This window comes from Rosa rugosa, chromosome 4 (genome assembly GCF_958449725.1).
Source record: "Rosa rugosa chromosome 4, drRosRugo1.1, whole genome shotgun sequence".
Taxonomy (NCBI): Eukaryota; Viridiplantae; Streptophyta; class Magnoliopsida; order Rosales; family Rosaceae; genus Rosa; species Rosa rugosa.
Genome location: NC_084823.1, coordinates 14906083 through 15049828, shown reverse-complemented (window position 1 = coordinate 15049828; position 143746 = coordinate 14906083). Strand labels below are relative to the sequence as shown.

General features: G+C 37.7%; 9 protein-coding genes, 4 long non-coding RNA genes and 1 pseudogene across 56 annotated transcripts in view; 10 read left to right on the top strand and 4 right to left on the bottom strand.

Annotated features, from left to right (window-relative positions):
* LOC133743996 (uncharacterized) overlaps positions 1-425 on the top strand; it is an 8651-nt gene extending 8226 nt beyond the window's left edge. The window contains exon 3 of the long non-coding RNA XR_009863331.1: positions 292-425. This is a non-coding gene — a long non-coding RNA (uncharacterized LOC133743996). The remainder of the gene's footprint in view (positions 1-291) is intronic.
* A 3451-nt stretch (positions 426-3876) lies between these two features.
* LOC133745549 (immune-associated nucleotide-binding protein 9-like) lies at positions 3877-8228 on the top strand. 3 transcript variants are annotated; one of them, XM_062173633.1, is made up of 6 exons: positions 3877-3962; positions 4510-4756; positions 4910-5190; positions 6637-6801; positions 6899-7030; positions 7777-8228. In XM_062173633.1, exons 2-6 carry the CDS (start codon positions 4528-4530, stop codon positions 7972-7974), a joined length of 1005 nt encoding a protein of 334 aa, XP_062029617.1. In that variant the 5' UTR covers positions 3877-3962; positions 4510-4527; the 3' UTR covers positions 7975-8228. The 3 variants fall into 3 exon arrangements, with proteins under 3 accessions (XP_062029617.1, XP_062029618.1, XP_062029619.1); XM_062173634.1 differs by having other exon boundaries at positions 3884-3988; XM_062173635.1 differs by having other exon boundaries at positions 3896-4007.
* Positions 8229-10557: 2329 nt separating this feature from the next.
* Positions 10558-17093, bottom strand: LOC133707441 (agamous-like MADS-box protein AGL11). Of its 6 annotated transcripts, none has more exons than XM_062133007.1 (9): positions 16966-17093; positions 15269-15465; positions 12657-12741; positions 12330-12391; positions 11839-12016; positions 11635-11676; positions 11483-11524; positions 10943-11097; positions 10558-10830 (listed from the first exon to the last, which is right to left on the bottom strand). In XM_062133007.1, exons 2-9 carry the CDS (start codon positions 15448-15450, stop codon positions 10827-10829), a joined length of 750 nt encoding a protein of 249 aa, XP_061988991.1. In that variant the 5' UTR covers positions 15451-15465; positions 16966-17093; the 3' UTR covers positions 10558-10826. The 6 variants fall into 6 exon arrangements, with proteins under 6 accessions (XP_061988991.1, XP_061988995.1, XP_061988993.1 ...); XM_062133011.1 differs by having other exon boundaries at positions 11917-12016; XM_062133009.1 differs by having other exon boundaries at positions 12330-12379.
* A 33574-nt stretch (positions 17094-50667) lies between these two features.
* On the bottom strand, positions 50668-55283 carry LOC133745179 (uncharacterized). Of its 13 annotated transcripts, none has more exons than XR_009863508.1 (7): positions 55000-55281; positions 54622-54741; positions 54466-54513; positions 53908-53948; positions 51771-51881; positions 51192-51278; positions 50668-50999 (listed from the first exon to the last, which is right to left on the bottom strand). It is a non-coding gene; the product is annotated as an uncharacterized LOC133745179 (long non-coding RNA). The 13 variants fall into 13 exon arrangements; XR_009863506.1 differs by having other exon boundaries at positions 54466-54545; positions 54622-54723; XR_009863507.1 differs by having other exon boundaries at positions 54622-54723; positions 55000-55278.
* Positions 55284-56687: 1404 nt separating this feature from the next.
* LOC133746304 (immune-associated nucleotide-binding protein 9-like) lies at positions 56688-59632 on the top strand. Of its 4 annotated transcripts, none has more exons than XM_062174482.1 (6): positions 56688-56805; positions 57041-57287; positions 57437-57711; positions 58364-58528; positions 58616-58735; positions 59128-59631. In XM_062174482.1, exons 2-6 carry the CDS (start codon positions 57059-57061, stop codon positions 59326-59328), a joined length of 990 nt encoding a protein of 329 aa, XP_062030466.1. In that variant the 5' UTR covers positions 56688-56805; positions 57041-57058; the 3' UTR covers positions 59329-59631. The 4 variants fall into 4 exon arrangements, with proteins under 4 accessions (XP_062030466.1, XP_062030465.1, XP_062030467.1 ...); XM_062174481.1 differs by having other exon boundaries at positions 56705-56920; positions 59128-59632; XM_062174483.1 differs by having other exon boundaries at positions 56705-56966; positions 59128-59632.
* A 13343-nt stretch (positions 59633-72975) lies between these two features.
* Positions 72976-84072, bottom strand: LOC133745177 (agamous-like MADS-box protein AGL11). Of its 8 annotated transcripts, none has more exons than XM_062173189.1 (8): positions 82718-84072; positions 75213-75294; positions 74887-74936; positions 74390-74567; positions 74186-74227; positions 74034-74075; positions 73498-73655; positions 72976-73388 (listed from the first exon to the last, which is right to left on the bottom strand). In XM_062173189.1, the coding sequence occupies exons 1-8, from the start codon at positions 82897-82899 to the stop codon at positions 73385-73387; spliced, it is 738 nt and encodes a 245-aa protein (XP_062029173.1). In that variant the 5' UTR covers positions 82900-84072; the 3' UTR covers positions 72976-73384. The 8 variants fall into 8 exon arrangements, with proteins under 8 accessions (XP_062029173.1, XP_062029172.1, XP_062029176.1 ...); XM_062173188.1 differs by having other exon boundaries at positions 75213-75297; positions 82718-84071; XM_062173192.1 differs by having other exon boundaries at positions 74468-74567; positions 74887-74948; positions 82718-83331.
* Positions 84073-90278: 6206 nt separating this feature from the next.
* Positions 90279-91154, top strand: LOC133706474 (UPF0481 protein At3g47200-like). The gene has a single exon (XM_062132010.1). It carries the CDS (start codon positions 90282-90284, stop codon positions 91104-91106), a length of 825 nt encoding a protein of 274 aa, XP_061987994.1. The 5' UTR covers positions 90279-90281; the 3' UTR covers positions 91107-91154.
* Positions 91155-92071: 917 nt separating this feature from the next.
* LOC133706909 (uncharacterized) lies at positions 92072-95233 on the bottom strand. The gene is made up of 2 exons (XR_009844793.1): positions 94550-95233; positions 92072-92578 (listed from the first exon to the last, which is right to left on the bottom strand). It is a non-coding gene; the product is annotated as an uncharacterized LOC133706909 (long non-coding RNA).
* A 2518-nt stretch (positions 95234-97751) lies between these two features.
* Positions 97752-101579, top strand: LOC133744399 (uncharacterized). Its single transcript, XM_062172515.1, has 5 exons — positions 97752-98052; positions 99747-99919; positions 100032-100166; positions 100363-101294; positions 101537-101579. The coding sequence occupies exons 1-5, from the start codon at positions 97752-97754 to the stop codon at positions 101577-101579; spliced, it is 1584 nt and encodes a 527-aa protein (XP_062028499.1).
* Positions 101580-106045: 4466 nt separating this feature from the next.
* LOC133743088 (uncharacterized) lies at positions 106046-110893 on the top strand. Of its 7 annotated transcripts, none has more exons than XR_009862931.1 (5): positions 106046-106175; positions 106856-106982; positions 107688-107805; positions 108485-108652; positions 108769-110893. It is a non-coding gene; the product is annotated as an uncharacterized LOC133743088 (long non-coding RNA). The 7 variants fall into 7 exon arrangements; XR_009862930.1 differs by having other exon boundaries at positions 108766-110893; XR_009862928.1 differs by having other exon boundaries at positions 108754-110893.
* A 689-nt stretch (positions 110894-111582) lies between these two features.
* LOC133743081 (disease resistance protein RGA2-like) lies at positions 111583-123332 on the top strand. Of its 9 annotated transcripts, none has more exons than XM_062170864.1 (8): positions 111583-114574; positions 114676-114753; positions 115134-115206; positions 115323-115379; positions 115515-115568; positions 115742-115807; positions 122692-122782; positions 123141-123332. In XM_062170864.1, the coding sequence occupies exon 1, from the start codon at positions 111754-111756 to the stop codon at positions 114568-114570; it is 2817 nt and encodes a 938-aa protein (XP_062026848.1). In that variant the 5' UTR covers positions 111583-111753; the 3' UTR covers positions 114571-114574; positions 114676-114753; positions 115134-115206; positions 115323-115379; positions 115515-115568; positions 115742-115807; positions 122692-122782; positions 123141-123332. The 9 variants fall into 9 exon arrangements, with proteins under 9 accessions (XP_062026848.1, XP_062026847.1, XP_062026845.1 ...); XM_062170863.1 differs by having other exon boundaries at positions 115323-115399; XM_062170861.1 differs by adding an exon at positions 122914-122997 and having other exon boundaries at positions 115323-115568.
* Positions 123333-126409: 3077 nt separating this feature from the next.
* Positions 126410-134072, top strand: LOC133743083 (disease resistance RPP13-like protein 4). Its single transcript, XM_062170865.1, has 8 exons — positions 126410-126615; positions 126712-128965; positions 129098-129273; positions 130156-131064; positions 131251-131376; positions 132066-132292; positions 132389-132424; positions 133718-134072. Exon 2 carries the CDS (start codon positions 126753-126755, stop codon positions 128013-128015), a length of 1263 nt encoding a protein of 420 aa, XP_062026849.1. The 5' UTR covers positions 126410-126615; positions 126712-126752; the 3' UTR covers positions 128016-128965; positions 129098-129273; positions 130156-131064; positions 131251-131376; positions 132066-132292; positions 132389-132424; positions 133718-134072.
* Positions 134073-135175: 1103 nt separating this feature from the next.
* LOC133743086 (immune-associated nucleotide-binding protein 9-like) lies at positions 135176-135668 on the top strand. The gene is made up of 2 exons (XM_062170867.1): positions 135176-135396; positions 135546-135668. Exons 1-2 carry the CDS (start codon positions 135178-135180, stop codon positions 135660-135662), a joined length of 336 nt encoding a protein of 111 aa, XP_062026851.1. The 5' UTR covers positions 135176-135177; the 3' UTR covers positions 135663-135668.
* A 3450-nt stretch (positions 135669-139118) lies between these two features.
* The window catches only part of LOC133743085 (dehydrogenase/reductase SDR family member FEY-like), a 5600-nt pseudogene continuing 972 nt past the window's right edge, over positions 139119-143746 (top strand).

The window sequence follows — 143746 nt, the reverse complement described above, 5'->3', positions numbered from 1 at the left end:
GCCTTTTTTCTTACTGTGGTTTGTATTAGTAATGAAGATTTTCAATAGCTTAATTATGGATATTTGAAAACTCGTGGTAAAATTGAGGTGTAATTTGGGAAAATGAAAGGTTGAATTTCAAAGTTCTCGGATGAATGAGTTTGGGTCTAACATATTAGGGAGTTTAGATACATACATAGTGAAATTATTATAGAATAAATAGTGTTTGTGTGTTAGGCCTTGCTTATTATAGTAGCTGAAATGAGATGCCCTTGAATTGGAATTTGATATGCTCTAGATTGATGTTTGCAGGCGTTTTTTGGTGCATTTGATGGGCATGGAGGTGCAAAAGCTGCTGAATTTGCAGCCCACAACTTAGAAAGAAACATTTTAGATGAAGTTGTGAGGAGGAATGACGAAACAAAACATAGAGATTTGCACTCATGATTTAGGGCTTATTCTTCCTATTTGGGTTTTATCCTAAAGTTAATTGTAAAAAGAAACAAAACATTTGACAATCTCATAAAGATTCTCTTGTTTGTTCCTGGTATCATTTCTTTGTGACATTTATCCTCTCTTGTTTACTTGTCGAGGCAGTTAGGAAAGTAAAACGTAGGTATTGGTCGCTGTTGGAATTAACCTGAAGTTGTTTGCTCCATTCTCATTACGTCCTCTAGGATCTCTGTTGTTAGCTTGATAGTGTGTTTGATGTTAATGGAATATGCTTTCATAGGCCTATGAAAATCTCAGTTATTCTCCTTGATTAACTTTTGTCGAATTTAAAGTCAGTAGAGACTTGTGCCTCAACAGTTACAAACTTCACGCCTATAAGGTATTCTGGAGTCAACTTATCATATCTAATACCATTATATTCCAACTAATTGATGTCACTTTTGGTTTCCAAACTATGCTCTTGCAAATTAGTATCTGACATCTCAGGTTAAGGTTCATCTTATGCATCCTGACTTGACATCTGAAACATATAACATGAAATGAATATAGCTACTATTAAACTGAAATTCATACCAAAAACAAAATATCAGCAAATTGAATCAAGATCTCAAATGAATAAATAAAACTCCAAAATCATAGCAAAAAAAAAAAACAACAACAAATCCAAGTAAATGTGAATCATAAACAGAGATGAATCTCTCTCTAGAACATAAATACAGTGCATCTCTCTCTCTCTCTCTCTCTCTCTCTCTCTCTAAAATTAAAAGCATCTGATGATAAATAAAGGAATCAGATAAGGAGGGTTTTGTCAAAATGAGCATACCTATTAACACCAATTCTTCACCAAATATTTAAAGACAAGCCCAAATCCTCTTGACGTATTCAAAACTAATCCTCTGTCACTGAGCAAAGCAAAGACCAAGTCCGACCTTCACTTTCTTTACTCTACAACACTTTCAAAGCAACACCCACTTCTTCTTATACCCCAAAACACAGTGCCGGCAACCCATTAAGCCTCTTCATGATAGCAAATCCGGTTTTGGATTAAAGGTTTTGGCAACTTCGGGTTTGGTAGAGGGCCGGTCTGAGGTGGTGATCTGCAGACAAGAGAGTAAGGTGTGGTGAGAGAGACAATGGGGAGAGAGTAAGGTGGACATTTCGTTCAAACGCATGTTAATTAAGGTATACAAAACTTGGAAAGCTGCAGACATGAAACTGTAAACTAAATGGTTGCAAGGAAAGAAGGGTGGAGCAAAAGATTAACAAAGAAAAGGCATCAAAACCTTAAAAATAAATATGGATAAAATGACTATCCCCTTTTTTTTCTCTCTCTCTCTCCTTTGCAAAAATCTGACAGAACCTCGTGAAGAACTGTATTACAGGACAAAAAGTGACAGAAAGATGCAGTGGTTCAAAATCATTATAAAAATTTCAAAACCTTCAAAAACTCACCCCCAAGTAAACAGACAAAGGACTTGCATCCTAAACTCATTAATAAACATATAACAAATAAGAGAGAGAGGGAAACAAACCAGACCACCTTCTTCTTCTTGAATCTTAAATTCCAAAAAGGTGCCGATTGAAATGTTTACACACTTTGTCCACCGACTCAAACTCCAGCAAAAAGCACTATAATACTAACAAAGTACCAATTGAAAAATCTAACAGAACATGACAAATGTCTACACATAACAAAAACGCCCAAATATCCAGAATTCCAGCTTGACCAAATTTCCAAGTTTGCAGCATTACGCCTTTACCAAATTCTAGTTGATATCAGTAAGACAGAAATAAATTGATTATCAGTAATCGTAGAACTAAGGAACAATACCAATTCAAAATTTCAAATTTCAATTTTCCAATTCAACTTCAGTTCAATAATTCCCAGAATCCCAGATTCTCAATTTATAAGAACAAGAAGATTGGAAGAAGAGAAGAACGAGAACTTATGTGGAGAAGCCGTGGGCTGGAGGCTGAAGGAGGACTGGAGGAGCAGTGGAGTGGAGGGGCGCGGTGGAGCAGAGGGAGACTGAGGCAGAGTCGGGCAGAGAGAGAGAGAGAGAGACAGAGAGAAAGAGAGGGTCGTGGTGGCACAGTGAAGCGGAGGAGCGCCGCTCACGGAGGCCGGATCGCCGGAGGCACGGTGACGAAGTGAGAGAGACGGCGAATTGAGGCTGTGCGGGTGAGACTGAGATTGAGATAGCGCACAATCTTCTTCTTTTTTTAATTTGTATTAAAGCTGATTATATTTTTGTCATCACCTTGAAAGAGAACAAAGACAGCCGACAAGGCTGTGAATCGAATGAAGGCAGTGATTAATTCCGAACCGTCGCCGCCACAAGTTGCCTAACAGAATTTAGTTGTGTTAATTTGGACTTTGGAAAAAGAGATTTGTAAGAGCTAAACAGAGGTAGATAAAACACTGAGGGTAGGATGATTTAAGATGTAGAACCAATCATTGTTAGAGAATTTTTTTTTCAAATTGAGTGAACTATTTGCTGCTGCTTTCTTTTCGTTATATATGTTTCAAAAAGACAATTCTTTCAGCTGCTTCTTCCACACTGTTACGGTATCCAGCTTTTCTACACAGATATAAATGTTCATTATTCAAAACTTCATCATTCCATATTTGATATTTCCATAGCAGGATTTACAGTACTGCTTTGTTTTTTAATTTTTTGGTCGAAGTTTACATTTTTGGTGGAACATCAGAACTAGAGACATTCAAAATTTAATGAAACAGTACAACTGTTATGCCCTTTGCGAGATCTCTTCCATAGTGCCGGCACCGGCAAAGGAATGAATATCTTTTCCTCCATTGTACCAAAGAAAGAAGAATTAAACAGAGCATCTACTCTTTTTTGCAACTCAATTTGTGCAAGTAACATTTCATGCTGTTGCAAGAGGTACAGAACAAAAAAAAAAGAAAACAGTACGTAGAAGAAAAGAAACGAACCTGCATCACTGCATGACATAGGATCTGCAGTCCTTGTATGCCCTTGATCTTAACTATTACGATTGCATGAAACACAGAAATGCAGAAGCCTAATGTCTTCATGTCAAATATGGTACTCAAAGATTTAAGGCCTTGAATGCAGGATGTATCATTTTGACAGAAAGTATTGGCATTGTATGAGTGAAACCAGACGGATGTGCTGTAGAACGAAGAGACCCTTGGTGATAAAGTTTCCTGCATTTATTACTAAAATATATGACCATATTCCTGGCCTTCCCAAACAGTACTGGAAAGGAAAATTTATGGGAATTGCAATTTCCCATCCCCGTGGAAAGAGCAAGGAATTGATTTCCTTTCCTTTCTTTTTTTGAAAGGTTCCTTTCCTTTCTTTACGTGTAAATTAACTCAGCATCAATGTAGGAGAGTATACGAGCAGAAACCTCGAGGAGGATCGTATAAATTCACAACTCGTGCACACACAGAGAGACATAACAGAGAACTTCTCTAATTCTCTCTCTGTGTGGTCTCCGAGAGAGAGTCTCTTTGTTCTTGGCTTCGCTCTTCCTCTACCTTAGTTGAGTTTCCTTTCGAGAAGATCTTGTATGCTTTTATTCCAATCGTACCGTCTCTTTCACTCTACAGTTTTTTTTTTTGCTATGTTTCAATTGCCGGCGGGCGGCGTGCCCGAAGTTCATCAGACGATTCTCTCTCTCTCTCTCTCTCTCTCTCTCTCTCTGTTTATTTTTTTTTATTTCCGAACAGAATGATTGTGGATCTTATGGCTAGCGTCTTCGGCTGTTTTTTTTTTTTTTGGTAGATAGGTCTACAATTATTCGTGCTGCTGACTTATAGAACTACATATAGCTTACATGTTTAAAAATCAGTGTGTTTTGCTCAAATCAAAAATTAATTTTTCTTTACTCATATAACTTATTGCAATTGTGTGCGTGAGTCTTCTAGATATATACAGTAATGCAAGTATATATGGCCGTACTTTTGTCATTATGAAGCAGTGAGAAAAGATAATATAGACTATATGCTGGCTAGGTATCCTCTTTCTACTTGCAATACTTTCCTCGTTTATGAAGCATTGACAGAATATAAAACATATATGGTTGCAGGTATTCTGATTTTGTATAATGGATGGAAGTTCGATTGATGTTGTCAGGGAACATCCCGTTTCTAATGCTGCTCACACTGTGGTCTTAGTTGGACGCACTGGTAATGGAAAAAGTGCAACAGGCAACAGCATCCTTGGCGAAAGAGCCTTCATTTCCAAGCGTAGCTCTAGGGGTGTCACCACCACTACTGAATTGAAGACTGCTATCTTGAGAGATGGACAACAAATTAACGTTATAGACACTCCTGGTAAAGTCTTGCCGACGTGTATTTGTTTTGTAATCATGTATCTAAAAAATCTGTCTAGGTGTAGGTAGCACTGCGAGTATATAAAGTAGTTGCATTTAAGAACCTGCTTTTCTACGGTTGTTCTTTCCTTTTGATTTGTGTGGTATGCTGCAGGTCTTTTTGATAGTTCTGTCAAATCAGACGTTATTAGCAAAGAAATTGTCCAATGCATTAAATTGGCCAAGGATGGAATCCATGCTATTCTTGTGATTCTCTCAACTAGAACTCGGTTTTCACAAGAAGAGCAATCTGCAATCCTTGGCTTGCAAGCTCTATTTGGAAGTAAAATATTTGACTATATGATTGTTGTCTTTTCGGGAGGAGATGAGCTTGAAGAAAATGATGAGACGTTGGAAGATTATTTGGGCGGCCGTGATTGCCCGGAGCCTTTGAAGGTAAACTTGTTTCTTCAACTTTGTTTTCCTTTCCCTAGTTTAAAATGTCATGATAATGAGTACGTCACTACTTTCGTTTCCATTTCTGAATGAGTGGGATATGATATTCTTTTTAACTGTATCTGTTAACATCATCCTGTATTTCATTTGGACTTATGTTCGGTAAAGAATATAGTCAAGTTGAGACATGAGTTTAGAAGTATTGAAGTTCTGTACGTTGAAGCATTCCTGTTGGTTCTCCATTTTTTTTCCTTTCTTTAATTTGCTCCCTAGATTTGTTTCCAAATGATATCAAACTTGGTGAAAATGCTTGTCCTCTCTAAACTGAGACAGTTCTTGGGAATTCCTCCCTGTTCATTGCTTACATCAAATGTGTATTACCTCTTTACAGAAAATATTGGTGTCTTTGTCATCTGTTGTTCCCAGAAATAAAGTTGTTCTTTTAATGTTTTAAAACGCTGAGGCGTAACCCGAGGCGTTTTTGGGAGAGCCTCACTACGCCTTGAGGCATAAGGCGTAAGCCTTACGATATATAAGTAGCTGGTAAAAAACATACCTAACTAGCAAATATATATAGGTCAGACTTATTGATCATGAATTAATACACATTGTATACATGTATATATAAGTGGAGCATCTAATGGTATGCACAAAGGATATATAAGTACTTAAGTAGAGATGGAGCATTTAACGATAAACATATAATCAAATAGGATAATAGGATAAGGTGAATTCAAAAGTCCATGAACTGATTGATTTCCCCAAATAGAGATGGCGTAAGAGCCTCTCTCTCTCCACGGTGGAGAGAGAAAGTATATCTGGTCCTCCCCTTCTGGTAGCTCCAAGATCCTAAACCACGTCTATTGGAGTATTAACGTACTGGACTCTGCCTTTTTCTCTCCATCTGCACTAAGGAGAGAGAAAGAAGTTCTGAACCTCCAAACTGCAGCAGCATCAGACGGGGCGTACGCCTTTGCGCCTTACGGGAAAAAGCGTACGTTTTGTACGCCTCTGCGCCTTGCCGTGAAAACATAGGCGTTTTAATGGAGAAATCTCGCATGGGTGTGTGTGTTTGGTGGGGTGGTAAGGCTTTAGTCTCATATATAAGAGGTCAGGAGTTCGAGCCCCATCAAGGGTGGGGTTTTTTTTTTTTAAAAAAAAAAATGGAGAAATCTCGCCTTTCACGCCTCAAGTCGCGCCCGAGGCGCGCTTTTTAATACCTTGGTTCTTTATTAATGATGTGTGGTGATATAAGGTAGACTTGGTTCAAATGAGCAGTATCATTAGAAGTTGACAGAAATCTATTAGTAGTAGGGAATTAATGGAAGCTCATTTTGACATATTTTATACAAGAATTTGCTTTTATTTTTATTGCTTGATCCTGTACTCTCTTTGATATGAGCCTATCATGCACTAGACTTATATTCAGTTCTTGCAACAATTTAGGAAATCCTTGGTCTGTGTGGAAATCGCTGTGTTCTTTTTGATAACAAGACCAAGGATGAAAGCAAGAGGGTCGAACAAGTTCAGCGGCTTCTCTCGCTTGTAAACTTGGTTATAGCACAGAATGGTGGGCGGCCATACACGGATGAGATATTTGCTGAAGTGAAGGTATTTGTTGTTTTCTCTTTTATTTATAGTAATTTATTGAGATTATTACTATGTTGATATTGAATTTAATGATCAAAAAATTGTTGCATCTGGACAGAAGGAGGCTATGAAACTTCGTGATCAACAAGAAGATGTTGCTTCAAAGGGGTATTCAAAACAAGAAATATCGCATTTGAATGAGCAGATGCAGCGTGCACATGATCTGCAGCTTAAACGAATTACTGAGATGGTATATTTTCATTTGCACTTTGCTTGCATTCAATAATTGCCATCAGCATGTTTTACAGTTGGCTTAGTTAAAACTACAATTTGCACTTTGCTGCATCCTGTGCCATAGTCCTGTGTCCATTAACCAACCCCTTTAAACTGAGATCTTTGTATTTGTAAAGAATGAATTTGTGTATATTTTTTCGCATTGGTTGTTGGTCTTATTTGTACAATGAGTAGAAAAATCCTAAAAAACTTAAATTTAGAGTAAGAGAATTGAACAGTTAACTAGAAATCTGTAAACACAATACCAGCATTCATACTAAATGTGATTTGAGGTGGTTTAACACTCCCCCCAACTCTCACAATCTTGGAGACACGAGGTTGGGAGAAGTTTGAACTGGCGGGTAGAAATTTGGATACACAGAATAGCAATGACATTAAATGTGACTTAAGGGGAGCTTAATGTACTTGATAGAAGTAAATAATAGAATGAAATTCTTATTGGTAGAATGAAACAAGTTAAGTGGCCATATCACCTTCTTCATTTATGAGTTTAGAATCTTGCACTGGAAATCTTATGATTCAGGTGCTCTCCCATATAAAAACAATTCATTTTTCCTTTCGTTGGATTCGGAGATCAAGTGGGTAATATAGATCTCAGAGCACAAGGTGTTTGCGCGCCTCTACTATAAGTTGTTTTTATATGCTTATAAATATTGAACTTTTACTTTCATGTATACTTTTATCTGAATCACAAATATGCAGATTGAGTCAAACATGAGAGAGAAAACCATGATGCTTGAACAAAAGTTAGCAGATGAACATGCTGCACGACTAAGAGCAGAACAGACTGCCCAAAAGGCTCAACAAAGTTCTCAGGATGAAATCCGAAAGCTTAGAGGTGATCTAGAAGCAGAAAGGCGGCGGCCGAAACCGAGACCGTCCAGGTGTGCTATTATGTAATGATTGATAGGCTATGTGGTAAGGAGATCGTGGAGTTTGAGGCTATTGGCTTCGACGTCTGGTTGATAATGGCTATGGTATCCTGTGTAAATGTGAAAGATGCTAGCTTACACAGTTGGAAGTTTAATATCTAAACTCTTGAACTGTGTGGGAATAATGTTGTAAGTGTACTCATCTCTTAAGGAGGTTTATATAGTATTACAACCATGTACATATAAAGAAAAGTAATTAATAATATTGCTTATCTAAGTCAACTATATCACTAATGCTAATTGATACACAAAATAAATCATAATAAAGACTAATTGATATGATACAACTCATCTCCTAAAGACTAATTTATATGAGATGCTGGGTTGTTTGAGTGGGATTTCCGCGACATTCTTTGGACTTTGAAAGATAGGATCAGCAACCCATGTGATTTCAGTAGTGTTTTATGATCATCTCTTTTGTTTCATGAGTTGCATCTGAATGTAATATGTCCGCTAATCGTATTTAATCAAGTTCAAAGTCAGCTGTTGCATCTTGGACCGACAGGTAAGGTAGCCCTTACTATTTTGAAATATAAAGCAGGTTATAGAGTTGATTTGGTTATCGACTCGAATCATTCATGTACAAGCCCGGCTAACGTATCAAACCACTGAATCAGTGGTGAAGAGGCTCCATACAAAAAAAACTTAACTGAAGATGAAGGAACTGTTATTTTCCATCATATACCAGAAACAATACATATACCAGAAACAATTAACAAACATATTGTCTCCGGCCACGTTGATTCACCGAAAGTAGCATATTAAGATAGTTCATTTGTTAAGATTGTTCGAAAGTACAGCTTTTAAGTACTTCAATTAACAGCATAATGTGATCTATGCAGAGATTCGTAAGAATCTTGTTAAGAGGTTTTGCATCCAATATGATTCGGTGTGAAAGGTATATTAGAGAAACTGATGAATCAGTTAGTCTTACAAATGCTTGATCTTGGAACAGGCCAAGCTGTGATTGGGATTGAAGTTTTAAAGTTAATTCTATTTTGTCATCACCTTGAAAGAGAACTCTTTCAGCCAACAAGGCTGTGAATCGAATGAAGGCAGTGATTAATTCCTAACCGTCGCCCCCACAAGTTGCCTAACAGAGTTTTGTGTTTGGAGAGAGAGATTTGTAAGAGCTAAACAAAGGTAGATTAAACACTGAGGGAAGGTTGATTTAAGATGTAGAACCAAATCATTGTTAGAGAATTTTTTTTCAAAATGAGTGAACTATTTGCTGCTGCTTTCTTTTCATTATGTTTCAAAAAGACAATTCTTTTCAGCTGCTCCTTCCCCACTGTTAAGGTATCCAGCTTTTCTACACAGATATAAATGTTCATTATTCAAAACTTCATCATCCATATTTGATGTTTTCATAGCAGGATTTACAGTACTGCTTTGTTTTTTAAATTTTTTGGTCGAAGTTTACAGTTTTGCTGGAACATCAAAACTAGAGACATCCAAAATTGAATTAAACAGTACAACTGTTGTGCCCTTTAGGAGATCTCTTCCATAGTGCCGGCACCGGCTAAGGAATGCATATCTTTTCCTCCATTGTACCAAAGAAAGAAGAATTAAACAGAGCATCTACTCTTTTCTGCAACTCAATTTGTGCAAGCAACATTTCATGCTGTTGCAAGAGGTACAGAACAAGAAAAAGACAACAGTTAGAAGAGAAGAAATGAACCTGCATGGCATGCGATCTGCAGTCCTTTTATGCCCTTGATCTTAACTATTAGGATTGCATGAAAAACAGAAATGCAGAAGCCTAATGTCTTCATGTCAAATATGGTACTCAAAGATTTCAGGCCTTGAATGCAGGATGTATTATTTTGACAGAAAGTATTAGCATTGTATGAGTGAAACCAGATGGATGTGCTGCAGAATGAAGAAACCCTTGGTGATAAAGTGTAACGTAAACCTGTCAAGCTTTTCAGAGAGGTTTACATGAGGCTATATGTTGGTTCAAGTACCGTCATAAAATTGTTTAGAGGTTTTGCATCCAACATGATACGGCATTGGAAGGGTCTATTGGAGACAGTTATAAGTGCTGATATTTAAAGAATACAGGTCAAGCCTATGAAGTTGTGAAGCTAACTCTGCTGTGTCATCCTAAACAATTTGTCAGGACAAGGAAAGAGGCATCTAGCAGACAAGTCTATCAGCTCAAACAATGGCAGTTATTCGAATTTTCACTGCCGATCGAAGTTGCTTAATGTAGTTTAGTAAAAATCGGTGATTGAGGAAAACATGCAGAGGTAACGCTTTACTATTCACAACTAGTTACTCACTCAATCACTCTAATCAATACACAAGAACTACGCAAAAGCATCACCACACTGCTTTGCAGTTCTGCTAGCTATACCAGGAAACTAGCAGCAGCAGCAAAGAGCTGGTAATCTACTATTTCATCTCATTTTCACAAGTATTTTGAGGAACTTTGCAAGCATATACATGGTTGATAAAGATCTCATTATCACTTCCATAAATAATTTTGTAATAAAATTTATATACTGCAATACTAGGTAAATAAACTCGGTAGTGATTATTCCGTTGACTCAACCAAATCATATATTAATCCTTACAAAACACATTTCCATGTTCATATAGCTTGATGTTAATCAAAGAAGTACTGCTTCTTATGCAATCGTTCATCAAAAAGGGAATGTCTCCAAACTACTGCTGGAAATTACTAGTTCAAAGTTCTAGACATGAATAAGGATACAACACCAAAATAGATACTAGATAGTAGCCAATGATATCATTTATTTAAGATACGGTTGATGCAGCATAAGCTAGCAGCAGACTGATGTGTCTCCCAAAAGTTCATCTGCATTCCAAAGACGGAACAAATAAACCAAAAATGAGAACTTAATTCTGTATTTTAAGACAGTCGATAATTGAATTATGTAGTGATTGACATAGACAAAAGAATTACATACCCCAGATGGAGTAATTTCTTCTCTGGCTGTGAGTATGAAGCCTCACCCTCAACCATAGTGGAGCCAAAAAAATTGCGAGAAGCTAAAGCCTGGATTGCATTAAACTCTGCCCCAGAAACCAGGTCTGCTTGCTGAAGCCTCTCAACTTCTGCTATCTGAAAGATCAAGTTTTGAAATAGAAGAAATGATTTGAATCAAGGCAGTCTTCATATAGGTAACTTCAGATATGCAGGTGATAAGTATGGCATGTAGGAAGGACAATTAAGACTTGGAAAACATAGAAGAATGCACTCAATGCAGCAGTTTAAGATATCTACATGCAACACAATATCTGATGCATATATAGAAGAAGTGATGGTAGAAAAACATGTGCATGCATCTTTTATTGGTTTCCTTTAGATAAGAAAATACATTAAAACATGAAAATCCACAAATCTATATACACTATATTTTCCTCATCATGTAAAAGCTTTAGTATGCTAGCTCTTACAATATGTTTGAAAAAATACAATTTCTTTGAATGTCAATTGCTTCCAATACCTTAGCTCGAATTAAAACATTCTCGTTTTCCAGCTCAACCTCCTACACAGAAATAATTATTTAGGACATCATCATTCCATACAAAACTTGGCAATTCTTCTAACAGATCAAAACTAGACGCATGTAAACTTGAATTGAAAGAGAAGATTTACCCTTTTCTGCAAGTACTCAATTTCAGCAAGCAACATTTCATGCTGTTGCAAGAGGTAAAAAGATAATATTAAGAAGGAAGGAAGCACATCATGCCTAGAATATGCATGCGAAGACTAAATGTCACAATATCACACAACACAAACTAGCTAGATGAAGTACTAAGTCTAATCATAAGGGTAATTAGTATGTCATTGAGATAGAACCTGTTCTTGCTCGGTCTTTGTCGTGAAATGCATGCATGCATTTTCGTAACTTTCACATTCGTTTTCATCAATTTTTACCTTCTTGGACCTGATTCTAGTAAGGCCTCGTTCAAGCCTGTTCTCTAGCTGCTTTAGTTCTTTCACTGTCAGATTAGTCAACGAATCTCCCATTAAGTGCCTACAAATGAACAGCAGAATATAGCTCAATAATTTTGCTGGATTATTCACCTTAAGGGACTTACATTGAGGGACAAGTGACGAATAATGCGTTCAATGGGTGGATTCAAAACTTCTGGACTAATAATTCCTCGAAGTGATTGAATCCAGCCCTTAAAATGCATTAGCCGACCATTTAAAAAGTTCAGTCCCTTATCTGAGCACTTATCAATCTATATTCAATATCTTTGTTTATAAAGTCATATTCATAACATATAGTTCTGTATGTGTTGTATGCTGTTGAATATAGAAATGAATATTAGTGGAGATATCACCTGTTAGAATTCTGCAGCATTTGAATTTGGTGCCTCAGCTTTGCCGATTCCTGTTGGTAATACTAAATCAAGACAAAAGGATGGAGTATACTATTAGCAATAGCACCTATGCTATGAAAATCAAAAACAAAATTAAAGGAAGCATATATCCAGCTTTGTTGTGCAAATCTTTTGGAGAAGTAAATAGAAGGTTAACCTATGGAATTCTAGCTACTAGTGCATGAGTTGCATTGAAAACCATGACAAACACACAGAATTCACACACACATACAACAACTGGTTAAGCATAAAATGTAACAAATACATTTAAAAAGAGATTTTGCTTACTTGAGCATTGATTTCTGTAATAGTGGTTGCACCTGAGTTATCGGAAGATGCCTTCTTGTACCTCTCTATAGTATTTCTTATGCTGCTATATGTCATACGATATTCAAGACAATGGGTCAAAATCAATAGTTCAGATATGAAACTCGAATGGTAAAGAAAAATACATTCACCAATCACCAACTCTGGGCCTTCACGCTCACGTCCCAAAATAATAAAAAATATCACCGACTCTAAAGCCAAATGAAATTGGAAGCTTCCACTGGAACAACCCCAAACTGGAAATATCGGTGTGGGGACATGTACTTTAGCATTGGAAGTAATCTTTATTATCGTATGTTTTACACTAATATCTGAAGTTATCTAAATGACCAGATAGAAATAACTTCAAATGTCTTAATCATTAATTCAACAATGATGATCGAGCCTTCTTTGAGTTTGATTATCATATATAGCATATGAACAGTTGGATGATCACATACACTTCCAGAAAAGTGTGAGTTTGATTATCATATTCTTCAATGTACTAAGATGTCTTAAATAGTTAGACTCAATAGTCAATACATAAGTAATAACAAAGAGCAAAAAAGCCTTAATTGTAAGACAGCAGTGAAACCAAAAGCAAGCTCATGGAGATTGGGACAGATAGTATATATGCACAATCCTAGGAATCAATCAGAATAGTGAACAGAGAGCACACTACTCACTCCATAAATACATGGTATGTCTCAATTGATCGATAGTCAATTCAATCCTTTTGTGGAGGACAATGGTATGCACTACTGGGCACCACAGCCACATGTATATATGTGTCGATAACTTACAAAAAAGCCAACAAATTAATATTGGTTTTGACATTGAAAAAGGGACATGAAGAATGAAGAAAGATATGGAACAATGAACTGGTAACTGCAATTCCAGTACAACCCAAGTGATGCAAGGGAGCTCTAACATGTGAATATATAAAAGTGGGTCATCCCAAAGGGTATGACTTTTTACTGGTTCACTTTTACATTTGTAGGGCTTTTGTTAATACTTCAGTCTTAACATTCAATGATTCAGGTGAATCAATTCCTATTTCAAATTAAGGTTAATTTTTTACCCTATAATAAACTCAAAATTTTCACTAGATGAGAGACTAAAATGTACTTGGGATCTACTGGAATTGCATAGGAAAATAGTAGTAAAATCAACCCACTAATGGTTGTCTGGGTCCCAATACTTAATTTCCAGAAATAAAGATGGGCTTGCATGCATGCAAGCAGAGATACAGTCATTCACATATCAGAAAGAACATGAGTGCTTCACTCATCAGTACTCACTTTAGATCAACCTCTCATTAGAAGAGTCAAAAGAAGCGTGTATGGGTCAGTTAACATGTTCAATGACCCACAAACCCAGCAAGCACATATACCACGTGCCTTTTCAACCATTAATATGGAAACCCTAGAAAACTAAAAGCATGCAGAGCCCAGTTCCAATCTTTTGCAAATCCAAGGGTAAAAAACTAGAGAAAAAAAATTAGAAAGGACAGAAGTCTTGAGTTAAAGTATCAAACCCCTTTATGAGTGAAAATGAATCCAAAAGCTCAAGTTATAAATCTACTATACAGCTCTATAAATGCAAACAGAAGGGTAAGAAGCTTTGAAGCCAAATGTGGAAATGGGAAGACTATCAACACGAAAATCGATCGAACATGCAAATGATGGAAGAGGAAATGCTCAGAACTACTACAAAATAAATTCTGGAAGCAACCTAGGTCAGCAAAGCTTTCCTTTAATTATGCATGAGATGAAGATTTTGATAGATTGCAACAGTAGTACTATACTGTAAATGAAGACAAACAAGTAGTAATAAAACCAGACAAAGTACTCGTGCTCATGCATGGAAGAAGGTCTAAATTTGTGCAAGAATATATTAACTTTGACTTTCGAGCAAAGATGAGTACAATGCTGTTTTAGACCCAACACAATGCCCAATGGGATGTTGAATATTAGCATGCATATATTGAAATAGACAAAACACCTATATGATCTGTTTTATTTATATACAAGGATACTTTTTTGTCTTATGAAGTAATTAAAAAACCTAATTAATTATTCCTATGTTGATTATACAATTAGTAGTTTGAGGATGTATATGTACATTTATTCTGTGAGTTATGATATATATATATGTGTGTGTGTGTGTGTGTGTGTGTGTGTGTGTGTATCATGGTTACATTTATATTTGATAGTAGTGCACTCTAGCTATTCTGAACTCATGATCAATCAAGTTTTCAATATTTCCAGAACCTAAGTAAGGAGAACATCATTTAGTCTCTTATTCCCGATGAAAAAGTTCACAAGGAGTTACGTGGATCAATGTCCTCATTGTCTTCTTATCACAGAAACAATTAAATCGGTACGACAGCAAGAAATGAGAGATGGGAAAGAAGCAAAATAAAAGAACATCCATAAAACTTCTTATTCTAAATTGTCATCAAATCTAGTCGATCTGATTAAATGAATTCTAATCAAAATAGGACCATTTAACATCACCATTGTGCAAATACTAAACATGAATTAAAGGCACAAACAAAGGGCAGAAACAGTGTGAGTGTTGAAATGGCTCACTTGTTGTTAGAATACTCGTAGAGGCGGCCACGGCTAGAGAAGACAATGAGAGCAACTTCAGCCTCACAGAGAATGGAGAGCTCATAAGCTTTCTTCAACAATCCATTTCTTCTCTTGCAGAAGGTCACTTGACGGTTGGTGGTGTTCTCAATCCTCTTTATCTCAATCTTTCCTCGCCCCATCTTTCAACAACCTAGCTGAATTGATCAGTTGCAAACACACTTTAGTTGTTACTGTTTAATTGAAATACTAACCAATATATGTACCAAAAGTAGAAGTGACCTATTTTGTACTATTAACTTGCTTATGGTTTGTACCATGATTAGGAAGAAATAGAATCATCCCCAAAAGTCTCCTGCTAATATTTTCAATTTAGCGACTAGCAGGTTAGATAAGAAACAAAAATGGAAACCTATTTAGGCAACTAAACTGAAAAAGTTATCTGAATTTAGTGAACTGTATATATAATGACAAATAAATTAATAAATTTTCTCATGGATTAATTGGAGATCGAAGACCCACAATCTTAAAGTCTAAAACTTTCATAATTTTAGCAATTTACATAAATATGACACCAGATCTTATGAAACTAATTGACTAATCTGAAGGGAAAAAAAATGTAAATTTGGAAATACATTAATTATACATCTGTATACATTTAAATGTAAATTTTCTTTGGATCTAGGAGATCCAAAATTACTAGCCTTGTTTCATCAGGTAGATAGATCAGAGTGAAGACCGAGAGTAGAAAAAATGCAAGTCTATACGCCATAAATATCAGCATCTGATACTAGAATCTACAACATATATACTGATAACTGAACAAGCTTAAGATTTTGGTTGCAGGTTCCTAATAAATGGTGCATAGGGACGTGTGCACGGATGGATACAAAATAAAGGCGCTTTTAATTCGAAGATCCAAAACCAGGAAGGAAAAAGTTAACTAGAGAGAAACACAGACCAGGGCTGACTACTATGATATATTCAGCTTAGCTCAGTTGACTGAAGAACAGACCAGGGCTCAAATGAAATTAATAATTAATAATTACTACGTAATAAAGAAAACATTTCCAGTCAATCAAATCTGAGGAAGATGGCTGAATATAAGGGAAAATGGGCTATATATATAATTATGTATTCACATGCATACATATAGACTGAAAAAAAAAAATTGTGAAATAAAACAGCAATAATATTTTGAACAAACAGATCGAGAAGAAACCCGAAAATGACCTATAAAACTAAGAATCTAAAGAGAACCCTTAATTGAAACCAAACCACAGAAGGAATAAGAGCTCAAGGGCATCAAGGAACAGATCCTGAAACACTTAGTTTTTTAATATGAATTTAACCGAGTCTTATATTTAAAAGAAAGGGTTAATAAACATTAGAAAGGCTAGAAAAACAAGTGCAGAAAGGTAAAGAATTTAAGAAGAAGCAAGATCGTGAGCTCAACCCAGAACAGTTTACTTCTTATTTGAGAGACAAACAAAAGAAATCAAAATCTAGAAGAAGGCGGGTACTCGAAAGAAGTGAAATTGTTATAAGATAATTAAAGCAAAATGGGTTTTCAATTTGTGCAAGGAAAAGAAGAAGATTTTCTTGTCTGTCAATCAACAGATCTAATCAAGCAGCTCAAATCATCTTAATAAATGAGTACTGAATGCATATGAGAAACTAAAAAGAAAGAAACAGACCTTTGGTTTGGATTCACTCCAGTCACTTTAGCTTTGGGTAAGTTTCTAATCCCAAAGAAGCCCAAGTTTATATCCAACTCTACCTTTCTCCTCCATTTATAGCTCTTTCTTTATTTGTTTATTTTTCTTTCATATTTGTATATCTAAATATATGTTAATAAATTTATGTGGGTGTTCTAATCGAAAAAAAAAGAGAAAAAAAATCTTATGTGGGTGTGACAGAGAGATGAAGAAAATGACATGAGGATGGTATTTCCTGAAACGGATAGGAGATGATGCAGTTTTAGGTGATTTAAACCACTTTGCAGGTTCAAATTCGCACCAAAAACAGCAAGTTTTGTTCCTTTCTTACTTCTTTATGATATTTTACTTCAGTGAACTAAAATGACCTGTATAACCCTTTCCAGAATCTACGAAACCATATATATGCCATATCCAAGTAATAATAACATGTTGCAAATTACAGTTTCGGAGATTAGGGCATATAATTTATGATTTGTGTCCTAAATGAAGTTTAAAAAGGTAATTAGTTAGTTAACTTTGGTTAATGGAGACAGGTCTAATCTTTAAATTAGGCAACTGGCAAATCAGTGGTCCATTATGGATATTCAATCCACTTAAAGATCATATATTTTTATACAAATGTATCATTTTACTACATAATAATAGTTTGATCTAGCTTTACATGAACCCAGGTCATGCGTTAAGCCTTGGTGACAACATTAATTTTAGGGTTTTGTTTGCAACGCGCAATATGATTGCGACATCTAGCATTGATGTCTTGTACGTGACACTTTTGAGATTACAGGTGGAGTCTCCTTCGTGTTTACTTGTTTGATAGTTTCTTCCTTTACTAGTGATTCCATTTCTCTGCTCGTTAGTGATTTCATACCTTAGCTCGGCCCTAGCTAGGCCTTGTGTGGAATCCTTGCTGTGTTTCATTAATTCTCTTGGTTCTTAATGAAATATTTTAACTTCGTTCATACCGTTGGAACAGTTTGATAAGGTGAAGAATACAAGTCAAGCTCAAAGGCAACAAATCAAGCCCAAGGTCAACAAATTAAAATCAACGTTCAGATCATCAGCAGCATTCATCAGATGAACACCATGCACGTACGTGTCACTCATCCAGAAAAGGAGCAGGAGAAAGAAGTTGTTGGTGTTAACAGATTGCTACTAAACACGTGTCAAGCATCCAACGAGTCTGTTAGGAATTAGTTAGGGCTAATTAACTGGTTTGTTATGCATGCCCAGTACAAAATCCTCAATTAGTTCCCGTAATATTCAGCTAATCATCGTGTAACAAATTCTCACAGAAAATACCAATATCTGTTTAGCTCTCTCTCTCTCTCTCCCCTCTTCTTCTTCTTCTTCTTCTTCTTTGTTCTTAGCTTTTTAGGGTTTGTTCATAAACTCCATAGCCATTTGTTCTAGCTTGTCTTGATTTCTCACCATGATTTTTAGCACAGTTAACCCACTAAAATTAAAGGCTGGGAGAGCTTACAGAAATTTCAGGGAAACATTACATCAAAATGGTTATATCAGAACTTGAGAAAACTTAAAATTCAAACCGTTATGAATTTCTACAAGAGACTAATTAGCATGACACAAAAGAAATAGTGATGGATAGACAAGATTACGAAAGAACAAAAAAATTATCACATCAGAACTTGGGATTCTCATGGGACTTCAAGAGCTCAAAGCGAACCAAAAACAATGCTCACGAGATGTTCACATGGTCTCTTTTTCTTAAAGAAGTTCACATCCTGTTAAAACTCTAGCTGCTTGTTGAGACAAACTCTGGTCGGCCTTGTCAACCCTTTGACTAAATAGGAGCGAATGTTGTGTTCCTACTATGATGTGGGTCATCGACTCCATGGTGGCCGGTTTCGGTGCTGCCCTTCGACTTCCTTGCCTATGGCCGGACTTAAAACTCAAAATATATGCTAGGAAGTCGAAAGTTTCAATTCTGATGATCTCTATATTTTGTAAGTGCGCGCTATTTCAATCCGATAGTTGTATTTGGATCTTGTACTGTATTAGCTAGCATACAATACTTTTGGGCAGATGCACAATCATCATGCTAATTCAGTTGCAACTAACAAGGGTCTATGCCCTCTTGGTCATACACCTTATGCTCAATTTGAGATCAATTATTAAATAACTTGATTTGATAAGGGTGAAGCAGTTTTAGATGAAAATTTTCTTCATGCTCTCCTAAAATCTCAACACAAAAAATTCAAGGCAAAATAATTTCAAACGAGTTTAAGGTACCTTGCACGCAATCAAACACCTACAGTGCGTCTCAACTTTTAGTCTTTGGTCAATCTTCAACCATATTCATGGTTTGGTAATGTTTTTTGCATTTTTATTCTTTATAATGGATTTTGTTCTCATGTCCCCCCTTTTGATGTTGATCTCTCTTTCATTTAATAAATTTTTCTTCTGCCAAAAAAAAAAAGGACCTATATCCTTTTTCTATGATGTTTGTGGGGCAATTATAGTTCTTAATTCTTAGCTAGCTAAACCTGTATAAGTTCATTATCATTCGTATAGGATCCATGTCTAATGTCTTCAATATAAATATCGGTGATCATATAAATTAGGTCAATTTACTCGTTCTTGGCAACTGAAAGGGACGTCTGAAAACCTTAATTAGTGGTCCGGTACAAGGCATGTGATGATCATGGATTCTGATAGGAGTTAGATTTTGAACTTGCTATATAATTGACTCGAAATTTCAAAGTAGTTTTTCATTTTGAATAAAAATGGTGGTGAAATTTTTATTTTTATTTTTTGGCAAAGCATGGTGGTGAAAGTCTGTATAATTTCTCCAAATAACTATACTTTAGAACTCTGATGATAACGAATATATATATATATATATATATATATATATATATATATATATATATATATATATATATATATATCAACATCTATCACTACACTAACATGTGATAGGACCTGTAACTTTGAATCTTTATATGTTATATCAATATTGTTCCCACATAGTCATCTTAAAAGATAGTAAGTACGTTCAGTTTTATCTCAAAAGACTAGTGTGGAAAAATTTGATGCCTCAATATTATTTGGTTGGCTCCTTTAGAGCTCCACATACCTTTGAATCTGCTTCGCCTATCATCGGATGGAAGAAGCTACGTTCTCCGGTGCTCCTCTCTACGAAGCTACTCCGGCCACCATGAATTATCATCGACCACTGTTGACCCAAAAAGAAAGAAAAAAAAAAAAACGCTTTTATCACTTGTGATCGAATACGTGTACATTTACAAAGTACAAACAGGGATCATCGTGACCTAGCCTTAGAACTCAAAACCTGCCGAGTATCGTACTCCAGCTCTTAAGTCCAACTAATGAATATACATACAGTTACAACTTACGTCTTTGTGGTGTTAGCTGGCCAGTAACGTACGTACGTCGAAGTCCCACACAGACAGTCGTCCCCCACTAAATTGCCAGTCACTTCAGTTCAGTTTTGATAAACGACCGCTGGTTCGGTTAAGTTTTCGTTGATCGGTTTGATTAGTTTTGATGCGGTTTGTCGATTTTTAGTTTCATAAAGTCCATCGTATATATCCTCAACAATGAGAACCTTTACGTACGGATATCAATTAAAACCCTGGGGATAGAGAGAAGTACTACTAGCGAAATAAGTTAGACGGAGATCGAAATGTGTTAAGATCAGAAGATCGAGCTAGATTTCCAATGTGTGACAAAAAAAAGAAGAAAATATGTATGTGTGAAATCATTTTCAACATAGTAACCATATGTGTGTGTCAATATATCTACTTGATTAGGTATAACCAAAAAAAGAACATGCATATGTCCTAAATCAGATTTGAAGCCTGGAATTTGATCACAGATCGATCAACTTGACCAAGCATGTCAAATTTACCTTGTTAAGATTTGTCCAACAATGCTGAAACACACATTATGGATAAAATTAACCTACGCATATTGTGATGCCCCAAACCAGGTGGAGGTGAGATTTGGTATCTAATGCCTAATCCGAGGTGTCAGCGATAGAAAAGTAAAACGAAATTAAAAACAACACCAGATACATTTTCTGAAATCGTCGAAACTAAAACATTTAAAATAACAAAACTCAAATAAATAGAAATTACATCTCACTCTCGAACCTAACTCGCTTTTGTCTTCTGTAATCCTTTTCAAGTCTCGCAAAAAGAAGTAACATTTCGCTTAGTCCTCTCAATAAACTTGTCAAACGTCCTGAATAAATTAGTAAAAAATCTATAGGGGCCGGGTAAGCTTTCGCTCAGTAGGGCAAAACCTCTTTAGCAGAGCCGGCTCTGATGCTGTGCAAGAAGTGTGATAGCACAGGGCTGATAGGAGCATAATTATGCGATAATAATGTTGTTAATTCCCATATTTACTTTGTTAGTTTATCTTATTTTCTGGTTAATTTAGTTGTTTTTATGTTTATTAGGTTTTCCGAAGTAAGGAAAGAAATAAGAGCAAAAGGAATGAGATATGTGCAATTGATGGAGAATTGTGGACTCTTGATGAATCAAGGAAGCTTAAGGCAATATGAAGGAAAAGATATTCAGCAATTAATTCTCTTGGCTGCTCCTATTGGATAGAAGGATGTCAATGAATCCTAAATCAATCAGAACATTAATCAAGGAGTTAGAGTCCCAAAAGAAAAGAAGGAAAGAGTTACAAACTAAATAAAATCTCTCCTTGGACGTTCAAGAAAAGGGGATCTCACATACGAAAAAGCATAGACGCACAAGAGCTTGAGAAAAAGAAGAACTACAACCTTGCCAGATCGATCGTTGATCCGTATTTTCCAATTTTCTGATTTTTGTTGTCTTCTTCCTCCATGAACTCCTTTGTGTTTTTGATTTCCATTATGTGTAACTAAATTTCCAGTAGTTAGGGGGCAGTTGAAGCCCCTAGACATGATCCATAACATGCTTTGACATTCAATTTGTTTTCCAATTAATAAAGTTGAGGTTTTGTTTACCGATTTCTCATTGATGAATTCTATGTTTGTGTGCTTTGGAGGCCTACTTAGTATGCATGCTAGGGTTCTAATACTTTGATTGTTTGATGCTTGGATCAATAGTTGGATTCCTCAAATTATCTAGAGAAGTAATTGGTAGTTTTCACTAGCAAGTAAACAAAACCCTAGGTTTAGCAAGGCTCTAAGTTATTTGCGATGCCTAGTGATTGCTCAAACTCTTTTCAAACTTAATGATCTCTGCATGTTTAATCTAATAAACGTACCTTTAGGTTGCATTGCTTGGGAATAGTCTAGGTGTAGAGCACTTCCTGCCTAGCGTACAAAGTAAGAAAGGGTAATAGGTTGTGTTCAAGCGTACCGAGCCAATCTGAGCGTCTTCAACTAAGTTAATTGGTAGCAAATTGGACAAAGTGTGTTGTGTGTGATTGTTGGGGGTGGATACTTCCTTCCTAGCTAGTTTCATTATCTTGATATCAACCAACTTCAAATCTGCTTCAATTTCGTTTTTCTTTCTGTTCTCTGTTTTTCTGTATTTTATTTCCATAGAAAATCAACTCTGAAATTCACCAAATTTTTTGTGCTCGACGCCTTGTGTGTCTAGTACGTCTCTGTAAATTTTCATATTTTTCTGGGTTGTTTTGGTTAGATTCGTAGTTTGTCTTTTGACTGCTGTTCAGTAGGAACTGCAGTCACGTTTTTGTGACTTTTGTTGAAGCACTTAGTTTAACTTAATTCTCTGCGGGAGACCCTTATTTCTCTATACTACGATTGACATATTTGCAGGAGAATAAGGAAAATCAATAGCTTTTAAACTTAGCTATCAAGGGCCCCAAATTGAGAGGGCCACAATTTTTGGGTTAAAGCTTTATGTTTATATAATTAAATATAAAAAACAATATGGAGCAGGGCCCTTTTTTTTTTTTTTCCCTGCATTCGATCTCTCTCCCCCGAGTCCCTCCCCAATTCTCAGTGGCCTCTTTATTACTTCCCATCTATCTTTTTTTAATGTTTATCATTTTTCATTCTCTGATTGCTCTAAAAAATTCCAAATTAGAGTAGACCCAGTTCTCTCTTAGACTCCCACAGCCCCACTTCAAATCTTCATTATTCAATTAGAGACTTTGAAGCACAATGAATCACATATTCTCATTAGTAATTTCTAAACCCTAGTCATGACTCAAGTATGACTACTTGATACTCAAGTATGATTAATTGATTTGTGGATCAGAAATGAATAAATATTTTGCTTAGTATTTGTTCAATTATTATTTAATAGTTCAATTTGTATAATCTTCCTAATAGTATGTTCAATTCTTATATTAAAAATAATATGAATTAGGGCCCTTCTTTAAAGGGAAGTCTTGATAGGTTCATTACCAGAGAAATAAGGTTTGGGTGAACATTTAGTCAATGAAGAGCACACTGATAGGAAGGAATCCGTTGATAATACCGGAGAGAATGGGAATGGCAACGAAGTTGTTGAGGGTTTTATGTGAGATCTTTTGTAATTTATCTTGGCTGCAAACTTTACATTTTAATTGAATATTTGGTATTTTTGAAGTTTAAGTTTTAGCTATGAATTTGATGAGTTATCAATGATTTTTTCTTCATAACATTTTCATATAAGACTAAAACTTAGAGGGCCGCATTTTAAGTTTTCGCACAGGGCCTCCGAAAAGTTTGAGACAACCCTGCTCTTTAGGTTATTCTTAACTATGTAAGACAATCAAGTTATCAATCAATACTTTATAAATGATAACAAATGATACATGTATGCCAAATGAACTTCGCTTAATTATCCGTTAGTCCATAAATCAAAACAAGAGAGCCTACACGTCCCATACCGTGTATTTTACCAACCGGGGGTAGCTCTAGACGTTTCAAATATATGATCTAACACCCGTAACAATTCAATACACATTCCCCTTTTGTTAGTCATCTTGTTTACTCATGGTCTTCAAACCCCAAACTTGGACATACCCTGGAATCATAGTTCCGAAACCCAAGCTGAACATAGATCTTGAATGCCCCATGACGTAAACTCAACTACACAATTACTTTCAATCCCATTTGGATATCAACATCCATCACAGCCTTCCACACACACCACTTTCAAATGCATACTCACAATGCCTCTCTATGCATTAAGTATGACAATCCTGAATATCAAAGCTCGTAATATGATATCCAGCACATGCTTTTAAAGAAAGCAATAACATTTCAATAAAATGCTTTTAAAGAAAGCAATAACATTTCAATAAAGTAACTCATCGACTACATTTGCTTTTATACAAAGCAATAACATCCAAGAGTTAAATCGAGCAATGACACACTATTCAACATTTTAAATTATAATTCTATTTAGCATACATTTTAAATAGAAAATGTTCCCCAAGAGATACTACCTGGAATCCGAGCTTTAAATCCTACTCCGCTCAAAGTTAATAACCCAGTGACTCGCAATCTGAAATCTGTATCCTTCTACTTCTGGGATTGCTGATAATCATTCAATCTTCGTATCAAATCCTCATCAATCAATGATAGTCGGTGAATCACATCAAATTAATTTGATCAATTAACTCCAAAAAACCATCGATCATTAATTTTCCTCATTCAGTGCAACTCCTCAAACTACTAAGGACACCCAGTTCTATCTTTCCGATTACTCTGGAATTGCTAAGGGCACCCATTGTTAACTATTTCCAAGTTAAACATCTTTCTTGATCAATAGCAGTAATGTACAAAATTCCAATGACTACCATTTTCTACCATTTACTGGCAAACCATTTCACTGTGCATATTCTCTCTACAGTTCCTTCGACTACAACTCTTTTGTAGTCGAAACTCGGAAGCTAACTGTCGCAACCTGATCACAACCATATTGTCCCAATTCCGGGTTTTCAATCCAACTATTCCACTTCTGACATGAAGCTCGACCAATTGAGACATTTATTCACCAAATTACACGATCAACAGTAGCTTGACATAAACTCAATGGACCCATTCTGCAATTCCATAAATTTCTTTCAAATCTTTATTCAATCAAGTCATTTAATCATGCCAGAACATCATTCTTGTTCAAAACTCGTTATCATGGTTAGAAATTATCCAAAGGAAGTCAAACTCCTCACATCGACAATAAACCCGTAAAGAACAGAAAATCCTAAAATTGCAATTCCTTGAATCTTAACCAAAACTGTAAATTGATGATACCATCTTGTAGAGCTCGACGAGTAGATGAAGACTGATATCTGAGTTGAAATTGAAGGTCGCCGGAAAACACAGAACGTAGCCGGAAAAACTCAGAAAATTCTCCCATTCGATTCTCTCTCATGCTTGGTTTTTGGGACTATCTGACACCACAGAAAGGTTGCTGACGTCGAGCGGAAGCGCTAATACCCGTCCTTCGCCGAGAAGTGGCCGGAATCGGAAAACACGATTGGAAACCCAGAAAACTTTCAGGGCTGTTCGCCGCCACAGCCGGTCGTTCGGAGCCGAGATAACCGGTCTTCACTTCGCGCCGCCTATAGGAGTCGAATGCCACCGTTCTGACGTCCAGGCGAGGCCGGAAGTCGGAGCTGCGATCGGATCATCGTTGCAACGAAAACGGGTCAAAGGCAGCGTTGGTCTGGGCTGTGATCTGACGCGGTCCGACTTTTATCTACCTGAAATCAACGGTCAAGATCTAACGGTATTTGAAATGGACGCTCCAGATTAAACATCCTCTAAATTATATTTTTAAATAATTTTTGAATAATATCAACTTTCAAAAATCATTAAAAATAACTCGGGTGTCAAGAGTTTAAAAATAATAGAAATTAAGTTAAAAATAATTTGAAATTATTTTTCCTTTCAAAAATAGGAAACCGAAATTCCGAGATCTTGCACATACAAAAGGTGGTAGAGAAATGTTAACTGCTTCATTTACTCAAATTTTCTAGCCATCATAATCTGTCACTTTCATTCTATTTGAACCAGATGTTGTTGTCAATTACACAGTTAGGACCATTTGCTTTTCCCAGCTATCTTTCTTTCTTTGTTTTGGGTTTGTGATAATGAAATGCTAGCTCATTCCCAATAACTCGAAAAAGGGATTTGGTGGTCCAAAAGCTTAGTCATTTTACATTACCATCAAAGCAAAAATGAAAACTCAAAACCAATATTGTTTGTCTCCTTTCTTTTTGCATGATTTTTCAAAGCTTATGCTATAGCCTATATGTGACGAAAATTAAAAATCTATCATCTTTTTTCTTTTGAAAATGGGACAAAGTTTAAATTCCTTTTTTTTTTTTTGGAATATATATGAACCACTTAAAGAAGCTACCTTCAATTTGTCTTATGAGCGATTGAATGTATATATCTTTATTGTTAATATTATAATTTTTAATTATATGTAAATAGTGTAAATAGAGTACTGTAACTTTGTGGTCAATGTACATATAAGTTTGATTCAATACATGTAAATAGTATAATAATATGTGGTAAATTTACTTTGATTATTGAAAATGTAATTTTGGTTTAATCAATGTATGAGAGGTATGGCAAAAATCACTGTACCGTACCATATATAGTCACACTCGTCATTAACGCGTAAATATAATTTAAGATGCAATATTCAAAAATCCTGTTGAATTTCTTATGACCCAAGGCATCGGAAATTTCATGTGGGAATGGAATAGAGGAATACATTATTATATATGATGGAAAAGATGAGATCCAATAATTAAGCTATGAAGGAATATAATCTGTCCATGCAAATACATGAGAACAACAAGAAACAACAAATTTAGCTACATGATTTTTCAATGATACCCTGTTTGTTGAATAATTAAAACAATAATTACGGACTAATCTGCGCGTCTTGTTCTCGCCAATCGCGCGGCTGTTGATATATAGGTTGTCTGGCTTGTATGTTGCAAACAAAGTCCACAGAACAATTCATTTTCACATTCATAGAGAGACAAATGATCGAGATATCGCAATCGATAAACTGCGTTATAAATTTGATTAAGTAAAGACCCTGCAGCAAGCAGAAGTACTACGCGCGTACTCCATCAACATCGAGCATATGAAGCACTAGGTCAGAAAGCAGAAGTATTGCATCACAGTAAGTTTCTCCCAGAAATTATACACTAATTTTGTATTTAGTTACATTGTGAAGCAGTAGGTCAGAACTAAAATTGTATAATTTCTCCTTTTATTTTGTTTAAATCAATCTCAAGGATTGAGTTTTTGGTCAGATGAGATCGACTCGGATTGGATTTTACTGGGGCTAAACTTGTAGGTGTGTGTGTGTGTGTGTGTGTTGTGTGTGAGATTCTGAATTTTGAAGTTATTCAAATTTTGTTTTTGAGCTTGGAAATAGAAAGTAGAGATCTCCACGAGTTTGCAGCATTTTTCAGTGAATTTTTCAGATTCTCAAACTATTTTTATTGATTTTTTAAAATTTGAGTAGAAATTAAATAAGTTCGGACACATGGCGCGTAATTATTGGTCCGCATGCATTACTTGGTGACCAAGGACAGCAGCCTTACGTGTTGCAAGTGGGAATATGTATATCAATATTTGACATGTGGCAAATAATGATGGAGGAGATCAATCGGATCAAGACACGTGGCACCCATGTGTTGTGTTAGAGACACCTTGCCATGTGCCATTCATTCATGGACCAAAATCATAAAACTGACCCGTTATGTCGGTTTACCCAACCCTATAAATAGGCTAAACCGTAAGTCCGATTTAGGATCCGTTTTAATCCTACAGATTCGTCTCGACGAGATCTTTCTATTGGTGGAAAGAAAAGTCAGATTTGGTGAAAATATTTTTGACGACCTAGGAGGCTTGATTTTGTTTCATATCGTCCACAATTGTCGAAGATAAGGTAGGGGGATCTCGGAGAAATTTTTTATGATTGGATGTTGATTTTATGTGCTTCATGTATATGTTGTTCTTGCATGTTAATATTACGTTTGAATGATTTCTTTGATTATATTTGAATTATGTTGATCGATGTAAGTGCATGTTTTCATGAAGGTTATTATTTATCAAGTGTAAAGGAGTTGGGGATAAATTATGGTTATTTGGTGATTGTGGGAATTATCTTTTGTGTAGTTGAGTCTGAACATTGTAGGGATCAAGCTCAGGTGAGCCCGTGTGCACATTTAGGTTTAGAATATCGGCGGTATAATTGTCGATATATTTGGGTGATTTGGGCTTGGGGATCAATGTTTCAGACAAGATGACTAGAAAAAAGGGTTTGGGGGATTTGATTGAGTCAGGGAGTTAATTTATATGTTTGGATATTCAAGTCACAGTTGCAAAACTGTAAAGTACACGGTATGGGACGTGTATGCTTGCGTATTCTGGTATATGGATTAACAGGTATATAGATAGAGTTGCATTGCATCATAAGTAATCGTACGTGTTTTATTATTAAAATATAGATTTACCCCCCTGAGGTTTGGGGTAACTTCATGTTAGTCCCTGTCCTCTCAATTTAATCAGTTTACCCCTCGAGCTTTTCAATTTTCCTCAACCTTTTCAATTTTCCTCAACCGTATCCAATGTCTCATTTTCCGTCCAATCTGGATGTTAAGTCAGACAATGGGACCCACTTCAAAGGCTAAAAGAGTAATTTCAAAACAAAAAAAAGTATTAAATTCAGTTTACCCCTCTGAGGTTTGGAAGTAACTTCATGTTAGTCTCTGTCCTCTCAATTTAATCAGTTTACCCCTCGAGCTTTTCAATTTTCCTCAACCGTGTCCAATGTCTTATTTTCCGTTTTTTCTTTTCTTCTTCTTCCTCCTCCCAAGTAACCCTAAATCAACATTTAAACAATAATTTCTTCATCGAGAGGAAGGAGAATGTGATGTACCATTGAGAAGAGGTGGAGGAGGGGGTGGTGGTGTGATTAGACGGCGAGCCTCCACCTTACTCTGACCAACATCATCGGGTGTGATTATATCATCTTTCTTTTTTCACCATTCGAATTCCAATAAACACATGTTTACTGCTGATTGGATCCCAAACTCTCGAAAACCAAAGATCCGATCTGATCCGGATCTCTATCCCTCATGGCTCGCAAATCCAACCAAGGCAAAAACTGAGAAAGCACTGATTGTAAGAGTATTGATAAGGTAGGAGAGGAGAGAGTGTAATCATAGATGGGCTAGGATGGTGAAGATTGAGAACAGAAAGTGAGTTAGGAGAGTTAGGAGAGGAGGGTTGGGTGGCATTGGGTGGAGAGAAGGGAGAAGGGGATTGGTGCACTTGATTAGGCTAAGTAGGTGATATTGGAGTCTGTTAGAAATGGTGAGAAGAGTGTGGTTGCGCTCATGGTGGCGGTTGAGCTCATGATGGTGGTTGAGCAGAGCTGCGTTTTTTGGGTTAGAGAAAGGGTCGTGGGATTTAGGAGAGAAGAAGAGAGGAGATGAGGGTAGTTTGGACATTTTATCCTAATTGAAAGTCAAAGTCTGAAAAGTGAGCCCCATGTCGGGGCCAACTCAGCATGTGACGTCATTTTTGGAGCAAATTAATTTTAAAATTTGGACGTAGTTGATGAAAATTGGAAGTGCAGGGACGATAATGATTAAAAAAAAAAATATCAAGGACCAAACTGATGTTTGTCCCGAAGTTCGAGGGGGCAAATTGAATTTAGTCCTATATATTTTGGAGCCAAACATGCTGAAATGACCAATTTATCCCTCCTTGGTCTGACTTAACATCCAGATTGGACGGAAAATGATACATTGGACACGGTTTAGGAAAATTGAAAAACTCGAGGGGTAAACTGATTAAATTGAGAGGACAAGAACTAACATGAAATTACCCCCAAACCTCAGGGGGGTAAACTGAATTTAATTCTAAATATAACATTGTGATTTATTTTTGTCAATTATCCATGAAGAGGTTTCATGTCCCTACTGAGCCGCTGGTTGAGCTCACCCCTTAACAGATTTTGCAGGTATGGAATCAAGATACTAGAGCAAGAAGTTCCGATACGTATATAATGTCAAATGGGTTGTGAAACTTGTGTTTTCTTTATGTTTGTTTGGAATAAAGTATGAGTACTAGTGTACAATGTGATAAAGACTGTGTAATATATGCTTCCGCTGGAATTTTGAGATCTTGTTATCTAGTTGTTAGTTCACGATTTATTTATTTTTTTTTTTGTCACATTTTGATTATAGAAATTTTAGTTCTATAATTAAGATGTGATTCACACCTTAACTCGAGAGTGTGTGTGTGTGCGCGCGCGCGCACGCTCAACCACAAAACCTCTCACTAAGACCTAGGCTCCAACAAACATAGAGGAGGGGATGACACTCAGAAAAACCTAACCCTTTAGTGGAAAATGGGAATTCAAGTGCAAATGATCATCAGCAGAGTGAAGAACACCTTTGATTGACCAATAGTGAGTGATGCTTCCGAAGAGATGTCTTCAGGCCTGAAAAGAGGAATCATATGTAGTTATTAGCTGTTACTTATTAATGACATGAGAAGGTTTAGTGCTAGTATATATGGGTGATGGGCACATACTTTTGCAATTTGCTTAGAGCACCACAATATAGGGCATTGTCTAGTATGGTGATAGGAGCATTTTAATGCGACGTTTTAATTGTTATTTCCTCATATTTACTCAGTTATTTCCTTAAATAAATCATTCTTGTTTAGGAAAGTTTCTATCTTTAGAAAGTTTCTATTTTAAGGAATTTTAATAAATGTTTCTATTTTTAGGTCTCATGGAGGGAATGGAGCTTAAATAAGCTGAAAGGAGAAAGAGAAGCCAGAAAATCCTGGTCCGACTAGGAAACCTACTCCTGCCAGGAAAAGGAATCCTAATGACACAAGGAATCCCAGTTGAACTAGGAAAGCAAAAGAAGATTCCGAAAGGTTCAAGAACATTTTATGTGAAGAGTCCTCGTTGGACTAGGAGTCCTGATGACAATAGGATACCTGGGCGGACTAGGAGAGCCCAAGAACAAGCTCAAAACGTCATCTACAAATGTGATATGGATTGGGAGTCATTTTTGGCAAGAAAAGACGGTTAAAAATCAGATTTTGGGTCCGTATTAGATGCAAACTGATTTTGGCCGAATTTCAAGAATATATATGGATAATGATATCTCAATTAAATCCTAAATGCATGATTATGGCCAAAGGGAGATTTCGACAGATAAGGAAGGAGAAATTCAAGGGATTGTAACAAGCAGAAAGGTTGAAAACAGGTCCAGATACATTCCTTGATGTCCACATTCATTCTTGGCTGAAATTGAGGAGACAAATCAGAAAATAATCATGCAATTAATTCAAAAATAATCCCCCTAAATCAAGGTGTTAAATTGGAGGTTTCTCATTGGTTGGATGACACAGCAAAGCTGACGTGGAATTATCTGATTGGTTAATGCTGTGTGGATCAATTTTGAAGACTTGGAGACTAATTGCCATCCTCCTATAAATAGGAGCATTCTCTACACCACTTCTGCCACACAATTCAAAACACCTCTCTCCCTCAGAAAATAAACATCAGAAAAATTCTCTCCATTCTCTAGTCTTCAGAAGCTCTGCGTTTCAACCAAGGAGGAGAAGAAGTCATGCAATACATCAAGATCCTAGCCACCATCCACCCTTGTGTCGTCCCTAGAAGATTGTTTGCTTTCAAGGATCTTCAAGTTCTTCGTCTCAAGGCTTGTCATCCATCTTTCACGGAGTATTTCATACTTTCTTTTGTTTTCCTTTGTTTCATTCGTAGAGTTATGAATTCTAGTTAACATGACGTTAAGGGCAAAGTTTAAAGCCCATTTATATGTTTTCAAATAAAGTTGTGATTTCTGTATGTTGATTTCTATGTTGCTTATGTGAGAAGCTCTGCGTTTCAACCAAGGAGGAGAAGAAGTCATGCAATACATCAAGATCCTAGCCACCATCCACCCTTGTGTCGTCCCTAGAAGATTGTTTGCTTTCAAGGATCTTCAAGTTCTTCGTCTCAAGGCTTGTCATCCATCTTTCACGGAGTATTTCATACTTTCTTTTGTTTTCCTTTGTTTCATTCGTAGGGTTATGAATTCTAGTTAACATGACGTTAAGGGCAAAGTTTAAAGCCCGTTTATATGTTTTCAAATAAAGTTGTGATTTCTGTATGTTGATTTCTATGTTGCTTATGTGAGATTGCTTAATTGATTTTGGGCTAATTACTGTTTAGTACCCTGTGGTTTGAGTCCAACATCGATTCAGTCCCTCGACTTTCAATTTCATCAAAAACACCCCTGTATTACCAAAATTTCATCTAATAGGTCCTTCCGTCAATAATCCGTCAATTGGAGCCGTTAACTCGCTGACGAGGCATGCCATGTCAGATTATGTGGGCCCCACCTATCAGGCAAAATGTCAAAATTGCCCCTGCCTCTCTCCCAGCTCCCACACCCACACACCGTCTCTCTCTCTCTAAATGCCCAAAATAATGGCCTTCTTCTCAAATCAAAACCAAATCTTCAGACCAAATTTAGGTTGGGTTTTTCTGATTTGATTCAATTGAATCGGAATGGTGGTGAAGATGATGAAGCGGTGGCCATGGCCGCCGCTAAATACAAGGAAGTACGAGGTGAGGCTGCTGGTGCGACTAGAGGGGTGAGATCTGGTGTAGAAGTGGCCGGCGTCGATGTGTCCGGCGAGGAACATGTCGTCCGGGTACTATTGGTCGGTGTAGGCAGTCTGAAACAAGGGTCTTCAAGGCCCTCTGGAATAGACGGACTTGGTTCAGCTCCGCATGAAACCGGAGATTTTGCCTCTTCTTCGCAGAGGACGATGACGATGACGAGATGGTGGTCTGAAATTCATCAGTGTCCTCCACCCCTTCTCCTCCGATGAAGACGACGACAACACAGCCGCCGACATGGCCTCCTCCTCCGGTGAATTCGACACCGTCTCCCACGATTCGGCGCTCATGATTAGAGAGCGAGAGAGAGAGAGAGATATTGTTTTATCCTTGGGAGATCGCCTTCACTGTGTTTGATGCAAGTCTCAGTTTCTCTTCTTCTTCTTTTAATTCAATTTGATTCTAGGTGGTCAATTATGTTGAAAATTTTTAGTCTTTTTTTGTCTATGTTGGAGTTTAATGTTATTGGTGAACTGGGTTTGATGGTGTGAGACTGGAGGTGGAGGCGTAGAGAAGGTCTGGAGTCTTGGGATAGTTGGAGGTCGGAGATGGAGGGGCGGCCATTGCAGAAGAGGTGGTGGTTCTCTCTCTATGGCCTGGGCCTGGGCAAGCCGAGTTCTTCTGGAGCTGGGAGAGAGGCAGGGGCAATTTTGACATTTTGCCTGATAGGTGGGGCCCACATAATCTGACATGGCATGCCTCGTCAGCGAGTTAACGGCTCCAATTGACGGAAGGACCTATTAGATGAAATTTTGGTAATACAGGGGTGTTTTTGATGAAATTGAAAGTCGAGGGACTGAATCGATGTTGGACTCAAACCACAGGGTACTAAACAGTAATTAGCCCATTGATTTTGTTTTACAGAAAACTTTTATATGTTTATGTTCTTTGAGTGCACGCTTAGGATATATTCGTGTAATTTGAGCTAGATTTAGGTAAACAATTCACCTAATAGTTTTGTGAACCTATCTCATAAGTAGTAAAGGCTTTGGACAAAAGTCGAAATCAATTAAGGAGGATTGCAAATAGATGAACTTTTTCATATTAGGTTGTGCACTTTGGTTGACATCATTTCTTTGTTCTTCATGTATTGAATGTGTTCTTGAGTAGCTAGCTTTCTAGACTATGATTACATATTCAATAGGTTTAATTTAGGTGCTTTCACTTAGATTAAATATTGAAGGAAAGTAAAAAATGGGAAATCGTTTGCTTTCTAACGTTTCACATGATCAACTTCTTTCTCATGACATAGAAGATCAGCTATAGGATTTGTGATTGGATTTCTTGCATGTGATTGTGGTTTTGATCTTTGTTCCTTGCGTTCCACCCTTGTATATATATTTTTACGTTTTCTTTATTTTATTTATTTTAATTTTCGATTTTATAATTCTAAAATCCCCTCTCTTTACGTTAACTTGTATATATCTTGTTTTTCTTTGTCTTATTTTTGTAAATAATACTTTTTACTTTTATTAATTTATTTTTGCAATTACAGGTGTACCCTCAATCCCCGGATAGAACGATCCCTATTTACCATATACTAACGATGACATTTTTCAGGGTTAAATAAATAAAATGGTTGACTATTATTCTAAAAAAAAAAAAAGCATTGAACAATACATATTACAATTCTCAGAGTTTACAAATAAACTGAATATCAATCTGAAATGTAAACTCGCTCACCAACTCACTACACAGCGGAAGACTACAACTATAAGCACACTTCAACTCCCACGTTACAGAAAGTCCACCTCAGCTTCGATGACAATTAATCAATAATCTAACCTGCACAATAACTCATACACCGTGGAATAGTGCACCGGGTTATAACAACAACCCGGTAAGCTTTTGCAAGCCCGTATGAGTAAACCCAAATAACCACAAACACCTTTCCGACTCAATACAGAGAATTAGCATAATGAGTATCTCAAAAATCAAGATCCTTCTCTTTTAAGGATATGCAAATCACCCCCATGACAACCCAACTCATTTGAAATCTCAATAATAATTAAACGAATCACTCATCTTTCCTCTCAACAAGATGTATTTATCACCACAATACGTAAATATATTTCTCAACTTACTACGAGTCTCACCCATCATTGCACTCCCCAATTAAACTAAATAAAACCATTAATCATGCATAGAAAATTAATTCAAGAAGTAACCAAACTGCATACAATCAAAAATCATAGTAATCCCTGCATATAATTTAGTTCAGGTGATTACCAAAGAAAACAAACAATTCAAAATAGAAATAACTATAAAACAATGCAGAAAAATCTATTAATAACACTAACCATCAGGACATCACCACTCAAAGTAATTCACATCATTTACACAAAATCATCACACATATCATTTACACAAAATCATCACACAAATCATTTACACAAAAACATTACACAAATCATCACACAAATCATTTACACAAAATCATCACACAAATCATCACACAGATCATTTACACAAAATCATCACACAAATCATCACACAGGACATCATACAAATCACCACATAGGTCTTTACACAAATCACCACACAGGTTTTCCATAGATCACCACACAGGTCATAATACAAATCACCACACAGGTCTTTACACAAATCGCCACACAGGTTTTCCATAGATCACCACACAGGTCATAATACAAATCACCACACAAGTCTTTACACAAATCACCACACAGGTTGTCATATAATATTGTTTTCTCATCTCCAACAGCCTTAAAACAATAATAAATCATTTTTCGAATTATTGTTTTCTCAACTCAAAACCATCACCATAATTATACATACATCTTTGAAACTCAAAGTCGACAAATTCGTTGTTAAAATGCTGACGTGGGACCTTCTCACAGGAAAAATTCCCAAACTACCCATCGCTAGGTAGCTCGCCGACGCGTTGGTGTTGTGAATGCAGATGGGTAGTTTGGAAATTTTTCCCAAAAATTGACAGAGTGGTGACGGATTGGATCGATTTTATGAAATTCAAGAGTGCAAGGACCTTTCTGATTAAATTAATAGTGTAGGGACTAAACTGATGAACCCTTGAAAGTACAAGGTAGTAAGCAGAATTTAGTCCTAAATAATATATCAAGATCCGTAGATCGACATATTTAAAAAATCCCACATGACCCAAATGTTATACACAGACTATAATATGCTTTCTCACAATAACATCAACAATTACATGATATATTGTACTCCCGTATAAAATATGTGCTCGAAATAATAATCCAATACAATCACAATTATTATTTCATCCAATGTCACACCATCCAATATATTTTCCACGTAAATATATATACACGTAGTCATTCACACAGGAATAACTACTAATACCAACTATAGTTTTACAAATCAACTACTCGAAAATCATTTTATATCAAAACCAAGTTTTAACTTACCCATGAACCGTTGTTGATCGAGTTCATATATTTTAAAACAAATAATTTATTTTGATAAATACGATTTTGCATGCTAACAATAAATCTACTAAATTAAAACATAATTAATTTATCAACCGAAACACCGTGAGATTTACTCACCTCTAAATTCCTACCGCGTCTTCGTAACAGCTCAAACTATACAATCCCTGATCGTCCGCCAAATCAATCCGTCAATCACCTAATCAAATACGATCCTAACTTAGCCAATAACTCATAAACATACTTAAACAACAATCCAACGGTCGGATTCTAAATTATACGAGAATCCGACGGTCGGATTCTCACGAATCGCCTTCAAATCGTTATTTAATAAATATACGAAGATCCAAAAGTCAAATCTTCACCCGTGACCACACAAAGTCATCGGGACAGTTATACAATCAACATATCAAAACTATAAGTCGATCGGACGGCCCGATCCTCACGGATCACAAACCGACGATCGAAATCGTAAAATTCATAATTTGATCATACGATCTCCAAAAATTACATACTGTATATCGAAATTTTCGTATCGACATGTAGAACATAAAAATGGGCAGAAACTGCCCTTGGGGTGGCCGGAAGTGGCTGGAAACTGTGGTCGGAGACAGAGGCAGAGCCGCCGTCAACCACCGCCAATGGCAGCGAAACCAGGCTGCACCCCTTCATTTCAATTTGGTGAACAACTTTCATAACTAGCTCGAAGTAAAAAAAAACAATGGGATGTGATCGAAAAGTACCTTGGAAGCTTCGGTTCGGCCGGAAAATTTTCCAGAATCCGGCGAGAGCTCCGATCAAGGTAAAAACCTTCACTTCTGGCCGAGATTTTCAGGAAGCATGATCAGCAACTCGAGGCGAGCTTCTGTTTTTGGCAAAAACCAGCCTCGTGCTCGGGAAGAGAAGCCCAAAAACCAGGCTCGTGCTCGGGAAGAGAGAAACCCGATCTGGGCTTCTGTTTTTGGCAATTTGCTATTTCTGGCAATTTCAAAAAATGGAAAACCCTTTATACTAAAATGAAAATTTCTCCTAAAAATCATAACTAATTCATATGAACTCCGATTTTTGCGTTCCACATATGACGGACTCGTATCGACGAGCTCTACAACTTTCATGAAGGAAGTTTTCCCAAATTCAGTACGTATAAAAACCCTAAATAACGTTCGTTTTCGAAATAAATTCTTCCGAAATAATTCCACAACATCTTCGGGCTTCATGCTTGTGCTCACGACCACGAAATCATTTCAGAAAGGTCATCGGAAATTAATTTAAATTTTCGGGGTATTACAATCTACCCTCCTTCAAGAAATTTCGTCCCGAAATTTAAGCGCGCTACATAAAAATCACGCATGGCTAACTCTGTCTCGCATCCTGTCCTCGCCCTCTTGTAAGTAATGCTTCCGATACTAAGCCTCCATAAGATATTGAACAAGTCAATTTCTGTCAATCAAGGTTCTCTGTGTTTCATACAGAATACCATCCGAACACTAACGATGGTCACAACAATTTCTACTTCAACTTTGCCATAAACGACCACACTAGATCCATCGTAGATTTCTTCTTCAGCTTAGGGACAAGCAAAATGCTGCCCCACAAGAATTCTAGGAGATAAGGCTAACATAACCATCAAATCTCCATTTTTACCAAAATTATAACGATCAGTAGAACTGCGGCCCTATGTATAAAGTTACATCATAAGAGCAACTAAATCATTTCATCAATAATGTAAACCCAACACAATAAGAATTGAAAAATGAAACCTTCATTTCAACTTAAATCATCAACACAACATTCTCTCACAGTCATCATTTCTCCAAGTTACAACAACAAAGGATGCACCAAGCGACCTACTGAAAACTTTCATATAGACAATAGAATATGCATCACACTACCAACCCACATATAATTTATCACATGGCATTGCACATATAATCGTTTTCACACATATCGTCACCCTGTACTGGCATACAAGTACAATAAGCACTGCCACAAAGCATCTCGCTACTTAATCAACATCACATTGAACCTTCATAGCAAAAATTATGCATGCAATATTCTACATAACAATAGAGATGCATCACTCCACGAGGAAGCCACATGTCTAACTATAGACATCAAGCAATCCAACACCACACAATCATAATGATGCATCACCAAAACAAATCATTCTCAAAAGCACAACAATAAAACATGTCACCCAGTGATCTAGCTAGAATCATCTGAGTCAACCAAACACAAAACAAATGTGCAGAAATACAATGCCCCACAAAAATCAAAGAACTAATAATAGTTAGGCTCCTCCCATTCCAAACATCTCAATGACGTTGTCTGCTAAATGAGTATAGTTAAACTAAGTTCAGCAGCTGCACTAGTTGAAGCCTATTATGGGTCCTCTGCCCTTTCCAGGACCCACCCTGAGTACCTAACGCACTACTTCTCTCTGTAACCACCTTTCCCCATCTTCTCGGGAATTCTCCATAATTGTCATCTACTTACAAGACGTCTAGAGTTCCAGCATAACGCCAAAGCACTAGCAAGGATCAGTGCCATAGGAGGCAGCTGAAAAGGAACTACTCTCTCTGATCTTCTTCTTCAGTCCTTACTGAAAACGTATGAGCCAACTTCTCTACATCTATCGGTCAGAGAAACTGATACATTTGTGTGAACTAAGTTTATCGCCTCCAACACTCCTTATCCCTAGGACTAATGTAATGAAGTCAAACTCCAGCTTCTCCATCACTGGAGCAGAAAAGCACATGTATCAGAAAGGTTCCACAAAACCCTCCCAAGTCATGGTTGATAACATCTAGTCCTTACTACAAAATCTCACCACCGTCCTGCCTCACACTTTTGGAGGAACGTAGCTATCTTCTTCTTCATTATATTAGTACAAACGACCATATCAAGGTAGGTCTCTATGTTCTCAATCCACTGATTGGTCAACAGGAAATCTGTAGCACTCGGAAAAGCCACTGCTTACAGTCTAGTGATCTCCCTAGTTAGCCTAGATAGGCAAGTAGCATTAACTGCCTAAATAACAATTGAAACAGGTTGCACAACTCCTTCCCAAATGCATCGGAGCCACTTTAAACACATAAAGGTATGTTGAATAAAGTGCTCCACTATGACCCCTCGCAATAAAACAAGATATCTATCCCCTGACAAGTATCTTTCACCCAAAAACACATGTCGATCTAACATAGGAAGGCATATCTACCCTCAATCAAATACTTGCACCAATATTAGATACAAGCATAGGTCAACACCATGACCTTAACAAAACACTTCAACATACAAACGGACATCGTTTCCATGAAACAATCCTCGTCGACTCAAAACAGAGTTAAATCCAGAGGTTCCCATTCCTCCAAGATTGCAACTCAAGGAAACTAAACTTATTCCAATGCGGACCTACAGGCAACCCTACTGTTCTAAGGACTTACACCCTATCCAACACCCACACTACGACATACCCAATGATTATACCAGTACCGAAGAGTATATGATGGGGATCCGCTGCAGACGAGCCATCACTCGAAGAGTACTGATTATCACCAAATATGTACCTTACGCTCTGATACCAAACTGTCATGCTCTGAATTTTGAATAAAGAAATCAAATTTGAAACGCGAAACTTAACTACCCTATTCATATGCTCAGAATTTTTTTCAATTTAAACTAAGCATTAAACAACACATATTACAATTCTCAGAGTTTACAAATAAACTGAATATCAATCCAAAATGTAAACTCGCTCACCAACTCACTACACAGCGGAGGACTACAACTATAAGCACCCTTCAACTCCCACATTACGGAAAGTCCACCTCGGCTTCGATGACGATTAATCAATAATCTAACATGCACAATAACTCCTACATCGTGGAATAGTGCACCGGGTTATAACAACAACCCGGTAAGCTTTTGCAAGCCCGTATGAGTAAACTCAAATAACCACAAACACCTTTCTGACTCAATACAGAGAATAAGCATAATGAGTATCTCAAAAATCAAGATCCTTCTCTTTTAAGGATATGCAAATCACCTCCATGACAACCCAACTCATTTGAAATCTCAATAATAATCAAACAAATCACTCATCTTTCCTCTCAACAAGATGTATTTATCACCACAATACGTAAATATATTTCTCAACTTACTACGAGTCTCACCCATCATTGCACTCCCCAATTAAACTAAATAAAACCATTAATCATGCATAGAAAAATTAATTCAAGAAGTAACCAAATTGCATACAATCAAAAATCATAGTAATCTCTGCATATAGTTTAGTTCAGGGAATTACATTAAAACCAAACAATTTAGAAAAATAGTAATCCCTGCATATAATTTAGTTCAGGTGATTACCAAAGAAAACAAACAATTCAAAATAGAAATAATTATAAAACAATGCAGAAAAATCTATTAATAACACTAATCATCACGACATCACCACTCACAGTAATTCATATCATTTACACAAAACCATCACACAAATCATCACACAAATCATCACACAGATCATTTACACAAAATCATCACACAAATCACCACACATGTCATTTACACAAAATCATCACGCAGATCACCACACATGACATCATACAAATCACCACACAGGTCTTTACAAAAATCACCACACAGGTTTTTACACAAATCACCACACAGGTCATAATACAAATTACCACACAGGTCTTTACACAAATCACCACACAGGTCACCAAACAGGTTTTTACACAAATCATCACATAGGTTTTCCATAGATCACCACACAGGTTATAATGCAAATCACCACACAGGTCTTTACACAAATCACCACACAGGTTGTCATATAATATTGTTTTCTCATCTCTCACAGCCTTAAAACAATAATAAATCATTTTTTGAATCATTGTTTTCTCAACTCAAAACCATCACCATAATTATACCTACATCTTTCAAACTCAAAGTTGACAAAACTGTTTTTTTTTTCTTTCCAAACTCATTTATTTTCCTCAACATCACATTGCACAACAATAGTAAACTACACACGCATATATATATCACATAAATAATATATCAAGATCCGTAGATCGACACATTTAAAAAATCCCACATGACTCAAATGTTATACACAGACTCTAATACGCTTTCTCACAAAAACATCAACAATAACATGATATATTGTATTCCCGTATAAAATATGTGCTCGAAATAATAATCCAATACAATCACAATTATTATTTGGATTAAATTCAGTTTACCCTCCTGAACTTTAGGCCTAAAATCAGACTGGTCCTTAAACTTTTTTTTTAATCAGACTGGTCCTTGTACTCTCAAACAACATCACCCAAGTCCAAAATTTGAATCCGGGTCCAAAAATGACGTCAGCTGCTGAGTTGGAGCCGATAAGGGGGCCCACACTTCAGTTTTTTAAATTCTCAAGGAGGGCAGAATGGACATTTCCTATTTAATATAATTTCTAATTTTTTTTCCTCTATACTCTCTCTCTCTCAGCGACCACTCTCTCTCTCTCTCTCTCTCTCTCTCTCTCTCTCTACCTCGTCCTTCCTCATTCAGTCGTGGACTAGATCAGAAATGACGGCATCATCCGAGAACGTCGAGTGGCCGCCATACTCATCCAGTTTCTACTTCGACGATAGTCGCGCCGCCGAGGCAACCGCCACGCCCGCGCTGTTGTCGCTCCCGCTGCCGCGCTGGTGCGCCGCCCAATCGCCGACGGGGCTGTTGCCTGACATTTACAGGTGGGCCCCACCCGCCAAAACGGTTCCGGTTTCTCCTCTCTCAATCTCTCTCTCTCTCTGTGTTTGAAATCAAAGCCCCCACTCCGAACTCTTTCCTCATCCTTCTTCTTCTTCCGAACTCCCACTCTCTCCTCCTCCTCCTCCTTCTTCTTCTTCCGAACTCCCACTCTCTCCTCCTCCTCCTCCTTCTTCTTCTTCATCCGAACTCATCAAATCCACCACACCAATTATGGTTGCACAATCACATCCCCTAGTTTACAGAACTAAGACAGGCTTCAATTTCCAACTTCCTGATCAACAATTCCAACTCTAATCCACCTAGTAGCTAACATTCAAGGAAGCACAACCAAATCTACCCAAAACCAAGGAAATTGGGGAGAAAGCCCCCAACTTTGAATCCCAGAAAACCTGAAATTGAGAAAACAAGAGAGACCCACAGGTTTCTTCTCCGGCGGACTGCTGCATGGCTTGGAGGAGGAAGCCGGACTGGCGGAGGGTTGTGCTTTGATTTCTTGTGTTGCGCAACAGATTTGGGGGTGTTGACATGGTCGGAGGAGGAGGAGGGAGGGCGTCGAAGTGTAGGGAGGTCCGGCGCGTGGATCGGCGAGGATTGGAGGAGAGCAGAGTAGGAGGAGGAGAAAGAGAAGGCAATGAGGACTTAGGATCGGATCGAGAGTTGGAGGATCTCATGGAGGATTTGGGATCGGATCGGAGACTTTGCAGCCTCCTCCATGAGGACTGCGCAGTGGAGAGAGAGAAAGGGGAGAGAGAGAGGGAGGGAGAGAGAGAGGACTGCGCAGTGGAGAGAGAGAAAGGGAGGGGGAGAGAGAGAGAATATAGAGAAAAAATAAAAATTATATTAAATAGGAAATGTCCATTCTGCCCTCCTTGAGAATTTAAAAAACTGAAGTGTGGGCCCCCTTGTCGGCTCCAACTCAGCAGCTGACGTCATTTTTGGACCCGGATTCAAATTTTGGACTTGGGTGATATTGTTTGAGAGTACAAGGACCAGTCTGATTAAAAAAAAAAGTTTAAGGACCAGTCTGATTTTAGGCCTAAAGTTCAGGGGGGTAAACTGAATTTAATCCTGATTATTTCATCCAATGTCACACCATCCAATATATATTCCACGTAAATATATATATGTGTAGTCATCCACACAGGAATAACTACTAATATCAACTATAGTTTTACAAATCAACTACTCGAAAATCATTTTATATCAAAACCAAGTTTTAACTTACCCATGAGCCGTTGTCGATCGAGTTCATATATTTTAAAAACAAATAATTTATTTTGACCGATATGATTTTGCATGCTACCAATAAATCTACAAAATTAAAACATAACTAATTTATCAACCGAAACACCGTGAGATTTACTCACCTCTAAATTCCCGCTGCATCTTCGTAACCGCTCAAACTATACGATCCCTGATCGTCCGCCAAATCAATCCGTCAATCATCTAATCAAATACGAACCTAACTTAGCCAATAACTCATAAACATACTTAAACAACAATCCAACGGTCGGATTCTAAATTATACGACAATCCGACGGTCGTTATTTCACAAATATACGAAGCCAACTGTCATATCTTCACCCGTGACCACACAAAGTTATCGAGACAGTTATACGATCAACATATCAAAACTATAAGTCGATTGGACTGCCCGATCCTCACGGATCACAAACCGAACGATCGAAATCGTAAAATTCATAACTTAATCATACGATCTCCAAAAATTACATGATGTATATCGAAATTATCGTATCGACATGTAGAACATAAAATTGGGCAGAAACTGCCCTTGGGGTGGCCGGAAAAGGCCGCCGTCAACCACCACCAATGGCGGCGAAACCAGGCTGCACCTCTTCGTTTCAATGTGGTGAACAACTTTCATAACTAGCTTGAGGTTAGAAAACAACATGAAGTGATCAAAAAGTACCTTGGAAGCTTCGATTTGGCCAGAAATTTTCCAGAATCCGGCGAGAGCTCCGATCAACGTAAAAACCTTCACTTCTGGCCGAGATTTTCAAGAAGCATGATCAGCAACTCGAGGCGAGCTCAAAGAGCTAAGGAACTTGAGCTATGGTTTTCCGGAATCAAGAGATATCGGCTTTGACTCATTTTTGAGATTGGATCGGGTTTTTGAGACACGATCTGGGTTTCTGTTTTTGGCAATTTGCTATTTCTGGCAATTTCAAAAAATGGAAAACCCTTTATACTAAAATGAAAATTTCTTCTAAAAATCATAACTAATTCATACGAACTCCGATTTTCTCGTTCCACATATGCACGGACTCATATCGACGAGCTCTACAACTTTCATGAAGGAAGTTTTCCCAAATTCAGTACATATAAAAAGTCGATTTTTCGTAAACTCTAAATAACGTTCGTTTTCGAAATAAAATTCATCCGAAACAATTCCACAACATCTCCAGGCTTTGTACTTGTGCTCACGACCACAAAATTATTTCAGAAAGGTCATCGGAAATTAATTTGAATTTTCGAGGTATTACAAGTACGCTGGCGTGATGTTCCGTACATTCATACCGAGAAAAGAAGTATTTCAGCCACTATGGAAGCAATGAAAGAACAATTGAGGAACAATGCTTGGAGACTCCAAGATTGAGGTGTGAGGCTGAAAAAGAGAGACAAGAAGCCGCCCAAAGGGAGGGAAGGATTAGGATTGAAACTGCTGAGATGAACAAACATTTTGCCGCACAAATGGAGGAGTTTAAGAAGCAGCAAGAGGCAACTATGGAAAAGAATGCAAGGAAGGTGAAGGAACTAGCAATACTTCAAATTGGTAGATGAATGAAAGAAGCTGGTTTTTCTGGGATTGAAACGGCACCACAAGTAGATAGCAACCAAATGACACAGCTTGCAACAGTCCAACCACACTGCAATAGACCTGCGATTCCAACCGCACCTATCAAGGATGTGTATCGACCCGAAATGCCTCAAACTGTGCCAGATTCGCAGGTCAACTGAAAGGGTTAGTTTCACCTACCATTATCTAGTTTGATGGTTATGTTTTTGCCTACTTTAAGTTAGTTCTCAAAGTATTTTGATGAAAATTATTCTTGGACAAGGATTATGTTGTTAAAGGGAAAAAATCTTAGTGATATTCCACCTTAAACAACAATGTATTCTAGAAAACTGTTGTTTTTTTGTAATCCAAGAATTTACCTTGATATGAAATGTATTTTTCTAGAATTGTAAAGAACATCTTGCCATGAATGTAAAGTTTTAATATTTTCGATTCAGTTGTGGATTTATTCATTTTATTGTAAATATTTGAAGTATATTTATTGTAGAAAATTAAAAATATTATTATGTTCAGGTTGTAGATTAATTAGTAATTTTTTTTTTTTTTGACAAAATACTGTTTACTCCCTATACTTATAGGGAGTCGACGTTTCAGTCCCTGACCTTCCAATTTCACCTAAAAACTCCCTAAACTCTCCAATTTCACCCAATTGGTCATTGTCGTCAATTTTCCGTCAAAATCTCCATTATTTTGCTGACGTGGCATTTCTTTCACACCAAAATGTCTATTTTACCCTCACTTTTTTTAATATTTATTTATTTTTTTCTCTCTCTCTTTTTTTTTGGGTAAAATCTTTATATGGTACCTGAACTATCACGAAATGCACTTTTTTGTACCTACAAATTTTTAGGGAGTCTAGTGGTACCTGTATTATCCCTCCGTTAGCCATTTTAGTACTTCTGTCAATTATTCCGTTAAAGTATAGGTAAAATCGTAAAACACCTATTTTTCATATTTCTTTTACAAATTTTTGATTAAACTAAATTAAAATAAATTAGACTAGGTTAAAAGAAAGACGTAGAATTGAATTTAGTGAATATCTAGATTTACCTACCATCTCTATTGATTAATCCTATTAATTGTTCGAGAAAAAAGTTATCTCCAAATTACTGAATTAGTATATATTAAATTTTCATAAAATAAAAAAAAAAACTAAATAAAAATAAAAATATAACGGAATAATGGACGGAGGGATAGTACAGGTACCACTGGACTCCCTGAAAATTTATAAGTACCAAAAAGTGTATTTCATGATAGTTCAGGTACTATATGAGGATTTTACCTTTTTTTTTTTCCTTTATTTCTTTTTAACTATTCTTCTTCCAGCTCTCTCCCCTTCTCTGTTTATCTCCGTCTTCTTCTTCTAAAAACAAACCCAGCTCTCTCTCCATCTCCACACCTTCAATAAAGAAGAGAAAGATTCAAAACTCAAAAAAACAAAAAGGAGTGGAGAGAGCCGAGACGCCGTTGTTTTTACACAAGATCCACCTCCAGATCCTTCGTTGTTTTTACACAAAAAGACCAATTCAGGAGAATAACAAGAAAGAATAACAAGAAACCCAGAAAGCCCAGACGCCATGAATGACTTCTCAGGTCTCTTAAGCTCCGATTACCGCTTCAAGCCCTCCGACAAATTGGCCCCAATGTCTTCATCTTCTTCTTCAAACCCCCAGCTTTCGATCTCGGATCCACCGGACCCTTATCTCTCCTTCTTGATCTGCCTATTTTCTTTTCCAGAAATATCGACAGGGATAGATTCATAGATATAGGTGTTGGGCTGGAAATCAGATCAATAAGAACGCAATCACCGTCTCTGACAATCACACCATCTCTGCATCCGTCAAGTTACTTGGGCGGGAAAACCTCTCGGGTAGGATTCAGGCAGGCCTCTGCCACAACTCAGTTGACTGAGCTGGACAGTGAGCCCAATATGGATGAGAATCGACGGTGCTTTCGACTTGGATTCCAGGTTATCCAGCAATTCCGAAGCTTTCCGAAGCTTTCAACTTGGATTCCATCTACGGTGGTGATGGGCCTACTGATTTCGCCTCCAAGGTCGCCTATTCCGGCCCGGTTTTCAACAAGTTGGTTTTCTCTGATGTGTTAGCTTGCTTATTTTGTTCAAATTTTGGTCTTGGAAAGAGAGGTTCATGTTGGTTGTGGATAGTTGTTTAATGGCAATTGGGATGTGTGGGATATGTGAACTGATGGTAGTGAGGAGGTGCAGATGTGCAGTTGAGGATCTGCAAGGGCAGAGAGAGCGTGTTGGAGACGACTGAAACGAGGTCGGAGGTGTGGTAAATTAGGTACAACTGGACAGAGAGCAAGAGGTCAAATGGGAGGGAGAGCAAATCGAATTGGAGAAAGCGAAGGTCGAATTAGAGAGGGATGAGGTTGAATTAGAGAGGGATGCGGTTGAATTAGAGAGAGAAGAGATCAGAGAGGAGAAAGAGAAGGCCGAAGAGCAGGGACACGGTGGAAGAAGAAGAGGTAAAAAGAAAACAGAAAGAGAGAAAAAAAATTTTGTCAATGAGGGTAAAAACCGTAAAATAGACATTTTGGTGTGAAAGGGATGCCACGTCAGTAAAATAACTGAGCTTTTGATGAAAAGTTGGCGGCAATGACCAATTGGGTGAAATTGGAGAGTTTAGGGAGTTTTTAGGTGAAATTGAAAGGTCAATGACTGAAACGTCAAGTATATGGAGTAAACAGTATGTTTTTTTTTTTTTTTTTTTTTTAAATGCTGTCATTTTTACACACTGAAATCAGTGCAAGTTAGATTATATAGATTTCACACGAAAATCTGTGTCAATAAGGTTATAGGTTTTGACACAGAAATCAGTGTGAAATAGAGTTTACATATTTGGCACAGAAATATGTGCATAATAGAGTTGTTCACAGAAATCCGTGTGAAATAGAGTTGTTCACATGGACTACGTTCCATTACAGTAATTTATATTTATGGAAAGATAGTGGGGCCCACGTCTAATATTCACACGGACAAAATAATCTGTGTGAGATGTATTACCCCCCTTCCAAACCACATGGTAACTCAATCTGTGCGTGTACTGTGGGCAAAAGTCATCACACACTGAAATCCGTGTGAGAAAGTCTCATTACCCACATATTTTAATCTGTGGGTAATTGTTGTTTTGCTAGTAGTGTCCTTTATCATAAGTCAATTATTTTTATTTTGGGTTCTCAAGAGTAAAAGCCCCACAAAATCTCGTCTTCTTTTTTGGCAAAGTATACATCTCTCGTCTGTAAAAAATACGGCGATTCTCTCGCTCTCTCTCTCTCACCTTACGCTCTGCTAGGGTTAGGGTTTCTGTGATTGAATTGTGCGGTGTGAGCTCTCTCTTCTCATGGCCGCTGCTATTGCTTCCATGACGGGTAAACTTGCGACAAGGTTGTCGCTTAAGGACAGCGAAGAGCCTGTGGATCTAGGCAATCTTCGGATTCCAGGAAAAGAATTTTAGGCTAGGAACTTTTACCGAGTTGGACGGCTGAATAGTAGTCGGGCGGTGACTCTGGATTCATTCCGTAGTGCTATCTGATCCATGTGGAGGCTCACGGGGACGGTGGAGGTGCAATCCCGTGCAGATCGCTTCTTGTTTACGTTCACTCTTGAACGGGATATTGCGAGGGTGAAGAAGGGTGGACCATGGGGTTTCCAGCGTGCCATGGTGCTGCTCAACGATTATGACGGTTTCTCGGATATATCTGCAGTCAAGTTGGACTTTGTGTGGATTTGGGTGGAAGTGCAAGGTCTGCCTCCGGGCATTTTGACTGAACCAACCGTTAAACTGGTTGGAGAAACCATTGGTGAGGTGCTACAGGTGGATAGGACGGCCTTGCGTCAAGGAACTGCACGAGTGCGTCTTGTTCTTCCTATCAATGAGCCGGTTCGCCTGAGTCGTCGGGTTAGGGTTTCCCCAGTGGATGTTCTAACCCTACAGTTTAGGTATGAAAGGTTGCTTGGGCGGTGCAGACAATGCTCAATGCTTAATCACGGGGGGGGGGGGGGGGGAGATGTCCTGTAGAGATGGAGGACGATGCGGCTTTGGCTGAGGGTTCTATTCGGCCTCAGTCGGCGGGTCCTTCTCTTCCAACGCTGGTTTTTAGGGCTAATGCCCAAATAACTGTTCATCCTGCTTTGCTTTCAGCTATCAAAGTACCTAATCTGCTGAAAAAGAGGAAGGTGCAAATCCGGACTTTACCGGAAGGAGAGGAGGCACCCATCTCGGAGGGTACCTCTACCGACCCCCAACTTGTTGGAGTGCGCAGGCCGAGGGAAGAAAAGTTACCGTCTGAGGGTAAGAGAGCGAAGCATAGTCTGGCGTTAGTTCCGGTGAGTCTTCAACCGGAAAACCTCTGGCTTGATGTTTCTTCTGAGGGTTTGGTTGAAGTACCTGTTTCCTCGGCCCCAAAGGTGTACAAGAAGAGAGGAAGGCCCCGTGGGAAGCGAAATACTCCTAGGTCTTCACTGGCGGCCTCTGCTTATGCTGGCTCCGAATCAGGAATGTCAGTTGCTTCTGAAGGAGGATCTGGAGGTCCACAGATGGTGGTGGCCTCGGAGCTCAAATCCATTTCCTGTTCTGGCTAGGAATAGGTGGCCTACAAACCTCGAGTAATAGCATTTCTATTGGTTGTTTGCGTCGTACACCAGGATGGTCTTAGGCGACAAGGATGGTCAAGGCAGGGCTTCTACTTTGGGTTTGTAGTGCTAGCAATTCACAGTTCTCTTTTGCTTGTCTTTTAGGGTTTAGTTTTTTGGTTAGTTGCAATAAGCATGGTTATGCAGACTTTTGTTAGTTTTCCCTTCTGTTTAAAGCTGAGTAGGTATTGTGTAATTTGGGGATCTCTTGATCTACCAAGATTGACCGAGTGTGGTCGTATGATTTTATATCAATGGATTCATTCCGTTACCCTAAAAAAAAAAAAAAAAAAAAAAAAGTAAGAGCCCCGCAGTGTTTTTATTCTTATATTTGAGATTTTCACTACGTAACCAAAAATCCTTGTGTTCTGTTTGAATTTTTGGTTTCTGACCAGTAAGGATTGAAACGTGCCACTACTACAAAACTGGGCTTAGCACACCATCCGTAATGGTGTCTATTGGGACAAAGGACACCAATGATTGGTGTGTATGGTAAATAGCCACGATTTACACACTATTATCATGTTGGTATTGAAGGCGTGACAAACGGACTTGGCTTCTCTACTATAATTTCTTTTTGCTAAGATCTGCTATAATTTGCTATTAAGCTGCCACATCAGCATCAGCCAATCCAACGGCTGATAATAAAGAGTTTACAAACTCACATTAGTGAACTTGAAGCACCAGATCGAGTCCTCTTCTTCTTCCCTTCTCACTCCCCTTCCTTCTCTGTAACTAAGTTTTTGATCAAATCAACTTGAATTTCATATTCCAAAGAGAAAAGGGTACACCATACCAGGCCACTTTTCTTCCTATTTGCTCTTATCATCAACTGAGATTATCATAAACAACACAGCAACCCAAATACCCTGAAATACAGATTTTGCAGCAGAGCAAAAAAACAATAAAAACCCAAATAATGCAAATTACTTTACAGCACTACTAACAATATGGCCTTGGAAATAGGAATGAAGCACACATTATGGCCTTGGAAATAGGAAGGAAGCACACATTGAAGAGAATCAAAGCCACGTTGAAACGAATAGCTCCAAGCAACAAACCCATCGCCACAAACATGTTTACGATTCTCAATCCGATAGCTTCTTTTCCTTTGATTATCATCATTCCCTCCTTCTCTTCTTCCTGCTCCATCTCCACCATTCCTGGGTTCTTACAGAGAAGGGAAGGGAAGGGAAGGGAAGAGGAGGACACGATATGGTGCTTCAAATCCACCAACGTGAGTTTGTAAACTCTTTATTATCAGCCGTTGGATTGGCTGATGCTAATGTGACAGCTTAATAGCAAATTATAGCAAATCATAGCAAAACGAAATTATAGTAGAGAAGCCAAGTCCGTGACAAATACCCAAGAAAGGAACTATTACAATTTTGGTGCCTACCTCATGTGGGTCCCATAGTATGATAACACACACTATTAAGTGCAATGGTGACTTATAAATTATTCTTGTAATGTAGTTTACAACCCCACACCAATTCTATTGGTGACTCAATATATTTCATTTAAAAAAATATATAAAAAATTATCACGGAAAACTTAATGATCTGAAGTGCTATCACCAATTGCAGAACGGTTTCTTGTAGGACTTAAGCCTGATGAATGGAGCTGCTTTCGCCTTTTCGCAGTATGTCATCTTGAGCCTCCTCAGAATCAAGATGTACGTACAGGTAAAAATTTGTATCACTGTGCTGAGATTTATACCATAAACTTATAAATTTCCATTTAAGCAATTCAACAGGACGACTATGATTTCCAAAAGGAAAGGAAAAAAAAATCATATTGGCAAGCACCACTTAAACAATAATCACCCACTTCAATACCATCACAGAAGAGTAGAAAAAGCTCTGCAAACTATAAGTAAAATCTTCCAGAATCAGTACCTTGATGGCTAATGCTTTGTCAAAGCTTTGAATGGCACTATCAGGTTCCCCAAAGTTTAACTGAGCTCTGCCAAGGGTAACCCATGCCTGAACAGATGTGAAACAGATGTGAAGAAAAGAAAAGATCACTTGGATGCTAGCATGTGAGTTATCTAATACTTTTATCCAGAATGTCATGTGAAATCATAATATATATTATTAATTACTAAAAATCAGCTAATTATTTATAGGTGTATGTTTATATGGACCATTAAGGGCAATGTCAATACTTTATTTTCTCAGCAAGACAATTTACTGCATGTAATAATATTAGGAAGGATACAAATCATTGTAAAGGGGAAAGCACAATTCAGGCTACCACAAATGACTGGAGCATGGTCGTGCAGAAGTCATAGAAAGCAAATAATGAAGGTAACCCATCAACAAGGTTTAAACCTCCCATTTTCAACAGTTATTAAGTATCTTAATTCTTTGTGGGGCTTGTACTCTAACAGGCAAAAGAAACAAATGCATGTTCAAACACAACGATAGTCCAGGTGTTATGGAGAATGATGTATCAAGCATAAGTAATGACCTTACCTGCACTTGCCGGAGTCCTCTGTCTCAAACATAATTCCAAACCTCATGCCAACATCCCGTATAAAGCCTTTTGGAATTTGACAAAAGGTATAAAATTCTGAAGGGCATGCCCTACATTTGAGTAGAAATAGGAGTACAGTCAAGTAAAGATAAACCAAAAGAATATTGTAACTATAACAAGGTGAAGAACATGCATCATTGATACGCTCAAAGCAAGCGCATAATTTAACCCTGAAAACATCGTTAGTAGTATAAGCAAATAGGGATCGTTCTATTCCGGGGATTGAGGGTACACCTGTCATTGTCAAAAACAAATAAAGAATTAAAATAATAAAGTAAAAAGTATTATGTACAAAAATAAAATAAAGAATAAAAATATATCCAAGTGAACATAAATAAGGGGGTTTTAAGATTTAGAATCAGAATTAAAATTAAATGAAATAAAGAAAATATAAAAACATATATACAAGGGTGGAACGCAAGGAACAAAGATCAAAACCACATCCATATGCAAGAAATCCAATTACAATTCCTATAGTTGATTTTCAATGTCATGAGAAAGGAGTTGATCATGTGAAACATTCGAAAGCAAATGAATTCCCATTTTTTACTTTTCAATGCTAATTAACCTAAGCGAAAGCACCTAGATTAATCCTATCAAACATGCAATCAAACCCTAGAAAGCTAGTCAATCATGTCATGTTTAACGCATTACACATAGAGAAAGGCTATCAACTCAAGTGTACAACTTAGTATGGAAAAGTCCACCTAATTGCAATCATCTTTAATTAAATTCGATCTTTGTACAAAACCTTTACTACTTTGATTCAAGTTTACACAAAACGAAAAGTCGATTTCATGTTCTTAAACCTAGCACCATTCATATCGAAACCTTAAGTGTTTGCAACCACATAAGATTAAAATACAAAAGTTATCTATAACGCAAATTTAATTAAACAAACCCACATAAGCAACTCTCGAATCACAATATATGAATCTGAAAATTCTCAATTAATCATAAAAATTCCAGAAATAATACTTTGTTCAAACATATATGTCAACTAGTTCATAACCAACGAAATTCAAAGCAAAGGTTACAAAGGAGAATCGGATTACACCGTGGATGAAGATGAGATGGATGATTCACGTTGTGGATTCTTGAAACTCGAAAGCAAGCTTCAAGGATGGCTATGGATGGACGTGCTCACGGCTTCTCTTCTTCTTCTTTGGCCTTGCTTGAACTCGTGGAGATGACTAAACTTGAAACTAGAGGATGAAGAGAAAAATGGAAAGGAAATGGAGAGACAAAGAAGATGGAATGGATGAAGGAATGTCTTTTGAGAGTGAGAGGAGAAGGTGTTTATATAGGGAAGAGAAAGAAGAGTGAAATTGGAAAAGATGGAGTAAATTATGGTAAGTAATGATGGAGAAAACATGATGATGGAAAGATGGAGTAAATTAGGGTGAGTAATGATGGAGAAAACATAATGATTACACCCTAAAACATGGAATTAGGTTTTTGGGTGATGATGATGGTGGATTTTCTGCTCATTTCTTACTTTAATTGAATCTCCATCACAACTTCGGATTTTGCCTTTGACCTCTTCATAAAAAATGTTTCTCCATGAATGTAGATCACCCTGGTAAAATTTCAGATCTTTTAGAACAGTATTTTGGCCGGAAATGCTTCCAGAATGCGTTCAGGTCCGATTTTCAGTTTTCGTCTTTTAGTCAGAACTTTGGACCGATCTTTTGAAGGCCTTCCACTTCTATCTGGATCTTGCACTCTTCATATGAAATGTTCCTTTGGGTGTCTAGAATGGATCTGGAAAGTTTCAGCTCATTTGAAGTTCATTTGGTCCGGCGGCCGCTCCTTCTTCCTTGCTTGGCTTGGTTTCTCCTAGCCGGAGTAGGAAAATGTGTAAAATTGACATTTTAGTACATTTCCATTTTTTCTCCACCATTTATAGGTAAGTGTGGACCTAATGCTCATTTCATCATCATCTACTCCAATGTACCTAAAAAATAGAAATTAAGTTAAAAATCGATTCGTTAAGGAATTAACTAAGCAAAATGTGAGGAATTAACTATTAAAATACCACATTAAAATGCTCCTATCAATCATCTTTCTTAATACCTCCTATTTAATTGATTCCTGCTTGAATCCAACAGTATTATCTGAATAGAGAGAGAAAAGGTAAGCCTGAGAATCAATTTGTCTTATGGTAGATTGATTTGCAATTACACGCATGACTTGACAAAGGATTTCCACTTGAACAGCTGAGGAGTAATAAAAGAGAAAAAGGAAATAGAGATTTGATAAATGGAAGACATAAGATTGGATGGTCACTTAATGAGATTAACAAATAAAAAGATGGGACTTGAGGAGAATGATATAAGGATAGCAAGATAAGTCAACCTGCCCTAAACCAGTTGGCAAAAGAGCGTAAGTAATCATTTTGCAATTGCTATCAAAATGAGATCATAACTAGAGGTATTAACTGTACTATAACATTAACCTTTGATAATATTATGCAACACACTCAAATTTTGCAGTGGCTTCTTCCCTAAATAAATCAAAACTTCGGTGATTGTAAAGCTCGGAAGCTCAAATATGTAGTAGCCTAAATCAGTTACATAATCACTTTGTTTTTGCCATATGAAATGAGATTATAACAACAGCCATTACACTAACCTCTGATTATATTTTGCGCCAGAGTCTGAAATGACTGTGGCTTATTCCCTGTAGAGATCAGCAACTTAGGGATTGAAAATCTAGAAAGCAAACACTACATTATGCTATGGAACTGAGCAAAAATGACAATAGCAATAGAAATTGAACTATTCATACACGATTTTGCGCGTTTCTCACAGAACTTCATGTCGTTTTCTGTAGAACTGAAACTAGGTTCAGGTTTCAGATCTCCGTCACCGAATAGCAAGACTAGAAATCCTACAGCAATAGTATGAACTAATCCTAAATTCAGCAGCAATTTTTATCAATCAAACTTGTTTCAACTTTCATTATCCTAAAGATCATGAAAAGGTCCATTATTTTTCTTTTGTTTTGACCAGTATGAAAAGCAACCCTAAAATTAACCCCAAAATTGAAGTTCTGCTTTCAAGAAAAGATGCAATGCAAGAGCCTAAAACCAAAATAAAGAAACAATCATGCACAAGAAAAGAAAAACCCAATACCCTAAAATTCCAAAAGAACTATTTGTTGTACCTTTGGTGCGAATATGAGATTTGACTGCGTATGAGTATGCAATTCTCGCCATTTTGATGGAGATGAAACGTAGATCACACAGAAACCACCCGAACTAAAAGACTAAATCCGATTATGTACAGCACAGGTGATCATCGGAAGATTACTGCTCTCTTCATGCTTCACACACAGAGAGAGAGAAACTCACCGAGAGAGAGATGTTGTTCTGCCCCGTAGAAAAAGAAAGATAAGAATTATAAGAAGATAAAATCATTATTGATTTTGTCTAAAATAATATTTTTTGACTTCTAAACGCATTTTTTTTTTGGTGAGTCTGGAACATTTTTGTTTTTTGATTTCATGGGTTAAATAAAAATAAAAATCAATTATAGAGACACCATTACAAAGATTGGTGAGACATGTTTTGGGCCCTGTCACTATTAGACTAAATGTGTGTAGGAAATGGTATCCAAAGCCCACTTTTGTTGTAGTGTGTGCCTATCAATCCCTTTTTTTCAGAAAACACGTTATGTTCTTGTATTTTCACCGAGAAAGTTGAAACACTAGGGTAAGATTTACCTAGCTACCCATAAAAAATGTGGTAGAGAAGTTGCTTCAATTATTACTTCAAATTTTCTAGCAGTCAATCACTTTCATTCTATTTGAACCAGTTGTGGTTGTCAATTACACAGTTTGGACTACTTTCTTTTCTCAGCTATCATTTCTCTCTGTTCTGTTTTTGAGATACTAAAATGCCTTCATTCCCACTAACTTGAAAAACGGGTTAGGTGCTCCAAAAGCATAGTCATTTCCCATTACCATCAAAGCAGAATTTAGCACTCCGAGAAACAATGTTGTCCGTTCTCTTCTTACTTAAGTATTACCTAGTGAAATGATTGCTTATATGCGGCGACAAATAATAATTTTCATCTATCTTTTTATTTTTCATATAACAAACATTATGAGAGTCGATTTTGAAACCTCTCACTTGTAAAAATGAGACTTGAGCTCGACTCTTGTAATGGAGCAAGATAAAAATGATACTCCATCCTATTAAAGTAGTAGTCCTCCATCCAAATTGAGCAGAGGTAGAATTGAGTAAAGTAGTAGTTCTCCATCCAAATTGAGCAGAGGTAGAATTGAGAGCCAACTCTTTTCCCCATCCCCTCCCCGAAGACCTACCAAGAGCAGCATAATCGGTGAACTTGAGCATGGCACCAAACCTTCATTATTATAATTAGTCTTTTGGTCTAGAATCCCGGCAACAACACTAAAAGCGCACTTAATACCGTCCTCATTATTAGCAAGGAAAGCCTACTTAATATTATCCTTGTTACTCAGCAAGGAATGCGTAGCAAGTAACCACACCATACACTAAAATTTTATAAATTACCAGTCTCAGTCTATACAATCTTCTACTCTGAAACGCAAATTCAAATAAGTATCGTAATGTAGGAGAGGAAAAAAGCATTGCATAAAATGGCAGTCCAATGAGGAGAATCATATGTAATGTGTCAAAATGGAGGCTAATACAACAGAGAAGGTCATGAAGCAATCTAGGAATCAATTTCCCATGCTTGTGGAAAGAGCAAGGAATTAATTTCTTTTCCTTTCTTTCCATGTAAATTAAGTCAGCATCAATGTAGGAGAGTATACAAGCAGAAACCTCGAGGAGGATCGTATAAATTCACAACTCAGACACACACACACAGAGACATAACAAAGAACTTCTCTAATTCTCTCTGTGTGGCCTCCGAGAGAGTCCCTTTGTTCTTGGCGCCTCTGAGAGAGTCTCTTTGTTCTTGGCTTCGCTCATCCACTACCTGAGTTGAGTTTCCTTTCGAGACGATCTTGTATGCTTTTATTCCAATCGTACCGTCTCTTTCACTCCACAGTTTTTTTGCCTTGTTTCAATTGTCGGCATGCCAGTGTTCATCAGACGGTTCTCTCTCTCTCTCGATAATATATATAGACTATATGCTTGCTAGGTATCCTGTTTCTACTTGCAATACTTTCTTCATTTATGAAGCATTGACAGAATATGAAACATATATGGTTGCAGGTATTCTGATTTTGTATAATGGGTGGACGTTTGATTGATGTTAACCAAGAACTTCCCTTTTCTAATGCTGCTCGCACTGTGGTCTTAGTTGGACGCACTGGTAATGGAAAAAGTGCAACAGGCAACAGCATTCTTGGCAAAAACGCCTTCAAGGCCAAGCGTAGCTCTAGTAGTGTCACGAGCACTACTGAATTGAAGACTGCTATCTTGAGAGATGGACAACAAATTAATGTTATAGACACTCCTGGTAAAGTCTTGCCAATGTGTATTTGTTTTGTAATTATGTATCTGAAAAATGTGTCTTGGACTAGCTCTACGAGTATATAAAGTAGTTGCATTTAAGAACCTGCTTTTCAACTGTTATTCTTTCCTTTTGATTTGTGTAGTATGCTGCAGGTCTTTTTGATAATTCTGCCAAATCAGACTTTATTAGCAAAGAAATTGCCAAATGCATTACATTGGCCAAGGATGGAATCCATGGTGTTCTTGTGGTTCTCTCAACTAGAACTCGCTTTACAAAAGAAGAAGAGTCTGCAATCCGTAGCTTGGAAACTCTATTTGGAAGTAAAATCTTTGACTATATGATTGTTGTCTTTACGGGAGGAGATGAGCTTGAAGAAGATGAGACTTTGGAAGATTATTTGGGCCGTGATTGCCCGGAGCATTTGAAGGTAAATTTGTTTCTTCAATTTTGTTTTCCTTTCCCAAGCTTAAAATGTCATGATAACATCACTACTTTCGTTTCCATTTCTGAATGAGCAGTATGATATTCTTTTTAACTATACCTGTTAACATCATCGTGTATTTCATTTGGACTTATAAGTTTGATAAAGAAAACAGTCAAGTTGAGACATGAGTTTAGAAGTATTGAAGTTCTGTTGAAGCATTCCTGTTGGTTCTCCATTTTTTTTCTTTTCTTTGGTCCCCAGATTTGTTTCCAAATGATATCAAACTTAGTGAAAATGCTTGTCCTCTCTAATGAGACAGTTCTTGGGAACTCTTCCCTATTCATTGCTTACATCAAATGTGTATTACCTCTTTACAGAAAATATTGGTGTCATACTGTCATTGTCATTTGTTGTTCCCAGAAATAAAGTTGGTCTTTATTAATGATGTGTGGTGATATAAGGTAGACTTGGTTCAAATGAGCAGTACTATCATTAGAAGTTGACATAAATCTATTAGTAATATAGAATTAATGGAAGATCATTTTGACATATTTTATGTAAGAATTTTCTTTTATTTTTATTGCTTGATCCAGTACTCTCTTTGATATGAGCCTATCATGCACTAGACTTATAATCAGTTCTTGCAACAATTTAGGAAATCCTTGGTCTCTGTGGAAATCGTTGTGTGCTTTTTGATAACAAGACTAAGGATGAAAGCAAGAGGGTTGAACAAGTGCAGCGGCTTCTCTCGATTGTAAACTTGGTTATAGCACAGAATGGTGGGCGGCCATACACGGATGAGATATTTGCTGAAGTGAAGGTATTTGTTGTTTTCTCTTTTATTTATGGTATGTTTTTTAGAATTGGTATTGAATATAATGATCAAAACATTGTTGCATCTGGACAGAAATTTCGTGATCAACAAGAAGAGGTTGCTTCAAAGGGGTATTCAAAACAAGAAATATCTCGTTTGAATGAGCAGATACAGCTTGCACATGATCAGCAGCTTAAACAGATTACTGAGATGGTATATTTTCATCTGCATTTTCTTTGCATTCAATAATTGGCATCAGCATGTTTAACAGTTGGCTTAGTTAAAACTACAATTTGCAGTTTGCTGCATCCTGTGCCGTAGTCCTGTATCTATTGATCTACCCTTTTAAACTGATCAAGATCTTTGTATTTGTAAAGAATGAATTTGTGTATATTTTTTCGCATTGGCTGTTGGTCTTATGATTCAGGTGCTCTCCCATATAAAAACAATTCATTTTTCCTTTCTTTGGATTTGGAAAGATCGAGTGGGTAATATAGATCTCAGAGCACAAAGTGTTTGCCTCTAATATTAAGTTGTTCTTACACACTTGTAAATATTGAACTTTTACTTTCATGTATACTTTTATCTGAATCACAAATATGCAGATTGATTTAAAGATGAAAGAGAAAACCATGATGCTTGAACAAAAGTTAGCAGATGAACGTGTTGCACGACTAAGAGCAGAAGAGACTACCCAAGAGGCTCAACAAAGGTCTGAGGGTGTAATCCGAAAGCTTAGAAACGATCTTGAAAACAAGCCTGAGCCTAAGCAGCCAAAATGCACAGAGACGTGTGTTATTATGTAATGATTGATAGGCTATGTGGTAAGGAGATAGTGGAGTTTGTGGCAACTGGCTACAACGTCTGGTTGATAATGGCTATGGTATCCTGTGTAAATGTGAAAGATGCTGGCTCACAGTTGGAAGTTTAATATCTAAACTCTTGAACTGTGTAGGAATAATGTTGTAAGTATATTCATCTCTTAAGAAGGGTTATATAGTACTACAACCATGTACATATAAAGAAAAGTAATTAATTCTGATCTAAGTCAACTATATCACTAATGCTAATTGATACACAAAATAAATCATAATAAAGATTAATTCATATGATACAGCTCATGTCAACACTCCCCCTCGAGTTGGTGCATAGATGTCTCGAATGCCCAACTTGTCAAGTGAGTTGTGAAATACTTTACTTGAAACAACTTTAGTCAGAATATATATCTGCAAGCTGGTCTTCAATCTTCACATGTAACACATCAATGATCTTTGACTCTAGCTTTTCCTTGGTAATAAAGTGTTTGTCCACTTTAACATGTTTGGTTATGTCATGTTGAACTTGATTGTGTGCTATGTCTATGGATGCCTTGTTGTCACAAAATAGGTTCATAACTTGTTTAGGCTTGAACCCCAAGTCTTTCAATAGGTTAGGGAGCCACCACATTTCACATATTCCTTGGGCCATTCCTCTATATTCTGCCTCTGCACTAGACGTAGCAACTACTTTTTGTTTCTCTTACTTCTCCAAGTAACAAGGTTACCTTCCACAAAAGTAAAGTATCCAGAGGTTGATCTTCTATCAGTGATAGATCCTGCCCAATCTGCATCAGTGTACCCAGCAACCTCCAAGTCTCCATTCTTTGAAAACATAATTCCTTTAACTGGAGCTGACTTTAAGTAACTAAGAATACGGTAAACTACATTCATGTGAGTTTCACTTGGGGAATGCATGAACTGACTTACCACATTCAAAGCATATGAAATATCTGGGCGTGTGTGAGATAGGTATATGAGTCTGCCAACTAGTCTTTGATACCTTTCCTTTTTGGAAGGTACTTGATCAGGATATTCCCCTAACTTGTTATTTTGTTCCATTGGCGTATCATCAGGTTTGCAAGCTAAAAAACTTGTTTCAGTAAATAAGTCTGAGACATATTTTCTTTGAGATAAGAAAATGCCTTCTTCTGATCTAGCCAGCTCAATGCCAAGAAAATATTTCAGCCCACCCAAGTCTTTCATTTCAAACTCAGATGACAAGTAATCCTCCAAATTCTTTGCTTCTTCTTGATCATCTCCTGTTACAATCATATCATCTACATAAATAATTAGAACAGTCAGCTTGCCTTTTTTCTGCTTCAAGAAGAGAGTATGATCAAAGTTACTCTGCTTGTAGCCAAATGTCATCATTGACTCACTAAACTTCCCAAACCATGCTTTAGGAGATTGCTTGAGCCCATATAGGGATATCTTCAATTTACACACCATACCCTTTTGTGATGGTGCTATGAATCCTGGAGGTAAGTCCATGCATACTTCTTCCTTGAGGTCTCCATGTAAGAATGCATTTTTCACATCAAATTGCTTGAGAGGCAAATTCAAGTTTGCAGTTATAGACATTAATACGCGGATGGTACTGATCTTGGGCACTGGTGCAAATGTTTCTTGATAATCAATTCCATATGTTTGTGTGTAGCCTTTGGCGACAAGCCCTACTTTATACCTATCGAGTGTTCCATTAGCTGCATACTTCAATGTGTAGATCTACCTGCACCCCACAGTTTTCTTCCTACAGGTTTTGGCACAAGTTCCCATGTACCGTTCTTTTCCAAGGCTTCCATCTCAGTCTTCATTGGTTGGGTGATCCATTTAGCGTCTGTCAAGGCTTCCTGCACTTTATTTGGAATGGCAATAGTAGATAATTGGAATACAAAGGATGCATATGACTCCGACAATCTTTGGGTCGATACATGGTTGCTAATAGGATATTTGGCCTTGGGTTTAGGGTTAGGTTCATAATTGACTTTGGGTCTCCCTCTCGTAGATCGAGATGGTAACTGATACTTTGGGACCTCACTTCCTTCCAGGTTGGATCTTGTTTCAGGGTCACCTTTACTATGTATACGGTCGTTAGACTCAATATTGGGCTTATCAATTATGGCATCCTCATTATGCACAACATAATTAGACTAAAGATTTGGTATATCATGTATGACATTATGAGGATCAGGGTTAGATGATAAAAGCACAAAGTGTGACTTTTTTAATATGTATTTTCCCTCATTTGGCTAAGTTACTCTCTTAAAATTACTAATTATAACATAGTTTCTGTTTTTAGGTACTTCAAGGACGGAAATGGAGAAAATAGGTGAAAAAGAGCAGAAATGAGTGTAAATGAAGGATAGGTCATTTTAGAAACTTTCCTCTTTCATTTTAGGAAATATTTCCTATTTTGTTTTAGGGAACTTTCTTCCTTTGAACTTTCCTATTTCTGATTTTCTTGTTTTAAAGAGAGAATTTAGGAGTCCATCCGATTGAAAACTCTTGAGTGATGAAATCAAGGAAACTTGAAGGATAAGAAGACTTGCATAAATCAGGAGGAATTCAAGGAGTTTTCATTCACACAAATTCTTCTTATTTCATGGAGATAAAAGGGAGTGTTTATAGTCAATATTTATTCCTAATTATCTTATTTTCTATTGATTATAGACACTAATTAATTTCTGACTTTTCTTGATTATAGGAGTTCATTGTGTCCACAACTCTTGGAAGAAGAAATTAGTGTTATTCAAAGGAGAGGAATAAAGGATGTATCTGGTCACTATTCAAGGAATATACCATGAGTCATTAAGGGGAAAAGAGATCAGAAAATTCATGACTTTGTCATGAGAAAATCAAGGAAATTTGGAGGAGAAATCACCTCTAGATGATTGGCCATGATTGCATCACGAGAGAGGAGGATTCCACTATAAATAGCAGCAATTCTTGAAGCCAAAACCATCACTTCTTCATGCAAAATTCAGTTCATTAGCCTAGTTCTCTTTTCTCCAAAACCCTCTCCAAAATTCAGAAATAAAGCCTCTTGCCGTGAAGAGCTTTAGGACTTCTCCAAGGCTGTTCGTGTTCTTGAAGGCCTAGCCCTGTGTTCTCTTGACATTCTCCAAGCTTCCTTGAAGATCAAAAAGTGTAACTCATGGCCCTTAATTATGTTTTCATACTCTTTAGTATTGAATTTCAGATTTTGATTATGAACTTTGTTATTGGAGTTGGATTTTTGTTAAGAACAAGTTTATGTTAGTAATTTTCAGATTCATTTATTTATGTTCTTGAGTTGTTTATGATATCTTTACAATATGATTTCGTGCCATCCTTTTATATCTTTAAGCATATGATTTTTGTTGAATAATGATGTTAATCTGCAGGTGAATAAAGCCAAATTTGTGTTCTAATTCACCTAATCGTTTTAGGGCAGAAATTAAAGTGGTAAAGGCTATGCACAATGGTCGAAATTATATGCTACATGTTTGTGTGTTTGTGACTTCTTATGAATGCATACATGTTTGAATTCAGAATTCTAATTGCACTTAATGATTCATATTTAATGTTGACGGATGCTTTTCAGTATTAACGTAATGTTTTATATGAAATATTTTAAGTTATGGACTTTTCCTAATTTAGGAGATTAAAAAGAAGAATTAAAGTGGTACTCGATCTCTTCAAACTTGTACTTCAAATTTATTTTTGATAGTTAGTGTTGGCACAATTTTAGGTTGTATAGATTGAAACAATTCATTGCATGTTGACATGGTTTGAAAATTCTGATTTGAGTGTGAAGAAGTCGATCATTGTAGATAGTTTTATTTGTTTCGTTTTTATTTTAAGTAGATTAGGAACCAAATTTCAAAACCCCCATTTTATTCTTTTATTTGTTAATTGACATTTTTGTGTAGGTGTACCCTACAATCCCCGGACTGAACGATCCCTACTTATCCTATACTGACAACTACATTTTGCAGGGTTAAATAGTGAGGCTATTTTAGCCGCATCATTAGACTCATCATGAACAACATTATCTGTTATGAGTAAAGGGTTTGAATTTACCTCAGGAGCATCCTCTAGAGATATTGGTACTAGTGTCGTATGAGTAAGGAGTTCTTTGATGAGTTTGTCATATCACCATTGTCTTGGCTTCCTTGAATATCTTTTCCCACAAGGAAATGAAAGTCCTCTAATGTTGAGGAAGACTGCTCTTCCACAGATATGCGCTCCCCTTGAAGAGGAGTCTTCGAGGAAAAGAAAATATCAAGTTCACGAAAGGTCACATCCATGGTCACATGCATTTTGCGAGTAGAGGGATTGTAGCATTTATATCCTTTCTGGTGAGAAGCATATCCCACAAAAACACATTTTTCCGCACAAGCATCTAACTTACTCCTTTGATTACGAAGGATGTAGACATAAGCCACATAACTGAAGATCTTGGGTGGAAGAGTGTGAGTAGGTGGAAGAGTGAAGAATTGTCCAAGAGCTTCAAGTGGTGTTTCTGGGGTGATATGGTCGGCTTCAATGGGTGGGTGGCTTAAGAGCCTATGTGGGTAAGCGATTCAAAAGATAAGTGGTTGTGAGGATGACATCACCCCAAAGGTTTTCAGGCATATGAGCATCGATCAAGATTGAGCGAGCTACTTGAAGAATTTGTCGATTCTTTCATTCAGCCACACCATTTTGTTGAGGTGTTAGAAGACATGTGGTCTGATGGATAATGCCATTTCTATGTAGGTACTCACGAAGGTCATGATTGACATATTCACCACCATTGTTAGAAAACCTTGATAGGAGTATGAAATAAAGTCTGAATCATGGAATGAAAAATCTTGAAAACATAAGAAACCTCACTTTTATGTTTTAACAAGTAAACCCAACACGTTCGCGTACAATCATCAATGAAGAGTACAAACCAAAGCATACTAGAAGGAGTAGAAGGGCAAGGGACCCAAACATCAGAATGAATCAAATCAAATAGTGCACTACTTTTATTGAAACTGGAATGATAGGTTACACAATGACTTTTTCCCAAGATAAGTCTCACACCCAAAATTGGATTCCTTATAATGTTGAAAGAGCAAAGGGAACAAATTTTGAAGTAACTAAATGATGGGTGTCCAAGTCTCTTATGCCATAACCAAACTTTATCCTTATCGGTGGAAGAGGTTTGCACTTTATTGACTTCACTAGCACGACGGTCACAGCAGGAGTCATCTCCATGTAATAGAGCCCCTTTTTCTTAACACTACGACTAATTATCTCCCCTGGTACGACCAATTATCTCCCCTGGGAGGTGTCCTGAAAAAACACAATACCAAGGGTAAAGAATCACACAACAGTAAAGTGTTTTGGTAATCTGACTGATAGATAATAGGTTATGGGAAAGGGAAGGGACAAGCAAAACAGTATCATGAGTCATAGATGGAGTCACGCACAAATACCGAACCAGCACCAGTAATGGGATATGGATCACCATTGGCATTAGTGACACCTAATCTATGGGGTGAAGACAGGGTATGTAGTATACTTCGGTCATGAGTCATGATCTGTTGCACCCGAATCAATTATCCACAATCCTTCCAATTTAAGTCAAAAAGTTTTAGAGGAGAACTAAGTGTACCTGAATCAGTCATGAAGGCAAATGGTGGATCTGGATGTCCAGAAGTATCATCCTCTAAAGCAACACATACGAGATTAACCTCTGAATCTGGGGAGGCAACTTGGAGGGAGTCTTTGGCCTTACCTCTTGGTTTTGGACCAATAGCATTCTTGAGAGTGGCTACAATTTCCTTTGCCTTTGAATCTTTGAGTTTAGCAATATAGGCATCCCACCAATCTAGATACCGTATAAGTTAATAACAAGAGTCAACATTGTGCTTGGTTGATTTGTAATGAGTACAATGCATAGGGACCCTGTGGCTTTCTCCATGAAGGACCAGAATCTGGAGAAAATTTGGAGCTAGAGGTGTGTGGTGGCTTATATTTAGCCACCATAGTTGAACCTTCTGTAGTTGGCCCAGACATCATTGTTTTAAGCTTATTGGCTTTAGCATTAACAATTGAGTATGCCTCCTCAATTTTAGATAATGGTTTGGTAGTAAGCACCCTACTTCTTACAACATCAAGATGAGGGTCAAGACCTGCGAGGAACATATACACACGATGTTTACTCATTCTCTCTGTTGCAATAGCAATGCAGTATGCACATGTGAGACTGACATGATCTAGGATATCAAGTTCTCGCCACATTTTTTCAATCTTGCTATAGTCATCACGGAGTGGGGCCCCATTTGTTTGGGTAGACTCTGTAGCTATTTGGAGTTCATAATTTCGAGAATCATCTTGTGCCACTGAATAAGTCAGCTTGACTGCATCCCAAATCTGTTTTGCAGTTTTGAGTCCCTTATAATTTTCTCTCACATCCCTCTACATGGAATTGAGAAGCCAAGCTTGAACAAGACTGTCTTCTTGGACCCATGTTTCATATTCATTTTCATCATCTTCTGACGGAGCCTTTTACTTCCCTGTAATATATTCGAGTTTTCCTCTCCCAGTAATATTCAATTTAGCATGTTTGGACCATGAGATGAAATTTGTGCTATCCAACTTATCGGGAGCAATTGGACCATGATCATTTGAGTAGGATCGTCCCATAACCTGGGATGAAGATTCAGTGTCACGTCCTGCATCCCAATTTACCGGTTTACTAGTCATTTGGACAGTAAACGATAATTACTTTCACTGTTTCGATAATTTTAATGGACCAAATAGTTGACTTTTTGTTCGGGTCAGTTTTTGAAAAAAATTTCTTCATGAAAGTCGTAAAGGATGTTAAATCGAGTCCGTGGACATGTGGTACGTTTAAATCAGAGTTTGTGTGCGAAAGTTATAATCGAAAAACTAAAATTATTGTTCATGGTAATTTTGTATAAATAGAGAAATTTAATATGGTAGGTTTCCAATTCCGGAAACCCACCACAGTAACTCTCACTCTCTCCTCCCCGCGTTTTCTCTCTCTACTTGACAGTTCGGGTTTTTGAGTTTTTCCAATCTTTCTTCGCCGTCCGCCCACCAATCAACCCGCCACCGGTCCGGTTAGGACTGCCTCCTCCTCCTTGACACGCCGATGGTAGTGGGTCACGGCGATTTGGCCAGAGAAGAGCAAAATCGAAGCTCCAAAGTTCACTATAGCAAACTAGAGTTTTTCGCCGATTTCTTCTGATTCCGGCCACCATCTTCAACGAAACCGGTCCTAATCGAACACCCATCCTTCATTGATGAATCCTTCTGACTTGATGCATATACTCTCGCAAGCGTACGCATCGTGTCAAGTAAGGGAAGTTTTTTACCTTAGTTATCGTACCTCGGGGATTAGGTGTTGGACTTAACCGAGGTAATTGGCGCTAAAATAACTTAAAAGCATACAATGAAAAATAAAAATAAAATAAAGTAAAATAATATGCATAAGGCATCAAGCCTCGGCAATGCTCGGCTTAGCTCACACTAAGCCTAATCAAAGCCACTAACTTGTAGCCCAAATGAGTTATGCACAATGGAAGGTAGAATTTTGTTTGGGAGTTTTGAATTCAGAATTAACTAAATTAAAAGCAAACTAAAATAAAAGCAAACAACTAATTATCAAGCAAGAAATTAAAATTGGAATTCAAATTAATGGAAACATGGGAGTGTCGAGTGATTCACACTAACTATCTTGTAAACATCGATGCCAATTTCATAAATAGAGGCATTTCCTATATGTGTTAAGTCCCGTATCTAGTACCAGTCAAGGCTACTAAATCAATTATCCTTTCGGTGTATCGATTATGCCGTTTAGGGCCACAATCAACTCTCTAACTTAAACATTACACCGGTCAAGGCTGCAACATATAAAATTAGAGGCCTAGAGAGCAAACCAAGCTTAGCTACAATTAAGCTAACTAATAGTCACCATACTTAAATCCTAGATGCAACAAGACTAATAAGTTGTCAATTTATCAATCCATTCATCACAATTGCCCAAAACATAATTTCAAAGGTTGACAAAGCCTAGAAACATGCTTCTAAGGACCAATAAATTCGGATTTAAAGCATACAAAATGAAAATTGTATTTATTAAAAGTAAAGCATCAATATTTACACAAGATGAGTTAGGGCTTCACAACCCTAACTTCCAAAATGGAACTACTCACTACCCATACTCAAATACATCATTCAATACACAAGAAATTAAGAGAAATGTTTAGAAGAGAGAGAGAACACAAATTAGGCTCACAATTTGCTATAAGCAAACATGAACTTAACTTGATATTAAGCCCCTACTCTTTACCAAAAGTAAAATTTCTTTGTGTTGATGAGCAATTGATGGTATGGGTAGTAAAAGTCCCTGATTGTCCTTGAAAAATGGTGGAGATTGATAAATTGGGAAGAGAGAGAGAATGAAGATGGAGGCGGGTTGCGGCTGGTGTTGAAGAGAGGCAGAGGAATGGGGTGTGCGGCTACTGTAGGGTTGGTGAAGGAGAAGGGATGGCTGTGTACCTGTGTTTTATAAATAAGAGATTAAGAGGAAAGGATTGGTCACGGTGGTCAGCTGAGAGAAAAGAAAGGATAAGGAAAGAGTGTGAGGTGGCAGCAAGTGGTTGGTCAAGAGAGAAAATAAAATATAAGAAAATGGAAAGAGGATGATGGATAACGTGCAGGTGGCGACAATCATGCTAAACAATCATCATGTTAATTAAATGATAGTGCAGTCATCATTTTTATTGTTATTTCTTTTTCTTTTTCTTCTTTCCTTGAATTTTCTTCAAAGTAATATCGTAGACATTCTCGTTCTTGATCGTACGTGTTCTGTTTCTTGCCGATATTGACCATGTTTGACCACGCCAACTAGTTCGTCCTTTTGTCGGAAACTCCATCTTGCTCCAATTTCGCACAACTACTTCCGAAATCCACCACTCCGCTTACTTTCTAAAAAATAAATAAAAATAGATTAATTACATATAAATTGACTCGAGGATTAGCTTAATTCTAATATTTTAAATATAATTACATGTATAAAAATGCGTGTAATCACCTTCCAAGTTTCATGATCCAATTTGAAGTGTGGAAGGAGAATTGAAGATTTGAAGCTATTACTGTTCAAATCGCCCATTCTTCCGATCAAGATCAATTTCCGGCCAACCAAGGTATTTCTCGGATTTGTTGTAGTTGAGAAAGTTGTTTGGATTGTTGAGATGAACTTACTGGTAAAATTTGGTGAACCGGTTTGGAGTTGGCCCCACCCGCCGCCACTGAGGGCGGCAGGCGGCGGCGCGTAGGAGAGCACTTGGTTTTCTGTTTTTAGCTAGATAAATTACTTGTGAGTTGTAGAACTTGTAAATTTCATTTTGGTGGAAATTGGAGAAGTTTGATATCGGTTGTGAATTTCCGAAGTTTGAAGTTTCGGATGTCGATTTATGGGAATCCGACCTTCGGATTTCCCTTGTTCCGCTATGGAATACTTAAATCGATAGATTGATATTAGTAGTGAAGTTTGGGTTGAATTCGAGAAGAGATGGAGATGTTGGTTTACAAGGGTTTCGTTTTAGAATCGTATTTAGCTTTTGAATTGTCATTTACGAATTGTAATCTTGTACAGGACAAGGTACTGACCCATTGCTTGACGAGGATCCATATGTTTGGCCACGTTAGCTGTATACTGTGAGTGGACTTTTGTTTTAAATAACGATGCATGCGCTTGTTTCTTGAATCAATGCTTTATTTAATTATCAAATTATTTTGTCGAGCATATTATTTAGTTTCGGATATTATTTGGGTTTGAAATATTGATTGGATTTTCAATCGTGATTTTTGAATGTAAGTTTCTATGCTCGAATTTGAATTTATAATTTATAATGATTTTTGACGAATTACTTTTCGAGGTGATTTCCGGAATTAAATGTTGTTTTCATTCGTTGATTTTTAGAATCCTGGAACTATGATTATCTATCATATATTTGACCTTTGGTTTTGGCATTGGGAATGCCTCAGTAATGATTTTGAATTGGGACATATGATTTTGTTTAATTTCGACTGTTTGGTTATCGATTTGAGAATACTTTTGACATGTGGGACGCGTCGCTGATTTACTTTACTTTCTCTTGAGATTTACCGAGTACGGTTGGGAATCGTACTCGTGTTTTCTTTTTTGAAAGGGGTTTGGAACCCAGCCTAGCTGGGAGGCTCAGTCCCACGCCCGATTCCATTTATTATATTAATAGTAGAATTTTGCAACTGGGGGGACACAAAACCTGAACCCCGTATTACAATAGAACAATTACAATAATCCTCGTAGAGCACATCATGAATAATAGCAAGAGTCTCATCTATCCAAACATCATCAAGCCAATCAGAACTAGCAAGGTGTGCAAGCCTATGCACAACACCATTTGCTTCACGGAAAATATGTCGAATTTCTACTGATTGAAAAGCAGTCATATAATCCTTACAATCATTAAAAACCTGACTTACCTTCGAGAAATTTTCCTCCTCACTCTTGAGTGTAGCAATCAGCATGGCAGAGTCGCTCTCAATAACTATTTCTGTCCAGCCTTGGTGAATACCAAGTAGAAGACCAGCTTTGAACGCCTCAGCCTCCATATTAATAGCTGAGTGTGCATGTAGAAAAGGTCTAGCAATAGCGGCAATACCCGTGCCCAAATCATCTCTGACCACCACCCCAATAGCTCCAACACCACTGTCAACTTTGAAAGCTCCATCTACATTTATTTTCAACCTACCTCGTGGAGGGCATTTCCACTTGGTCAACGACCTTTTTTCCTTCCTTATAGCTTTTGGATGATATTTTTGAAACTCCTCAACATTTCTCTCACACCACTGAATCATATGCATGGGCTGAAAATTCCCATGCTGCTACACCATCTGATTCCTTGCATACCATACGGCCCATAGGGCCATAAAGAAGTAATTAATCTGATCAGTGCTCAATATATCAATCATATCAAACACCAAATCCTTCATATTACTAGCTGCATGTTCTCTAGCTTTTAGCTTCAGTGGGCCCAACCTCCAAAAGCATTGGATTGCTTCACATTCCTTGAATACGTGCGTGGCTGTCCCCATAGTATAATTGCAAAAAACACATGCAACGTCCAAAATAGGCACATGACGAAAAGATAATACTGACGTGGTAGGAATGATCCCATTCACAAGCTTCCATACCATCAACTTGACTTTGGGAGGAACAACTGCACTCCAAATCTTACTCCAGTACTTCTTGAGTGGTCCACCACGATCCGCAGTAGACGTAGAAGCCATTTGCTCCATCTTCTGGTAATTATGAAAAGTGTGTGATAACCGCTCTTAACATTATAGATACCCTTAACATCATAATGCCAAACCATCCTGTCCTCTGCCGGCCGGATACTCAAAGGGATTGAAGCAATTCTGCTAATCTCCTCACTAGTAAATAATTCCTCCATAATGTCAGTCAGCCACACCTTACTCTCAGCATCGATAATATCCGCCACCCTCCACTCTTCCATCCCTTCCATCACAGGGGAGAAAGGCTGAAATGAATATGGAGTCGGAACCCACGGATCATGCCACAGTGAAATATTGGCCCCATCACCAACCTGATATCGCACACCTCTTTGAAGCACTGCACGACCCGACATAATGCTTCGCCAAGTGAACGAAGCGCCCTTTTTAAGCTCAGCCTCCATGAAAGTACAATTGGGAAAATACCTTGCCTTCAATAGCCGTGCAATCAACGAGTCTGGTCTTTGGATCAGCCTCCAACCTTGCTTAGCAAGCAATGCAAGGTTGAAACAATGCATGTCACGGAAACCCAAACCACCTTCCTCTTGAACAAAGACATAGATTTCATACTGTTTTCCTTTTATACAAGTAACAGACATGTATTAAAGTTACAACTGAACAATAACTTTTGCCTAATTGTACCCACAAATAGTTCTTGTGTCCTGTAAGTCAGGAAAGCATGTAAATTATATGAAAGGATATGAACAACTGAAGAGCCTAATCTATGCCTACTCAAACAGGTAAAGTTAAGGTCCAGATTGGAAATTCCACAATCATTTAGACAAACAAATATCTGCTTTAATACAAAACTTGCCCATTTAGATCCTGGATTTGTCTCTAAGATTAATGCACCACATACCAATATCAGTTTGCTGATTGTGTTTCCCTATCAAGGCCAACAAAACAGAAAAAACATGTTACAAAACAGAAGAACAATTATCCAAACTCAAAACCCCAAAACCCAAATCAGTTTTAATTTAAAGAAGAAAGAGTTCTTGTCAAACAACATGGAAAACAAAACTCGAACACATAAATCCATTTCAATCGAAGGAAAACAACAGCACTAAATCGAAGACAAAACCCCAATATAGCTATATCCATTTCAATCACCCCATCCCCAAATAAAATAAAAACCTAATCAAAATCAAAATTTTGGATAATAAGCAAACCCAAAATTTGCAGATAAAACCCTAAAATCGATCGAAGATTGAACCCAGTTGAAACCCTAAACTAAACAACAATTGAAACCCTAAATTGCTTACCAATATCCGAATCGAAAATAGCTCTACTGGTTGCTGGAGAGCTCCATTAATCAGGATGCGAAAGATGAAGTAGAGATTAAGAAGAAGAAGGAGAGACAAAGAAGAAGAATTGAGAGAGTGAGAAAATGAAGGAGAGAATGAGAATCGAGGTCTGAGAGAGTTGAGAGAGAAGGAGAGAGGCTAGTGTGAGTTTTCCGTTTTTGCGGGTTCTAGCTAGGTCGACCTAAGAGAGCTGAGGGAGGAGGAGAGAAAATGACTTTAGGTGTCGAGGTCTATCTCTATATCAAAAAGCACAACTTAAAATAATTTTAAAAATTTTAAAACAAGCTCTACACTTGGACAACATTTAAATGTTGTCTGAATGTGACAACATTTTTCAGTCAACTAGGACTTGACTATTTGAGAGAGAAAAGTACTTAATCAACTTTTGGATATCCCTCCAAATTGGAGATAGGAAATCACCATCTTCTACAACAACAGGAATGTGTTGTCTGAATGCTAACTATTTTTTCAAATTAAACAAGTATGGTTTTAGTCTACATTCAGACAATAGAAAAAAAAATTATGTCGTCTAAAAGACTCAAACGACAGAAAACAATGGTTCTATCGTCTGAATTGTGTCGTTTGATTGGAGCTTTTGGCATAATGATTGGAAGGGTCTATTGGAGACAGTTATAAGTGCTTATCGTCAAAGTATACAGGTCAATCCTATGAAGTTGTGAAGCTAATTTTGCTGTGTCATCCTAAACAATTTGTCAGGACAAGGAACGAGGCATCTAGTGATCTAGCAGACAAGTCTATGAGCTCAAAAAATAGCAGTTATTTGAATTTTCACTGGCGATCGAAGTTGCTTAATGTAGTTCAGTGAAAATCGGTGATTGAGGAAAACATGCAGAGGTAACGCTTTACTATTCACAACTAGTTACTCACTCAATCACTTTAATCAATACACAAGAACTATGCAAAAGCATCACCACACTGCTTCACAGTTCTGTTATACCAGGAAAGTAGCAGCAGCAGCAAAGAGCTGTTAATCTACTCTTTCATCTCATTGTCACAAGTATTTTGAGGATCTTTGCAAGCATATATATGCTTGATAAAGATCTCATTTCACTTCCATAAATAATTTTGTTATAAAAGTTATATACTGCAATACCAGGTAAATAAACTCGGTAGTAATTATTCCGCTGACTCAACCAAGTCATATAGTAATCCTTACAAAACACATTTCCATGTTCATATAGCTTAATGCTAATCAAAGAAGTACTCCTGCTTATGCAATCGTTCACCAAAAAGGGAATGTCTCCAAAATACTGCTGGAAATTACTAGTTCAAAGTTCTAGCCATGAATAAGGATACAACACCAAAATAGATACTAGATAGTAGCCAATGATATCATTTATTTAAGATACGGTTGATGTAGCATAAGCTAGCAGCAGACTGATGTGTCTCCCAAAAGTTCACCTGCATGCCAAAGACGGAACAAATAAACCAAAAATGAGAACTTAATTCTGTATTTCAAGACAGTTGATAATTGAATGTAGTGATTGACATATATAAAAGGATTACATACCCCAGATGGAGCAATTTCTTCTCTGGCTGTGAGTATGAAGCTTCACCCTCAACCATAGTGGAGCCAAAAAAATTGCGAGAAGCTAATGCCTGGATTGCAGTCAACTCTGCCCCAGAAACCAGGTCTGCTTGCTGAAGCCTCTGATCAACTTCTGCTATCTGAAAGATCAAGTTTTGAAATACAAGAAATGATTTGATCAAGCAGTCTTCATGTAGGTAACTTCAGATATGCAGGTGATAAGAATGGCATGTAGGAAGGACAATTAAGACTTGGAAAACATAGAACAATGCACTCAATGCAGCAGTTTAAAATATCTACATGCAACACAATATCTGATGCATATATAGAAGAAGTGATGGTAGAAAAACATGTGCACGCATCTTTTATTGGTTTCCTTTAGAAAATACATTAAAAGCATGAAAATCCACAAGTCTATATACACTACATTTTCCTCATCATGTAAAAGATTTAGTATGCTAGCTCTTACAATATGTTTCAAAAATACAATTTCTTTGAATGTCAATTGCTTCCAATACCTTAGCTCGAATTAAAACATTCTCGTTTTCCAGCTCAACCTCCTACACATAAATAATTATTTAGAACATCATCATTCCATACGAAACTTGGCAATTCTTCTAACAGTTCAAAAATAGACACATGTAAACTTGAATTGAAAGAGAAGATTTACCCTTTTCTGCAAGTATTCAATTTCAGCAAGCAACATTTCATGCTGTTGCAAGAGGTAAAAAGATAACATTAAGAAGGAAGGAAGCACATCATGCCTAGAATATGCATGTGAAGACTAAATGTCACAATATCACAGAACACAAACTAGCTAGATGGAGTACTAAGTCTAATCATAAGGGTAATTAGTATGTCATTGAGATAGAACCTGTTCTTGCTCCGTCTTTGTCGTGAAATGCATGCATGCATTTTCGTAACTTTCACATTCGTTTTCATCAATTTTTACCTTCTTGGACCTGATTCTAGTAAGGCCTCGTTCAAGCCTGTTCTCTAGCTGCTTTAGTTCTTTCACTGTCAGATTAGTCAACGAATCTCCCATTAAGTGCCTACAAATCAACGGCAGAATATAGCTCAATAATTTTGCTGGATTATTCACCTTAAGGGACTTACATTGAGGAACAAGTGATGAATAATGCATTCAATAGGTGGATTCAAAACTTCTGGACTAATAATTCATCGAAGTGACTGAATCCAGCCCTTAAATGCATTAGCCAACCATTTAAAAAGTTCAGTCCCTTACCTGAGCACTTATCGATCTATATTCAATATCTTTGTTTATAAAGTCATATTCATAAGGTGAACATATGTTCTGTATGTGTTGTATGCTGTTGAATGTAGAAATGAATATTAGTGAAGATATCTCACCTGTTAGAATTCTGCAGCATTTGAATTTGGTGCCTCAGCTTTGCCGATTCCTGTTGGTAATACTACATCAAGACAAAAGGAAGGAGTATACTTTTAGCAATAGCACCTATGCTATGAAAATCAAAAAGAAAATTAAAGGAAGCATATATCCAGCTTTGTTGTGCAAATCTTTTGGAGAAGTAAATAGAAGGTTAACATATGGAATTCTAGCTGCTAGTGCATGAGTTGCATTGAAAACCATGACAAACACACAGAATTCACACACACATACAACAAGTCAACAACTAGTTAAGCATAAAATACATTTAAAAAGAGATTTGGCTTACTTGAGCATTGACTTCTGTAATACTGGTTGCACCTGAGTTATCGGAAGATGCCTTCTTGTACCTCTCTATAGTATTTCTTATGCTGCTATATGTCATACGATATTCAAGTCAATGGGTCAAAATCAATATTTCAGATATGAAACTTGAATGGTAAAGTTTTACATTCACCAATCACCAACTCTGGGCCTTAATGCAAGTATCTTCACGTCCGAGAGAGAGAGAGAGAGAGAGAGAGAGAGAGAGAGAGAGAGAGAGAGAGAGAGAGAGAGAATAAATAAATAAATAATTCACCGACTCTAAAGCCAAATGAAATTGGAAGCTTCAACCGGAATAACCCCAAACTGGAAATATCGGTGTGGGGATAAAGTACTTTAGAATTGGAAGCAAACTTTATTATCGTATGGTTTACATGAATATCTGAAGTTATCTAAAAGACCAGATAGAAATAACTTCAAATGTCTTAATCATTCATTCAACAATGATGATCGAGCCTACTTTGAGAAAAGTGTGAGTTTGATTATCACATTCTTCAGTGCATGTACTAAGATGTCTTAAATATATAGTTAGACTCAATAATCAATACATAAGTAATAACAAAGAGCCAAAAAGCCTTAATTGTAAGACAGCAGTGAAACCAAAGCAAGCTCATGGAGATTGGGACAGATATTATATATGCACAATCCTAGGAATCAATCAGAATAGTAAACAGAAAGCACACTACTCAGTCCATAAATACATGGTATGTCTCAATATTGATCGATAGTCAGTTCAATCCTTTTGTGGAGGGCAATGGTATGCACTACTGGGCACCACAGCCACATGTATATATGTGTCAATTAACTTACAAAAAGGGCAACAAATTAATATTGATTTTGACATTGAAAAAGGGACATGAAGAATGAAGAAAGATAGGGAACAATGAACTGGGTTACTGCAATTCCAGTACATGCATCCCAAATGATGCAAGGAAGCTGTAACATGTGAATATATAGAAGTGGATCATCCAAACTGGCATGACTTTTTACTGGTTCACTTTTACATTTGTAGGGCTTTTGTTTATAATTCAGTCTTAACATTCAATGATTCAGGTGAATCAATTCCTATTTCAAATTAAGGTTAATTTTTTGCCCCATAATGAACTCAAAATTTTCACTAGATGAGAGACTAAAATGTACTTGGGATGTACTGTGAATTGCATAGGAAAATATATTTTACTATATAGTAGTAAAATCAACCCACTAATGGTCGTCTGGGTCCCAATACTTAATTTCCAGGAATAAAGATGGGCATGCATGCAAGCAAACAGAGATACAGTAATTCACATATCAGAAAGAACATGAGTGCAATTCACTCATCAGTACTCACTTTAGATCAATTTCTCATTAGATTAGTCAAAAGAAGCGTGTATGGATCAGTTAGCATGTTCCATGACCCACAAACCCAGCAAGCACATATAACACGTGCCTTTTCAACCAATAAATTGGAAACCCTAGAAAAATAAAAGCATGCAGAGCGCAGTTCCAATCTTTTGCAAATCTAAGGGTAAAAATCTAGAAAAAATAGAGAAAGGACCCAACAAAAGTCTTGAGTTAAGTAGCAAAGCACTTTTGAGTGAAAATGAAACCAAAAGCTCAAGTTATAAATCTACTGTGCAGCTCTTTAAAGGCAAACAGAAGGGTAAGAAGCTTTGAAAGCCAAATGTGGAAAGGGGAAGACCATCAACACGAAAATCGATCGAACATGCAAATGATGGAAGAGGAACTGCTCAGAACTACTGCAAATTAAATTCTGGAAGCAACCTAGGTCAGCAAAACTTCCTTTAATTATGCATGCAGATGAAGATTTTGATAGATTGCAACAGTAGTACTATAGACAAACAAGTACTAATGACATCCAGCAAAGTACTCATGCTCGTGCATGGAAGTAGGTCTAAGTTTGTGCAAGAATATATTAAATTTGACTTTCATGAGCAAAGATGAGTACATTAGTGTCTTAGACCCAACACAATGCCCAATGGGATGTAGAATATTAGCATACATATATTGAAATAGACAAAACACCATATATGACATGTTTTATATATATACTAGATGGCCCCACACACTGTGTGTGAAAATAATTTTTTTTTTCTTAATAGGGAGTGGGAAGTTATTTACAGGAGTGAGTAGTTTTTCATGGAATGATGAAAGTGTGTAGTTTGATTATCTGTTTCTCATTTTTCACCTATTTTCTGTTTATTTTGTAATTTGACTATATCACCCCTATCTGTTTTATGAGTTGTATAGTTTTTTAATATTTCAGGGTCATTTTGGTACATTTTTTCTGTTTTGGCTAACAAAACCTCTTCTCTTAATATATACTAGCCTTTCTCCACACATGTTCTGCATGTGCAAGTTTTTTTTTTTTTTTTTTTCTGAAAATAAAAAAGAAAACGGTTATTGTATAGGAGATAATGGGAGAGAAAAGTGGATTGTGGGTTATATTTTTATTTATTTTTTTAATAAAAATATATTTTGTAAATGTCATAACTGTCCTTATGATTTAATTAATTCTCAAAGTTTATTAATTTTCTAGGGTCATTTCTGTCAAAATTTTAGATTTTGGCTAACAAACCCTCTTCTCTTAATAATAGTATATATATATATATATATATATATATATATATATATATATATATATATATATACCAGGATACTTTTTTTCTTATTTGAAAAACCTAATTGATTATTCCTATGTCGATTGTACAAATAAATAGTAGCTTGAGGATGTATATGTACATTTATTCTGAGTTATGCTAAAGGAGATAGAAGGTCTACTCATATACATCATGGTTACATTTATATTTGATATTAGTGCACTCTTTTTTTTTTGAATCTAACGATGCCAGCCCTTTATTAATGAAAAAAAAAACAACTTACACATGACAAGTATCAGCTGCAATTGCAGCTTGTAAAAAAACTGGAACTGAAAAAAAGAACTCGGCTTGCCTGAGAGAACAAGCATGGGTAGCCAACAGATGGGCTACCTTGTTACCTTGTCTACCCACATGACTCACATGAATAATACCCTGTGCTGCTCCCAGAGCCATTACATCATCATAAAGCCTACCAAGCAATGAAGTGTTAGCAGACTCCTCCGAAGAGAGTTGTCGTTGGACCTCCAAAGCATCAGTCTCTAATATTGTAGGACCAAAACCATGCTCCAACGCAAACTCTAATGCAGCTTTACACGCCAAAATCTCCGCGTGCTCCGGCGATAATAAACCAGTCAATGGACTAGCACCACCTCCCAACATAACCCCGTGCTCATCCCTAAACACAAAACCCCGCCCTCCCTTCCGAGAAGCAAGATGAAAAGCACCATCAACGTTTATCTTGACCATACCTACTGGTGGAGCTCTCCACACTGCCCTGGGCTTACTTCTAGGCCTGAGAGGCTGCATATTGTGGAACCGAAATTCCTGCAATCTGGACACCAGACCCACACTAACATCCCCAGCTATCCTCTGCTTGTGATTCCATATCCGATCGTTTCTCTCCTTCCAGATCCCCCATAATGAGAATAGGAACTCTCCCAACTGAGTTAATGATAGTTGTTGGACGCACTGAGCCAGCCAAGTAATAACATCATCAGCCATGTTACTGGGGTTATAACAAACCTGTCGAAACATAGCATTTTTTTGGAGCACGGCTTGAGTAAAGACACAGTCCCTACACAAATGTAGGGTTGTTTCGTTGTGTGTCTCGCATAACACACATCTATACGATTCCAACACCACCCTCTTTGAAACCAACCTACTCAAAGAAGGAAGAATATCCAAACACACTCTCCAGATATGTATTTTAGCCTTGTTCGGGATAACCACTCTCCAAAGCTTCTTCCAAAACCCCGTCCCAACTGGGAACTGTAATGGACTGTAGCTAGAAGAATGCACAAAAAGAGCTCGATATGCAGTCTTGACAGAGAACCTACCATCCTTCGAAAGTTTCCAACATAAACGATCCCGCACATCCCGACGACTCAATGGAATTGCAGCAATCACTTCTGCTTCCTCCTCCGAAAAAATCTCATGTAACAAGGAGACATTCCACCGCCCAACATCAATCATGAGCTCACTTACTTTTCTCACGTCCCCCGCTGCTCCCGAGTTGGTAGGTCTCCCAAGAGGCAAAGCGACCACCCAATTATCTGAGAAGATGTCCACGTTCCTACCATTACCTACTTGCCAATAGCAGCTTCCTTTCAGGAATTCTCTAGTAGAGAAAATGCTTCTCCACGAATAAGATGGAAAGGCATGTGGCAAAGCTTCCCAAAAGGATTGACTAGGGAAGTATCTCGCCTTATATATACGCGCAATAAGAGATGAAGGATTCTTCAAAATTCTCCATGCTTGTTTTGCGAGCATTGCCGAATTAAAGTTGGACAGACCACGGAAGCCCAACCCACCCTCCTCCCTCGGATTACAGAGGGCGTTCCAACTCTTCCAGTGGATCTTTCGTTTATCTAGAGTACTTCCCCACCAAAACCTAGCACATTGTTGTTCCAGATCATCACAGAAGCTCTTAGTGAGTTGGAAAACACTCATAGCATAAGTAGGTAGTGCCTGAGCCACCACCCTGATCAAAATATCCTTCCCGGCCCCACTCAACAATTTACCTTGCCACGCAGTAAGTTTCTTAGACAGCCTCTCCTTAATATACTGAAAAGTAGACGTTTTCTTCCTCCCTACGTAAGTGGGAAGGCCTAAGTATTTTTCATGAGAATCCACAACCTCCACCCCCAACAAACAGGAAATAGCATTCTGGAGATCAACTTGCACATTTTTGCTAAAGACCACCGAACTCTTAGCAAAATTAACAACCTGTCCAGACGCTTTCCCATAAATGTCCAACACTTCCTAGATAACAGAACAAGATTCCATCGAAGCCGGGGCATAGAGCATACTATCGTCCGCAAACAATAAATGGTTCACCAAGGGAGCATTAGAACATACCTCGATACCCTGTAAGGAACCTGTGATCATTCTCTGGTGGAGTAAGGCAGAAAAACCCTCAGTTCCAATAAGAAAAAGATAAGGTGACAGAGGGTCCCCTTGTCTTAGTCCTCTGCTAGGAATGACATACCCCCTTGGTCTCCCCCGCACCAAAAAGGAATACCTTACCGTATTCACACACTGCATCACCATCGATATCCAACTCCTGGCAAAGCCAAAACGAATCATAGCTTTCTCAAGAAAACTCCACTCCATTCTATCATAAGCTTTGCTCAAATCTAATTTCAAAGCAAAGTAACCGTCATGCCCATCTCGCTTGTTGTGTACAAAATGGGCTATTTCATTGGCCACCAGGATATTGTCCGTAATCAATCTGCCAGGAACAAATGCACTCTGGAAAGGAGAAATCACTTCAGGTAAAATAACCTTCAGTCTGTTAGCAATAACCTTCGAGCAAATCTTGTAAATGACGTTACAAAGCGATATTGGTCTCAAATCTGCCATATTCTCAGGATTACTCACTTTCGGAATTAGACAAACATGGGTGAAATTTATTTGTTTCAGCAGCTGTCCCGTTTGTAGAAAGCTATGGACAGCCGCAAATATATCCTCTCCAATAAGCTCCCAGTAGTGTTGGAAAAACAGCGGAGGCATCCCATCCGGGCCTGGGGATTTAGTGGGATACATCTGAAAAAGAGCAAACCGCACTTCCTCCATAGTGTAGGGCGCACAAAGCTGAGCATTCATCGCCTCAGTAACACAAGGAGTAATGGCCGCTAGAGTCTCATCCATCGCATCAACATCAACTTCAGAGGCTCGAAACATTTCACTAAAATAATCAGTGACTACTTTCTCAATACCCGCATCATCTTCATGCCAAATCCCATGCACGTCGTACAGCCCTTGTAAGGTATTCTTTCGCTTTCTATTTTCTGTTTTTCGATGGAAGAAACCCGTATTCCGATCCCCTTCTTTCAACCATGTGACTTTAGCGCGTTGCTTCCAAAACAGCTCCTCTTGGAATAGTAAATTCTGAAGTTTGTCCATCAACTCCTTCTTTTCAGCTTGCACCCCCTCTGATGGGTACACACCCAATAACTCCTCCAATCTAGAGCGAATGCCAATCATTTGTAACTGCCGACCCCGGAACACCTCCTTCTGCCATTTATTCAATTGAATTCTAGTATGCATAATCTTCTTGGTAGCACAATACATGGGTGTACCTGACACATCCGTGCCCCAAGCCTCCTTCACCACTCTATCACAATCCTCATGCTGTAGCCAAAACGCTTCGAACTTGAAGCGACGACACTTAGGCCTAGCCAGCAGAGGGACCGAACTCGCCCTTAGCAAGAGAGGAACGTGATCAGAATCCGAAGGCGCCAAATGAACAACCCTAGCATGATGAAAGATGTCGATCCAAGAGGGAGTGCAAACAGCCCTATCCAGGCGCAGCAAGGTATCAGAATTCCACCAAATAGCCATCGCTCCCTGAAAACCAACATCCAGAAGATCACAATAACCTAGCGCCTCCCGGAAACCCCGCATCTGTCTCTCCGGTCGGATAGGGCCTGCAATCTTCTCCCCACTATTCAGAATCTCATTGAAATCCCCAATCACCATCCATGGAAGAGAATCCAAGTCAGCTAGGTCACGGAGAAGCTGCCAAGAACGATCCCGGTCGCCTGTTCTTGCATGGCCGTAAAATCCCGTCAATCTCCAGGACTGGAATCCAGGTTCACCCACCACCACCGCATCAATATGATGCGCTGATTTAGTTCCTATCTGAAGCTTCAAATCATCGTTCCAAAAGAGCCCCAGGCCCCCCGCCTGTCCCGAACTCAACACCTCCTCCGCATGTGCAAACCCTAAAGCCAGACGGAGCTTTTCAAAGTCTTCTAGTCTGCTAATCTTTGTCTCACATAAAAAGACTAAGTGTGGACGATTCTGAGAGCATAAGTCCTTCAACGCCCGAGTTGTAGCATCGTTGCAGATACCTCTGCAATTCCAGCTGAGAACATCCAGATCCATAGATGTCAAGATTTGCTTCCTTTGCCAAGAAAGTAACCCTAGCTCGAGAGCGGCTAGGTCAAAATTTTTACTAAAACAATATTTTGATACTGATATTAGTGCACTCTAGTTACTCTGCACTTATGATCGATCAAGTTATCAATAGTTCCAGAAGCTAAGTTAGGAGAACATTTAATCTCTTATTCTCGATCAATTAAAAGCCAAAGTTCACAGGGAGTTACATGAGCCAATGTTCTCATTGTCTCCTTAGCACAGAAACAATGAAATCAGTACGACAGCAGGAACTGAGAAATGGGAAAGAAGCAAAGTAAAAGAATCTCCATGAAACTTCTTATTCTAAACTGTCACCAAATCTGGTCTGAAATGAATTCGAATCAAAAGAGGACCATTTAACATGACCATATATTGTGCAAATACTAAACAAGAATTAAAGGCACAAACAAAGTGAAGAAACTAATAATTGAGTGCTGAAATGGCTCACTTGTTGTTAGAATACTCGTAGAGGCGGCCACGGCTAGAGAAGACAATGAGGGCAACTTCAGCCTCACAGAGAATGGAGAGCTCATAAGCTTTCTTCAACAATCCATTTCTTCTCTTGCAGAAGGTCACTTGACGATTTGTGGTGTTCTCTATCCTCTTTATCTCAATCTTTCCTCTCCCCATCTTTCAACAACAACCTTGCTGAATTGATTAGTTGCAAACATACATTAGTTGTTACTGTTTAATTGAAAGACTAGCCAATATGTACCAAAAGAAGAAGTGTCCTATTTTGGACTATTAACTTGCTTATGGTTTGTACCATGACTAGGAAGAAATAGAATCATCCCCAAAAGTCTCCTGCTAGTATTTTCAATTTAATGACTAGCAGGTTAGATAAGAAACAAAAATGGAAACCTATTTAGGCAACTAAACTTAAAAAGTTATCTGAATTTAATGAACTGTATATATAATGAGAAATAAATTAATAAATTTTCTCATGGATTAATTGGAGATCGAAGACCCACAATCTTAAAGTCTGAAACTCTCATAATTTTAGCAATCTGCATAAATATGACACCAGATCTTATGAAACTAATTGATTAATCTGAAAAAAAAAAAGATGAAATACCATACAAATTTACTAGCCTTGTATCATGAGTGATATAGATCAAAGTGTAGACTGAGAGTACAAAAAATGCAAGTCTATATATATGCCCTAAATATGATCATCTGATACCAGAATCTACAACATATGTACTGATAACTGAACAAGATTTTGGTTGCAGGTTCCTAATAAATGGTGCATAGAGACGTGTGCACAGATGGATACAAATTAAAGGTGCCTTTAATTCAAAGATCCAAAACCATGAAGGAAAAAGTTAACTAGAGAGAAACACGTACAGATGCACTGACTACCATGATATATTCAGCTTAGCTCAGTTGACTGAAGAACAGACCAGGGATCAAATGAAATTAATAATTAATAATTACTACGTAATAAAGAAAACATTTCTAGTCAATCAAATCTGAGGAAGATGGGTGAATATAAGGGAAAATGGGCTATATATGTAATTATGTATTCACATGCATACAGACTGAGAAAATTGTGAAACAAAACAGCAAGAATATTTTGAACAAACAGATCGAGAAGAAAACCGAAAATGACCTATAAAAATTAGAATCTAAAGAGAACCCTTAATTGAAACCAAACCACAGAAGGAATAAGAGCTCAAGGACATCAAGGAACAGATCCTGAAACACTTAGTTTTTTTATATGAATTTAACCAAGTCTTATATTTAAAAGAAAGTGTTAATAAACAGTAGAAAGGCTAGAAAAACAAGTGCAGAAAGGTAAAGAATTTAAGAAGAAGCAAGATCATGAGCTCAACCCAGAACAGTCTACTTCTTATTTGAGAGAAACAAAAGAAATCAAAATCTAGAAGAAGGCGGGTACTCAAAAGAAGTGAAATTGTTATAAGATAATTAAAGCAAAACGGGTTTTCAATTTGTGCAAGGAAAAGAAGAAGATTTTTTGTCTGCCAATCAACAGATCTAATCAAGCAGCTTAGATCATCTTAATGAATGAGTACTAAATGCATATGAGAAACTAAAAAGAAAGAAACAGACCTTTGGTTTGGATTCACTCCAGTCACTTCAGCTTTGGGTAAGTTTCTAATCCCAAAGAAGCCCAATTAAGTTTATATCCAACTCTACCTTTCTCCTCCATTTATACTTTTATAGCTCTTTCTTTATTTGTTTATTTTTCTTTCATATTTTTATATCTAAATATATGTTAATAAATTTATGTGGGTGTTCTAATCGAAAAAAAAAAAAAAATCTTATGTGGGTGTGACAGAGAGATGAAGAAAATGACTTGAGGATGGAATTTCCTGAAACGGATAGGAGATGATGCAGTTTTAGGTGATTTAAACCACTTTGCAGGTTCAAATTCGCACCAAAAACAGCAAGTTTTGTTCCTTTCTTACTTCTTTATGATATTTTACTTCAGTGAACTAAAATGCATGACCTGTATAACCCTTTCCAGAATCTACGAAACCATATATATGCCATATCCAAGTAATAATAAAATGTTGCAAATTACAGTTTCGGAGATTAGGGCATAAAATTTATGATTTGTGTCCTAAATGAAGTTTAAAAAGGTAATTAGTTAGTTAACTTTGGTTAATGGAGACAAGGTCTAATCTTTAAATTAGGCAACTGGCAAATCAGTGGTCCATTATGGATATTCAATCCACTTAAAGATCATATATTTTTATACAAATGATTTTCGTGATCTAGCTTTACATGAGCCCAGGTCATGCGTTAAGCCTTGGTAACAACATTAATTTTAGGGTTTTGTTTGCAACGCGCAATATGATTGCGACATCTAGCATTGAAGTCTTGTACGCGACACTTTTGAGATTACAGGTGGAGTCTCCTTCGTGTTTACTTGTTATTTGATAGTTTCTTCCTTTACTAGTGATTCCATTTCTTTGCTCGTTAGTGATTTCTTACCTTAGCTCGGCCCTAGCTAGGCCTTGTGTGGAATGCTTGCTGTGTTTCATTAATTCTCTTGGTTCTTAATGAAATATTTTAACTTCGTTCATACCGTTGGTTCAGTTTGATAAGGTGAAGAATACAAGTCAAGCTCAAAGGCAACAGATCAAGCCCATGGTCAACAAAAATCAACGTTCAGATCATCAGCAGCATTCATCAGATGAACACCATGCACGTACGTGTCACTCATCCAGAAAAGGATCAGGAGAAAGAAGTTGTTGGTGTTAACAGCTTGCTACTAAACACGTGTCAAGCATCCATCGAGTCTGTTAGGAATTAGTTAGGGCTAATTAACTGGTTTGTTATATATGCATGCATACCCTAGTATAAAACCCTCAATTAGTTCCCGTAATATTCAGCTAATCATCGCGTAACAAATTCTCACAGAAAATACCAATATCTGTTTAGCTCTCTCTCTCTCATTCTTCTTCTTCTTCGTTCTTAGCAACCTCACCATGATTTCTAGCACAGTTAACCCACTCTGGGAGAGCTTACAGAAATTTCAGGGAAACATTACATCAAAATGGTTATATCAGAACTTGAGGAAACTTAAAATTCAAACCATTATGATCGAATAATTTCTACAAGAGACTAATTAGCATGACACAAAAGAAATAGTGATGGATAGACAAGATTACGAAAGAAAAAAAAAATTATCACATCAGAACTTGGGATTCTCATGGGACTTCAAGAGCTCAAAGCGAACAGAAAACAATGCTCACGAGATGTTCACATGGTCTCTTTTTCTTAAAGAAGTTCACATCCTGTTAAACCCCTAGCTGCTTGTTGAGACAAACTCTGGTCGGCCTTGTCGACCCTTTGACTAAATAGGAGCGAATGTTGTGTTCCTACTATGATGTGGGTCATCGACTCCATGGTGGCCTGTTTCGGTGCTGCCCTTCGACTTCCTTGCCTATGGCCGGACTTAAAAACTCAAAATATATGCTAGGAAGTCGAAAGTTTCAATTCTGATGATCTCTATATTTTGTAAGTGCTATTTCAATCCGATAGTTGTATTTGGATCTTGTACTGTATTAGCTAGCATACAATACTTTTGGGCAGATGCACAATTATCATGCTAATTCAGTTGCAACTAACAAGGGTCTATGCCTTCTTGGTCATACACTTTATGCTCAATTTGAGATCAATTATGAAATAACTTGATTTGATGAGAGTGAAGCAGTTTTAGATGAAAATTTTCTTCGTGCTCTTCTAATTAAAGTCTCAACACAAAAAATTCAAGGCAAAATAATGTCAAACGAATTTAAGGTACCTTGCACTCAATCAAACTCCTACGGCACGTCTCACCTTTTAGTCTTTGGTTAATCTTCAACCATATTCATGGTTTGGTAATGTTTTTAATATATTTTTTTTCTTTATAAAGGATTTTGTTCTCATGTCCCCCCTTTTGATGTTGATCTCTCTTTCATTTAATAAATTTTTCTTTTGTCAAAAAAAAAAGGACCTATATCCTTTTTCTATGATGTTTATGGGGCATTTATAGTACTTAATTCTTAGATAGCTGAACCTGTATAAGTTCATTATCATTCGTATAAGATCCATGTCTTCAATATAAATATCGGTGATCATATAAATTAGGTCAATTTACTCGTTCTTGGCAACTGAAAGGGACGTCTGAAAACCTTAATTAGTGGTCCTATACAAGGCATGTGATGATCATGGATTCTAATAGGAGTTAGATTTTGAACTTGCCATATAATTGACTCGAAATTTCAAAGTAGTTTTTCATTTTGAATTAAAATGGCGGTGAAATTTTTATTTTTATCTTTTGGCGTGGTGAAAGTCTGTATAATTTCTCCAAAAACCTATACTTCAGAACTCTGATGATAACGAATATATATATATCAACATCGATCACTACACTAACATGTGATAATAGGACCTGTAACTTTGAATCTTTATATGTTATATCAATATTGTTCCCACAGTCATCTTAAAAGATAGTAAGTACGTTCAGTTTTATCTCAAAAGACTAGTGTGGAAAAATTTGATGCCTCAATTATTTGGTTGGCTCCTTTAGAGCACCACATACCTTTGAATCTGCTTCGCCTATCATCGGATGGAAGAAGCTACGTACGTTCTCCGGTGCTCCTCTCTACGAAGCTACTCCGGCCACCATGAATTATCATCGACCACTGTTGACTCAAAAAGAAAGAAAAAAAACGCTTTTATCACTTGTGATCGAATACGTGTACATTTACAAAGTACAAACAGGGATGATCGTGACCTAGCCTTAGAACTCAAAACCTGCCGAATATCGTACTCCAGCTCTAAGTCCAACTAATAAATATACATACAGTTACAACTTACGTCTTTGTGGTGTTAGCTGGCCAGTAACGTACGTACGTTGAAGTCCCACACAGACAGTCGTCCCCCACTTAATTGCCAGTCACTTCAGTTCAGTTTTGATAAACGACCGCTGGTTCGGTTAAGTTTTCGTTGATCGGTTTGATTAGTTTTGATGCGGTTTGTCGATTTTTAGTTTCATAAAGTCCATCGTATATATCCTCAACGATGAGAACCTTTACGAAAATCAATTTAAACCCTGGGGATAGAGAGAAGTACTACTAGCGAAATAAGTTAGACGGAGATCGAAATGAGTTAAGATCAGAAGATCGAGCTAGGTTTCCAATTAGTGTGACAAAGAAAGAAAACATGTATGTGTGATAATAATTTTCAACATAATAACCATATATGTGTGTCTACATATATACTTGATTAGGTGATAACCAAAAACAGACCATGCATATGTCCTAAATAGATTTAAAGCCTAGAATTTGATCACAGATCCAACTTGACCAAGCATGTCAAATTTACCTTGTTACGATTTGTCCAACAATGCTGAAACACACACTACGGATAAATTAACCTACGAATACAAAAGTTGATAGAAATAAATGTTAATTGCTTCATTTACTCAAATTTTCTAGCCATCGCAATCTATCACTTTCATTCCATTCGAACCAGATGTTGTTGTCAATTACACAGTTAGGACCATTTCCTTTGAATTCCCAGCTATCTTCTTTCATTGTTTTGGGTTTGTGATAATGAAATGCTAGCTCATTTCCAATAACTCGAAAAAGGGGTTAGGTGGTCCAAAAGTTTAGTCATCTTACATTACCATCAGAGCAAAAATGAAAACTCAAAACCAATATTTTTTTTTTCTTGTTACTTTTTGCTTATGCTATGTGCGGCGAAAATTAATAATAGTCATCATTTTTCTTTTGAAAATGGAACAAAGTTTAGATTCCTTTTTTTTTTTTTAAAGAAACCACTTAAAGCAGCTACTTTTAATTTGTCTTATGATTGAAGATAACTTTATTGTTTAATTATATGTAAATAGAATGTTGTAACTTTGTAGTCAATGTACATAGTAACTTTGATTCAATTATATGTAAATAGTATAAGAAGATGTGGTAATTTTGCTTTGATTCAATAATTTTGGTTTAATCAATGTATGTGATGTATGACAAAAATCACAGTAACATAGTCACACCGTCATTAACGCGTAAACATAACTTAAGATGCAGTATTCAAAAATCCTGCTGAATTTCTTATGACCCAAGGCATTGGATATTTCGTGTGGGAATGGGGTAGAGGAATATATACATTATACATTATTATATATGGTGGAGAAGATGAGATCCAATAATTAAGCTTTGAAGGAATATAATCTTTCCATGCAAATAAGTGAGAACAACAAGAAACAACAAATTTAGCTACATGATGTTTCAATGATACCGTGTTTGTTGAATAATAAAAACAATAATTATGGACTAATCTGGGCGTCTTGTTCTCGGCAATCGGCTGCTTTCAATTTTCTAATTTATTATTTCTGTCGGCTGTTGATATATAGGATGTCTGGCTTGTTGCAAACCAAAGTCCACAGGGACAATTCATTTTCACACATACCAAAGCCAAATGATCGAGATATCGCGATCGATAAACTGCGTTATAAATTCGATCAAGGAAGGAGCCTGCAGCAAGCAGAAGTACTACGTACTCCATCAACATTCGAGCATATATATATATGAAGCACTAGGTCAGAGAGCAGAAGTATTGCATCACAGTAAGTACGTTTCTCCCAGAAATTATACACTAAATGTATTTAGTTACATTGTGAAGCAGTAGGTCAGAACTTAGAGATGCATAATTTCTTTTTTTATTTTGTTAAAATCAATCTCAAGGATCTAGTTTTTGGTCAAATTAGACTCACATTAGATTTTACTGGGGCTAAACTTCTAGATATATATATATATATATATATATATATATATATATATATATATATATATATATATATATCATTTGAAACAGGGGTTGGAATCCAACCTTTTATATATGGTATATGAGTATCTAATATTTGTTTTTCTTTGCAGTTGATTGTAGCCTAATCCATTTTTCTCCTATATATAACGAAAGAGGACGACTGCCACTGTTTCAAAACTAGAAAAGAATTGCATTATGACAGAGAGTAATGTGAACGGCAAATGCTTGATCGAAATTAGAGACGAGGAAGAGAATGGGATTGCAACAAATAATGTGAATGGCCAAACTTTGAGTGAATATATTAGAAATGAAGATCAAGTCATTGCATACTCCATTCTAGGACAACTTCGTCCACAAGCTCCATCACCACCTAGTGCTTGCATATATAGAATCCCCGATCTACAACTACAAAAGAGGCTGCACGAAAAGGACTTTGTTCCGAGTTTAGTTTCAATTGGGACCATTTCACCATGGAAAAAAGAACCTGCAAGCAATGGAAAGAATGAAACTATGGTACCAGCACAACCTCCTTATTCGAAAAGCCACTCCCGAGACCAACATGGAACATATTGTTGAAAAAATTAGGAGTATTGTCGTGATTGCTACGACGAAAAAATTGATCTGAGTAGTGAAAAGTTTGTAGAGATGTTGGTAGTTGATGGTTTCTTTATTATTGAACTCTTCTGCACAATGATAGGAGACATGCCCAGAGGTTAGGGATGTTGTCGATAGTACAAAATGACTTGCTTCTACTAGAAAACCAACTGCCTTGGAGAGTTCTTGACTGCTTATTCCATCAAGTACCTGGTGGAAAATGCAAGTCCCTTTGGGAGCTTACTCAAAGGGTCCTTCCGAGTTGGAAAGGTTTAGAATATTTTGTTTCTCATGTTCCAAATACATTGCAAAGCAGACATTTACTCGACACTCTTAGAATTCTTTCAGTTGAATTTGAATCGGACAAGAACGAGAAGGTTTGTCCATTTCGGGTGCGGATCCCCTCTGCGACAGAGCTTCTCCAAGTCGGAGTCAAATTTAGACGTAAAAGAGGTTTCGACAGCATACTCAACATAACCTTGCTCGATGGATTGATGGACATTGCACCAATAACTTTGGACGCCGAAAAATCTGTCTTCAGAAACCTCATAGCCTTGGAAGAGTATGAACCAAGGCACCATAAGTATCAAATTACCTCTTATGACAGGGTCATGCATGACCTTATTAAATCTAGCAAAGATGTGGAGTTTCTCATTCAAAAAGGCATTATTAACACCATTAGTCTGCGAAAGGAGGACATAGTCTATTTCTTCAACACCATTCTTGATGATAGTAATACAGTCTCCTCTTGTTCCTCTATCGTGTTACTTTCTGCCGGAGTGACTGAGTATTATGATCACCGTTGGCTACGAAGATGGATAGCGTCAATCAAGCGTGATTACTTGTACAATCTATCATCAATATGGTCAATCTCTAATGCAGTTGTGTTTATAACAATTTTGACCATCATACAAACCGTGTATTCAGTTCTCTCTTACTACATGTCGTAGCCTTCTGGTAACAACCTCTGCTTTTCTCATCTTTTTTTTTTTTTTTTTTTTTTTTTTTTTTTTTTTTTTTTGATGGGGCTCGAACTCCTGACCTCTTATATATGAGACCAAAGCCTTACCACCCCACCAAACACACACACTTCTTCCTTGTAAAGTTCCCTAGTCTGCTACTAGACAACTACATGCAGTTCTTTCATCTCACCATAATCTCTATTTATATTTTCTTTGAATGTAGTATAAATAGCTTAATATTTTCCCTAGAAAGCTGAAGCACTTGGGTAAGATTTACCTAGCTACCCATATAAAATGCGGTAGAGAAAAGATGTTGCTTCAATTATTACTTCAAATTTTATAGCAATCAATCACTTTCATTCTATTTGAACCAGTTGTGGTTGTAATTACACAGTTTGGACTACTTTCTTTTCTCAGCTATCGTTTCTCTTTGTTTTGTTTTTGAGATACTGAAATGCATCATTCCCAGTAACTTGAAAAACGGGTTAGGTGGTCCAAAAGCTTAGTCATTTCCCATTACCATCAAAGCAAAATTTAGCACTCAGAAAAACAGTGCCGTCCGTTCTCTTCTTGCTTAGGTATTACCTAGTGAAATGATTGCTTATATGAGGCGATAAATAATAATTTTCATCTATTTTTTTATTTGTCATATAACAACCATTATAAGAGTCGATTTTGAAACCTCTCACTTGTAAAAATGAGACTTGAGTTCGACTATTGTAATTATTTATTTCTTTTCTTCAAAAGATGGAGCAAGACGGAGTATCCTGTTGAAGTAGTCCTCCATCCAAATCGAGCAGAGGTTGATTTGAGAGCTAACTCTTTCCCCCATCCCCTCCCCAAAGACCTATCAAGAGCAGCATAAATCTGCGAACATGAATGACTTGAGCTTGGCACCAAATCTTCATTCTTAGGTCTTTGGGGCTCTAGAATCCCGGGATCAACACTAAAAGCGCACTTAATACTGTTCTCATTATTAGCAAGGAAATCCTACTAATATTGTCCTTGTTATTCAGCAAGGAATGCTAGGAACCACACCATACACTAAAATTTATAAATAACCAGTCTCAGGCTATACAATCTCCTACTCAGAAACGCAAATTCAATAAGTATCTTAATGTAGGAGGGGAAAAAGCATTGCATAAAATGGCAGTCCAATGAGGAGAATCATGTGTAATGTGTCAAAATGGAGGGCTAATACAACAGAGAAGGTCATGAAGCAATTTAGAAACTAACCACTACTTATATGACAGCACCACATGAGCATTTTTCTTTATATATGAAGTTCAAAGGAAAGGGTATTACCCATGGAGGCTTCCCAGCAGTTTCAAAAGCAGATTGCTTGTTGATGTTAAGCCTATGGGATTGGGAATATGTAAGAGGTCGCAACTTCATGGGTGATGGATCATCTCCAATCAACTGCTGGGATTGGATCAGCTCTACAGGGAATAAAATATGCCCTGCTCCCACAAAGAAACAAATAGTAAGACTTAAAACCAAATTCTAGCTCATCCTCCAGATCATGAATCCCTACATGCCTTCAGGGAATATATAACCTAATACTAATATCTTCAGATTTCAATCACTCAAATTCGGAATGAATATAGGCTTCCACTTATGATCGAAACTCAAATGCTCCATACAACAACTCAACACTGGATACTCACAAATAGGCAGGACATCTAACTAAACCTTCTGTGTCCACCAGATCATGGCATCATCACCTCCCTCACAAATAAAACCTAATAATAGTATCTGATCTTTCAGACTCCTAAGAAAAGGATTCCACTTCATATGAATACTCAAACCCTCCATACAAGTACACGCAATTGTATGCTTAACAGTAGCTGAACCTATAATGAATAACTGAAAAAGACTCCTCAAGAAAACAGTAACATGCCATATATTATTCCAGAAGCAAAAGGCATAAACCATCTCCTACTTTAAAAGAAATATGTCTCTTTGCCAACAAAAAAAAAGTCTAGAAATAAATTTAGAGAGTAAGAGAGTAGTTATTTAATATGCAGACAGTTATACCCTACAATGGTGGTTTTCAAAGGCACACCAAGAAAATGTAAAACGAATTTTAGTTGGCATCACCGATAGCTGCCAACAAGAGCCTCTTTCCTAACCTGAACTATAATGCAATTTACCACATTCAGCCTCAGTTAATTTTTTGATTTTAAGTGAAATGACAAATCGCTTTGGTGGGAATTACCCTACGTAGCATAAAACTGAATCAATAAGCAATACTATACACCATCTTGTTTTCCCTAAATACTATACACCATCTTGTTTTCAATAGTGTTACCTCTATATACATAGTATTTATACTCCACAGACTCAGTTTTATTTTCAATTATGCTCCTTATATTGGCATGCCTTCATACCACACAAAATGTTGAACAAATCTGTCTAGTCTTGGTGGTCCCACAAATGGCACACTAAAACATTTTTATACATATAACTCTACCTAGGAATAAGCACTCTGAATTGTTCTTCCCTCTAAGGAATCAGTTAAAATCAACATTATCAATTCAACAATTTTTAAAACAAGAAGTTTCCTTCCAAAGGTGTTTCAGTCCCTCTCACAGATCTGATGCACACCTCTTCTGTTAAGATTTTTCAAATTACTTTGTAAAAATACACCTACAGATACCAGCATGAACATATCATCATAGAATCACCAAAATTCAACATAAGTGTTTAGAAGAGCAGAAAGTTCTCTCAATAACAACATGCTGAAAGCTTTATATATACCACTTCAAAACCTTAAAACAAGTATGTCCAATCTTTATGCTACAATTAACCGTTAGCTTTCTATTTCATCTTTCCCCAATCAGATCATGTTTATCGTACAATACTGTTCTAATCAGTTAGCGGAAGCTAATAGCTTCATAATTCATGCAATGGCTCACTGAAAACCGCATTACTAACTTCCAAAGAATAATTATGCTGTGATAATGACCCTACTTGACAGGGAAAGTCCACATAAATGAAGAACCCAGAATCTCAAAGATCCAAGGATGTCAAAGAACATTGCTTTTCTTTGGTAAAAAAATAACAAAATTCTACTTGGCTTGGGTAACTTGTCGATACATTTAATCCTGTAGTGTCGTTGCCACCAATTATTCTCAATCACTATTCTAAGATCTATGAATGGCCAAATAGTGTCAAATTTGAGGTATTTCAGTAATGGAAAGCAGATCTAACACCGTAAATGAAATAGTATGATCTTGATTTTCCATTGCACATATACTATAATCACAAAGTAACAAAGCCGATACAATATTACAGATTCAAAACATCAAAATCCCAATCAATCAATCAAGGGGCAAATATAACCACCAGCTAGGCCGCTCAACACCGCAATAATTCTAAGATGTACAAACACAGAGAGCAAGAGAGAGATGAAAAACCCAAGTGCAAACCTGAATTGAATCAATCAATCAATCCCTAATTCCAAGTTCGACCTCGAGCTCATCGTCGTCTTCAAACAACTTGAGAAGCCTGGCGTGCTGCTCCTCTCTCTTCTTCCTCTGCCATATCCTAAACAGAAACACACCGAACCCAACCACCGCCGCCACGCCCAGCAACACAATCACTACCTTCAGCGCTACCGAAGAGCCACCGGCTTTGTTGCTTCCGTCGTCGTCCTTTGCCCGAACTGAATCAAACAACAACGGGATTGTGAGAAGGAGGAGGAATTGCACGCATCGGCTGCCGGTTCCGGATCCATTCATGGTCTTCAGACCTAGCGAAGTTTGAGAAGGAATGGAGAGTTTTAGGGAAGAGGAAAGTGGGTTTGTTTTGCTTTTTTTTCCTTGTGGATTCTCTCTGCTGTTGTTTAACGACTTAAACTTCAAAGTCCAAACACTCCAGACAGGTTTTTTTTTGCTCTTTTTACCCGTTGAAGCTTGGAAAGTCATTATATTTTTGCAGCCCTCGTGTTTCTATCAAATGGTACTTTTGGCACTGTGCTCCAGAAGAGCGACAATTTTAGACATGCAATTTTAATTAATTTTACCCTAAATTTAACGTTAAAATGAAGAAATTTAGAGGGTCCACTGCACCAAAACCTATCCCTTGTCTGATGAGGTAATGGGGATGTTGATATCGGCATTTTTTTTCTTTTTTCTTTTTGCTGAAAATTGTAGATGTATTGAAGTTGTGTTGTGTTGTGTTGTGTTGGTTGGGGACCTGATATTAGCATTTATCACTATCATAAGTTACTCCACGCAATCATTTGAATTATATTAGAGGGAAAAATTATAAAATATTTATCAGAAAATTAGACAAATAAATCGACTGGTTTAAAAAATAAATTATATTTTTATTCAAAATTTCTTTATTTCAAAGCAACTAGAGGAGGAGCCGAAAGAGTCCCTCAGTTATACAACTTTAATAAATAGCTGCTTTGATGGCTAAGGAACGAGTTAGAGGTAGTGGTAAGCTGCTATTATGAAGGTGTTGTCTCGATCGGGTCTGGGTGGCTGAGTTTGGTGGGTTGAGTCCCTGGGGTTGGCCCATCTCTCATTCTCACTCTTACTTGGGCTTGGGTTGGTTTGGGCCTCTTGGAGAGTGGCATTTTTGATCTCTGCTGAACTTGTGGTAGCATTCCCTATTGCTTCTTATTGGCGTACAACATTATGTTCTTGGGCGTCTGCATTTAGTGTTTGAGATGAGTCTGGTTAAGTTATTTTCATTTTTTTTTTTTAGTATATCGTTTTGGTTAGTTTATTTCGTTTTAAGTGAGCTTACCAATTTGTATTGAGTATCACTAGCTAGAATGGTTTTTGGTATGGCTAGCTTGTGGCTTCGACACAATGATGAGATTGTTTTAGTGATGTGATTACTCTAGCCTGATCTAGTACGGTCTTATGATCTTTTGATCTCAGGAACATATCTTCCTCTTCTAAAAAAAAAAAAATGATATTTTTAGGGTGCGGCTATTGTCACCCTACCATTTTCTTTGTTCACCCTACTTGCTCATTACACCCTACATTTTAATTTCAATTATTAAATTTACTTATTTAACCCATTTCTCATTCCAAGAATATCCTTATATGACATATCCAATTAGAAAATAAATATTTTTAACGAAAATCTCTCATTTAATTTATACTCATAAAAAAATTAAAATTTATTAAAGTTTCCTAATAAAATCATAATCTGATTTACTCCCATTTTTTTTAATTTTTTTCTTTCAATTTCAATGTTTTTTTTTTTTTTGATCAGGAATTTCAATGTTCTCTATTTCAATCTATGTAAAAAGATTAGTAAATTTACAACTATGATAAATGAAGAAGAGATTGATTTTTTTTCTTCGTGTTTTAAATTTTTACTTTCGGTGTTCACAAAAAATATTGCAAAGATTTTGATGAAATTAAAGGTAATGGTTTTGTGAATTGAATAACGAATTAACGATGAGGAGGCAACAAAAAGATAAAAAAAATAGTAATAAATTCAAATTTGGGTTGAGAAGATAAAGATTAATGTTATTCAATGAGAAATTAAGTAGTCTTTGTATTTAATTAAGGGATAATGTTAAAAAAGGTCATTTTGAAGTGCCTTATTATAATTTAAACACTACAAATGTCTCCATGATAATTAAGGTCACATGTTCACAACCTACCACTAGAGTTCAACTTAATTACAAAAACTGCCACCGTCAGTTTCTTTCGCAGTTAACTGGAAGTGAAATAAGTCATAACTGTTTATCTTCTCCACATTATAATTCGGAATTTCAAAGTTCCAAAACCGCTCAAACCTACTCCGAAATAGAGAATTACTCTCATCTTCACCTCCGGCGGCCACATTCTGAGACACATACATTCTCCGACGACTGTTTTCCTCCACGGTGAAGCAGCGCCGACTCTGCAAAAGTACTTCACAGAAAAAGCCCCAAAATTTAGGGTTTTGAAGAATTGCAGACCTTCAATCGTGTACCTCGACCGGGTAATCTTTCAGCCTCGATTCTCAGAAACTTCTCTTACTTACTTGCGATACATTGAGATAGTGCCATAGTTTTGGAATTATAAGTCGAATATGATATAATTATTTCTGGATTTGATTATTAAACAAAACAATTCGACTCCAAGTTTTGGTTTGACTGAAGATTTAAAACTTTTTTGAGTGGAGATGATAAATGACTGCCTTTACATTTTAGTTTGATGCTGTAACATACCCAGTGACATAGGGTACTAAGTGGGTGTGATTTGATTTTGGTGCGGCTGTGTTTTCATTTTGGTGTGATTTGATACAGAGACATGGACAGTAACATAACCATTTATATGGAGATAATGACCGTTTGTGATGCTGTTTAGGCTATAGGTTGTACTAAAATGGAAATGCTGCTAGTTCAAATAATACTTTATAGGATCATATAATGAAACTGACCATGTAACTGACAATGTATGTAACTGAACATGTAACTGAGCATGTCACTTACAATATATGTAACTGACCAAGTAACTTACTATGTAACTGATCATGTAATTGACGTTGTCATTGACATGGCCTGTGACTTCACTGGCCAGATCACTAGCTGGCCGAGTTACTGGTTATGTAACTTGCAAACTCAATGCTAACCTTCTTATTTTGAAAATTTTCAACAGAATTAAAACATCAGAAATGCCAAGACCAAAAAGAAAGGAAAGGGAACAAAGCAATGATGACGAAGACTACAGAGAGGTGGAATCAGAATATGAAGAAGATGATCAAACGATACAGAGAAAGAAGAATTCGAAGAAGAATTTGAAATCAAAAAGAAAAAGACAGGATAAAGTAGAAGAATCAGAAACAGAAGAAGAAGAAGAAGAAGAAACATCAGCAAAGAAGATTGCCAAGAAGCATTCAAAAGAAAAAGGCAAAAAACAGAAAGTAAAACATATGGAAGATTCAGAGTCAGAAGAAGAAACAACACCAAAGAAGGGTTCGAAGAAGCATTCAAAAGTAAAAAGCAAAAAACAGAAAATAAAGCAAGTAGAAGATTCTGAAGAGGAAGCAGAAGAGGATGAAAAACCTGAAGCTGCACCAAAGAGGAAGAGACATCTGAAACCAGGACATGTGCAGTACAGGTGCACATTAATAAGTTTCTTGAACACAATTAAAGATAACAAGAAGAATCTGAGTCCAAGAACATTAGATTTGCTCAGGCAGACACCATTTGGAAATATTGTTGATGCTGTCCATGGTGGCCACATAGAGGAGAAGTCAGCAAAGAAATCTGATGATTTCATTACCCTCCTATTGCAGGCCTACAACCATGAAAAGGACCTCTTCTTCTTTGGAAAGAAGAAATTCAGGATCTCGACAAGAGATATTTCAAAGATCCTTGGACTGCCAGCAAAAGGCGAGTTGGTCCCAAAGACTTCTGAGGGTGCATATCAGTCCGACTTTGTCCAGCAGTTTTTTTCAAACTCAGCGAGAATTAACAAGAAAGCTATGGAGAAAGCTTTGCAAGTTGCCATCAACGACAAGCAAGGTTCGAAAAATCGCTAGGCGCTAGTCGGGCGGTGGGCTGGGGAGGAGCGCCTAGGCGTCTAGGCGGGTGCCTAGGCGGTTTTGTATTTTTTAATTTTTATTTTATTTTTATAGCTTTTATTTATGTAATTAAAAATATATAAACATATTTAAGACTCAAAAGAGTAATAAAATTGGACCTAAAATATTTAAATTTTAAAAGATTTCTAAATTATGGGCCATTAAAAGAATCCTAATAACAAACCATTAACTAGCCTAGCAGACCTCTAATTATGGGTCTTTTAGCTGATGATCTTTTTGTTTCTCCGTAGCCCAATAATCAAGTTGGCATTATTTGAGCTGGATACCTGGCCGTTGTTATGAACTCTTCTAAGGGCCAATTTTGTCTATTTAACTCAAAATTCCAAGGGAAACCCTAAGCTATATAAACGAATGCTTCTTCTTCTCCGTCAGTTTTCCCCCACACACATACCCCTCCAGATTTTGGGTTTCTGCCGTAGCCAAACAACGATCTCCGTCAGTTTTCCCGCACACACACACACCTCGAGATTTTGGGTTTCTGCCGCAGCCAAACAACGAAATGGTAACTCTCTCTCTCTCGATCTCTCTCTCTCAATTTCTAGCTTGATCATAAACATGCATAGATTTGTAACTGTGTTGTTGAAATCTGAATAGGGAAAAGGAACTAGTAGCTTTGGCAAGCGCTGCAACAAGACCCACACTCTCTGTTTCCGATGCGGACGCCGGAGCTTCCATCTCCAGAAGTCTCGCTGCTCCGTCTATGTTTGCTCACCTCAGAAATTCTTCAAATGGGTTTAGGTTTCGCTGATGTCGAGTTTAGGTTTGGGAAAGGAAAAAAAAAAAAAAAAAAAAAAAAAGGAGGAAACCGCCCAGCCGCCTAGACCGCCCAGGCGGACGCCCAGGCCGCCCAGGCGGCCGCCTAAATCATATCCGCCTAAGGCTTCCGATTTTCCATTACTCGCCTCGGTCTGCTGCCGCCCAGCGCCTAGGCGGCCTGGGCGGCCGTTTTTTAGAACACTGACGACAAGCCAACAACCGAGGAAGGGATTGAGAAGAAGGACAAAAATGTGGCAAGATTAATCTTGCTGGACTTGTCAATAAAGTTTTTGTTCCCAAACGCAGGGGGAACAATTTCATGGGACTATGTCAGAGCATGCGAAAATTTGGATCAGATTGGATCTTATGACTGGGCAAAGGAAGTTGGAAGCTTCCTAAAAAAGTCTATAAAGGCTTTGAAAAAGAAGAATTCAAAGAGCTCATATGGTAATACCGGGGGCTGCGTTCTAATAATACTGGTAAGTTACTGTCATACTGAAATGTCATTGGTCAAGTAACTGATTAAGTCAAACTGCATGTCACTGACTAAGTTGTTATGACTAATTTTTTTTTTTTTTTTTGTGCATGCAGTATTGGTTCTGTCAAAAGACTGAAAAAATCAAGCCAATATCTGGAAGGGAGAAGGAAGTGCATGGGATGAGAAAATGGGACATCCAGAGGCTAATACAGAATTGGACAAGCTTTAACAGCTTGAAAAAACTAACTGTAAGTTGTTCTCTGTCAATGAAGTTGTCACTGGCCAAGGAATTATGTTGGTTAAGAGTTACTGATTAAGTCACTGTCACACTGAATGTCAATGGCCAAATCACACTTCATGTCACTGGCCTTTATAACTATTATAAACATGTCATTGGTCATGTCACATAGCATGTCACTGACATATGGAATATGTTTCTTTCAGAAAATATTTGAAAAACTGAAGGAGGATAGAAAGGAATCAGAATCCGAGGAAGAGGAGAATAATTCAGATGAAGCAAAGACAGCTTCAGAAGGAGAGGAAAAAGGAGATGATGATCAGGAAGTTGAAGTGGTTGAACAGGAAACAGCTTCAGAAAAAAGCAAATGGGAGAAACAGCTTCAGAAAAAGGAAGAGAAGATAAGATGTCTAACTGTGGAGAAAGATAATTTGCAGCAAAAACTGAAGGAAAAGGAACAGGAACTAACGAAATTCGCGGAGGACAAAGTGGATCTGGAGGAACGAAATGCTACACTTGTGACGGAGAACTTTTGCCTTGCATCATTAGTGAAGGAGCTAGAGGAAAAAGTGAAGAAATTGGAGCAAATGTTGAGCCCAAAGACTCACACCTCACCGGCAGCTCAACAGCACAACTCCCCACCACCTAACTCAACAGAAGAAAATAATGAATCAAATACAACTGCATCTAAGGCTGCTGAGAACACAGAAAAGAGAGATCAATCAACTGTTGAGGAAGGTCAGTCCCAAGGGATCTTCACAGTCGAAGAATCTGCAGCCACAGCAGCTCAATCTCCACCTCACTGCACAGTGCAAGAAGAAACTCAATCGACACCTCCATCACAAAAGGACTCACTGTTCCAGACCCCCACAGTCTGCATGCTCACAGTCGAAGAAATGGAAAAACAACCTGACATGTTTCAGATAGTGAAAAGTCCTGAAGCTGCGCGTGGCTTTCCACTTCATACGTTGAGCCTAGTGAAAGAGCAGAAGACACCAGAGGAGAACAAAAAGGGCGAGTTAACAATGCGCCTTACAGAGCAACATTCTGGTGAAACTGTATCATCAATGGGTCTCTACTCATATGTCGTCAGATTGAAGAATAGAAAAAGAACACAGAAAAATGACAGCATTTACTGGTGGGGGGATGTGAAAGCAAAACGGGAGAAAAAAGAAAAGGAGAAGCAAGAGAGATTGAGAGCTGCTGAAAAGGAAGAAAAAGAAAAGCAGAATAATGCCTCACTACAACCTGAAGAACGTAAAAGGCTAGGGTGTTTTGCAAACGATACAAGCCTGAACAGAAAAACAAAATGATGTCACTGTCATGTAACTGTTAATGTCACTGACCATGTCGCTGACATAACTGCATATTACTTGACAGTGACATGGCCAGGGACATGTCATTCAAATCACAGAACATTTAAGTCATTGAACATGTAACTGTCAATGAACATGTAACTGACCATGTCAGTAGCTATGTAACTAACCATGTCACTTACATTACAAAAAAACAGAACATGGCAGGAAATAGAAAACAAGAAAAATAAAAAACTAGAAATAATGAAGGAGATTCAACCTTGATTGGCATCCTTTGCCGATGCAGCAATAATCTGCCCCTTGTACTTGTTGGTAATGAATGTAGCATCAATGAAAAGAATAGGTCAACAAGATTGAAAACCCTTCATCCATGCACCATAGGTCACAAACATACGCTGAAACCTGTGTGTTTCTCGATGAAACTCAACCACTATCCTAGAGTCGGGGTTTGACTTCGTAACAGACTCACTGAACCAAAGTAGCTGAGCATAAGACTCAGCTTCATCACCATGTAGGGCTGTTTTTGCCAACTCCGTACCATACCAAACTGTACGATAAGGAACATCCAAACCATAATCACTCTTGATCTCATCAGCTATATCAATTGGCTTTTTGTTTGGATTGGCACGAATCTTATCAAGCACAATAGACTTGACAACCTTGGATCCCATCATCTTACTCTTCTGCAAACGAATCACACCATGACAAGTGTGAACATTAACCAACCTTTTAATCATAAAGAAACCATTAGCCCTGCATAAATGAGCCTTCACAAGCCAATTACAACCCTGAGAATGTTTCTTAGAACACTGAGCAATAACACGAACCTTGTCATTTCTAACAAACTCATATGAAAAGCCAATTTCTATGGCATACTTACGCAGCTTATCCCTAAACTCAACAACCCCACCCGCAAACTTTTGGCCTTCAGAATGAATATAACTCTCCCAACCTTTCGTCATATAACTCTTCGGTGCCTCTGCCCTATAACACCCCAAATAATCATTCTCCTCAAGCATGGTACTAGAATCCTCACACACTGTATTACTCACCACGCTTTCACTAATAGAAGGCAAATCAGTCACAAACACTTCAACAAAATCAGAATTGTAACGAACCAAATTCCTAAAAATCATTCTCATATCAACTTCACTCTCTAGAAAACATGAAGTAGAATCCGGAGGAATAATGTAACTCAACATGAAATTGCCTTGAATCAAATCCGGAAAACGAGAGCGTATGGAATTGCATAGGTCAATAAACGACCAATTATGCAACAATGGAACTGTTGCTGCTTCACCAGAATAAATAAACTTGACAACATAGCTAGTATCCATAACAACTGCACAAGAATAAAAAAAATCACTATCCATGTCACTACTAAGGAAATCAACAGAATCAACACAAACAAGTCACTGCCAAAGTAACTGTTAATGCCTGAACAGAAGAACAATATTATAAATGTAACTGGCCATGTCACTACTAAGGAATCAACAGAATAACACAAACAGATCACTGCCAAAGTCACTATTAATGCCTGAACAGAAGAACAACATCATACTCGCAAAATAAATGATAATTCCTGAACAAAACAGCAGTATTAAAAATGTAATTGGCCATGTCACTGATAAAAAAATCACAGTATAGAACAAATATAGTACCGTAATAGCACAAAACATCATCAACAATTCAACATAGCACTGAGTCGACGAAGGAGAAGAACACAGTAATCCAAAACGAACAAGTCAACAATTTAACACAAACAACAAAAATACACTGCAAAATCCAAAACGAACAAATTCACAGAGAGAAGGCTTACCGATCAAATCAGAGAAAACCAGAGAGAGGAAGAAATAGAGAGACTGTAACTAAGCACTGAGTCGACGAAGAAGAAGAACACAATAACGTGATCAAGATGAACACCGACGAAGCTAGAGATCCAGAAAAAGAGAAAAGAGCTGCGGAAGCTCCAAAACCACTCAAAACTGAGATTTCAGATCGTCGCAGAGGCGCAAATCGAAATCGGAAGCTTCTGACGAGAGGGCGGCGAAGAAAGAATCTCGGAAAGAGATCTCCGATCAAATAGAATCGGAAGCTTTCTGATCAAAGGAGAGAGAAAATTTGAGCTCCCAGATTTTGAAATGGAAGGTTATAAAGATTTATTACCTTAGGGGCAGAATCGGAATGATAAAAATTAAAAACTGACCTTTTTTAACATGACCTCATTATTCATAAGGACTAAACTAATATTAATAACAATTCACAGTGGACATTTTTATCAAGTGGGAAACTAGGTGACCTTATTATAATTTCACTCTCTAAAGTGACATTTTCCATCATTTCCCTTTTAATTAATTACTTATATATTTATTTTTTCTTACATATTTGGATTTTATAAAATTAATGTACTTATTAGTCATTTTGCACTTGGGTAATATAGTTTTTCAATAATTCAAATGTTTGGAGGGTGAACTTTTTTTTTTTTTTTTTTTTGAGGGAAATGTGGATTTCATTAACGCATGCCAAGGTGGCCATTACATATCCTTCTGCTGCCTTCAACTAGACAGATCAAGAAGTTGTAGTAAGAGAACTACTTTGATACATAGAGACAGACCATCTATATTCGAACTAACCGCTCACTTATTTAAAAGTGAGCCTATAAACTATGAAAAAAATAGAGAGACATAGTAAATAGGCTCCTACCACAGCCATCTAGATCTTTTCCTTGCCCTTCAAACTAGGGCTTGGGGGTGTACCCGAGTACAGCACTGTCAAGACCTCCTCAGCAGAGACCTTCTTTGTCTTTGGATTTTTATTTTTAGATCCCAAAGGCCTTCCTTTCTTCTTCTTTGTCCCCGGCAGCTCAAGTACTGGCATCATGACCTCAGCCGGCACCAACATACCTCCAGGGCTTTCCACAAGGCCCAGAGACTTAGCACTGAATTTAGAAGAAAATTCAGGCATCTTCACTTTCTTTGCAGAAGCAACCGGACTGGTTTTACCTTCAAGTAAGTCAGACATCAAAAATTGCAATTTTTGTGGGGAAGGAAAAGGTCTACCTCGTTTAGCCTGGCTCTCAGTCTCAACCGGCACAATAGCACGGGAATTCTCATCACTGGCTACCCTTGATTCAGCATTCCTGATGATCACCGGTCGCCTAGGCCTGCTGGACTCAACACCACCAAACAGGGAACGCCCCACTGGTGGTAGGATAGGAGTAGTGATGCCCCGAAACCTGAAAGTCCCTTCCTTGAACTGAGGACCATGGAATCCCAGAAACTGATTAGTGAGCTCGAGCTTTCGGGCCACAGATTGCTCAACAGTCTTGACACTAGATGGTACAGTATCTGGCTTGCATGGACCATTCTCATGGAAAACACGAGCACAAATATCACACTCGCCTACTAGATTTTCAAACAGAAATTGTACCTCCTGCTCAACCCCTCGAGCAAACTTTAGGGTTTTTGTCGGAAAGAAAGGCTTCAAGATTGAATGGGAGACACGAACCCTAATCTCTCCCGTAGCATCAAACAACTTTCCATCGATGTCCAGGTACTTCCCTGCAACAGAGGCTACATTGGCAATAGTTTTCCGTTGTTCATATGCCGGTGGCATATTTGTTATGTGAACCCAGAAGAATAGGTCTTGCATTGGTATTGATTGCAGCGGAGCAATACCATCATATGGCTGCATCACGACCAGAGCTCGGCCAAAACTCCAAGGCCCCCCCATCATCACCTTCCTGCAGTCACTGCGAAGGTCAAAAGAGAACAAGAACCGAGTTGGAGTCCTTTGCTGGACGGTAAAACCCTGGTTTAGTACCCAAACACGCCTGAAATGACGTCTCAGGTCCATGGCTGTTGTCGGTTTCGGGGAGAGCAGCCATGCAAGGAGATAGAACTGCGATGTTCGCTGCGCACCTCCATCCGACATGGCAGAGATGTCAACCACATCATTGCTCGCAATGACGAGCGAAGTGGCGAAACTTCTGGTGATAGAGTCAATATTAGACATGCTAGGTAGTGAGGCCGGCGGAAATCCGGTTGATTTGGCTGCAGAGAGGCCGACACAGAGGCCGGAATTAGGAGCTAGGGTTTCTAGGGGTTGGGCGGCCGTGAGAGCCTTTAGGGTTCACAAAGCTTAAGAAATCTTTTGAAGGATATTGGTTGTTTGAAGGGTGAACTAAGAAAATGATAGGGTGGAAATAGCCGCACCCTATTTTTATTCAACAATCTAAAAAGTTGAACAATCAATTTGTTAAGTATATTGATTGAATTTGGCCAATAAGAAAAGAATTTCTCAATAATTAGAAGATCTTAGATTTAGTAAAACATTGGATCTGTCTGACCTATTAATAGAAAATATCACGTGATTAAGATTAGAGTAGTTTTGATATTCCTGATGTTAATGAAAGAGGAATTAGATTATGTCCCAGTTTAATATTACAGTTTTGAGAAACACATTTTTAAATGAACATGTGTCCTCTTATTATTAGCTATGAGCCTATGATTAGCCAAGTATATTATGTTAAAAATACATTATGGTTTACATTGCATTATATGGGTTAGGACCCAAAAAAAAAAAAACAAAACAAAACCCGAAAACCGTGACAGGCTAAATGAAAATTTTCATTGCAGTCATCTTCTCCGGCTTTCCCCATCCAATCTTACAGCTTTGTTTTGTGATTTGCTCCAAAGGGCGAGGTATTTCCTTTCTTTTCTGATCAATTCCCTCTTGATTGGTTTAATGGGTTTGTTGATTATGCATTTTTAGATTTGGATAGTGGTGATTGAACCCATTATTTTCTCTTTTCATTTGGATAATGTTTAAACCCAATCTAAGATTCCCAGGCACTGGAAATTCTAGTAACTGGGACTCTGGGAGGAAATTTGATCACAACTGGGTGCTGTAGGTCTTCTAAGAAGTGTAATCAACCTTAAGAACCTATATTTATATATATATATTTGTTAGTGGGAATCAATCATGAAGCAACCTATCATTAGCTATTAGGTTCAGACAATTTTGAAACAGAGTTTTCTAATTGAATAATTTATCAGATTAAAATTCTTTGCAATAGGAACTGCAAGTTTTCTATTTCATATTTGATGTTGATGACTTGATATTAGTTGTTCTTGTTAGTGTAAAGATATGGTTTTGGGTTGAGAAGCTTTTCACTATAACTAACATGCTTCGCATATTTTAAGGCTCTTTTTGGTCTTTCTTGGCATTGATTCGAAAGGCACTGCAAGCACACTGATCCTTTATGAAGTTTGGGCAAAGCTTATACTGAACTTTGCATGGATTGGTTTCTCACTCATGTTTCTCACTTATGTATAGGTTTAGACTCTAAAGCTGACACTTGCTGTGATACTCTGTTGTGCAGTTTCATAATGTTCTTCGCTAACAATCCAAAGTTGGACCATAGGTGATGTTTCCAAATACTGTGTATCAGATCAAAGTTCTGGGAAATCTGGTTATTGACTTATTGCAAAGCTTTTGAGAGCTTTTGAGTAAGTTTCAACTTTTCTAGCAATCTGATGCGGCAAACTTGTTAAATTGTGTTAAACCACCTAATTAATGCTCTCTAAGTCAACTATGTCCAGATCCATTGTATATCCTAATTGCGTGATTTTAGCCATCCTCTCCGTTATGTAATTGGTTGTAATTGCTGAGACTAACGATCTAAATAGCTGATTGATTGTAATTGCTTAGACTAAGGATCTAAACAGGCTTAGACTTTGATTGTAATTGCTTAGACCAAGGATCTAAATAGGCTTAGACTAAGGATCTAAATAGCTGTAATGTAGCTATCCTTTGTGTATATAAACCCCTCATCTCAAAGAGAAGAATACACAGAAATTCATCAACTCTTTCAAATTGGATCTACTAACCATTTCTTGACCTCTATCCATGCCCATTTAAGAGAGAATCAGAGTGCACATTCGAAAGCTTTCGAGGTTGATATCTCATCATTCCAGTCGATTCTTAAGTTTAAAGCCTCCATACAGAAGTGGCTTTCTGACTCGTAAATGCACTCTTCAATCCAGCTCCTAATTAACAATGCTGGAATATTTGCTACATCGTCTAGATTCACCTCCGTAGGCTATGATCAGTAATGACTTTATTTATCTTTTATCTGTGTTCTGCTTTAAGGAATGTAGCCTTGTTTGCTGATGAGCTCAACTTATTTTTTTTTTCCTTATTTTGTTTTCTAGGATGATGCTACAGATTACTGAAGTGCATTTTCTCTTGGTAAACTATTATCACCACTTCTCAGAAACAGCCCAGTTCCTTCCTGTATTGTGAATGTCACATCTCTCACACATCGAAGTGGTGAGTAAGAATCTTCCTAATATTTGTAGGTTATAGCCAATGTTCTTATCATGATGCCAAAGGATCTCATTAACTATTTCCTTAACATTTTATAGGTTATAGCCAATGTTCTTATCCTGATGCCAATGTGTCTGTCTTATGCAATGAGTTATAAAAATATCTGGAACATTATGTTTAGTAGTTCATCTGGAAAAGGGGCGTAAGGTTATCTGAACTGTAAAGACTGATTATTACTCATAAAAGATATCTTGGAGATTGAAAATTCCCTTGTCGAGCATTGCTATTTGTAATGTCTCAGTGTATCTGTTGGTGGGAACGGGATTTTCAGTAAGGCTGCATGCTGTATCAGGTTACTGGACAATTGATACATTTATTTATTAAGTTTCCAAATAGTGCATTATGGCATAAATCAGTGTCCAAACTTATAGAGAAGAATAATAATATTAACTGCAGTGGAGTGCGTAGTTAATCTAGTCACTGCATATAACTAGAAATCCATTGGGTGTCCTTCAGCATTGTTGTTAACAAATCCATTGGGAATGAAGAAGTATAATCCAATGTGTCTTGGACTAAATGTTATACATATTTCCTTCTTCCCTCACTCTTGAAATGGAGGGTTACAGTGAAATCTTGCAATCATTGAAAGATTCCTCATCTGATCATTGTCTGTTAATTTTAGGAAACATCTGGAGTTTACTTTTTTGGTGGAAAGGGCCATACTGTCAGCTCTTCTATGCTTTCATATGATGCCAAACGTCCGAAGGAACTTTGGAATACATCGTCTGATCTATTTCTAGAGTCACAAGTTTGGAATACCTCCACTTCTGTATCAAATTGTGTATCATAGGTAAACAACAGTTTACATATAAATGGATGTGTTAATTATAAGGTGTTTGACTTGGTTGATGACGTTGTCATTGTTATGCTTAACTAAGTAATTTTCCTTAGATTGGATTATAGCAGCATGGACTACATTATCTTAGGCAACCGTGGGTTAACTTTTTAGAGTGGATAGCTGACCAATGGAGGGAACACATCTCGAAAATTACAAAGAAGTTATATTTGGCTGTGTCTCACTGAAGGGGAGGAACCATATGGCTTTTACAAATGTGATTAGTCCTCCTAAAGTCATACTTATTTCTATTATTACCTGCAGTGGGAGCAGATTTTGCTCCTTCAAGTTTAAACCATAATCCTTCACTTATCCATAAGTGGCATCCCCCTTATGAAAGTTGGCTTTTTGGCAGACTACTAGTGATGAATCAATGACTTGAGGTATCATTTGGAGAAACAAGCCCTCATATTTTTGCTCTAAATGCACTGCGATTCTCTTTTCTTTTACACCAATTGTAATATAATTTTTTGGAATAGTTCTTTGCAATTTCTTCCTCTCGTTTGAGTTTTGTTAGATCTTGTTTTTGAGAGAACTTGATGTCTCAGTACATTATAACAAGTACACAGGGGTGTTATAGAATTCTGTTCTGTTGTATGCATGAAATGAATACTCTGTGATCGGATCCAAACTTACTAGAACTAGAAGTTGCGTTAATCAGTATTAATCGCAATATCTGTAGTTATTTTGGATTTCATTTATTGAACGCATGATAAAGTGGAAGTGGCATTTACATGCAGCCTGCCCTGGAAATTTATGGTGTTAGTTTTTTAACACAATCATCTAACTCACGTAGAAGTTCCTTTCTCTTAGCAAATAACTCATCTTAAAGATATACAAAACCTCCAACCTTGAGTTTTGTCTGTCGGAAAAACTGAATTATAAAAAGGAGATATTAAGTGCAATGAAGAAGGCTTGTGCCAAACTCATGGATGATGAAACTTATATCAGTAATGGAAATTTCTGATTGCAGTGGACTGCCCTTCTAGTGTTTATGATTGAAGCAATAGTTTGTGCTGTTGAAATCTAGTCATCTTTGTGTTGGAATTTGATTACAATATCTGAGAACTAATGCATTTCAACTGTAAGGAAACTTGCAGGAAGAGTTGCCACTTCTGGATTCTGTGTTATAGTCCCGGACTTCATCTACGGAGACCCATTTGTGTATGACAATTACAGGCCTCAAGCAGTCTGGTTAAAAGATCATGGAACGGTTCTTCTTGCTCTTTCATGAATTCCTGGATATTATTTTTTAATTAAATGCTCAGCTGTAATATTGACGCGTGAATCAGATATTTACAATTTTGGGTTGCACCAAAATTTATTTGTATCCTGCTGCCTGGTTTTCTTGTTTTTCCTTCACACCTAGCATATATTCTAGCAAAATGGAAACATTTTGCCCGTTTTAGAAGTTTGTTGCCCTAATGTTGCAAACTCATGCATATATTGTTGCATATTTTAGCTATAGATAATGTCAAATTAGTGATTGCTAAGCATTGATCAGGATAAGGGCTTTAAAGATGCAAAATTAGCGATTGACGCTCTGACAGGCAAAGATTTTTCTGCAACTGGTGCTGCAGGCTTCTATTGGGGTGGTGAATGTAGTTGATATTCTTTTTGTACAGATTTTCTTCTCCCTTTTCTCTTGTTTTGTTAACTTTCAGTTTTTTCGTCATCAGATATTTAGTTCCACTTGTAGTTTCCCCTAGTTCAATTCTTCAGCAACAATTCTTCAGCAACATAAATGAGGAATCTACAACTATAGCAGCTGACTGAACTATGTTTTTCTCAGCCAAGGTCGTCACCAAACTTGCGAAGTCCGAGTCCATCCAAGCTGCTGTGCTGTTACATCCTTCATTTATTTAGGTGGATGAGCAATTTTGTTCTTTTAAGTTCTTAACTATAGGTTGATAGCTATGTGAAGATATCTCCAAAAGTTGCACATGGTTGGGCTGTGTGGTACGATGTTGAATATGAAGTAGCTGCATGCAAAGAGTGCAGAGGAAGCGTATATGACGAGTTGCAGTGGTTATGTAAAGTAATTATCTCCTTCTCATTCTGTTTTTGATGAGAACAAACATGGATTCTTAAATGGTAGAATAATTCTTGGAACTCTGATCCAATTCGAAGTCTTGATCTATTAAGTATGATATTTGATACTCTGCTATATATTCCAAAACAATGTTCTTATTTCAAGTTGGAGAAAATCATACCATAAGTAACCAGATATGTAACCCCTTATGAATGCCTCCTCTCATGATACACTTGGTTATGACTAGGATGCTGAGGACTGATGGCCAAAATGGTACGTAGTTCCATCATTTAGATTAGATGTTAAGACCCTCTGTTTCTCTGAATTCTGAGATCTTTTTGTTTGACAGTGGACGGTTTATGTGGACATGAATCTAGAGATTTTAGTGCAATCAGCTTATAGCCTTCTAGTCTGGAGCTTCAATTCATCAGTCTTCAGAACCATGCTATCAAACAAGTGGGGCTTCTATGTTGTGCGGTTATAGTTTCATCCTCCTTGAAAAGTATAATGCTAACTTGGTACCGACTCAAATGAGGCGTTGGAAATTACCAAACACATGGAATTGGAAATCATAATACTAATATGGTATGGAATGTGACATTGTATGCGTGATTTTTTATGTGGGAGATGATTAACGTTTAAGTGAACCTACCGTTGAACAAATAAAACTCGTGTTTGAACAAATGAAACACTATTACATCTTCTGATATACAAAAATTAGCAATCCTATCCTGGCATACTCGAGATTTAAAGCAATTATGGACCCATCAGTGCTGCTTTTCAAATCGTGTGGTTTTAGCTTCTTCATGCTTGCAATTATTAGAGAGGAATATTCATAATGCTCAGTTGAACCTGTTGAACAAATAATTGAGGCACGCTCATTGGCTCCAGTAGTCCCTAGCTTATCTAATTTCGACACTATATACTTGGTAGAAGAGAGGCCAGAGCGCACACATCCAACAATTTCATATTCGATCATCTCTTCTTTTTCTCTTACAATTATAATCAAGTTATAACACGAAAAATGGCTGAGGCACTCATCTCTGTGCTTCTAGAGCAATTGGCTTCAGTAGTAGAGATACACACAAATGAAGTGGTGAAACTGGTTTTGAAGGCTGACAAAGATGTTAAAAGTTTCAGCAGCAAGCTCAAAGCCATTCAAGCTGTGCTGGAGGATGCAGAGAAGAAACAAGTGACGGAGGCCAGGGTCAGAGACTGGTTGCAGAAGCTCAAAGATGTATCGTACGAGATGGACGACGTCCTAGACGAGTGGAACACTGAAATTTTGAAACAACAAGTGGAGGAAGGCAAGAAGAAGGTATGTTTCCCCACTCCTGCCAATTGTTTTTGTTTTGGCCAAGTCAATAAGGCAATTCATCATCATAGCATTGCTAGAAGGATAAAGAAACTGAATGAGAAACTAACTGTGATTGCTGCTGAAAGAGAAATGTATGGCTTTCATCAATCCACAATACGTGGCCATGATGATCAACAGCGTATTCATCGACGGAAGACTTCATCTTTGGTCGATATATCTATGATATTTGGCCGAGAAGAAGAAAAAGAGATGTTGTTGAGCAAGTTGTTGAGAGGGAGTAACGAAGATGGGGGGAGGTTCCTTGTCATCCCTATTGTAGGGATGGGAGGGATGGGGAAAACAACTCTTGCCCAATTAGCCTATAACAATGAAAAGGTTACAGCCCATTTTGATAAGAAAGTATGGGTTTGTGTCTCAGACCCTTTTGATGAGATCAAGATTGCTAAAGCGATCATTGAAAGTCTCTTAGGAACCCCAAGCAGTTCAAATGAGTTGGAAATTTTATTGCAGTGTATCAAGACTCATATTGAGAATAAAAAGTTACTCCTTGTTCTAGATGATGTGTGGACCGAAGACGAAACAAAGTGGGAAAATTTGAAACTACCAATAATAATGCGAAGTTGTGAAGAAGGAAGTTCAATATTGGTTACCACGCGAAAACAAGGGGTTGCTAAAATGATGAGAGCAACCAACAACATGATCTATTTAGATGAGTTGAATGATAAGGATTGTTTGGCTTTGTTCAATAGCATCGCGTTTTTGGATAGGAAAGAAGATGAGGCTGATGAGTTTGGAGCTATTGGTAAGGAAATTGTGAAACGGTGTAAAGGTTTGCCTCTTGCTGCAAAAACTTTGGGCAGTCAACTGTGGTATAAGAAAACAAGAAAGGAATGGTGGGATGTTTTGAATAGTAAGATATGGGAATTAGAAGAAGTTGAGGAACAAGTTTTCCGACCACTGTTACTTAGTTATTATGATTTGGCCCCTGCAGTCAAAAGATGTCTTCTGTATTGTGCAATATTTCCCAAAGATTATGACCTCAAAAAAGATAATTTGATTGAACTTTGGATGTCACAAGATTATCTTAATTCAAATGGAGAAAAAGAAAAGAGAAGAATAGGTCAATATTATTTTGAAAGTCTATCAATGCGGTCTTTCTTTCAAGATTTTAGAAAAGATGTGATAGGAAATGTTTATGGGTGCAAAATGCATGATATTGTGCATGACTTTATGATGTTTCTTACCAAAAAAGAATGCACTATCATAGATGCAGCCGAGGGGGCTAATAAAAAAATAGAGCCACTGGGTGATAAGGTTCGTCATTTGACCTTAGTAAGTGTACATGAAGGTCCACTTCCTACTTCATTTGACAATTGCAAAAATATGCGAACCCTCACACTCCTTGATTCGAGCATTACAACCATAAGCCCCGGTTCAATTATGCAAATGAAATGCCTGAGGACATTGAATTTGAGTTGTAACAAGCTCAATGAAGTTCCAAAAGAGATTGGTGAATTGATTCATTTGAGATATATGGATTTGTCAGGTAGTTATAATTTGAAAGAATTACCGAATGCTGTGTGTGATTTATACAATCTACAAACTCTGGTCCTTGTTGTGTGTAATAAACTAGAGAAACTACCCAAGGCAATGGGAAAGTTGATTAACTTGAAGCATCTGTATGTTCGGGGTTGTTGGAGGCTGAGCTACTTACCGAAAGGGATTGGGAGTTTGAAAAGTCTGCAAGTACTGGACTGCTTTTATGTATGTGAGGGTGATGATGATGATGAAGCATTGAAATTTGGAGATCTCGGAATCATGGACCAGCTTCAGGGGAGCCTTTCTATAGCATATTTGGGGAAAGATGATGCGAGTGAGATTGAGAAAGCACAGTTGGGGAATAAGGAGTACCTCTCTCATTTGGTAGTAGATTTCCTCGGAGGTCAAGAGCAGAGAAAAGGCGATGAAGAAATAGTGAAAGCATTGCAACCACATCAAAATTTGGAATCTTTATCCATTTTGTGGTGCCATGGCACCACCGAATCTCTCTATTGGATCAAGTCTTTACACAATTTGAGAAAACTTGATCTCAGTTGCTGGAGATTTTGTGAAGTTTTGCCTCCTCTTGGAAAATTGCCATCGCTTGAAATTCTGACAATATCGGAGATGTTGAATGTGAAAAAGGTGGGAGTTGAATTTGTGGGAATAGAAGAAGAAGAAAAAGTCTCAGAAATTCTATTCCCCAAATTGAAACGACTCTCTTTTTCATCGATGGAGAACTGGGAAGAGTGGGTCTTTCTTTCTGAAATCACAATAATGCCACGCCTTTCTGAGTTGCAAATTTCTGGGTCCCCAAAGCTAAAAGCACTGCCAGACTTCCTCTACAAGATAAAAGCACTGCGTACATTGGACATTCGGCGTTGTCCAATTCTGGAAGCAGAATACGAAGAAGGCGTGGGGAAGGAGTGGCACAAAATTTCTCACATCCCAAACCTCACAATCCAATCTGGATGGTGGAACTGAACAGGTATCGATAACCAAATGCAAATTCTGAATGAATCTTTACTCTAATTTTATAATCTAGTTTAAGGAAGCTTTCTTTGCAATCTGTATGTTAACAATAAGCAGCAGGGAGCTCGGTAATTGGTGTTTCTGCAAATGGAACGTTCAAATGCTGCCATCTCAATCGTTGAAGCCTACTTGAAGGTAAATATATGGTCCAGACATAAAGCCCTCTGTTCTGTTAAGCTACGCCTGAAGCCCTGAACATAGTCTGTCAATATCTATAATTTACATATCCACATTTTCCGGCATGTAATTAACATATCAATTGCAAATATTGTATATTACAAGATGCAATGCTTTCTGGTGATATAAGTTTGTCAATCAATCATATCCACCTTGTCTAGCTTTTTGACTAATTCAAGACGCTCTTACCTAAGCTATTAGGTAATCTGATATTAACATTGTAACTTGTAAGTAGTCCTATATATAATAAATTTATTTATCTTTTTATTTAAACATCTAGTTTATTTATCTTTTTATTAACATCTAGTTTCCATTACATGGATTTTCTTGTCATATAGGCTGAAGTCTCTTGTGGAAATGAAACTGATAGGAATTTGACAAGTGAATCGATCAGACTTCCCTTAATCAAAGGTTCGATCTTTCTCAATATGGTCTTCTTTTACAACATTGGTATATCCTTGTCTGCTGCATTCACTTTTATGCACACCAGATGATTGAACTCTAGATGATTGAACACATTCTTGCAGGAGTGCTTTTCAAGCAGTGGTAAACCTTAAAGGAAATTCGTTACCAATTAGACTCAGGTGGCTCTTACCTGAACTGGGTAATATATTATGTATAGAGTTTATAAGCTTGATCACTTTGTGGTTGTCAATGCCTTATATATATTCTAGTTATGGATTCCATTTAAAAGTTTGGTGTCTGAAGCTAGATAGTAGATACAAAATCAGTTCAAGTTGATGGTGGTTCAGATGCCTGATTCTGTGGGACTGGTGAGCTGTTACTTTCCCCGTTATTGTTGTCTGATGTATCTGATATTATTCTGCTTGTATTTAGTTTCTTTTTATTGTGTGCTTATAAAATTTTCCTTCCTTTTACGATATCCCAACCGGAAACAAATTGAAGTACCATTAGTGAAATTACATATTTTCATTTTACAAAGAAGAAAAATAGTTACCATGCTTTTCTGGTGATATTAATCTGTCAATCAATCATATCCACTTTTTTTCTGGTATGTAATATCATTTGCATTATAATATACTGTATCTTATATGATGTGATACCTTAAAAAAAAAAAAAAACAAAGATTGTTTTAGAGAAACTGAAATTGAGAGGAAATTACTGTGTATTCTCATTGATAATAGGGGCCTATTTATATAGAGGATTACAATACATAGAGTTTGAATCATACAAGGAAAGATAATCTCTAGATTCTTCTAATTAAACTCTATTACCACTAGGTCAAGTAACCTAGAGTTTGGGCTAAACACAAATTAGGGTTTTACATGAACACTCCCCCTTGTGTTGCCCAAATGCGGTGCTTCTCTCGTTGCCTCGTTAAAAACCTTGCCGAGTAACAAAAACTCAGTGGGACAAAAATAACCTCGGTCGAAGGGGAAAAAGAGCACAACACACCCTTCACGTTTCGAGGTGAACATGTAGACATCTCCCCCTGATGTCTGCGCCTCCCCCTGATGACTACGATCATGGGAGTTCAGATAATTTCCGCAAGCCAATTCTTGCCACATGTTTCTCGAACGTGGATTTGGGCAATGACTTAGTAAACAAGTCTGCCACACTGTCCTCAGATCGAACTTAGTTTACTTTGATCTCGAGGAGAGTCTGTTGCTGCTGATTATGCTTGGTGTTGTCACTTTTGATGTAGCCTTGCCTCATTTGTTCAAAACAAGCAACATTATCCTAAATGCTCGTAGGCTCATCTGTGGTAGACTTCAAACCACAATTTTTTCAAACATGCGTAATTATGGATCCAATCCATATACATTCACGAACCACTTCGTGAAGAGCAATGATCTCTGCATTGTTCGAAGATATAGCGACTAGGGTCTATTCTGTAGACCTCCAAGATATCACGGTCTTTTCCCATGGTGAACACTTAACCAGATTGGGAATGACCTTTATGTGGGTCAGAGAGATACCCAATATCAGCAAAACCTTCCAAAACACTTATGTTGTTTTGGGGTGGGGATAGAGAACGCAGTCCAGCGTTGGCGGCGTTACTGGTATGCGATGGGTCCGAATCCATCATCTTTCTGTAGGGATAGAACAAGCCCATATCAATCGTACATCTCAAGTACTGAAAGATATCTTTTACACCAATCAATGGCGTCGCGTTGGCGCAAAGCTATGTCTAGCTAACAAGTTCATTGCAAACGAGATGTCCGGTCTTGTGCATTTAGCTAAGTACAATAATGCGCATATTGTACTTATGTAGGGCACTTCCGCCTCTAGCACATCTTCGCCATCATCCTTCGGACGAAGAGGATCCTTTTCAGGATCAAGACTACGGACGATTATGGGGGTGCTTGAAGGTTTGACCTTGTCAAAATGCCTAAGCATCTATCAACACGATGCTCAAGTTCCAAACCGAGACATAATCGTGTTCTCTCAAAATCTTTCATCTCAAAATCGGATTTCAAGTGTTCAGCGGTTTCCCTTAACTCTTTAAGGGCTTCTAATGAAGATCATGTCCAACATGAACCGCGATAGAATCCGAAATTTGTTATGGAAACGTGCGGGCATATCCCTTCCCAATCAAGTAGTCACTTTAGTGAGCGTTTCAACCTTATTGTAAACGCGCTCCGTGGTCTAGAGCCACTTGACTTGGGTAAATGAAGTTCAACATGAACCTTCATATACATTCCGTATCTAGATCCCCATAGAGATACGTAGTGACCACATTTGTATGCTGCATAATCAGTTATTCGGAAACTACCAAACTGACAGGGTAGTGGAGTGCAATGACATCCATTACGAGGGAATATGTCTCATCGTAGTCGATTCCAGGGAGTTTTATGAGAAGCCTTGCGCCATAAGGCGAGATTGCCATCTCTTTTTCTCATCACGCTTTCTAACGAAGACCCATTAGTCAATAGGTTTTATGTGAGGAGGTGTTGGCATCACTGGCTCAAAGACCTTCCTCTTCGTTAGAGAATCCAACTTAACCTGGATCGCATCTTTCCATTTAGGCCAAATTTCTCTACGTTGGCATTCATTCATCAACTGAGCGTGGTTCGATATCATCGGACTCAACAAACTCATGCGCAACGAAATGCGCAACGAAATGCGCAACTACATCATCAATTATGATGGAGTTTCTATCCCACGTGTCATGGACACTAGCGTAATTTTCATAGAGCTCTATATTCTCAGGAATAGGTTCTGACGTTGAGGCGTCCCCTAACGATAACCATAACCCGGAAGATACTCATGAGACGGATTTTAATTGTCGATGATCCAAGAATTGGTTTGTGCCAAAGTATCCTTCGAACCCACGGGCCTCCCACGCATCCTAGCTGGGGCCATGGCCTGTAACGCCAGAGTGCCACTCTCTTTGGCGTTGGCGCCATGCCTACCTCCGTGTAGGGTGGCGCTACGTCCTCTCATAGGGACGTCCTTCCTTGCAAGCATGTTTGCAGCATATTTGTGTGATCTCGTCACTTTAATAGGGATCGAGATGAGACATAGTGGGGACAGACCACGACAATTCCTGTCATTCCTGCTGAACATTCGTGTTCTTATCTCCCCATAATGACGGGAAAACTGTCTCATTAAAGTGACATCGGCAAATCTAGCGGTAAGGAGATAACCGTGCAAGGGCATTAAGTGGCGGACGATTGTTGGAGTCTCAAATCCAACTGAGTTGCCCATTCGTCTGTAAGGACCTATCATAGTGTGCTGTGGCGGCGCAATTGGCACATAAATGGCTCACTCAAATGTGCGTAATTACAAACTACTTGTACCCAGTCACTAGCTGTAACGCAGAGATACATTGAGTGGCGGTAGGTCGTAGACGAATTAGCATGGCTGCATGCGATATTGCATCACCTCAAGCGGATATAAGGAGAGTGGTGCGCATTACCAATGTCCGGACTATCATCGTAGTCGTTTCCGCGAGACCATTTGGGTGTGTACATGGGAATGTAATGTCCAACATCAGTCCCATTGCAATAACCACCGAAAGTCTTTGATGTAAACTCTCTAGTATTGTCAAATCTAATTGACTGTATAGAATGATCCGGGGAGTGAGCCCGTTGTCATATAATATGTGCTAGGAGTGTAGTATAAGCAGCATTTACAAGTGGACAATGGTACTACACGTGACCAGCGTGTTTGCGTGTCAACCAACATCATGAGATATTTAAACGTCCGCAAGTTGGTTGAATCAGTCCACAGAATCCCCATAGATTCGATGTAAGAACATAATGAGTATTTTCATATCCTTTGTCATATAATATGTGCTAGGAGTGTAGTATAAGCAGCATTTACAAGTGGACAATGGTACTACACGTGACCAGCGTGTTTGCGTGTCAACCAACATCATGAGATATTTAAACGTCCGCAAGTTGGTTGAATCAGTCCACAGAATCCCCATAGATTCGATGTAAGAACATAATGAGTATTTTCATATCCTTTGCATAGGACGGTCTCAGTCCTAATTTTCCGAAGGAACAGGCTTTGCAAAATGAGCGAGAGGCCTGAGAAGCAACCAATGAGGATTTGGTTGGGCCTGAGCGTCTGTAGGGCTATTAGAAGCAAAATGTGTGACTACATCTCCCATCACGGCGTTGGAGCCATGGAAATTAGCATGTATGGCGTCATGGCCACTAGGAGGAACAACCATGGCGTTATGCTCATGGTTGGCGCCATTTATGGCGTCATCAGATTCTTGCTTCGTGTTGCTCAAAAAGATGGATGTCCGTGTGAAGTCTTCAGTAGACGGATCATTATGTCATGACTAGGATGATCTCTCCTGTCGTGACAAAGCCAATATGTGTCTAAATCCAAGAGATCTTCTCTCATAACTTTATTGGATTTAATAGCTCGAATAGTGACATAGAGTCCACTAGAGAGACACATAAACTTCTCTAAGATGCGCCTTTGTTCGCAATCGTTAGAGGTATTGCAAAGGAACTCATCTCCGTTCTCTACATGCGTTTTCGCATGGAATCCGTTGGCTATTCATAGGTGCGATTGGCCCTAGGAGTGTAGAGAGTTTATGTGACAGTAATTAAGGTGCCATTTGGCAAGTGGAACTTGAGCTATTCCATGTCCTTGAATTAATACTGATGGTCCAGCCAGCGTAGTCACAAAAGTCATATGCTCAAAATCAAAATGGAGTCATAAAGAACTCGAAATTTTATTCATAAGCCAACAGAGTTACATCATTGTTTCTTTGATCAAAGAAAATCTAATCCAATAAACTAGCTAATGCAAAACAATGGTAGTCGTCTAACTCCTTTCGGTAATTCCAATGCGAATGTGACCAGGTTAGTAGAGAGATGTCGGTGGAGCAAAGCTCGCTTAAGTACCACTTATCTCAAAACCTTCCTATAGACATCACACTTACATTGAGTACGTCTACTTTGAGGAAAGACTAATACCATTGGCATCTACTACAAAATAATATGGCAACTGCCTACATCTCTTGGAAAATAAAAAGACTTAATCAAAATCGCCAGTTTTTGGGTCTTGATCCTTGTAGTCTTCCACCCCTAGATCGAGATCGCCATCTTGATCTTCTTATTCCATGTAATTTGCTTCCCTTGCTTCACGATACGTCTTGTATGCGTTTGCAACATTCTGGGGTGCTTTACATGCTTTGGCCCAATGTTCAGTTGATCCACATCGAAAACAAACATCATTATGGTCAGGCTCCCTTGATCGAGGAGCCTTTGGGGCGTGATTTGGACGACCATTGCTCTTGGTGGCGTTACCATCATGGTCGGAGGCTCCGCCTCTCTCTCTCTTCACACGTTGACCTCCACGGTTCCGTGCACGCCTCTCTAGGTGATTTCCTTCCTCTTTAGGGCGAGAATATGGACCAGAACGTCCAGAATTGTCCCTACTCTTAGGGTTTCGCTCTTTGCGTCCTCCCTTGGGGGTGCGACTATAATTAGACTCCGGAATAGACTTAGTTCCCACGGGTCTAGCATTATAGTTCTTCACAAGAATATTGTCGTACTTTTCAGCTACGTTCATGGCGCCAATGAGCTCATGAAACCTTGTGATACGTCCTGCTTTCACATCAATCCGATAATTCTTTGAAATCATCAGGGCAGAGACGGGGAAGGTAGAGAGAGTCTTCTCGATCAACATCGTATCAGTTATGGCTTGGCCACAAAACTCCATCAGAGACTTGATACGAAGGGCTTCCAAGTTATAATCAACTACAGACTTGAAATCACAAAAGCGGAGGCTATGTCATCGCACTTCTAAATCAGGAAGCAGGGAGTCACGAACGTTGCCAAATCGCTGCTCAAGTTCAACCCATAGCTTTCTTGGGTCCTCCTCATTGAGGTATTCACTTTGGAGCGCGTCATTCATGTGCCTTGTCATGAGAATGATGGCTTTAGCTTGTTTTGCTTCAACAGCAGTAGCTTACTCAACGGAGAGCACGTTCTGACTAGGTTCTTGGATGGCTCCCAGAAGTCCATCAGCCTTAAGATGTTGGCGCACGTCTCGGACCCACCTATGGTATCCAGCTCCAGTTGTCTCCAATGGAACAAAGTTCAACTTGTTCAGGTTACTCATCCTGAAAAATAACACAAGATTAGGGTTAGTTTCGGAGCGAAAAAGGCTACCACGAAAAACTATTAAATTTCTGAGCGTAGTCGCTTCCAAGAAATTAGGGATTTTCTGAGCGTAGTCGCTTCCAAGAAAATCCTATTCCAAGAGGGGTTTTGGATTAGATCGAAACAACGATGTATGTGGTCGATCGTTTTCTTCTCAACAAACTATAAGTTTGGAGGACTCTACAAGCTCCAAGCTTGGAGTGAGCACGAACCCCCACAGTCCGGCTTTTGGTCTCCCCTATGAAGAAGAAAGGGGAGTAGAAGAAGGGATGTTGGAAGTCCCCGAGAAAAGAAGAAGAGATTGAAAAACTTCAAAAACGGGAACTTTTAGAAAAGTTTACCTTGAAAAGATGCCGGAATTCTTGACCGGAAAAGATGTCGAAGGTGACCGGAAAAAGGTTGTCGGAGGTCGCCAGAAAAGTGGCCGGAAACTGGTGGCCGGAGCTAGGCAGGGCTGCTGTAGGGGCTGTGCAGGTGGTGTGCAGGGGCTATGCAAAGGCTGTGCAGGGCTGGCAGGCAGATGCTCGGCAGGTGCTAGGCAGCTGTCGGCAAATGCAGGCACATGGGTGCTCAGGTCTCGGCAGGTGCTCGGTAGGTGTCGGCAGGGGCTATGCGAAGCTTTCGGCAGATGTCGACAGGGGTAGGCACAGGGGTGCGCAGGGCTCGGCAGGTGTCTCAGCAGATCTCGGCAGGTCTCGGCAGAAGGCTTGCAGGGGCTGTTGGCAGGTCTCGGCAGATGCAGGCACAAGGCTCGGCAGATCTCGGCAGCTGCTCGGCAGGGCTCGCAGGGGCAGACACAAGGCAGGGGCAGGTCCGATTTTTCCAATGGCCGGTTCAGGGGTTTTCTGGCCGGTTCCGGTGGTTCCGCCGCCGGTTCTGGGTTCCTTGAGGCTAGGGCTTCAATATGTGGGGCGGTGGAGGTTGGAATTTGAGGGCTACGAAATTAGGATTTCAGGGTTAGGGCTTCGTGCTGATAACGTGTTTTAGAGAAACTGAAATTGAGAGGAAATCACTGTGTATTCTCATTGATAATAGGGGCCTCTTTATATAGAAGATTACAATACATAGAGTCTGAATCATACAAGGAAAGATAATCTCTAGATTCTTCTAATTAAACCCTATTACCACTAGGTCAAGTAACCTAGAGTTTGGGCTAAACACAAATTAGGGTTTTACTTGAACAAAGATTTAATAATCCTATTGTGGCCTGAAAATTCTAAACGAATCTTTACTTAGTTTGAAATTGACTTTCCCTTCAATTCAGTCCCCTAATTATGTTTTCTCCTACTGACTCCTACAGAAAATACACCAAGATACACTTATATATGGAACACACTGATTGAAGCTTCAAGAATGGTATTAGAGGCGTGAAGTTGACAAGCAGTACATAGGTATGCTAGCTATATACCTCAATATCATCACACTTTAATGTGTTAATTTCTCAACTGTTAGATTCCTCATATATTCATGTCTATTTCCTACTATTGTTATCTATTTCTACTCAATAAAGGAACATATTTAGATTCAGGTATTCATATTATTAATTGGATTATGAATACTTTGCATTATGTATTCAGAAATCCAACGCTCTCAGAAGTTTAGTCTGGTACTGCAGTCCAACGCTCTCAGAAGTTTAGTCTGGTACTGCAGTCCAACGCTCTCAGAAGTTCGTTGTTAATTTGTTGAACTGCAAAAGAATTGACTCCTTCTAAAGAACTGAATCTTTTTTGATGAACACATTCTATGCAGGAGGGACTATCAGCTGTACACGATAAAGGAATTTGCGATATATTGACTGATTGAAGTGAGGGCTCACCTAAACTAGGTATATATGATTAGCATCTCAAGTATTCCATTACTTGGTCCTTATTGTAACATCCTCATTAGAGACTCACCTTTCATTTTAATAGTTTTAGGGCTTGAATATATGTACTTTCTATTAATTTTCAAATAATCTAATTTTCTTGGCATGTTTTTTTATCATTTTAGGCTGAAACATATTGTTCGTAAATGGCATGGACTCTGAAAACATTTTGTGTTGTCTGTGTCTAAATCAGTCACTCTGATAGATTTGTTGGACACTCTCTCAAACACTGCCAATATCATTGTTATCAAAGGTGGGTGGGTGGGTGTGTACTCAATTATGTTAAGCAACATGCCCATATAGTCTGACCTTGATCGAAATCGCTAAATCAGTGGCAAGATGTCCAATGACTTCTTTCTCTAAGTGACAAAGAAGGAGAGGGCAAAATTATCCCAAAAATAAATAAAAATGAATTAAAAAAATACTTAATTGGGTATTAGGGAAATAATCTCTTAGAGTGTTTGGGTAAGTGGACAATTTTTAAGCTAAAATTGGGTAAATGATCATTTCCCCTAATTATTTTGGTATCTGTCAAATGGTACGTGAATTATTGTTTGGTGCATATTTTAGTTTTCAAATTTTTAAGCTACCGTAGTTGTCCAATAAAAAAAAAGTTAAATAAATAAATTACGATAGTTGATTGAGATGATTTACCTTAATAAGACTTCACTTGGTTTGCAAAAAGAAAAGTGATTTCTTTGTTTTTTTCATAGGAATGGAAATGAAATTTTCGAAGAACTTTTCATTTCGAAGGGAAATTATAACATGGTCTCGGACCATAGTGCATGTGGTGGTCCGAGTTGATGTTATTAGGCCCATATGACTTGCAGTTATTTCTTATTGGAATTTAATTTTTTTTCATCCTCCTGCATGATTTCCACCAAATTCGAGTAACATTAATGGCTTGGAGTCTTGGACCACCACATGGCAGTGCCACGTGGTAGTTTGGGACCACAAAATAATTTCTTGAAAAAGAAAGTTATCCGGAAAGTTGTTAAAATTTTTATAGTTAATGCAATAAACTAATGTAATGTGAGTAATAAATGCAAGGAAAGAAGGGGAAAATGATTCACTTGGAGTAGGGAATGAACCATTTCCCCCCAAATTTTCCTTTACTTCGAAAGTGAGGAATCCTAGCAACCTTTCCTTCTAACCTCCAATCTTCCAGTTTCTATCTTCCCAATTCATTGCATGGCATTAGGGCTGTCAATTCTGACACGACCCGATAACACGACTCGAAATCCGCACGAAATAAAGCTGGTTGAACCCGCACGATTAAAAAGCGGGTCGGCTGTGGGTCAACCCGCCATGACCCATTTATTAAATGGGTCGGCCACGGGTCAACCCACCAACACGAAGTGAACCCGTCTAACCCGATTATGCTATATTTTTTCTTGAAATATTGGACGTTAGGAGTATTTGATCATAGGATTAGACAATTTGAAATATTTTGCTTTATAATTATTGGAATTAATTAGTTATGAAGTACATATAATTATGGGCTAAATACAAATTACTACCCTGTTGTTTAGGTCCAAAATCAATTCAGTCCCTGAACTTCTAATTTCATCAAAAACACCCCTGCACTTTCAATTTTGATCTAATAGGTCCAATTTGTTAGTTTTCCGACAATTGAGTTATTTAACTTGTTAATGTGCCTCATATATGGCCTATGTTTTATGATGTGGTGTCGAGGTGGTCTGCATAGTCAATTTAGGAGTGAGTCCTACTATTAAAAATAAATAGTTTTTCAACAAATAATCCAACTATAACTTGAACCCATAACAGAATATTAACGAATTGGACCTATTAGATCAAAATTGAAAGTGCAGGGGTGTTTTTGATGAAATTAGAAGTCCAGGGACTGAATTGATTTTGGACCTAAACCACAGGGTACTAACTAGTATTTAGCCCTATAATTATTTATATTCTTCGTCTTGTGGAGTTTTTAGTGAATTTAATCAATTTTTGTATTTTTTAGTTAAATGGGTCGCATTGTTAACCCTTAAATGGGTCATTTTGTCTAACACGACACGACCTATTTATTAAATGGGTTAAGCGGGTTGGAAACGGGTAACCCGTTTAATAAATAGGTTGGGTTTGAGTTTAAATTTTTGATCGACACGATTATTAAATGGGTTGGGTTTGGGTTTGTATCTTGCAACACGATAAATACCTTGACCCGACACGAACCCAACCCGACACGACCCATTGACAGCCCTACATGGCATGTGTATTCCACTATCTAAAAAATTTAAATAATTAATACAATTAAAAGACAAGTTTTCACTTTCCCTTTTTACCGTTATTTGATTTCACATGCATTTAATTAAGTAATTAATTTTAGTTTCTCAACTTTTTTCTTTTCTTTTGTGAAACCTTTTTATTTGCAATTTATATTACTCTTGTGGGTACGTACATAATTACATAAGAAATACGTACATATATATTTAAGAACATGCTTCAAATTTTGTCCAAAAAAAAAAACAGAATTGAAAAAAAAAATGGCCAAAAGTTTCCTGTATATACATTTATCAAAGAGAAATGTTAAGAAAAACTCAAAAAAGAGAGAGAAAATTTATCTAATCATCTAATCTCACATGTGTTCTAACAAAAAGAGAAAAAAAAAAAAAAGTTTGTACTGTTTGTAGCTGCCATATCAATGAGCTTTACCATTTAATTTTTTTTTTTGTATTTTTTTTGTTTTTTGTGGATTTTGTATAAAAAAAGGTCAAAAAAAGACTAAATATTATGGAACATGACTAAATGAATGAAAGAAAAATTTTCAACGAGAAATGAAAAAAACGTTAGAAAAAAAATTAGGAAAATAAAAGAGTCAAGAGTTTTTTTTTTTTTTTTTCATATTAATAGAGAGCATTTAATAAGGTCAAACATAAATAAGGATAACATGTAATGAAATTAAATTTTTTTTTTAAGATAATAAATACGTAGATCGTAATCATAAATGAATCAAAATGGCACAAGATAAGTGAGGAAGGTAGAAAGGAAAATGTTGGAGGGCAAGGTTGCTAGCATTCCTCTAGATAAAATATTTTTTTTTTATTTTTGTATCCCAAACGCAAGAAATGCACAACTTTCCTTTACCAATGTTTACTTTCCGCGAACCAAAGGAGGCTTATATTATTTGGTACAGGATCCATACAACTCCTGAATCATATCTCTATTACTCAGTTGAGATCAAAGAGTCTGAGACATTTGATACATTACACCAGGCCAGATCCCAATTTCCCAACTCAGACAGCAGCAACAATCCCATACACTCTTTTGCCAAACAAAAACAAAAAAACCATACACTCACCGGATCGCCACCCACTGACTGTCGTTACGACGTCGTTACAAGTAAGTTATGGAACCTCAGTGCAGATGCTTATATATCGAGACTCAGATCATCAAATCACTGAAAATATAAACCATCTTTATCCCGAAATTTCACAGGTTTGACTTGGTTTCGGCATCAAATTGCAAAGGCGAGTGCGATGGCATTAGATGTTGCTGAATTGCTGTGGAACAAGTTCTTGAAGTCTCTGGCAGAGCTAGACTCTGAGTCTAATTCAGGTTCTATTACCATCTCTGTCTTCAAATCATCAATAAAAGCTCTCGTGTCTGATTTCGAAGCAATCAAAGATGTTGTGAATGAGAGAGACATAATGCCGGAACCTTATTCCTACTCTGAAACTATCAATCTGCTCTACAAACTCAACGATGCATTGGCTGACTGCCGAGTCTTCACACACGAGTGTATGGAGCTTAATAATGTGATCTCACGCTTCAACTTTCGAAGATTTACTTTTGTCGCAAAGGTCAAGAGTCGGTTGACCAAATTAAAGCAGGAGCTTGAGAACTTGCCGCAACAACCAATTGGCAATCCTCGGACAAAGACCGGATTCACCGGATCCGGACCTAAAGTACCTTCAGCCAAAGTTTTCGGATTTGATGAGCAATTAAAGGAGATTAATGAGGAGTTGCTACAAGCAGAGGGTTCCAGTTCTAGCAGTGCTGGTGAACTGAGGGCAATTGGGGTAGTTGGTATTGCTGGAGTGGGTAAGACCACCCTGGTTCAGAAGGTTTTGGAGAGCAAGGAAGTGAAGCAGAAGTTTAATCATATACTTTGGTTACCCTTTTCGTTGAGTGAGGAAGAAGAACAATATAGTAAGTTCAGCTTTGAGACATGTATCTTTGATAGTAATGGCCAAATCATAGAGGCGAGGATTGTTGGCCTTGATAAGCTCCTGGAAAGGCTAAGCCGCCTGCTGTTATCGGATAAATGCTATTTGATTGTGTTGGATGATGTGTGTCATCGGCACATTAACATTATGGAACGCTTATGCAGCGGATTGCCCAAGCATAATGGTGGTGTTGTCATTGTCACTACTAGATTGGAGGAAGTGGCTCAAAAGCTGGGGAAACAACATAGATTGCATCTGGTTCATGTTAAGCCTCTGGACAAAGAGATTTGTGGGCGTATATTTGAGGAGCAGGCTTATTCCATTAGAAAAAGTTCAAACTTCTCAGGTGATGAAGCTACGAGAAAGATGGAGGAACTCAAGGATCAGTGCCATGGTCTACCGTTGGTTGCGAAGACGATAGCAAATGCTTTTGCAGTGGGATTTGGAGGCGACGGATCTGAAGAGAGAGGTGGTGATCACGGGGAGGAAGTAGGAACTTTTGAAGAATTAGTTGAAGACGACCAGGGTTCAAGAATTGCTGACCTGATCCATCATGTTCAAGAATCTTCTTGAATCATCAGTTCAGTAATCTGCAAAGCAAGATGTTACCAGCATATTTCACCATGGTGGGGATTTATCAGTAGCTTCATTTGGGTATTTGCATCCATGGAACTCTTCCACTGTAGCAGACAAGTACCAACTCGGCCTTTTGCTTTCAATCTCACCAATTTGTTTGTCTTCACACCCATGACATTTGAGAAATTGAAGAATAGAAGGGGCATAAGGTAGAGAGGGAACAGAACATTGTGGAAGAAGTGGGATGGTCCGAAAATGTGCAAGTTGCGAAGGTGAACCCAAAACTAGCAGCCATAAATAAGAAGTTCAGGATGATTCACGGGTTACTATATCTTGCCGATATTATGGCTTTAGCAGCCTTCCCATGCACTCATAATACTTGGCAGGTAAACTCAATCTGTAGTTGGTAAACAAAACCCAAGTTCCCCTTTATTTGGAGATGGGGGAGGGAAATGTTCTGGGGTCGAGTTGAACTATGGATTTTATCCATGCAATGAAAAAATAGATTGCTTGTTTGTCTAGGTGTGATTTTCTCTCCTTCTCCCTATTTGGCAATGGTTGAATGAAACCACTCAGAATGTACACATGCTGATTGAATCATCAGTTACTTAATGAAGTTCATACTTGATAAAAAGAAAAAATACTATAGATTCTGGTGTTAATCAATACCATAATCAATTCTGTGATTGATGATATTTTGTGGTTTTCATACCCATTCCTAATAAGACATGCAGATAGATGGAAGGGGACACAGTTCACAAGAAGAGGGAAAGAGAGAAGACAAATGAGGAAGATAGTAAAGAAGTTAAGGGCAAATCCGTAGTTAAGGAGTGTGGTTTGATTGATTCTATGCAGGAGGGGCTATCAGGCCGTCGTACACGATACAAGAATTTTGGTATACATTTGATTGATTGAGTAATCAGGAGTGTGCCTCTCCCCTAAACAAGGTAATTTATCAGCATATTAAGTAATCCCATGTATACTTTAAAGGCTTCATTTACGCAGCTTCTAGTTGTCAAAGAATCTAATTTTACTAGGTTGATGTCTAATTTTTTGTGGCATGGATTTTCCTGTCTTAGGCTGAAGCTTTTGTGGAATGCATGCTGACAGGGATTTGACTAGTAATTGGGGTTGGGAAGCATTTTCAGTAATCTGTATCTTAACAATAAGCAGCAGGCCGGGAGCCTGGTATTTGGTGTTTGTGCAAATGGACCATTTAAATCCTGCCACCTCAATCGTTGAAGGCTACTTGAAGGTAAATATATGGTCCAGATCCAAAGGACTCTGTTGTCTTAAGCCACACCTGAACATTGGTGCTTTGATTGAACTATATTGCCTAGAATTGGAAATATATTGGTGCATATACATTTTTAGTTAACAATTCATGTTAAAAGTTTAGTGTATGAAGCTTGACAAATGTATTTTAGTAGGAGTTGCAGGATTCTGTTGGACTAGGGAGTTGTTTCCTTGTAAAACCTCAAAAGCAATTCCTTCTCATTCCTCTAGCTAGGCCTATCTATACGCCTGTTAACTATGAAAGAAAGAAAATCATCTTTATTTGGTCCACTGGTTGTCAGTTCACAAAATTTTGTATCTTATTTTGTAGGTATTTATAAGATTTCATATATATTGTAATCCTCTGGTCATATGTAGGCATTCATAAGATCAGGTGTCTTTCAAAAAGAAAAAAAACGAAAATACATAGCTAATTATGTTTTGTAATCTCGTTTTTAGGCCACTCCTTCCCCATGCTTTTGTCGTAGTCTTTACCCGAAAAGAATAACACCAGTTCTGGAAAGATTTCTTAAGAATTTTAATGTTGCTGTGTACTTGGTTTTGATTGATGGCTCTTAGTTTCAGTTTATATCGTAGTCCCTAAATTATGTCTATTTCCGACCATTGTTGTCTCTTTCTGCTCAGTGAAAGGATATTACATTCAGGCTAGGCTTTCATATTACACATTTAGGCTAAATATTCATATTACTGTGCAATAAGAATACCATAATGTAGTCATTATGTCTTCTCACTGCAATCCAATGCTTATATTCCCTGGTTGTAAATTTGTTGAACTGTCAAAAGATCTATTTACCTCCAGATGGAGAAATGAATCTGATTTTGATGAACACATTCTATGCAGGATTATGTATCACATGGTCTTTCACCATAAAGGAAATTTGGAATTCATTTAACTGATTGAAGTGGCCCTAAGCTAAACTAGGTACATGTTATCGCTCAGCATCTTAAATAATCCAAATTCATACTTAAAAGGCTTGAATTTGAGCACTTTCTAGTTGTTAGATTACTACATTTGATAACTAATTTCCATGGCATGGGTTTTCTTGTCCCTACGTTTTTGTGGAATGGATGTGGATGCTGAATGGAATATAATAGGTACATGGGATTTGCAAGCTTTTTGTACAATCTGTATCCTAACAATAGACATGGAGCTCGGAGAAATGGTGTTTCTTTAGCTGTACTCAGAGTGAAAGTGAGTGGACATCCTCTCTACGAAACTGTTCCACCTCACCATCGTCAAAGGTAATACCATAATAGTGTAGATCGATTGTGTTAAGCTACACCTGCATATAGTCCGGCCCCTTTATTGAGAACTATGTCCCTAATATTGCAAATATGCCCGTTGGTACTGCTGCTTTGAGTTCTATGTTAACATGTGTTTGAAGCTGTCATTGATTGCTTGGGACCTAGGGTGTTAATAGTTAGCAGTGATCCTTATCCTGCTTTCTCTATTCAGCAGATCAAATCTTAAAGCTTTTATGTGTTATATTAATGTCTTTCTTACTGGTCATGTACATCATTTTACTACTCATGGATACAAGAATTTATAAACATTTGAAGTATCATACTTGGTTTTCACATGTATAATTTGTGAATCATAAGACTACGATTATGTAATCTTTGTTCTGTTTTACTGAAATGCGCCGCTTACTGAACAACTAAATGATCAGTTACTCCTTCTGGACATTTTGATGAACACATTGTATGCAGGAGCATTTCGACTGATTAAAGAAGCTCTTACCTAAGCTAGGTAATCTGATATTAACATTCCTAAGTAGAGTCCTATATAATAATTTTTTTTATTTTTTATTATTTGGACAGTCCTATATTATCTATTGTACAGGTGCTTGCAATTTCACTTTCCTACTGTCCAATTCTAAAAATATTACAAGGTTTGACATCTAGTTTCCATTACATGGATTTTCTTGTCATATAGGCTTAAGTCTCTTGTGGAACTGAAACTGATGGGAATTTGAGAAGCTATGCCTAACATGGCTATATATTTCCGAAAGTTGTACATTGTGAGCTGCAATGCTAATGATGAGAGTTCCAGTAATTAAAGGTTCAATCTTTCTCAATATGGTCTTCTTTTATAACATTGGTATCTCCTTGTCTGCTGCATGGACTTTATTCCTTTGTATGTTTACAGATAATTGTGTGTTAGTTTATGATTTACTTTTATGCACACTAGGTGTTCTATATTTTGTCTAGCTGGTTCTCTTATGTTTAGGATGAAACTTTACCAAACACTAAAGTAGAAAAGTGATGTTGGAAATGATGAGCCCAACAACGTTTTAATCTCATAAGTGGTTTTTGTCATTTCTTTTACAGAACCCAAATACGTATGATATTTCTAACATTTTGTCAGGCGAAAGACTTGTTAGATTTGGAGAAATGAAATAATGGGGAAGGAACAAGAAATGATTGGCGTGTGTGAAAAGGCTGAATGCCAAAATGTTTAATACGAATAAAAGAATTATGGTCTTTGTTCATGTATGATCAAATTTCCATAACTTCAATAGGTAAAACCTGTACAATCTTATAATACCTATGACCATATTTCGAACTGTTGCACGTGTTCAGAAGGCAGAGTGTGGATGATAAAGTTCTGAGAGGAAAACATATGACATATCGTTATGCTCCGTTTCAACTTGTTGAATGAGAGCTGGATTTAAATGCAACCTTTATTTACTTAAACTAATATTTGATATGTTCAAACATACCTAACATTTTGTACATACATTTTAGTAGGAACTTAGATGTCGTCTCTCAAAGCAGTTGTAGTCCCCAGATTAAAACATTTTACTGTTTGCTAGTTAGACCAGTGGGAAGAGTGGGAAGGAATAATGGGAGCAGGGAAGAGGGAAAATACTGAAATTATAATAACTTCCCACAGCTAAAACAACATCACAAACATCACAAACATCACAATTATGAAAACTTGCTGCCAAAACACAAATCTCCATGGAACTGAACAGGTATCACCAAATGCATAGTCTGAATGAATCTTCACATTTAGTATGAAAGTAGTTTAATTTATAGACTAGTCCTCTTATTTTGTATCTTTTTTGCAGATAGAAAATACCAACAAGCTAGAACTTTCCATTCAGGTATTCATATTGTTGGATTTCAACTCTATTGCAAATTTCCATTATGTGCACATTTTTCAATAAGAATATTATTAAGTTGCATAGTTATTCTATGTTTTTATTGTAGTCCAACAGACTTAACTTTTAGTTGTTTCATCTCATATGACCACCTGCACTCAAACCATCTCATTTATTTCGCTAACTTAAACTTTGACACCACCTTATGGAGTGCTTCATTGGTTTACTCACTTCCTGTTCGATCACATTGTTTTGCTTTAAAAATAGTTAAGATTATTGGTTATCCAATTGGGTTTGTGTGTGAACTGTCGGAGGTGGTTTCTTTGTGAATTTTTGGAATCGGGTTTTGTTCTTGGGTGTGAATTATAGGTAGGTGTTTGTAAAAGTCTGAATCTTTGGGAGGTTGGGAACTTTTTTGTTGAGCATGGATGCAGGGTCACATGATGTTCAAGGTAGCAGTGTGATGTTGGGTGGGGTTGATCAGAATTCCCTTGAGAAATCAAAGAATTCTGTTGTTTGATCAGTTGTTGAGTCTGTCATTGTCAAGGCAGCCACTGCTAGTAAAAAGAACTGAAGATTTGAAGGCATTGGGCGGTGAATAGTCTAATAAGGCAATAGGTAAAGAAGGGAATGTGTCTGAGACTGTGAATTAGAGACTGAATGAGGAGGCACGTCAGTTGTATAATAGTAGTTAGTGAGGTCTCGAGTCATTTTGAGCTAGGTACTAATAAGAATTTGAACAATTTGGCTGATGGGAATGTGTCCGAGGCTGTGGTTTTCATCGACTCTGGGGAGGCTTCTTTGGTTAGATGTGTGTGATTTTCTTATGCATTAGTATGGATTTTGTTTTTGGGGTTTGCCTTGATTCGCTTCTGTAGTACTTTTTCATCTCATTGTCTTCCATGGCCTTCCTCATCACCCCACTCTCAATAGAATCCAGACCAATAATGTTTTACATCGTAACACTTACTTTTGACAACTATTTTGGATTTGGGTGTGCATGATTTCATGATTTATTGTTTGGTGTTTCTATGGTTTGGTTTTTTGGTTAGAGAGTGTGTAAAGTCGAGAGCTTTTTCCAGGTGGTAATATAGTTACTGAATAGATCAGATGTAGATGGTTCTGTCGAATTTGTTCTTAGTTTTAAGTGGATAGGTAGAGTTAATACTTAAATCACTCTCAATATATAATCTCATTACTCGAATCATATTAAAATCCATTTCTTCTCCTTATCATATTGTATTTAGCATATTTGTTATTATCCAATATCCCTCGCTTACATTTTACTCATTCCAGTGACGGCCCTTCGCATCAAAGAACAAATAAGCTGCTCGCTAACACAGAAGATGTATCAGCAGCAGGCAGCAGCAGATCAACCAACCGATGAGACATCAGGAGAACTAATGTAGAAAAGTTGGTTTGAACTGAAAAATGTAGCATATTTTTGTTGGTTCTAACCAATTTTGAATTCTGTATATAAAGCACAGCTTTAGTTAGAATATCAATTTTGGAGAAATGTAAATACACCAATCTGGCCTCTGTTTAGAATTTTCACTTTTGAGATATGTAATACACAAGTCTGGTTAGAACCCCAGCTTTTGTAATCCAATAATATTTAAGGTATATTACATATTCAGTATGCAATTTATTACGTATAAAATTCAAGATGCAAGGAAACCCTCAGGACGGACCATCAAGCGTACACCATAAAGGAAATTTGGTATATATCCATTTGACCGATTGAAGTGAGGGCTCTCACCTAAACTAGGTAAATGTGATTGGCATCTTAAGTTCCATTACTAGGTCCTTAATGTAAGGTCCTTAGTAGAGACTCACCCTTCCAACATAATAGTTCTGGGGCTTGAATATATGTACTTTACCTGTCAAATAATCTAATTTTCTTGGCATCTTTTTTTTTATCATTTTAGGCTGAAACATTTTGTTGGTAGATGGACTCTGAAAGCATTTTGTGCAATCTGTGTCTAAATCAGCCACTCTGAAGGATTTGTTGGTCACTCTCAAACTCTGCCAACATCATTGTTATCAAAGGTAAGTACACATAAACACAGATAGAAATCACTAAATCAGTGGCCCTAAGATTGCAAACATAGCGTTGCATATATATTTTAGCTACAGATTCATGTTTTAAAGTTTAGTACTGTCCGAAGCTTGATAAGAGCATGTATACTGGGCTAAAATTTAAAGATAGAAAATCAATTGAAGGTAAAAGGGGGTTCAGTAACTGGAGCTGCAGGATTATGTAGGCATAGTGAGTTGTTTCATTCCTTGTACAGTAATTCATGTCTCCTGTGTCTCAAATTCTTTCAGCAACAACTTACTTTTGCTTACGTTACTTTTTCCATCATTTTGATCCCATAAAATTTTCTTTTGTTTCATAGTTCCACCGGATACAAGGTTCCATTAGTAACTTAACATATTATAACTCCTTATGCAAGAAGAAAAAGAAAATTTTGACCATAAACCATTAGAGCTAATTGATATGGAAACTGATTGTTGTTCTCAGCAAAGGTCGAAACTGATTTTTTTGTACTCATATGACTTTTAACTCGTTGCAATTGTGTGCGTGAGTCTTCTAGATATATATTGCCGTGCTTTTGTCATTATAAAGCAGTGAGAGAAGATAATATAGACTATATGCTTGCTAGGTATCCTCTTTCTTCTTGCAATACTATTCTCATTATGAAGAATTGACAGAATACAAAATATATATGGTTGCAGGTATTCTGATTTATATGATGGGTGGAAGTTCGATTGATGATGACTGGGAGCTTCCCTTTTCTAATGCTGCTCGCACTGTGGTCTTAGTTGGACACACTGGTAATGGAAAAAGTGCAACAGGCAACAACATTCTTGGCAAAGGAGCCTTTAATTCCAAACGTAGCTCTAATGGTGTCACGAGCACTTGTGAATTGAAGACTGCCATCTTGAGAGATGGACAAGAAGTTAATGTCCTGGTAAAGTCTTACTGACGTGTATTTGTTTTGTAATTATGTATATAAAAAATGTCTCTAGGAGTAGCCCTACGAGTATATAAAGTAGTTGCATTTAAGAACCTGCTTTTCAACGGTTATTCTTTCCTTTTGATTTGTGTGGTATGCTGCAGGTCTTTTTGAATATTCTGCCAGATCAGACTTTATTGGCAAAGAAATTGCCAAATGCATTAGTTTGCCTAAGGATGGGATCCATGTTGTTCTTGTGGACTTGTGGTTTGCTCAACTAGACCTCGTATATGATTGTTGTCTTTACGGGAGGGGATGACTGAGAAGAAAATGATGAGACTTTGGAAGATTATTTGGGCCGTGATTGTCCGGAGCCTTTAAAGGTTAGTAAAATTTGTTTCTTCAAATTTGTTTCTTACCGGTTCTTTTGTTAACTTCAGCTGCTTGAGTGCAGAGCTCTTCCTTCCGGTGAGCTCAAAGGCAAAGACCTCATTCTCCTCCTCCTCATCTTCCTCTGGGAACACCTCTTCGCCCTGATAATAGGGGTCATATGTGGTTGGCTGATAGTTTAGGGCAGCCAATGTCCGGTGTTTCCCAGGTACATAAGTTCCTTTGGACGCGTTCTTCCTAGCGTCAGTCTCTCTGAGGAGGTGCTCAAAGCTGCCTACCTCCGTAATAAGCTCTCCCATTGATTGGATCATGCTGCCATGTTGTTTCTTTCGCTGGCGTGGTTCCAACCCCTTGATTGCTAGCTTAACTAATTCTCTTTCTGGCAGAACCATGTTCAGCTTGGCCTTCTGAATCTGGAATCTTTGAAGATAAGCAACAGCAGACTCCATAGGCTGTTGGGCCATTTGGGTAAGGGAGGCCAGGTCCACCTCAAGCTCTATCGCTCCAAAGGTTTCCCTAAAGAGCTTCTCCATCGCGGGCCAATTTGCAACTGACCCTAACCGGAGTTTAGAGAACCAGGTAAAGGAGGCTCTAGACAGAGAAGTGCTAAAGATTTTGCACTTAAGACTGTCATCATTCTGATACTGGCCGCATTGCACCTTGAACCTGGCCAAATGAGTTGCCGCGTTCTTGGTATCTTCCCCTGAAAAAGTAGAAAATATGATATTTCTATAGCCTCTAGGGAAAGGTGCGAGCATTATATGTGGCGGGAAAGGCCCTTCATACACCCCGTCGAGGTGGGCCCTAGGGTTAGCCAACCTAATCATCTCCTCTACCTCTTCACGTCTCACATAATCTGGGCTAGGAGGAGGGGGGGGTATCGCCGCAGTTTGGCGAGCGGCTTGTAAAGTAGGTGCGGCCTGGCTAGCAGTCACTGTTCCTTCCCCAAGGCGAATGGTCCGGGGAATACTGGGCTGTTGAAGAGTAAGCGCTGGCGCAGACACATCTTTTGCCTAGGCAGTTATCTTGATCGGATTGCCTGCTTGATCAATCCCATAATAATTCCCTGGGAGCTCCTGGTACACATTCTCTGCTCCATCACTGTCGTACTGAGTAAACACGACAGGATCAGCAAGGGTACCTTCACCGATTTTCAGAGTTCGGCTCTTCTGTGCGACCGGTGGTGTGGCCTTGTCTTTGCCACCAATTACCAGGGCTTTTTCTTTGGTCTTGGCAGACACAGCAGTAGCGGCGGCCGAAGGTGTGGCCGTACTGCTGCTAGCCTTGTCTCGAGAATTCGGTGGCACGTACTTGCCGGACCCAGCAGGTTGACCAAGCGAACCTAGGATAGCATTGGAATCACCCAATGTCTTATTCAGAACCTCTTTAGCCTGGTCCAACTCGGCTTTCTGCATGGCGACCTGTGTCGCGAGGTTAGATCCATTGTTACAGAGGGCCGCAAATTCCGATGCAGTATGCTTGTTTTGGCTTGCGATGGCCTCCATGATTTGCTTTTGTTGCAGACTGTGCCTGTTAGCGATATCGCTGGCCTGCTTCCTTACTTCGTTCGCTAATTGCTCAATTTGCTTCCTAGTCTCCCGAGCATGCTGGTCAATGCGCTGGTCCAACTCGCGTAGGCTCTGCTCTGTCTTCGCGATCTCCCTAGCCATATCCTTGGCTATCTTTTCTTGATATCTATCGTTGTTGGCCATGATGATCGCGAGCTGTTCCTCGACAGTTGCGCCCTCTGGGATGGGCGTAGGAACGAAGGCCTCACTTGTCCTGCCCTCCACAACATTGGCGGCGATAGAATTATTGACAGCCTCAGTGGCCTGGGTGGTAGCAGAATTCTCGCCCTCAGTAGTGGGCTGGTGACTTCCTCCCTGTTCAGTTGACATGTCGAATGATGGTAGGTCGAGAGAAAATCTTCGAATTATCTGTTCGTCAGAAAGACCACGACAGTCTGCACGAGAGTGTGGCCTGTAACTGGAGGTCTTGTGTTTCGGGCAGTTAACGTAAACCTTTTGGTAAGGGTTTCCGCTTGACTTTCCAATGGTGGCGATCGCGAAGAAACGCTATGCAACTATGCAAGTCCTACTGGGCGTGCCAAAATGTTTGGCTCCAAAACCAGTCTAGCGTGCAAACAGTCTATTTTGAGTGCGCAGGCGTGCCAGCACCGTGGGGTGCAGTCGTCGGGGAGTCCCTTGACCTGACTTCTTCTCAAACGCCGTGGACGAGGAGAGCACCGACCTCGTCACCAGGTTCTTTTCTCTGCCTTTCGGAATAGGACTTCTGCCTTACGGATAAGGACTTGTGTTGTGATCTCTTGCGTCACTGAGTCGATACTCAACGTTGTAGGTTGAGCAGAGCAATCACCGGGAAATAGGAGAAATTAATATTAAATGTTGGGACGAAATATTGTACAAATTAATATTACGAAAAGGAGGTAGATTGGCTAATTTTATAAACATAAGGCAATAAATTGGTAGAAATAATACTTAGGGTAGCAAATTGGCTAATTGTGAAAACTTAGGGTAACAAATTGACACCAAGGCGTAACCTAGGGTATCAAATTGGCTATTGAGCCTACTTAGTAAGGTGAACAATCAAGGAAAGCAATCAATCCCTAAACAATCAGGGCACATTTACTTACTTCGAATATGAATGAAAATGGAAATGGAAGGAATGCTTCCGAGGTAAAAGTATGCATGCTTTTACTAACACATAAGGAATCAAAATGGGTGTAGGTCACACCTCTTTGTCAAGAATCGATTTCTGAGTACTAAGGAATTTAATTACGGAGGAGATGAGTTTAGGAATCAAAGCCTCCATAATCAAGACCGATTCCTTTCTTCTCCCATTCATGATTTTTTTTATTTTTATTCCAAGTAAGTAAAAGTGTTATTAGTGATTTAGGTATTGAATAATCTTTTACAGATATCCCATTCTTTCAATTTGACTTGCCAACGCGGATCGAAATCTGAGTGCATAGGAACAACTTCTTGATCAAGTAACATTCCTTCTTACTCCAGTCAACAAAGTAGGTGAAGATAACTTCTAAGTTTACCAAACACTGAATTGAGGTTTATGACTGGTGCTCATTTTAACAGCTAAATTTTTTCACAATTGTGTATTCTCATACCAATACCAAACTAAGCTGTAGTCTATCGATGTATCGTTGACCAGCCTCATTGTTTAATTTTCAAGTAAATATGGTTAATTTTCATTTTCTTTTCACCAATAAACGCATGTCCTCTATTCAACCTTTGGATTAACGTTGATGAGGTGGCAGCAATACGATGACCACTCGAGTACTAAAACTTATAAATGGCTCGAGCGGAGGGAGCTCTCCTATCACTACTCGTGCACGCTCCGTCTCGGTTTTAATTCAAGAAATTTACACGAGGATGAAGGAGGCATTGCATTTTGTAATGTCCATGCAATTCTGGAGAATGGGCCTGCTACTATGGACTCTCACTCTTCTCATCTCTTACTGGAACCTCCTTTTCGCCTCGACCACACCTCCTTCCAGATCATCACCTCCCTCATTTCAATCCAGGCCCATTTGGAGGCTACTTCTGGATTGGGAGCTGCGGCGGCCCATGCTCTCTCTGCTCACGCCGTCTTTGTGGTTCTTGGTAATTAATCATAGTTTTCGATTTAATCACTTCTTTCGTAATTTATACAAATCAAGATGCATGTGTATAGCTCATAATCAAATCCTGTATGCAGTTGGACGCTCATCTCACTTGTTAGAAAAGGTCCCTAATCTCCTCGGCTTTCAAATTTTCCGACTCACAAATGCACTCTTCAATCCAACTCCTAATTAACAATGCTGGAATATTTGCTACATCATCTGGAATGTAGCCTTGTTTGATGGCTACAAATTACTTGATTGCATTTTCTCTTAGTAAACTATTATCACCATTTCTCAGAAACAGCCCAGTTCCTTCCCGTATTGCGAATGTCACATCTTTCACACATCCAAGTGGTGAGTAAGAATCTTTCTAATATTTGTTCTTGTTCTGGATAGGGCTCAATTTGAGTAGAATTTGGTTTTAGAAACTGGCTTTGATCTGTACTTAATTGATTTGCTCTATGAATTTAGGATGCTTTTTTTTCTTTTCCTTCACTGATGTTCTCCCCCTTCAGTATCGAATATACAGGTTGACAAGGAGACTATATCAGAACGATACCCATATGCTCATGTCTACGAATATTCCAAATGTAAGCTCTAGATTTCATTATTTTTGAAAATATCCTTTTGCTATTCCAATTTCAACGTGCTCCATTTGTTGACAGTGTTCCTACTGCTCTTCTCCTATGAGCTTCATCACCAACTTGGCTTGATGGACATATCTCGTCATGTCTCCGTAATGTATGTGTATACAAGCTTTTTTTACCATTTTCCTTTCTGGGAAGAGTTGTGCAGAATTCTTTTCTAGGATCATGCATTAGATGCTATGTACAAAATCTCATGTTAAATACGGTTTTGTTTGGTTTTGAAGTGCTGTGGATCCTGGCGTTGTTGAAACCAACATCATGCGAGAAGTTCCTCCATGCCTATGCAGTTTGGCTTTCAAAGTTTTGAGACTCCTGTGCCTCTTGCAGTCACCTGAAGTTGGAATTAGCTCCATTCTCAATGCAGCACGTGCTCCACTAGTAAGCTTATACTAATTCTACACTTATGCAGCTTGTTTATGTGTTGTGAATGCCATTGATGGTTTGTTCTGTCTGTCCACACTTAATAAGAAGTTCTATGCCAAAGGATCTCATTAACTATCCCCTTAACATTTTATAGGTTATAGCCAATGTTCTTATCCTGATACCGATGTGTCTGTTCTTATGCAATGAGTTAAAAAAATATATGGAACATTATGTTTAGTAGTTCATCTGGAAAAGGGGCCTAAGGTTTACCGAACTGTAAAGACTGATTATTTCTAATAAAAGATATCTTGGAGATTGAAAATTCCCTTGCTAAGCTTGCTATTTTTAATGTCTCAATGCTCATTGTATTTGTTGGTGGGAATGGGGTTACTGGACGATTGATACATTTAATCATTAAGTTTCCAAATAGTGCATCATGACATAAGTCAGTGTACAAACCATCTTGGTTTAATACTTTTCTGTTTCTTATAAAGAAGAATATTAATATGAACTCAGTGAGCTTATAATGCCTTATATATATATATATATACAGGGCTTCTCCGGTGCGGACGTCCGCACTTTTTGCTTAGGTGCGGATTTCCGGTTTTGACCCACTTTCCGATCATATTTTCACATCTTAGCCGTTCAGTTTTTAGGTCATAATGTATAGATCACCTCTACAAAATTTCAGCCAATTTGGTGATCGTTAAGGCATCCAAAAATGCAATTTACCATTATAAATACGAACGGTTCCGGTTCGACAGATTCAGTCCGTTCGTGTAAATTGCAATTTTGGATACCTTAACGATCATCAAATTGGCTGAAATTTTGCAGAGATGATCTATACATTAGGATCTAAAAACTGAACGGCTAAGATGTAAAAATGTGATCGGAAAGTGGGTCAAAACTGGAAATCCGCACCTTTTTCTTCGGTGCGGATATCCGCACCTGAGCAAACTTCTATATATATATATATATATATATATATATGTATATGTAAATATATATTTCTATTTTAGTCACTGCATATGACAAATATTTCATTGGATGTCCTTCATATGATGCTAAACTTGCAAATGAACTTTGGAATACATCGTCTGATTTATTTCTAGAGTCACAGCTTGCTTTCAAGGAAACATCCAGTTCTGTATCAAATTGTGTATCATAAGTAAACAACAGTTAGATTGGATTATAGTAGCATGGACTACATTAGCTTAGGCAACCATGGGCTAACTTTTTAGAGTGGATAGCTGACCGATGGAGGGCAAACACATCTCAAAAATTACAAAGAAGTTATATTTGGCTGTGGCTCATTGAAGGGAAGGAACCATATGGCTTTTAGAAATGTGATTAGTCCTCCAAAAATCATACTTGTGTCTATTATTACCCCCAGTGGGAGCAGATTTTGCTCCTTCAAGCTTAAACCATAATCTTTCACTTACCCATAAGTGGCATCCCCCTTATAAAAGGTAGCTTTTTGTCGATTCTTTTGTGTGCTCCGACATGACAGACTTGTACTGAATCCAACTGTCATTAATCTGATTTGGCAGACTTCTAGTGAAGAGTCAATGACAGGAGGTAGCATTTGGAGAAACAACCCCTCATATTTTTGCTCTAAATGCATTCCAATTTTCTTTTCTTTCACACTAATTGTGTAATATAATTCTTTGGTATAGTTCTTTGCAATTTCTTCCTCTCGTTTGAGTTTTGTCAGATCTTATTTAATAAAGGTCTTCTTCAGAAAGATATACGAAACATGTCAAGGAAGAAAAACTGAATCTGATTTGTGAAATAGTTGACTGTAGAAAGTGTAAAAGAAACTGCATAAGTGTATATAATATTATAAATGAAAAAGTATTATTTCAAAGTGCTTAACTTGGCCAACAAGCTGAGCATCAACCATCGGAAGAATAAAAAATGCTTAGCTTTGGAAAAATGCTTAACTTTGAGCAGTATTTCAAAGTTAAGCATTGACAAGTTCACACAGTGCTGGGTAAATCACAGCCTCTTTCTCTCATTTTTCAATATATTTTTTTTTTCCAATGGGATCACTAAGCCTTCAAATAAAATTATATTGTGTCAAATTATGAAAAGATTTGCAGAGTAATCTAGCATCCTGTATTACAACTGTTATTGTATATATGAAAATGAATACTCCGTGATCAGGATCCAAACTTATTAGAACTAGAGGTTGCAGAAATCAGTATTAATTACAATATCTGTAGTTATTTTGGATTCCATTTATTGAAGCATGATAAAGTGGAAGGGGCATCTACATGCAGCTTGCCCTGGAAATTTATGGTGTTAATTTTTTTTAACACAATCATATACTTAGGTAGAAGTTCCTTTTTCTTAGCAAATAACTCATCTTAAAGATATCAAACCTCCAACCTTTAGTTTTGTCCGTCAGAAAAACTGAATTATGAAAAGGAGATATTGAGTGCAAGAAAGAAGTCTTGTGCCAAACTCATTGATGATGAAAATTATATCAGTTAAGGAAACTTCTGATTGTGGTGGACTTCCCTTCTAGTGTTTGTGATTGAAGCAATAGATTGTACTGTTGATATAGTCATCTATGTGTTGAAGTTTGATTACACTTCCTGAGAAGTGAGTGAGAACTAATGCATTTCCACTTAAGGAAGCTTGCAGGAAGAGTTGCAACTTCTGGATTCTGTGCGGTAGTACCGGACTTCTTCTATGGAGATCCATTTGCATAGGACAATAACAGGCCTCTAGCAGTCTGGTTAAAAGATCATGGAACGGTTCGTTCTTGCTCTTTTCATGGGATTCCTTGTTTTTATTATTTAATTAACTTATGATCAGCTGTAATATTGAGGCGTGAATCAGATTTTTACATTTTTAGGCTGCATGAAAATTTGTTTGTGTCCTCCTGCCTGGTTTTCTTGTTTATCAATTACACCTAGCATATATTCTAGCAAAAATGAAAACATTTTGGCCGTTCTAAAAGTCGGTGGCCCTAATATTGCAAACTTTTGCATATATACTGTTGCATGTTTTGGTTTTAGATTCATGTTAAAGTTTAATGTCTGAAGCATGCTAAGCATTTATCATGATAAGGGATTTGAAGATGCAAAATTACTGATTGACGCTCTGATAGGCAAAGGTTTTTCTGCAATTGGAGCTGCAGGCTTCTGTTGGGGTGGTGAGGGTAGTTGATATTCTTTTTGTACAGATTTTTTTCTGCCTTTTCTCTGTTTTATTAACTTTCAGTTTTTTTCTCATCATTTCCACCTTGAGCTGCAGTCAGTCACTTGACTGTTTCGTTTGACGGTTTGGTTGAGGTCTTGAGAATGCTCTGTTTACAGTG

Coding starts and splice junctions, on each gene's coding strand:
- LOC133745549 (XM_062173633.1), top strand. CDS start 4,528: ATGGATGGAAGTTCGATTGATGTTGTCAGGGAACATCCCGTTTCTAAT. Junction 5,191..6,636: donor ATTGCCCGGAGCCTTTGAAG/GTAAACTTGTTT, acceptor GCAACAATTTAG/GAAATCCTTGGTCTGTGTGG. Junction 7,031..7,776: donor TTAAACGAATTACTGAGATG/GTATATTTTCAT, acceptor ACAAATATGCAG/ATTGAGTCAAACATGAGAGA.
- LOC133707441 (XM_062133007.1), bottom strand. CDS start 15,450: ATGGGGCGAGGAAAGATTGAGATAAAGAGGATTGAGAACACCACCAAC. Junction 12,392..12,656: donor TTACAGAAATCAATGCTCAA/GTAAGCAAAATC, acceptor GTCTTGATTTAG/TATTACCAACAGGAATCGGC. Junction 11,098..11,482: donor ATGTTTTAATTCGAGCTAAG/GTATTGGAAGCA, acceptor TTGATCTTTCAG/ATAGCAGAAGTTGAGAGGCT.
- LOC133746304 (XM_062174481.1), top strand. CDS start 57,059: ATGGGTGGACGTTTGATTGATGTTAACCAAGAACTTCCCTTTTCTAAT. Junction 58,529..58,615: donor AGATATTTGCTGAAGTGAAG/GTATTTGTTGTT, acceptor GCATCTGGACAG/AAATTTCGTGATCAACAAGA. Junction 58,736..59,127: donor TTAAACAGATTACTGAGATG/GTATATTTTCAT, acceptor ACAAATATGCAG/ATTGATTTAAAGATGAAAGA.
- LOC133745177 (XM_062173186.1), bottom strand. CDS start 82,899: ATGGGGAGAGGAAAGATTGAGATAAAGAGGATAGAGAACACCACAAAT. Junction 75,298..82,717: donor TACGAGTATTCTAACAACAA/GTGAGCCATTTC, acceptor TATGACATATAG/CAGCATAAGAAATACTATAG. Junction 74,228..74,389: donor CAAAGACGGAGCAAGAACAG/GTTCTATCTCAA, acceptor CTCTTGCAACAG/CATGAAATGTTGCTTGCTGA.
- LOC133706474 (XM_062132010.1), top strand. CDS start 90,282: ATGTTGTCGATAGTACAAAATGACTTGCTTCTACTAGAAAACCAACTG.
- LOC133744399 (XM_062172515.1), top strand. CDS start 97,752: ATGCCAAGACCAAAAAGAAAGGAAAGGGAACAAAGCAATGATGACGAA. Junction 99,920..100,031: donor GCTGCGTTCTAATAATACTG/GTAAGTTACTGT, acceptor TTGTGCATGCAG/TATTGGTTCTGTCAAAAGAC. Junction 100,167..100,362: donor ACAGCTTGAAAAAACTAACT/GTAAGTTGTTCT, acceptor TGTTTCTTTCAG/AAAATATTTGAAAAACTGAA.
- LOC133743081 (XM_062170864.1), top strand. CDS start 111,754: ATGGCTGAGGCACTCATCTCTGTGCTTCTAGAGCAATTGGCTTCAGTA.
- LOC133743083 (XM_062170865.1), top strand. CDS start 126,753: ATGGCATTAGATGTTGCTGAATTGCTGTGGAACAAGTTCTTGAAGTCT.
- LOC133743086 (XM_062170867.1), top strand. CDS start 135,178: ATGGGTGGAAGTTCGATTGATGATGACTGGGAGCTTCCCTTTTCTAAT. Junction 135,397..135,545: donor GACAAGAAGTTAATGTCCTG/GTAAAGTCTTAC, acceptor GGTATGCTGCAG/GTCTTTTTGAATATTCTGCC.